The following is a 143,016-nucleotide window of genomic DNA, read 5'->3' as shown; positions in this document are numbered from 1 at the left end:
TATTTTTAAATCTTTACTATCATGTTCTTGAACCTATGTATTTTTTACATCAGTACTTCTTATAATGGGATTCAGATTTTGCAGGTTTTACTCTTGTATAGTTGTGTTCTACTGTACAACCGGTGCAAGATAAATGTCTAAACTGTATTTTGTCACTTTTTTTGTGTGTGTGTACAGCATTTCTGGGGTCCCGTAGCAAACTGGGGTCTTCCTATAGCCGCCATCACAGACATGAAGAAGAGTCCTGAGATTATCAGTGGCAGGATGACCTTCGGTAAGACACACAGACGCATATGCTGATAAACCCAGATGTAGGCTACACGCAATACCCCCCATCCTTTTCTAGTTTATCTTGTTAGGGTACAGGTTGTAATTTACACTCTCAGTCTCAAGGTTAAAGAGAAACAAGAGATACTCTAAAGTAAACTACAACTGCAGTTCTTTAAATATTTCCTCTGACTGTCTGCTTTCTAGGTCACATTCTGAATAAGAGAGCTTTAACTTTGGCCTCAAATGGGCCTTGAAGGAACAGAAAACCTGCCAGAAGAGTTTGAGTAACTTATCTGATGTATTAGGCATATACAGCTGTGGAGACGGGAATTCATTTCTGTGTTGGAATTGTGATTTGCTTAAAATCTATAAGGTTTAGATGCTTAATATCCTGTATGACTAAATGACATGTTTATCATTCATGTTTTATTAGTACGAGAAAGTGTCCACCAGTAAATGTTTTATAAGAAGACAGTCCTGTAATAAACTTTCGCCTGTGTGCTTGCTCCCTCCTCTCAGCTCTGACCTGTTATTCGCTGCTCTTCATGCGGTTCGCCTACAAGGTGCAACCACGCAACTGGCTACTGTTTGCTTGCCATGCTACCAACGAGACGGCACAGCTAATCCAGGGATGTCGTCTCATCAAATACAAGTAAGACATATTATAGTCTGTGTTTTCATTTTATATTTTATACGTCCAGATTAAGTATTTTGGCACTGTTACTATTGACTGATAAAAAGTTCATCAGTGACTTAACTGAAGAATTATGAGGAAGCGCAATGCTGTAAGATACATAGAGATTAACATGATAAGGAGATCTAGGATTAGACCTAGGTTGAAGAAAGCTGGAGTAATCTTTTATATTTAGATCCTGTAATAAAAAGAATGACATGCACTCTGACTGTTTCTGTATCATTTCAGCATGGAGAAGAAGACGGTGTCTTAGTGGCAAAGTGAAGCACATGCAGAACCTTCACCATGCTGCTAGGAGAAAGCCACCTAAACCTGGACATCAAAACTTGTGCATCTAAACTTCTTCTTTAATCATTGACACCGTGGCACTTAGACCATTTTTTAACCCGATGTTATCAAGATTTATCATCCTCCGTGAAGTTTTAGACACTTTTTACTACACATACAGAAAAAAAACAGACGGTTTCTTCCAAGAATTAAGGTCAACTGCTGTGATTTATTTTTACACTTTGTGCAACATTCAACATGTCACACAAACACAATGTGGGTGGATGTACACTCAGCTAACCAGCCTGACAGTTGCATATTAGATCCAGTGTCTGTTTCACATGTTCAAACTAGGCTGATCATTATTCATTCATTAAACATTTAATTTTGGTTCAGTATCATTAATATTTTTATTACTGTCTCACGTTCTTAGTAATTGAAATATTAATGATATATTAGAGAGTACTAAGCCTGAGGTCAGTTTGTGAAAATATGTCCAAAGTGTAGCAGAGTATCACTGGTTAACAGAGTTAACACACACAGTGCTAAACTGTCTGTCTGTTGTGCCCTGGAGAAAGGTATTACACTGGTGAAAGAATATAGAGTGTGTTTGAGAATCTAATTTGGAATTGATTTATTTCAGTAATAACAAATCATTATTTTAACAAATGTTTAAATTGTAAAAATTGAATACAAAGTCTTTTATGTTGTGAAGCTGCCCACACTGTAAAGCTGTATAGTTAGGTTGCAAGCTGAGTTATAATCCTGTATGACTGGGTAAGTCTGTGATGACCAAATCATGTATTGTGTGTTATTGCCATGTGTCATTCAAGCTAATTTATTCTCATTATATAACGCACATTCATTTCTCCCTGATCAATGATCTGATCCTTTGGTTTCGTTAGAATAAACTGGCTATAACCAACTTGAACAGAGTTCAGTGAGTGATTTATTTAATTTTTGCTTGAGGTTAGGTTTTGAACCTACAGTTTACATTTGTTTGTTGTTTCTCCCACATCCTGCTCCATGGACATTGTTGAGGATCAGGTGACCTTTTACACATTTTACCATGAAAACATGAAAGAGGACACTGCTCCGTATTTACACTCAACACTCTGCAACCTAATGCCCTTGTTAAATTAACCCTAAACATTAAACACATATTTTCAACAAAGTTAGAAAGTACAAATCAAATTAACTTGAAATGAAGGAAGGGTATTTCATGTTTTATATATAAACTCCAGTTTTTGAGCTTTTAAGAGGAAACAATTGCTGATAACACTTGTTTATTTCACCATCACCTTCTGCACACTTAACATCGACTTCGTCAAAACCAGTGGTGGATGCAGCTCCAGCTCCTTTGCAGTTAAAGTAGTAATATTACAAAGTAGAACTACTCCATTAAGTAATAATCCTGCATTTTGATTTTTACTAAACTAAAAGTGCTAAAAGTATTATCAGCAAATGCACAAAATGACAAATAAGAAATGTTCATTATACGGAATTGACACTTTGAGAATGTTACATATTATTACAGATGTGTTAACTTGGAGAAGCAGCATTTTGATGTTTTAGTTGGATAATTGAATCAATAACAATGCATCATATTTTAAAAACTGATCATATGCTTTGTATGTAAAATCTGAATCTGCAGAGTAAATAATTCTACTGTAGCTATCAAAGATGTAAATTGTAGTGGTCTAAAGGCATAAAGTAGCATAAAATGGAAGTACTCAAAGTACAAGGATCTAAAACTTGTACTTACTGTATGTATAATACTAGTAAGTATTAAATGTACTTCTTCAAGTGGTTCAAGTACTCAAAAAAGTTCAAATTAAGTTTTCTGATGAATGGATGTTGGACTCACTGACTTTCCAAACTGAAACCTTAAATTGTGTAAAAATTGTGAAAATGTATCTTTACCCAAGTACTGGACTTAAGTACAATTTTGAGGTACTTGACTTGTGTATGTCCATTTTATACCACTTTATACTTCTACTCCACTACATTTATCCAGCAGCTATAATTAGTTACCTTGCAGGTGAATTTTTTACATTTAAAAATCATTTAATAATCTTAGAAAAATGCAATACCCTGTTGAAGATGCAAATAGACTTAAAGAGTGTAAAGGGGTGACAGACACCCATAGAATGAAGAGGTTTGACAAAGTATGAAAAGTATGAGACTTGCTTCACTTTGATGTGGAGTACTTGCCTGATAGAGCATTCTTGGACCACATGTCGTACCCAGTAAGGCAGCATGTTCCCAAACCTTTGGAAGTTTGGTCATAGTTTGTTTGTATGTATGTATGTTAAATGTAGGGAGAATGATTGTGGAGACTGTGAGAAAGATCCAGAGTGTCTTCTTTGCAAAGGGAATCATGCAGCAGGGAGGACAACTCCCCGAAGAGAGTAAGGGAGGCAGCAATAATCAGGGTTAGATCTAAGAAAAGACTTAAGTATGAGGAAGTAGGTAAGAATGTTATGATATGAGACCAGAAACCAGTCAGGAAGCATACTGAGTTTTGCTTTTGTAAGGATCAGGTGAAGTTTTTGGCAGTGGTAATTAACTGTACTGCTGTAATAGAAAGAAAATCTGAGAAAACTAACATAATTGTAGATACAGCAAGGAGATTTCTAGGTGTTGTGGGAGATTCTGGAGAAGGTCGGCAGCAGCTATTGAGATAAGCTTTTAGTTTCTCTCAAACACCTAAAAATAGAGCATTTATAGCTGAGTGGGAAATGGGTGGGACGGGGTTATTATTATTTTATTTCGTCAGTGGTTATTTTTAGTATAAATCCAGTAGGTGGCGGTATGCACCTTAAAGTTGTTTTGCTATCTACCAGGAAAGTGAGAGAAGAAGAAGAATAAAGATCAAACAACATGGCGTCCCTAAACAGTGATGAGTGGAAAGCTATCTGCGACAAATTCACCAACGCCCAAAACCTCACAGATGTAGAATCACGAAAAGACCCAGAAACCGACCCCTTTCGCTCCAAGTACAAGGCCAGAGAGCTCCTCAGGGAGATATACTGCTCGCTGAAGAGTTTCGAGGCCGGCGATGGCGAGGAGGACAGCGGCGGAGAGAGCGGCGAGCAGCGGCCGACGGAGGAGCCGGTGGACGGGCAGAGGGACGACTTGTTCGGTCAGGGCTCCAGCGGCGACTCGCCAGCCGGGCTGCGGGCCGCCAAACTCGGGGCGGTGGAGTACTATCTGGGCGTGAACCACGTCGATACAGAGGAGCTGTCAGCCGGCCAGGAGCATCTGATGAACTGCATAAAACTGCTGGAGAGATACAGGGTGTCGTCCGAGAATGTGTCTCTGTTCATCCATGTCAGGGTAACGTTAACGAATATTAAATTATGCTACAAAGCTAACAGCTGTTAGCTTAGCTGTTATGTTTTAGACATACTAGCAGAAGTCTTTTACACATATGCAGTGTGTATACAGTATATCTAAAATTAAGCACAACTAACATCTCTAAACAATCATACCGGTACGATATATGATAGATTATAATTGAGATGCTGCTACCCTAATATAAAAAAACCCCCATCATTAATGCCACTCCTTGAACCATTGTATTGTATTGCTGCTCCAACGCTATAGTCATAAACAGCAGTCAGCAAATCTAGCAAAATAATCAATGAGTAAATGGTTCTTGTTTGCCTTAAATCCATCATCCTGCAGTAGGAGATCACATGATGCTGATCACTTGCTCATGTGTTGGTTGTTTGTGTTATCAGAACCAGTTGGGCATCCTTTGGGCAGGCCGGGATGAGACAGAGACCGCCCAGGGTTTCCTGGAGACAGCAGAGGCCATCTACCAACGATATATGAAGGAGGTAAGGTTGTGTGACTGTTTACTTGATGCTGTTAGTGTGCTGACTGTAGCAGAAGAAAAGCATCAGTGCAACATGAGGAATGTGGACGCATACTGTCGCTTTGACAGTGATAATGTTGCACTGACTGATTTTCTGACTGGTTTATTGTCTCATGACCTTGTTTGACTCCTGGCTGAAAGTAAAGCTGTGTCCAGTCTTACAACCTCAGTGACACACTGAGAGCCCTCTGTGGTGAATAGTAGATTGAGATTTTGCACACTTAATAATAATTGTTATTTTTTGCCATCACGAGCAGATTTAGTGTCACATAACTGTTATACAGAAACCTGTTTTCTCAGGAGCAAAGCCATTTCATCATTGCCTGTTTAGTAATAAGTCATGTACATTTTCTGCATTTTCAGAATTTTTGATAACACATAACAATCACAGTTAACATGGTCAAAGTAAGTGTTAAAAAGTAGCCTAATTTAAGTGCATTAGGTAGCAAAAAGGGAGCTGTAATTGTATTGACACAAACATTCAAAAGACAAGTTGACTGAGAAGTATTGATCTCTGGAAACAGCTGGAGAGAAAATTGCAGGGCCAACATGACTGTATTTGAAAATTGCAGTGGCTGTATCCTCTTTATCTGCAGCCATGGTGGTTGTGTTTTGTTTTTTCCAGGATGGGAGTCCTCCCACTGATATGACAGAGTACTTTTCTACTGAGGAAAAAACACATCAGGAAAGGATCAAAAGGTAACTTACAAGCTCTGACATCCCTAAATGCAAACATGCTCATTTACAGACAAACTGCCTGTTCATATTAATACAATTGTTCCAAAGTTGTCGTGATATTGGTCGTAAATGCAGTCTCTCTTTTCTCTACTTTGATTCTCCACTTCCTTATACTCCTTCCCCTCTTTCTTTCTCCCACTCTTCTTTCTATCCCTCCTGCTTTTCTTCTGTATCTATCAGGTTTGAGTTGGCCTACACCCATACCATGTACTACCTTGCTCAAGTCTATAAAAACCTTGGTGAGTCTGATCTCTGATCTATATACTGACTAACTTATGTAGAGAACTGACAGCGTCACAATCAGTTTGAATCCATTAACAGCCATCCATTTAAATGTATTTCCTCACATCTCCTTAATTGTGAGCTCCTAAATTAGATTCATATTTACCAATAACAATACAAGTAAGCTGAGTGTTGTTGTGATAATATGTTTTTTTTATTTGTTGAAAGTAATAATAACTTAAGTGTTTTGTCTCGCAGGTCAAAATGAGCGTGCTGCCACCTACTGCCACAGCACCCTGCAGAGACAGTTACAGTTAAATCAGTACAGTCCGATGGAGTGGGCTCTGAATGCTGCTACACTATCACAGTATTACATCACTAAGGTAGGACTGAGAGTGATTTAAATTGGTTGAAAACAGTTGGTGTACATTTTGTAAGACCTTTTCTAGGTGTTCACTACTGTGGTCCCAGTGGTTTGTTTTCAGTGCAAGTCAAGAGGTGTGTTTGTGGTTTTTTTTTAGGGGCGATACATGGAGGGCAGACACTGCCTTTCAGCAGCCACCATTATATCAGGTTTGGCAGGAGAAGTTCCTTCTGAGGCCGCAGCACAGGAGAGTGAGTGTTCATCTAAACCTCTGTCAAACTGTGTGTAAAATCCAAAAGATGTGTTTTTCTTCCTCATGTTTTAAAATACAGTAAAACCTTTTTTCTGGTTCAGGATAGGCAGCAGATTGAGTTTCTGAACAGAATTAGCCAGTAATGTAAGAGTTTAACATGGGTGTGAAGATTTGTACTAGTAGACGGTAACATGTATTAACGTAAAGGCTTAGTTTATAATATTTCAAATTGTAATTAAAAACATATAAAAGTGAAAGTATTGGTTTCCTTTTTTTCTGTATTTTGTTGCCCAAATCAGCTACAACCAGTCAAACAGGAGAGAACACAACTGTGTAGCTTCTTATCAGTTATTTTCTCCCTTCCTCCGTCAGACTCCTTGCCTCTCCCTCTTGACTTCATCCACATATATCTCTCATTCCTTTCCTCTCTCCTGGCATATCTTTTCATTTTTTTTCTCCTTCTGTCTGACCCAGGTGAGACAGAGAGCGAGCGTAGGGAACAGCTGAGACAGAAGAGAGCAGAGATTGCCAGATGTTGGATCAAATACTGCCTCAACCTCCTTCAGGATGCTAAGAAACTGCTAGAGGTACTTTTCTTTCTTTGGGGACATGTACTGTACTCAAAGCCAAGTCATGTATCCTTGAACCATAGATAATGCTTAATTCAAACCCAAGAGTTTCAAAAATTGACTCTTTTTGTTATGGCCAATTCATGATGTGCCTGTTTGTTGAACGTAGCGTCTCTGTGTGTGCATCTATGTGAGCTTCTGTTTACTTAGCTTGGATCTACATAATTGTTATATGTGTCTGCCTGTGTGTCTCTTATATGACCGTATATGCTTGTGTTTGTGACCAGGATAACATCGGGGAGCTGGATACTGATCGTCAAGAAGAGTTGAAGAGAGCGAGAAGACTTGAGGAGGAGGAAGAAGAGAAGGGCAGGAAGAGCGCTCTGCTGTTCGGCTCTGAAGACACTTTTGACTTGATCGCGAGCCTGGAAGAGAAGGTCGGTCCTTGTTCAGCGTCTAGTATTACTGCTACTTCTACTAGCAATGCTACTGTTATATTTGTTAGTGTTCCAGATCAGGTTTTACTGCTTCTTATTATCAAAAATGATCATTATCTCATTATTGATAATGCACTATAACAATATCTAATTTTGTCATGTTTTAGTAATAAAACATTTTGATGTGATCGTATCAGTCTATATATCTAAGCAGATTCAATTGAGGACAAATCTAACAGTACACAAAGAATTAAGCTTACTTTGTCATCAGGGGGCGCCATTCTGCAAATAAATACTCAGCCCGCCATAGTAAATGTGGTCACACCGTCTGCTTTCTGATACCCAGGTGAGCTGTTTGTTCCCGCTGGACTTCACGGAGGCCAGAGCTGTGTTTCTGGTGGGACAGAATTATGTCACACAGGTATGCACAACACACACGCACACACAAACTGCTTTGAACAGATATCATCATCATCATCATCATAGACACAGTAAACAAGTTAACTGTCTCATTCAAACCGAGACAACATTGAAAGAGTCCTTTTATGGCCAAACACTTGATCTAATCATTGAACTTTTATAGAAAACAGTTTTTTTGTCCACTTGTCACTCTCTGTGTGTATCTAATCTTTGTGTGTGTCTACGCCTCTCTATTCTTTCATCCGCTCAGGCTAAGGAGTACTTTCAGATGGACGGCTATGTGACGGACCACATAGAAATCTTGCAGGATCACAGCTCTCTGTTTAGGGCTCTGGCTTTCTTTGAAGAGGATCTGGAGCGACGCTGCAAAATGCACAAACGACGGGTTGACATGCTGGAGCCAATCTGCAATGGTACTGTGCAAACTTTGCTCTTGAGTTGCAATTATGTTCTTCTTTTTCGGAAAGTTTTGTCTCCTTGAATATATTTATAAGATATAGTACAGTAGAAATAACAAGCTGTCACTGTGTTTGTTTCTCTGTAGACTTGAATGCCCAGTACTACCTAATGATCCGCAGACAGTTGATGTTTGAGTTGGCTGAGACCTACAATGAAATGATGGACCAGAAACTGACACTGGCCAACAGACAAGCCGATTCACAGCCTCTAGATAACCACAGTATTAAGAAATTCAACCATCTCTGCTCTGCCTCTGCCAAGTGAGTGTATATTTATGTGTGGAGGACGCACGTGTGTCTCTGTGCATTTTACATTTACTCAGTAATTTATAATCATCTCTTCTCCAGGTACTTCCAGATGTTTCTAGACTCTCTGCGTTCTCCGGAGGGGAAGTTACCGGAGCACCTGGAAGAGGAGGTGCTTAGACCGGCTCTGGTGGCCCGCTTCAGAGTAGCCCGACTGTACAGCAAGCTGATCTGCTCTTTACCCTCTGCACAGCTGGACAACCTCAACAAGGCTCTGGAAAACTACAAGTATGACGATACATTTGTTTATTTATGATGATACATTCAAACACATTTTGAGTGGCAAAGTGAAAGACTATAGAATGACAACAAGTACAAGGAAAGAATTGTTGAGAGCTATTAAAATAAATAGGAGTACTGTGTTTAATGTGTTGACCATCACTTTCATCCTCCACCTGTTGTCTAGATACGTGGTGCACTATTGTGAAGGCCACCCCGAGGCGGCAGCCACCGTGGAGACGGAGCTGGAGTTGAGTAAAGAGATGGTTGGCCTACTCCCTCTCAAAATAAACCGCCTTAAAGCAAGAATGGCGGCGAACAACTGAAGGACGCCACTGTTCGCTGACTGGTTGTGGGTTGTCCAACCAAATCAGCCAGTCTCGTCTGAATTAACCACCTAATGATCAATGGACACTACTGTACCAACAATTAGAGAAACCAGATGGTAGATTTACTGACTTTCTCTTGCTTATTTGAATTCATCATTGCCTCTTGTTTGTGCTGCTTTCACAACACTTCTGGACATATTACAGACTGTACATATGTGCTTTCATCTGTGTAGTAAAATGTGTTGACAATTTACTTTAATTCAGACAGCACAGAAAATTGATTCACTTCAAAACTACAGTTGTATGAAAAAGTGTGGGCTCCTCTTGACAAATAACATATTTTTTGGATTTTTTAAATTGAAAAGATATGATGCAGCCTCTCTAAGATATGGAACATAAAACATGCATAGTTACTTTTTATGTCATAAATGGAACAAAAAAAACAATCCTTTTTTCAGCTTCAGTGCAACTCTCACAGAACAGCTGCAGTCTTTCTAAGTTTATCACTGAAATTTCAGCAAAGTGCTCGCAGAAAAAAAAAAAAAGCTGCTTGGACTGTGAGTCCCTATTGCACCGTAATGGCAGATATGTACATAATAGATTTCTATTATATATTGTTTTGTGTTTCCAGTGTCCTCTGTGACTCTGGTCTAATTCATACTTTGTATCTTTTATTGTTAATCATATTGGTTTTCATTTAATGTTGCCTTATTTTCTGTTTAGCACATCAGCACTTTGTGTCTGATGGTTAAAACAAATATAAAAGCCTACTGTGAGAAGGATTGGTTTCACCGTGGCGTAAAGAGACAGAGAGAAGTTCAGATGCTGATGCTGTTACTCTACAGCTAAACTAAAACTTGTGTAAAACTGTTGTATTCTGTTAAAGACATGTGTGGAACATCACAGTGAGTTTGTCAAACATACTACAAGTAATTACAACCTCGTCGACGATTGACACGACATAATCTGCATGATGCCGGCTTCATCCACTTGAAACTGTATATCTGTATATAAACCAACGAAGTGATACACACTTAAAATACCAATGTGTTCTTTTTACTTGCAATGAGAAGTTGTGTGTAAAATCAGTCTTTTCAGTGATAGGTCTCCAAATAACAGAAGTACTGAGGTATTTTAATGACTGTGGGTCCCTGAGTAAAAGGCTAAAACTATCTCAGTTTGGGGCCCAGATGAGTTTAAGAACCTTTAATTTCCCAGACTATTAAATTTGTATTGTCTAAAACTGTGTCTGCTATAAACAAAATAATGTCTTAAACTGACTGACTATGTGTTGATGTGCTATAAAAGTTACAGTACATCTCAACTCTTGTCAAGTATGTCTTTAAAATGTACTTCCTCCACAGTTGTGACATTGCAAGGCTTCTTATCCTGTATGTGTCCCATGTTATATCAGCAGTGTTACGTACTATTTCCTACATTGTGTAGCAGAGTTAAATCTTTTTTTCCCCCATATTTCAAATTGATAGTAAAAAGTCCAAGGCAACTGCTGGGTTAAAGTTAATTGTAAGATGAAGCATTTGCAGCAGAGTTCAATATAGGAACTGATGCATGACTAATATTCAGCTAACCATGAGACCATGCAACATTGAACTACTCTATACTGCTTCCTGTCTGAGGGTAGTAAGGTTTGTGGTGAAGCTTTACTACTGCACGATAAACAAATCTACAGACCTGATCTGAGTTGATGCTGTGTTTCTTTAAAGAGTAACTACACTGAATCATTTTTTTCATGCTGTACACATAATCACGTAGGCTCATGTTGGTTCTCCTGCTTCTATTCATTGCCAGACAAATTCACATTTGACTCTAACGGCGATGCTGTCTGTGGCCCACCAGCATATGTACTTTTATCTAAAGCTCAGAAATTTTAATATCAACAGCTTTTTTATGAAAATGTTTTATTCTTGTTTTATTGAGTCTGTTTTAACCTTTTCTTTTATCTGCTGGTTTGGGTCACTTACCCTGAAAAACAGGAATAGGTTGGAAGGTATTATAAGAATGTGCAGTAAAATCACTGGCAAGAATCTTAACGAACTCTTCCTGTCGTACAAAGTCAGAGCCACAAAGAAAGCCCGGTCAGTCCTGGCTGACTGTAGTCACACCCTGTTCAATGAGTACAAGTTGCTTCTATGTGGTCGCAGATATATTCTGCCTAGATGCAGGACTAATAGACTTAAAAACTCATTTGCTGCTACCACTGGCTTTCTGAACAGTATTATGTAATTCTTTGTCTTTTTTGTGTAATTTTTTTGAGTGTAAGTCGGTGTGTGTTGTTGATTGTATTTATTTACTGCTGGCTGTGCAACAAATTGCTCCTTGGGGATAACAAAGATTACCTTGACCTTGACATTTGTCTCTGCTTAGATTTTGAAATTCAGTTCAGCTGAATGATAATTGTGACAAAATAGGAAAGACTCCAAGGTCAATTTTGTATATTTGCCTGAAGTTTTTATGTTTTGACAAGTCAGAATGTCTGCTGTTAAATGGTCTGTTGACTTGCAATGGGTGAAGTGGCAGTTCAAGTCTCAGTTGGACCCATCCTGCCGCTTCCTCTTCCATTCTTTTGGCTTCCTCAACCCCCGAAAGTGGCGGGCACTTTTCCAGGTTGAAATATTTGGGAACTTCTCCACAGACACTTCAGCCTCCTCAGGGGATAAGCTTCCAGCTTGGCAGAGCTCAAGGTTGAGTGAGATCTGTGTTGCCATCATTTGACAGAACGCCTCCTGCTTAGCACTTAGGTTCTAGATCAGATGCAGGTCCTCTTTCACTCGGTTCGCATAAGACTTGATTTCCATCTCAAGCCTACGCTGAAGGAACTCAGCAGTCAGTGTCAAACAGTTTGGCTGACCTCCTGGTGTGAAAACCTGATCTTCTCCAGTTCTTGTTTAAGAAGCATGCTTTTCTCCCTCTCCAGCTGCAGTTCAGCCATAAACTTCTCTTGGCCGATTATGCGCCACTTTCAACTCCTCATAATCAGTGGAAAAAACAATACCAAGCTCAAGCTCTACTCAAAAGAAACACAAATTGCAAATGCAGTTATCACAAACAATTTGAAACCCAGAACACATTCAAAATGCACACAATCCTCTTCATCACCGAGACAGAGTATATGCCCTGTGAGTTCAGAGTGAAAACAAATAGGCAACCCAAATAATCATCATGCAAGATGGTCTTCTAAAGAAACTAAAATTAGCTTTCTCCCACTCAGTCTAGCCCAAACTAAAAGGGAGAAAAGTCTGAGGGCCTCTGGAGGACTGGTGGAGAATGGCAGCTAGGGACACGGAGTCTGACTGCAAACAGACCCATAACAATTGGATCTGAGCCCTCATATAACAGTCCCTCATCTACTGCATGTTCTTTGGCTCTTAGAAGCAAGTATCAAACTTATGCTGTTTTCTAAAGAGCATGCATATATATCAATATCTCAAAAATCAATATCTGTTTTCTCGTGTTTTTGATTTTTTAATTAGCAAATGTTTGAACTTCCCTCTTTTGTTAAACCAAAAAAAACTGATTAGATTAGCTAATATGGTTATCAGTCACTGCTCCACTTCCCCTTCATAGCCGTCTTCTGTAGAGCCCAGATATATTTGTTTTCATTTGCCCTGCTGCAGACATGGTGAAACAATCCTATTGTTTTTTAATATATGTTAACGACTGTGTGTGTGTTTTCTGTGTTTCTGCATGTGTGTGTCTGAGAGTGTGAAAATAGAGCTATCTCTGCTGCCATAAACTCTGATTACTCAGACAATAGTCTTGAATCCCACATAATGTGACGGGGGTGAGAATAGAAACCAAGCTGACTGTAATAGCTGACTTTTTATAGGTGTAATAACACACTGGCTGCTGCAGGAAAACACATATATATCAAACATATATCAGATTAAGTGATTGTACAGGAATTATAGTGTTTTTTTAACGGCTTGTGGGGGAGAGAATAGGAGCAGCAAATTGATGATGTGTGTCAGTTGGTTTATGTATCTCCTAAGTGTGTCACTCACAATATGTATTTGTGTGCGTGTTCGTTAGTGTGGTGATGAGGATGGGCAGACTAGTGTGTCATTTCCTGAGGGAAAATGATAGCAACTGATGTAACCACTTCCTGTGGCATCATACCGATATGTCAGCTAAAACAAACTTCTTTCCTGCTCTGGGTCGTCTTCTCTTCTCGCCTAAAACTCAGATGAGAAAAAGGGGGCAGAAAAGACGCAGAGACGTAACAGAAAAATAAAAGTAAGAAGAACACGTCAGTCAAAGAGAGGAATGCAGTATTCAGTCCACGAGCCACCTCTATCTCTGTTGTACAAGAACTCGACAAATATTTGACAGAGCGCTGACAGTAACACACACACACACAGAGGTCAGTGGGTCAGACTGCTCAAGTATATTGAAGAAGAGGCCTTCCAAACATCATAAAAACTTTGTTATACACACTGTTGTAATGTGTGTGTGTGTGTGTGTGTGTGTGTGTATGGGTCCCAGAGATGTTCTTTACCACCACAGCCATCTGGCCCTGTTGTTTACAGGGCCAGAATTGTGGAAAACAAGAAAAATGAGCTTTAGGATGGATGAGGGTGATGTTGGGGCCCTCCGGTGCTGTAAAATGACTCCATTCTATCTCCTCTGACCTTTTAAGTTATTTGAAATTGCCTCAAGAGCAAAAATAACTAACTAAATAAATAAAAATGGTTTCTTCTATTGCACTCAGATGCATCCTGTTGAATATGTCTGTCTGTCTGTATTTGTTGTTGTATGTTTCCCCTTTCCTTGTCACGTCTTGTCAGTCGCTTGCCTTGCATTTTCAATAAAAGATGAAACATTTTAAATAAATGAATAAATAAAAAAAAACAGACACATAACTATCCATTTTCAGTCTGATCAACACATGTCTCTGATCATTACATGTCATACCACTGCATGACTGAGCCTATGGTTTATGTCATAAACTAAACAGGCCTCAAGCTAATTGAGAACACTGTTTGATGTTTTAAATAACTTTGGCCAAATCTAAAAAATAAAAAAAGTCCAACATTCCAACATTGCAGATGTTTTTTGGTGCTCACTTTGAAGGTTTTTTGTTTTTTATTTAAAAAAAGAGAAAAAAAAGGAGATCCAAAAATCTGATGAAGCTGGGAAGGGACAGAGTGTACTTGTTCAATCAATGCCTGTGTCTGTGCAAAATATTAATCTAATTTCCACAACACCTACATTAGAAATTCTGGATGCCTGCATTTTTTTTCTTTTTAATTTTTTAAAAACTGACAGAAAAGGGGAAGTTGACCTCCCCGGATCCATCATTTATTCTTGCGTAGAAACACATACACATTGCATCACATGCTTGCGACATAAAATTCCTTACTGTTTCATTCGTATTTAGAGCTTCTGACGGCTCCAGCTTCCTGCAACTTCTGAGTCACCATCAATGGCATTAATCCAGTAAATACTCCTCATCTGCCTGAGGCCCTGTAACATACCAACTGTTGATGCTTGAAATGTCTTAACTTGTGTTTACCAGACTTACATCGCAGGAAAAAACACACACAGATACACACAGATGTGGAAGCAGTTTTGAGATCTTTTAGCTTTAAGTAGAGGTGATAATAACCACAGTGTAAAAATGCTCCATTATAATTAAGAATCAGGGGCAAAATGTATGATTTTTTAAGTATTCTTAGTACATAGAATGACCTGATTCACAGTGATATTTATCATCTATATATTTTTGGATTATTATTACTTATGCATCAATAATCAATATTTTAATGTTTTCAAGCTAATTTTGTTTACTTTAAATGATGTCAGGTTGTTTAATCTCCAATAATGGATGATATTTTATTAGCTGATCATATGTCAAATACAGCTGTCAAATAAATATTGAGTAAATGAGTGAAAAAGTACAAATTTTCCCTTTTTAAATGTGACATGGTGGAAGTGTAAAGTAGAAGAAAATGTAAAATACTCAAGTAAAGTGCAGAGAATGGATTTACTTACATTCATCTAATGACAAGCTCAAGTGTGTACATACTGTAAACCTGCAGATCATATGGAGACACATTAAAGACACAATGAAAAAGAGGTGCAGACACACAAAAGCATGCGGTAAAGTACAACGTAAGCACACAACATAAACACACACAGTGAGGTCACTCAGTAGTAATGTGTTACACAGGTGTCTCAGGAGGCTCCCAGTACGTCCCCACCTTATAATGGCTTTTCCTTGTGTTAACTAACGTGATACTGTTGATGCTGATACGTCTCTGTTTCAGCCAACAATCTCTGTTTAGCTCTGGGAAACTTTAAAGCGCAAATTTATGATTTCTTAACCCACAACTAAAGGAAAGTTAAAGGGGTGAAACACCACAATCTCTCCCACTCACTCACACCCACAAGGAAAACACTGAATAGCTGTTTCAATAAACCTAAGAGAGGTAAAAAAAAAAACAAAAAAACAACTGAATTCATCTTGTGAGAAAGAAACTCTTCAAAGATGTTATTATCTCAATACTAAACGCGGCCAATTAGGACAAATTGTCGCTTCCTCTCAGTCATTTTAGTATCAGAACACGCAGATTGAATCTTGGCTGATATCTTCAGCTATTTCCTCAAAGTGCTCAGTTACGCAAACCTGATATCTGATATTTGAGGTAGTTAATACAAAAGTTTCCGCTGAGGATGTTCAGCAACTTTTTTTTTAACCAAGAAGACTTCAGGAAACCGTGACGCACTAAGAGGGCTGAGCTCTTGCTGTTAAGGGGAGTTTGGCTCGTCTGAAGCGATTTACACTTATTCTTAAGCGCGTAAGGAAAGCAGTGTCTTTATTTTTTCTCGTTGTTGTGTTAAAGAAAGAAAAAGCTGAGGATGAAATTGATCCTGTTCTTCGTTATCTCCTGCCTCGCCTTACATAACGGGATGGGTAAGTCGGTAGTTTATTTCTGATAAAATCTACTTTCTTTTGAAGTTCTTGTTACCGACGTACAGTAGAGACTTTACCTGGACAGACAGTTGAAACTAGTAGAAACATCCAGACAGCTTAAGTGCCTCTGGGGAACATATTTACAATAACAGAGCAAAGAGTGGCCCAAACTGGGGATTGATAAATAAAGTTATAACAACTGTTCATCTTCACTGGTTTTTGACTGTCAGCATAAAGTGATTACTGGAACTGTGACTCATTTGTTAACGTCAGGTTTCTGTGCCCTCATTTCTGATGGTAAATCTCCCCACCTCCACAGCAGACTGACCATATAGCTTTATAGGCTAATAATAATAATAATAATAATAATAATAATAACACACAACTCTGTTTCTGAGGATAACTTCTTGTAGTGAAGAGCAACACTCTTGTAGAGTAAAAGATGTGAGGTTCCCTCTCATATTAAAGAGTGGAGGCATTTCAGTTTGAACATTTTGTACATGTGATGTAAGGCAGTGGTTCTCAAACCTTTTCACGTCAAGGATCCCTAAAGTGACACAAATTAGACCACAGATCGCTATTTAATAAGGTTTTGTCCAAGGCAGGGTCCTCCATCTGATGAGATTTTTGGTTTTAGATGTTTTATTACAGAAAGCGTATGAAACCCATGACTAAAGTAGTCATACATTATGTCATTGTGGTACTTGGGAGGAAAAGTGAAAATACCCTGGGCTGAGAACTACTAATGTAAGGGAACTTTTTCGACTCTCGCCATGACACAAGTCGTCTATGGATACAAAGAGGAAGAGGCTGGGGAAATACGACCAAAATAAAAATAACATTTCGGTTTATTCTGATTTTTATTATTAAACCTATAAACCACATATTTATTATCCCCCAGTGTGCCTAATATTGTTTGTATCTCACTGTTTACATTTTATTATCATTCGTTTAAGGGATAGACTGATTTCAAAGACATGATAAAAGTCTGTTGTGCTGGTTAATCTCTTCTTCTAACTGTTAAAATTAATGTTCATACTGATGCTCTTATTACAGCCTTTCAACCAATTATTAGATTAACGGGCCTAAATAAGAACATCGGCTTTATTCAGTAGAATGAGGATTAAAAGTGAAATGAAAAATGATGCCTTACTTTGTTGTGAGTGTCACATAACACACACATGCCCAAAAGCCATACAGGCACTTGACACCAAACATAACATCAACAGATAATCATCACTTCATATTAGGCATGACACTGCCTTTTTACTGACCGACTTCCTTCATTTAAAAGGAAGCCACACGTCTAAGAACACCCGTATTTCCTGTGAAATAGTTCTGATATTAAAACAAATGTGAGATAAAGTAGATGGTGCTTGATTATCTTTGGCAGTTGTATTAGTGTGATGCAGAAATGTCGCGCCACTTTTGTTTTTTTTAAAAAAACATTTCAAAATGCTTTATTATTATTAAAGATTTTTTCCAATTTTAAAAGTTTCAAGCAATGCCAACAGCCTGGACAAAACAGAAAATAGGGTTTTTAGCAAAGCACTTGTGTGAATTTTGTTTGATGCAACATTCATAAATCCACCACAGATTGCCCAACATCAGTCATCAAACAGTCAAGATGTCACGATGATTAACATGAACTTCGTGTTCCAGATACGGCTAATGCCGTCGGTGTTATCTTACTTGCTGTGGCAAGGAAACATCTGATGGTTGTTTTTCGTAACATCAATCTGCAGATATTGGTGGAAAATAACAGTTAATTATTTTGCCATCAGATAAGCTCTGTATGAATGTGCTGCTATGTGTTGAGACGACTGTGATGCTGTTATTTCCTAGTCTAACACATCACTGAGGAGAATAAACAGCTCTGAAGCCCATTAGGCCAACCGTCAAATTACACTGTGGCAGAATAACGTTGTAATCTCTTGAAACACTCCAAACATGGAGCTTGTAAATGCTTATTATCACACTAAAATGATCCACGAGTCACCACACTTTGCCCACAAATATGCTGACTGAGTGAAGGTTGCATAAAATGCTGCATGAAATAAACCATAAACTGAACAGTAACGACACTCTTTCGCTCTACAGGAGCACCCGCAACTGCTGTGTATAAGTTTGTGAGATGTAACCCTGATGGCGACCAGGCGAACTGTGTGACTCACCAAAGTCCAGAGATGGCATGGACTTCTGACCTGCCAGCCAAACTGCCTGCTTCAGCTACACAGTATCTGTAAGTATTCATGTGCTGTGTTGTTTGTGTGCATCATCGTGAAAGTGTAAGAGCATGGGATTTGACGGTTTTGTTGCTAAATCTGAGGCGAGAGTGCCTAGGTAGCAGTGAGTTCACTTCGATGTTAAATGAGTCTGGAAAAACAACACAACTATCTCAAGACACACTGTTGTCAGATGAATGCAGACGTTAAATATAGAAATACTGGATCTTACTTTGGTTAACAAATGGCCAACACAAATGTCACCGTGTGTCTCTGTGTGTGCACTCATGTGTTGTGTGTGTGTGTGTGTGTTTGTGAGTAAGTGTGAGGTAGGTGGCCAAGAAAAGCCAAAATAGAGGACAACATGGAGCGAAAAAAGAAAGTGAAAAGGAACAACAGAGAGAGAGAGCAGGAACGTTAGAGCTAGAATAAGACAGACTTTAAGAGTTTATTTTTCATTGTCACAAAGTAAAGAGGAAGGAGCACAGGGAATTTAAGGTGGCAGATAGTTTTATATCTAACATTTTTTGTATGGTATCATGTGAAAATGTACAGTAGGAAAGTCTAAACTCACAAATGTATTGTATTTAATGAGCTGTAAAGAGTGAAATGACATGAAAACATATTGACACACATTGTGTTTGTGGTGAAGAGACCCAGTTTAAAGTGTTCTCTGGAAGTACACTTGAATGTCTTGCAGTCTCCAATAAAGAAGAAGTTGCAGCATCTTGTTGAAATAGTTAACTAAGAAAGACAGGATGTACTCATAATGTTGTAAGGGATTCAAACCTTCAAACACATTGCATTAATTGCTTTTGAGTTTCATATTTTCTGCACTTTTTCCATTCTATACTGTGCATATATGCAGTGCTACTTTTGAAATTCATCTCTCAAATGTCCTGTTGGCCCAGCAGTACATGTAATGATGCCATCTATAGTTTTACTCTGACCAGAATCAATCTGTATGTCATCATGTCTTCTATTGCTAATTAATTTAAATGCTAAATTAATAAAACAATTATATTATTAGTTTATATCTAAATGTACAATATGTGGTTGGCTTGTAGGGTTGGGAATTTGTGCTGTTAATTTCCCTGTGCCCAATGCATGCTGGGATAGGCTAAACACCTTAGCTACCTTGAGTAGGAATAAGTTAGCAAATCAACAGGTTTCTCCTAGAAATTAAAAATTTGTAGATTGTACCAGCCAGCAGTGAGCCACATTTCGTTTGAGGGCTTCATTTGTCATGGCAAGTTTTTGTATCAACCTTAAAAATAAATAAAGAATATTTCACCTAGCAGAGCACCTCCCTATTTCAGTGCAACTGTAAGATAATCAAGTTCCATATCAAATTATTCACCAAAAGTTAATACATCATAAATCATTTACTCACTAACATCTTGTTTCACATCACAAGAGATGCACATATGTCCATGCCAAAAACAAACAAACAAAAAAACCAAAACAAATTCTTTCCACTTTTAGGCCTTTCAGCTGATTATCACAATGACAGTTTGTTCCTTTGAATCGATTTCTGTAAAGCAAATGGCAGAACGGGTATGTCAAACTGGAAATAAGCTCTCTTGTGCTCCCATGTTGCAAAATTGGACCAAATTTATAGATTTGACTTAATATCTTGTGGCATGCAAAACCCATGCAGAGGTTACACCATCTGTCTTAAAAAGGACATTTTCACACCCCACACCCCCTTTGGCCTCTGCTGTGAAAAGTTAATTACTTTTTGTTTCCCTATGAGCTACTCATAGGCCCAACCATCTCTTTTGGTAGAAGTACGAATTGTGAAGGAATTACATTGTAAATAGTTTGAGCTTAAAAGGAATTCAAACCATCGCTTTTATTTAGACTCCGGATCCAGATTGTTCCATTTAGTTTAACTCTTACTCCAAAACTGTCACTCGTCTGGAAATAATGAGACACTAAAGAACTGCATGTGTGTGCGTTTCTGTGCACATATGGTGTGTATATAATTCTTTTCAATGCTTGTGACTGCTGAGAAAGCCTGTATCACAGTCTTGGTCTTAGCCCTCAGTTTCCTCTTTAGAGTTCCTCTTAACTGACATTGATCCTATCAGTTAAAGACCACACATTTAAAAAAGGAAACTTAAAAAAAAAGAATACCACAAATCATATTTTTGCCAGCTGTAATCCATCTAAGGCAATGTTGAAATCACACAGTTTGTTCTGAATGGGTTTAATGGGCTGTTGCAGATGTACACTGCACATAAAATAAACATGTAAACTCTAAACAGAGACAGACAGAAAACACCAAATGGGTTACAGTGAGATTTGCTTCAGCATCAATGAACCAAAGCACATGTTCTCACTGTTTTACTTCTCTGAGCTACTAGCATCAAATGATTTTACCTGGTTTGATCAATAAAACTGGTGAAAAGTCCATCTGAAAACTGCAAATACACGATTATGAAGCATTTGATAAACAATCCTGTAAATGATCTGTGATTTAAGGGCAGATAGACACAAAGGAAAGGAGTGTAGAGGAGTTTGTTAGCAAGTGGAAAGTTGTTGAGGACAGACTGAGTAAAAAACTTTAAGATTATTCTCATGGAATGTTTGTGCTGTCAGCAAAACTCTTATCTGACCTCCTACATCATTCGCTTAAAAACAAGACAGCCTGAGCAGCAGCCTCCCTTTTTGCAGCTCGCCTTGAGCAGGAAGCCAGAGGGAAGTGTTGAGAGGAAGTGCGCCGTGACGCCTGGTGGGCCGCTGTTTCTGGTCTATTGTTTAGCGTCTGAGTATGTGCCATGATGGTCTGATCCTCTGGTTTGAGAAGTAACAGGGATGTAAAAGGGATACAGTAACCGTAAAAACTGTAATATCTTACCTGGACTGGATTAGTACCATTAATAATTTAGGTGTAAGAGCTGACTTCAAGAAAGGAAAGCTGTTTCAAGCTTTTGGTTTTACTTTAAAACCATCACCAAGAAGGAGGTTATGAGGTTGAGAGTATTTTGTGTTGATATGTAAACTATTTATTAGCTTACAAATCTTATACACCTGTTCCTGTTGATGATTTCAAAGCTCCTCTGTTATTCTACTCTTGCTTATCTTAACTGTATAGCTTCAACAAAAGTAGTATCCTTAATATGAAAAAAACATGAAAGAAGCAACACCCATCAACCTTCAACCCTTAAAGGGGACATATCATGCTTTTTGTGGATCTTCTGTTATTTATACACTGCTATAATGTTGGATGTCTATGTTAAACACCGTCAATAGTCCAAAACTTGTGGTGAACATATGTTAAAATGCTCCCTGAAAGTCAAAAGGCTTTTGTCAAAAGAGCAGGCTTCAGCCCCGGCCTCTATTTCCTCCTTGTGATGACATCAGAGTGTTCACACATGCCCACAAATAGCATCCTACTACTATTGTTTGTTTCCGTAACCTCCCGAGCCTATTAACCAATCAGAACTGAGTGGGCTCATCTGGAGTGTGGGGCCTTAAAGAGAAACACCCTGTTTCAGACAGAGGCTGAACTGAGGGGATGTATTAAGAGCCAGTATAAGATAAATAAGGAGTTTGAACAGTAAATCATGCAGAAATATACAAGTAGAGCCCCAGAATATAAAGATATAGACCTGGAAATGTGCATAATATTCTTCTTGAAAGCTGAAATCTGTTCTAGCTACAGCATGGATGAAGGGGTGTCTAGTGTCAAGTTTGTGAAGTTTTTTGTCACTTTGTTGTTGTTTCTTTGTGCACTTAAAATGTCATCGACAAGAAGGTGATGTTAACGTGAATATATTGTAGTGATAAAGTGAGACAACCTTGTCAAAACAACAGCTCTGATCAGATGAACCAGATCAACATTTCTTAATGTTTGATTCTCATTGTGATTCCAGAGAGGCAGAGCCAGTGGAGGATGAGAGTCCACTCTGGGAGGAGGAAGATGAGGAAGATGAGGAAGTGGAGGAAGAGGAGGAAGAGGAGGAAGAGGAGGAAGAGGAGGAATCACAGATGACCAGTGAAGACAGGGAGTCACCTGTGGTGCCTGAGGAAGGCTCTGGCATTTATGAAGGCTCTGGAGCTGAAGATTCATTCGCAACAAACCTGGCCTCAATGGCTGAGACCGGCTCTGGAGAGTCCTGGACATGGGAAGACACAGAGCCATTCAGTGGTGATTCTTTTTTTTAACTTTTTGGACAAAGGTCTTAAATGCATGGATGCGATAGTTTTGTACTTCCTCTTTCATGCCTAGACCCTCCTTCTTTCTGTTCCACATAACCTGATCTGTCTTTGTTGTCCTGCTTGTAGGTGAACGAGCAGATACAAGGAGTATGACGCGTCTGCTTGATGAGGCAAAACCAGCAGAGCACGAGATGAAAGAAGACCACCTTCTGCAGCCGTAGACTCTACTCCCATATGCATGCACACACACAGACACACATACAATTATAGCATCTATTTTACTTCTATCCTCTCAATCCAAATAGTAAAACAAATATTGCATCATTACCCAGTGGTGGATAAATTTGGTTGCTGAGAGATCGACAAGGGCCAAATATATGTATTTTATATTCTCAGTGTTATTGATGAGAATTATTCTCTTCAGGAACAAAAGAACAACAATGTACATTTAGCTAAAAGAATGGTCTGCTTTAATGAGACACACTGTATACACACTTTAAGTTTTCAGTGATCTGCATTTGCGCTTTCTTGTGGAAAAGAAGTGTGAGTTGGGATATGCTTTTATAATTTTGATATATGCTTTTAAATAATTGTAACACCGGTGCAATATTGGATGTCGACTTTGTCCACGCATTGCTCACTCTGTGCAGCTGAGGTTCCAACCATATTTTTTTGGAGCCCATAAGGCTTGTGTTCCTTTAAAACACACAAAAACTGGACTTATTTATATTATTTGATCCCTTTGTCTCAAATGTTGTGACACTTAACACTTACCCAGTAGGTTTATGCAACCTATTTTGGGAACTTCTGGTCTGCTAGATGGAGCAAGAGAATCTTGCACACAAAAACCCCTCAGGAAGAGATTCACGCAATCTTAACCACTGTGAGCTGAAACATTTTCAATATATGTATCATGCACATGCATGCATTTCGAGCATTGTCTAATTTGCATTTGAAATACTTCTATCAATAAAGGATTTATAATTCAGTATTCAGTTCTGTTTTCAGTTCCTTTTATTGTAACTCCTCTGTAACTTGTCTCTTTTTCATCTCCTCAGTCAGTTGGTTAGTTTGTGGATCTCAGGTTTGGATTGACAGGTTTTAATGTTTTGATCCTCATCTGCTCGAGCCCTCAATTTTATGCATTCTAACAACGTGAAAGACTATCTTTATGCTTTATGGCTGTATACTTTTCTACTTCTTTTCTTCTTACAACTTTTAAACTAAATTGATATAAAGAGAATATGTATGTAATGCAGCAGGCTACTAATCATAAATACTTAATTAGGCAGTTGTGTATATTATACAATAATGATAAATTATATGATACATATGATGTTGTCCTTTAGGACAACAGCAGCACAAAGTAATACAATCACATTACAATAGATATTATTAAAGTTCTTGATTTTAAACAAATTTTCACAAACAACAATACAAAAGGGAAGGTCAGTGAAAAGCCCAGAGGTTATTTTAAACAGCATGACTAAACAGTTCTCTAATTTAAGTTAGACGTTGACTCATAAATCTGCAGGCAATATTATTGGCCAATACTGGCTTATCACAGATCTATTGGTATTGGCATATATGTCGACAATAAATCGCAATACAGAGATGCCAAAAATATGTGTAAAGGATAGGTTCACAGTTTTCAAGTCAGTCTTAAAACAACAGTCAGGAGCCCAAATGAACATGAACACTCAGGTTTTCCTGGTTGTAATCATTCCTCCTGTTCTTGCTGACCATTAGAAGATCCTTTCTGAATGCTCTTCAAATGTAAGTGATGGGGGACAAAATCCACAGTCTCCGTTTTGAGCAAAAATGTATTTAAAAGTTTATTTGAGCTAATATGAAGCTTCAGCTGTCTGAGTTACTTAAATAAAGTGGATATCTTCACCAGTTAAAGTCTTTTTTGGTAAAAAAAAAATCCCTCTTTGTGTCTTGATGGACAGTGTTTTCCTGTTCAGCTGCAGTGGAAGGATCCTAACAAGACCAACAACAACAATGACACTAAAAAGACTGTTACTTTGAATATTTGACTACTTTGGACTGCTGAAGCCTCAGCCTTAGCTTCAAATAAACTTTTAAATGCATTTTTGCACAGAAGGAAGACTGCTGGACTGGATTTTGTCCCCACCAGCACTTACACTGAAAGTGCATCATGAAGGGATCTCTTAATGGTCAGTATGAACAGGAGGAATGATTACAGCTAGAAAAACATGTGTCGGTGTTTAAACGGGCACCTGACTGTTGTTTTAAGACAAACTTGAAAAATAGTGAACCTTTCCTTTAAGCTAAATTGGAAACAGTGTCTACTCATTATATAGTTTATATAGTTATACAAGTTTATTATCATCAGCATCTTCACTATTCTTTGACAACAGGGACCTCACCACCTCCTCCCCCGCCCACACACACATGACCCGGGTCACATGACGGTAAACCTTGATACTACCTCCTGGTTCAGACAGACTGGCTATACAGAGCGAGGCTAGCTGTTTAGCTCCAACTTGTCTAGACGGCCGAGATGGTGAGTGTAAAAAAACAAGCATCAGCTGTCCGGACCGCACTGAAACCAGCCAGCATGTTAATTGATAAAAAAACCCAACATTAACACGGACTTCCAGGCGTCGCTTGACAGCAGCTATTTGCTATTTAAACCGGTCAGGAAAGCTAGCTGTGTTGGCCGAATTAGCACAGTACGAGGCCGCCTCTGGTTTCTCTGTGATATTTTGGTTAGCCAGCGGGCTACCAGTAACTTAATGTGTCGGTGAATAACTGATATAATCTAATGTTATCGCAGGTTGTGCAAGTTAATGGTTGACTTACTAAGAGACATGTCATGTGTCACATGTTATGATGATGTTGTTGACCGGTTAGCTCGATGCAATGTGAAGTATGTGACAGGCAGATGTTGGAGTAGCTTTACAGCAACAGCTCATGAAATTACTGCATCCATCGCTCATTGATTCAACTAGTTAAAGGCTAAATTACAAACCTAAGTACTGACTAAGATGACGTTTTATTGTAGTTACTAACCTTGTAATTTGCTTATCTCTAACTCAGTGGGGGAGATCTGGTTTCTTTACAGGAGCCCACCCAGCTTTATAAAAAATGCACACACTCTTGGGGATGCAGTGATTGAAAGCATCCCACTTCTGTCCAGCCAGTGACATCTTGATGATTGGGCTGATTTCAACCAGATTTTGCCGCCCCTGCATGTTGAAACATGGTGTGTTTGTGACTTTGTGCCAGCTCACAGGGAAATAATGTGGTTGTGGAGCAGGCGATGAGTGATTAAATTAGTGTGGTAATAACAGTGTCCTGCACACGTCCATCAGCTGATGTGTTGACATGTGGTGGTGTAAATGATTATGAAATGCATATAAACAAACTCTGTTGGATGTAGTTCAGTCTCTTGTAGTTTAGTATGTCTGTAAACTCAAAATGCAGCCTCAGTTCTGTCACAGTAACTTGAAACTGGGACTAATAGTGTTTCAATAACTAGTCAGCTTCTAAAAACTAGAAGAGTCCTGGTCTGTTTTGTTTCAGAGAGTGCACACTTCGATTCTGTCTATAATTTTGTGTCTCATGTTTTTGCACTCTGTATCCAGAGTTTCCTAGGGGGTTTGTTTGGGCCGGTATGTGAGATAGATGTGCTGCTGAACGATGCAGAGAGCAGAAAGACAGCCGAGTTGAAGACAGAAGATGGGAAAGTGGAGAAACATTACCTGTTCTACGATGGAGAGTCTGTGTCTGGCAAGGTAAACCCAGTCTGCATAATATATCTAAAACAGGCTTCCACACACATGAAGCAGGGTTTATTTGTGCTGTCTTTTTGTTTAATTAGTTAACAGCACTTCTCTCTTTTACTAAGCCCATTTGGAAATTAAGAGTCTTTTGATATGTGTGTAAGATTTGCTCTGACTTTTGTAGAACATGAAGTGGTTATGCTTACTATCTGTGAATGTATCAGCTCATATATCAGCTTTATTTGATAATATTGTGGTCAATCCGATATTACTTTTTCCTCCTTGTGTTTGGCCAATTGGCTTCCAACTCTTCTTCTGTCGTCTAACACAACTATCAATTTAGAAACCATGAAATTAACATCTTCGAGTTTCATTAAGTATCATCTTCACAATGTTTTTTTTTTCTTGAGAGATTAACTTGTTTTGATGAGAACCTGTACCAACACTTACAAAAACACATATTAGTGTGGTAACAGCAGATATGTGATAGCTAAATATGTTATAATACTAATGTAATATGTAAAAACTATGGACAGCAGTAAGAAAGAAATATTTTTCTATGTTCTTCAAAGGGAGACTTGCTTAGTTTCACTGCGTCAAAGTCAGAGATATTTATAGATTTGGAATACTGTCAAATTACTGTAACAACATGCTTTTTTGGTTCATAAGATACTCGATCACAGCAAATGTTTATCCTCCAGGTGAATCTAAATGTGAAGCAGGGAGGAAAACGACTCGAGCACCAGGGCATCCGCATTGAGTTTGTTGGACAGATAGGTGAGCATGATCGAAGTGCTGCATTTATCACTTTCTGTTATCACTATTTTCCTGCCTTCTGCATAAGATATGAAGAAGTAACTACTACTGACAACGTAACCTAAATATTTTTGTTGCTCTCATGGTAGTAGGATGGTGCTGATGGATGTATTCTGTCTGACACTTAAAACCTCTAAATTGTCTTAAACTTTATAATTATCTCCTGTATGCGGCATGAAATATCAGACATGCTCATTGGGTCATCGAGCCTCATAGCTGGAAAGCTGCTTGTCAACAGTAGGCAGTTTTCTCACGTGGCTAAAAGATTTAACAGAGCATGTGGTTGTCATGTGCAGCCTACCATAGTGGAGTTAAACCCTCCTCCAATTGTATTTGCAGTAGAAGGAGGGTAATGAGGGCAGTGTGTGGAAAGAGCATGGGATCCTGAAATAAAACTCATATATAATACTTAACTATGTCACCTAAACAGATGTGATAAATTTGGAGACTCTTGTGGTTACTAATTTGTTTAAACTGACACTTTTCTGACCACAAGCCTCTCTAAATCCAATCTTCTGTGTTTCAGAGCTGTTCTCTGATAAGAGCAACACTCATGAGTTTGTGGACTTGGTGAAAGAGTTGGCTTTACCTGGAGAACTCACACAGAACAGGAGCTACGACTTTGAGTTCATGCAGGTGGAGAAGCCCTACGAGTCCTATACTGGAGCTAATGTCAGGCTAAGGTATATTCATAACACAAATGTTGGGTTCTGTTATATAATTAATCACATGGAGTGTCATCATTGATCATTGGGTATTCATGTTAACCTCATAGCCTATATGATTAATAAAGTATTCAAAATTATTAGATGATTAATGGATAATCAAAGTGATCATAAGTTCCACCCCTAGGTTGTTAATATTACATCTTAAACACTGCAACATAATTCTGGCCAAATTTGACTGAACAATGCATAAGAAATTGCACCAGCTGGTTAAAATATGTTAGAAATATGTTCTGGGTTGTTGAATTAGACATGAAATATGTATGTATATCTTTCTAGATTGGGTGGCAGCATGTTCCGAGTTGTTTCAGTCTGGTTCTTAAGCTTCTATTGTTTGTGTTTTTCCTGCAGGTATTTCCTCAGAGTGACAATAGTCCGTCGTCTGTCTGACCTAGTGAAGGAGTATGAGCTGATTGTCCACCAGCTAGCCACCTACCCAGACGTTAACAACTCGATCAAGATGGAGGTCGGCATAGAAGACTGTCTTCACATCGAGTTTGAATACAATAAATCCAAGTAAGATCAGCATTGTTTTAACTTCTCTGATAGTCTTTGTTGCTTCCTCAGTAAACCCCAAATAAGACGCATTTATCCTTAATTCAGTTTGAGTTTAGATGAAAACTTCTGCCAAATGACAAAATGTCAAATGTTATGTTAAAATGTCATTGCTAGATACCACCTAAAGGACGTGATTGTTGGGAAGATCTACTTCCTACTGGTCAGGATCAAGATCCAACACATGGAGCTACAGCTCATCAAGAAGGAGATGACGGGCATAGGTGAGAATCTGTGGACCAATAGCATGACACTGTGCTACAAAATTCTGTAGTTGGTTTACTCCTCCGTTAAGTAATTATATTAAATCTGCAGTGCGGAACTTTTGTCTCCCCCTTCTGGCAGTGAGAGTGATTACAAAAGCACTGTTGACTAGGGATGCACGATATTATTGGCACGTCATCGGTATTAGCCAATAAAAGCTCTAAAATGAAATATCGGCATTGGCGAATTCTACCGATTATGAGAGGCCGATATGTCGCCTTCCCCTCCGCCACCTGACTGTGCTTCCCTCAATGGACTGTTTCACCCTGATGGTCCTGGTGCTTCCTCCGCAGGCTCCACTTCACTCAGCTGCCCATCAGACCAGCTGCTTCTTCCCACTTTTTAACCTGAATAACAAACCGGTGCTCGGTGCTCCGGTTGGATCCACATGGAGAGCCGGGGCTAACATTAGCTGGGGGGCGTTAGCCGCAGCATGACCGGAGGGAAGCACAGCCAGCTAGCCTTCCAGCTAACGTTAGCCCCGGCTCTCCATGTGGATCAGCGGGTCTGATGGGCAGCTGAGTGAAGTGGAGCCTGCGGAGGAAACACCGTGACTGTCGGCGTGAAACAGTCCACGGAGGAGCTGCTATGTTCAGCTGCACCGATAGGAAACACTTCGGCTGCCAGGATGTACTACTCTGTTTGGGAAAAAAAAAGTTCTTCTTTTTGGTTTATACCGGCGGTTGGCAACCAGCGTATTAGGTGCATTACCGCCACCTTCTGCTCCGGAGTGTGAACCAGAGATTAAATCCTGTCTGTCTAATAAACTCAAAGAAAACTCTACTGCTCCACCCACATGGCAGGTTCATTCAAGTTTTAATGCTGAGCTCCTGAACTCCAGTCTTCCTAAGTTCTTCCTTCATATATTGTCTTTCTTACTTGGTACAATCTATGATTGCATGCATAATAGTCTCCTCAGCCAGCTGGAAAAAATATGTGTATATATCGGCATCGGCAATCGGCCACAATGAGTTGGAAATATCGGCATATCGGATATCGGCAAAAAATCCAATATCGTGCATCCCTACTGTCGACACATGCTGACATCATAGCCTACTCCGTCGCTACTGCTGCAGCTGTAAAATGGTGGATAAATTCTTTTGAGCGTCACACAACCCCCATGAAATGACTCATTTCACTATCAGAATTTGATCCATTCAGTCCGATAACATTTGGAAAGTCAAGAAGAGCCGCATGATTAAATTATTTTCTCCCCATTCAAGTTAGCAGAGGGCTAATTGGAAGTTAAGCAGCTCGGCTGGTGGAAGTCTCTGGTGCGCATGATCTGCCCATAGAGCATATGCGGTATGCATTCATCCGGCCAGTGCGAGTATGTCGCCACTGACACCAGATTAAATACTCTGTATACTGTGAAACACCTGGCTATGATAGGCTTTATCAGCATCAGTGCTTGAATGTAACAGATGCTCATTTATATGTAAAAGTCCCGCACTATAGCTTTAATGTAATGTTTGGGTCCTAATAAGAACATTGAAGTTTCTCTCAGTTCTCCTCTACTTCACCATTTTCTGTCTGTCTTATTGTCGTTCTGCTTTTCAGGTCCCAGTACTACCACAGAGACTGAGACGGTTGCTAAGTATGAGATCATGGATGGAGCTCCAGTTAAAGGAGAATCAATCCCTATCAGACTGTTCCTGGCAGGTGAGTTTTTTGTTAAGAGTAGTAGCTGGTACCGTCACCACTGAGGTGTCTTCAATGGTAATCAGGGCTTGAAGGCTGTTAAAGGCATAGGGCTATTTAAGATGCAGTCTGTATCTTCCTCAGAGGATAATACAAATAAAGTTTAGAGATAAAGTTTGAGCATATCACATCTTTTGATTCATAACAGGATACGACCTGACACCCACCATGAGGGATGTCAACAAGAAGTTCTCTGTACGTTACTTCCTTAACCTGGTGCTGGTGGATGAAGAAGACAGGAGATACTTTAAACAACAGGTAACACACTTGCACATGCAGCAGTATTATTCTACACTCTCGATATCACTGAGCTAATATCTGTAACTGTTTCCCCGGCACACAGAGACACACATGAATCAATGAGTATCAGCTAAGCTGTGTCTGTAGCCCCAGATATGGAAGCATTTTTAAGTACCAAAAGGTGAACCTAAATATTTGTGAATATTTTTAGTCTTAATCTCTTATCTGCTAGCGCCTTAAAAATTTCTACATTTTTTGACACAGATCTTAAAAGCTTATTTTTCCAGTGCCAGAACCTCTGTATCATTTTGACACTGCTATGGAGAAATGTCAAACAATACTCACATGAAACAGTGCAGAGTTTACTTTTGTGTGATTTATACTTTAAAGTTTCCATTAAAAGTGGTGTTTAGAACAAGAGGAAGCACTCATAAGTTATATTTCATAATCGGGCAGAATTTGCATCCAAAAGATATTTGTTTGCACTGCATTTTAATATCTGTGTGTCTTGGTGCTTTGCTACAAGCTTGTCTGTCACACAGGCCTGCAGCAGCAGAATTAACATGCAAAGAGTTTGTCTCTGCCTATGACAAATTGATTGAAATGTTGATTCAGTTAATTAACGGTATATTTGAGGTGTAATTTTATAATCCACTGGTAAACTATCATGAATTAACGGGATCCTGTGTAGGTCTTGACTTCTAGTAATGATATGGAGCTATTCTTATAATTGGTTGCCACTTTTTTTGTATTTTGCAAGTGCACATGCACAGATGCAAACACAAGTCAGCACAATTCACATCCTGTTGTTAGTCTTGTGCTACTCCGCTGATCAACAGTTGGTGGTGGTACTGCACCAAGAACAGTTGCAATGACTATGAAAGGCAGTGAAGAAGGAGACCGGCATCAAACAAATATGAATGTAAACAATGCACAATTTAAAATATTTGCAAATGTTTTATTATAATGAAGTAAGTCTTGCATTCAAACATACATGGAATTTAAATATAACTTTTGTCTGTTTACAAGAAAACTCCACAGGTCCCCTTAAAGGTGCAATATACGACATTCAGCCCTACTAGATGTTGCACTGGAACACCAGCATCTCAGACCAAAACAAATACAGTGTTTAGTCAATAAAGTTGGGAAAAAATCAAATATGGATCAAGATTCTGTCACTGCATTGCCCATTTCTTGCCTCAGATATTTTCAGAAACATATTTTAGTATACTGTTTAGCTATAATATAAGAAAGTTTGCGACCCGGCAGCCATGCTGAAAATGGACGCAGGGAGGACAGGGAGGGAGGGACTCATCATCAAATCAACAAAGAACAGAGAAGCTGGAATTACGATACACACAGAGGGAGTGTGACTTCATTCTCTGCTCAGGACGCCATTACTCCAATATATCTTTCTATACTAAATAGTTTTTTGCTGACATCGAGTGCGGCTGAATGTTGTATATTTCAGCTTTAACCACCAGTCTGATTGTCTGTCTGTTCTTCAGGAGAGTTTTTCTTAAGACTATTAAAGTGCATTTATCCATTCCTGCATTCTTTTAGTTCTTGTTTTTCTTCTTTTGTATGCATCTATTTGACAACCACAACACTTTTAATTGGGATTAATGAAAGTTTTCCTTCATTCGCTCCTCTGTGTTCTCTGTGTTTAGGAGATTGTTTTGTGGAGAAAAGCTCCAGAGAAGCTGAGAAAAAGAAACTTCCATCAGCGCTACGAGTCCCCCGAGTCCCGAACCCAGCCACTTAACGCAGAGCAGCCAGAGATGTGAGGGCTACGCTACGAACTGAAAATACACACAGACACACCCCAACTCTTCACTGCTGAACAGCCAGAGGTGTGAGGGCTGCCCCACTATCTCCCTGGACTGAGAAATTTCTGTATACATACCTTCAGACATCCCCGCCCGCCCCCCCTCACCCCATCACAGCTTCTAATGTGAGCTGTCCTACCACGGTCACCTGCCCCCCCCAGGACTGAAACATACTCGCATACAGATGCACAAGCATACAATCCAAGTCTGCTGAATGCTAAATGTCAAGGCAAGAGTGCAAATCAAATCGACCCACGTAAGGAGCAGTGAGGCAGTCTATTTGATCTCGGCCCCTCCGACTGAAACACACACACACACAAGCACACGAGTGAAGCCATACAGTCTCAGTTTGCTGAACACATAATAAAACAGGAACAAAGACGAAAAAGAAGACATGGCTACAGACGACCACCACATCATTTATCCCTTCTTCTGCAACAAGAACTTCTTTTTGTTTGGGGATCAGCTTGAACAAAGGACATGAGTCAACACACACACTCTGTGTTTATTTACAATACCTGACCTTAAGCTATAATGATGCCACAGTGCTCTCGTTCATCCTTCTAGCAGGGAAATAAATAATTTCCCAGTTACAGAATATGGTAAGTATGTTACAACCATTCACAAACAGCTTTTTCCATGCAAATGTCTGCTTAATTGGGAAATGAGCTTAGTGCAACAAATGTCCATCTTAACATCATTTTAATCATATATTTAATCTTAAAATATGATTATTTTGTTTAAGTGACAAAATCGAACCGGTTTCTAGTTCCAGCCCACTTCTCATTTCATTCCAGAAATATTTAAAATGTTTAGGCAAGATAGAAACATAATTTCTGTGTCAATTATTGCATAAAATCATCATACTGTTACTAAGAGATACTCAATACATTTCAGTCTCTTCTTAAGATGAATATTTGATGCAGTTTCCACTGATTGAGTCTGTCAGGTTACTACAGGGTTGCCTACAAATTTATCTAACGGTTATGATTCAGAGTTTTACTGTGTTTTTCCATCTAAAGTCAAGATGTTTCTCTGGCAACAGGCATTTTGTTTGACCTTGAAATTGCTGTACATTTATGACAAATGCTCAAGGATGGAAACCATTTGTTGTTGGTCTTCCAAAGTTATTTAAAGGATCAATTCATCCAAATTTAAGAAAAGAATGATGAATGTCTTTAGTAGGATACCACTAGGGGTAGGATTTTTTCGTCATTTGGGTGAACCGAACCTTTAAGTTTCTACATCAGCTCTGGTTTCAGCTGACTCTCAGTTCAGTCAGTAAAAGATATACTGTAGATTTTCTTGAATTTCTAAGATTCACAAGTCAAAACGGTTGAAAAGATGAGAAAGCTGTCCGGCTGCTTTTAACCTGGAAATGAATATGCCCTCACCGCATGAATAGCAGTCTCTATTTACATTTGAATGATCAAATAGAAAACTGAAATGATGCTAGCTCTCATCAGCAGACTGTAGATTCACTGTTTCCATCAGTTTCACTTACTTTTTTCATAGGATGGGGAGTTTTTGAGCCTGTTGGTTTGTTTTAAGTAGAATAGTAATGTAATAAATGGCTCGTGTCTGCTACTGTAAGCACTGGAAGGGATGCAGTATCAATATACTGTTAAATCCAGCATTGTTCCACTGTGATGCCCAGATTGGCAGCTTAGGTCCTGCTTTAAAGATGCACATACAGCTATGTGATGTCACCGGTCCCGTATGTAGGGCGATTCTGCCCATAAGCTCTGATCTGTGGCCAGTTTTGCACTTTGCCCTCCGATGCTGTTTAAAAGGGGCATGGAAGCTGAAACAAAACATCACTCAAGGACAACTTCACCTCAGAGATCTCCTGTATCTGTAATGGAAATTATACTGTCATTTATATATCACTAGTTTTAATTGGACTCACTAAGTATAATATTTTGTTGCTTTTTGACACCGACATGTGCAACTCATGCCGCCATGTTACATGTTTCATAAACTTCTGGACACTCAGATGTACAATTGAGCTTTTTTTTTTTTTGTTTCTTCACACTAGTGTTGAATGTGCATTTTGTTTGTTTTTCCTTTATTTGGGAACAGTATAATTTATTTGCAGTAATGCTTTGTTTCTTTTTTGCCTGTCAGACATAATTTCTGTCTCTCTGAACACTGTACAGGTAGAGTTTGTTTGGTGTACTTTAAATGCCTTCAATGGTAATGAAGAAAACACTTAAATGCCAAAACTCTCTGCCCCTGTCTTATCTACTGCATGTTAATCTTTACACAGTGTCTAATCATGCCATTGATGCGTGTGTATGATAATATGTGTATATATACACCGAACCCAAATATATAGTTAAAATGAATCGTGAATAAAGCAAATTTATACTGAATATCTTTTGAATGACACTTTTTTTTTAAAACAAATATCCCAAGTTTTGGTTTGAAGAGTTGAAAGGTCAAAAGTAATAAGTAAAAACAAACAAACATAAACATACATATACAACATAAATAAATGTCAATGTATAAAAATGTTTAATATACAATGAGTTGACTAACTGGTTTCAGTCTAAGCCTGAGAAGGATTCCTTCATGTCTTGCACACCAGATCAACAATGAAGATGGAGATAAACAATGAAGACAATAGTGTTTGGAGGTGGTTGATTTGCTGTATTGATTAAGATAATGACAGCCTCTTTTTGCCTCACAACGTCCGGACCCTTTACACTTTAGACCATAAAAAATGTGTTGAGGTCTGTGTGGATAATACTAAAGATGCTCTAATAACATCTAAACCGTCTCTGAAAATACCCACAGCCTCCAGGTGCTGCAGTGTTGTGCCCAACTAAGCTGAGTCACAGACATTTATTAAATGAAAGTCAACTATCCGATGACTGTCCATTTTCAAAGACTTAGTCAATGCAGAAATGAGGATAGTACAGCATACAGTGCCAGAAGAGTGAAACTCCACCCGTAAACACTTCAACTACGGAGGTGTCCTTGGTGTTGCCTGTTCATAATTTGCTATCTTTTCTGCGCAGCATTAATAATACATAAAACAATCACATCATATAAATGTACAAAAATGCATATGGCTCTGGATATTCATTTACATGATTTGAAATGAACTCGTTGGTCATTTTCCAGGCAGCTTTTATCACGCTTTGCATGCGCATGATCATTTTCTAAACAGGCACATTTGTGGGCAGCTACATAGAGACGGGTCCTGTTCCACGTTGTGTCCCCAGCAGGAAGAGAGATGTGTTGACCGTCCTCTGTTGAAGTCGTAGCTGGAGCATAATCCACATGTGTAGACCTGCTGGACACTATGGAGCGACAGTAACACCGGTTTTGTACGTGGCCCCAAAAAGGGCGCTAACACCAGCGATACAACGATGTCAGTAAACCGGTGTTTGCGTTTGTTTTCTCGGCTTCAGCGTCATGTTAACCCCCGGGCTGCTCGCATCGTCGCCGGCAGCTGTCCCGCGTCTCCTGGGTCTGTTTTGTTGCATAAACAACATCGGGCTAGTTCTGTTGGTGGCTGCAGACATGCTTCATCCAGCAGCTCTACTCCCAAACCTCCGGACACATCGCTGTTTGTCCCCGTCTCTCTAAAGGCGGACGCCTCGGTGGATGGCAGTGTGGGAGCAGAGCTGACCCAGCCCCTAGATAAAGGTGAGTACATGTAGGCTTAAATCACTTCAGCACTTCGGAAAACGAGGTGATCATTGAGACAGGCTGTTGCTGTCAAGCGGTTTTCTTCGTGCGCCGAGGCTAACCCGAGCTGTCAGATGTGCAGCATTTTGAACATTTTCAATTATGGACATGACAGCCTTTTTCTCATGTGTGTTTCTCTCTCTTCTGATTGTGTCTTGATTCAGACGAACTGCTGAAAGTTCTGAACCGGTTTTACAAGAAGAAGGAGATGCAGAAGCTTGCAGCAGATCATGGCCTGGACGGTGAGGATGGAAGCAAAACATTCATCAAAAACACTTCAGTACTTGCTATACCTACTATAGACATTCCTTGTGTGTATTTCTGAAGATTGTTGTGTTGTTATTCTGTGTAAATACACTGAGAGCTACTAAACCAGAGTCAAATTCCTTGTATGTGTAAACATACTTGGCCAATAAAGATGATTCTGATTAATGTGAACGTAAATGCTAATCGATTCAACATTTACTCAATCACCAGCAATTGATGTTGTGTGTGCGAGACGATAGGATTTAATGTGCAACAGTGTGATGATTATGGCAGTGTTAATTCTAACTACTTTTATAACATTATTTTTACATAAAAGTTTAAATTGAACACATTAGTCATATCCCATATTCATATTGATTGTCAAACTATTCCCACAGTTACACTCATACATGGGTAGAAGAAAAGCAAAAGTTATGATGGTCAGACATAACTAGACTGTCAGGGCTGAACATCAGTCAGTTCTAATTGCATGTATAGTCTGGACAAAGGTTGTTTAAGGAATCCTGATGTCCATCTTGTTACCAAAGGTTTTGTTTTTGGAATGAATTTATTCAGCTTCTCTGGACGAATAAAAGCTGTCATCAATCACAGAGAATAAATCTCCATAGTACAAATAAGGATGAATAAAATCTAGATCTTTACCGTTAAAGAGAACGTCACCAGTTTATGTAAAATGTAATGTCTGTAATGTTAGACCGCTACGACACCACACTGCCTTCAGCTTGTGAAGTTATCTCTGATGATGTCAACATGATACCAAAGCCGGACAGAAATCGAACCAGCTTGATTTGTGCAGTGATTTCCAGTGGTTTCTGTGCAGGATTGACAGCCTTGCGTGTCTTCATTGTGTGTTTCTGTGTGTGTACACAGCTCGTCTTTTCCACCAGGCCTTTATCAGCTTCAGGAAGTACGTACTAGAAATGAATTCCCTCGCCGCTGATCTGCACATCATCCTCAGTGACATCTGCTGCGGAGCAGGTTTGTCAGTCTTTAATTAAACCTCAACATAATTAGTATCAATAAATGAAAGAAATACTTTAATTAATTTTCATTTTTGTTGCTTTAAAGGTCATATAGATGACCTCTACCCGTACTTTATGCGTCATGCAAAGCAAATCTTTCCTATGCTGGACTGTATGGATGACCTGAGAAAGATCTCAGACCTCAGAGTGCCTGCCAACTGGTACGTATCATCTCATTGTAGTTAACTTTCTGGTGCCGACAGTGATTTGCACCTTTAGTTCATGTGTCATATCTTGTGCAGTATTGTTTTGTGGTTAGAGTGTGTGTGTGTTGATCAGGTACCCTGAGGCTCGTGCCATCGAGAGGAAGGTGATTTTCCATGCTGGTCCCACTAACAGTGGTAAAACCTACCACGCCATCCAGCGCTACCTGGCTGCTAAGTCTGGAGTCTACTGTGGCCCCTTGAAACTACTGGCCCACGAAATCTTTGAGAAGAGCAACACGGCTGTAAGTATCTCTCTCTCTTTCTTCATCACCGTCTGTAATCTTTCTATTTTGTTTCACTCTTGAGCCTCTTTCATACATGCAGTCTATCCCTGAAATGTTCAGGAACATTTCCTGCATGGGGTCATGTGTGAATGGGAGCAGTGATTGATATTCTGGGAAATCTGTACCGCCAATTTTCCACCTCAAGACCTAATAACATTTCAGGGAAAATGCTGGTATGGCTGTGTGATTGAAAGCAGGAACATTTCAAGGACAAATATGTTAAGGGTTATGTCTGTCTGATGAAAGATGCTTTTGTGTGGAGCGAACGAACTAATCACAAGACTCCGCTGATGATGTATTTGAATCCGCCACTTGTTTAGGCTTGCCTTGCCAATGCCTTTGCCAGTGATTTGTCTCGCAAATTTGTTAAATATTAAATGCATAAAAAGAACACTGGCACCGGATAAAAACAGTTCCTCATCCGCCAAATTCCTTGAATATAATAAGCGACGTCTCCTCCCATCTTCTTCTTCTGTTGAGTTTTATGGTAGTTGGCATTGATAAGTGTTGCATGACTGCCATCCACCGGACTGTCTCTTTCCCCATCTATTCCGGCATGTTATGTGTGAAAAGGTGCAAGACAGAAATGTTCCTGAATGTAGCTGCATATGTGAATACTACTAGCAGTGCTTGACAGATTATCCCAACAATTTACTGGGAACTATGTGTCAAAGAGGCTTTGGACTTTCTCAGTATTTTTCTTTCTGTCTTTTACTTGCGTTAATGGCTTTACCTCACCGTGTCTATCATTTGTGTTCCCCATCTCTTCGTTTATTCTTAAAGTGTCATCATTTATCTCTTTCTCACCATATCACACTGTTGACTGTTGGTGTGTGTGTGTGTGTGTGTGTGTGCGTGCGTGCGTGTGCGTACGTGCGTGTGTGTGCGTACGTGCGTGTGTACTCCCAGGGTGTGCCATGTGACTTGGTTACCGGAGAGGAGAGGACATTCGTGGACCTGGAGGGTCGAGCTTCTGATCACGTGGCCTGCACCATTGAGATGTGCAGTGTCACCACACCTTGTTAGTAAACATAACATACAGATATTTCTGTTCATATCATATCAGATTGTATCAACTTTAATCAAAAACTGAAAAAATAAGAATAATTTGAGGCAGGTGTTGTCGTTGTTGTTGTTTTCTACAGCACTCGATGCTCAAATGGATGTACTTTGTTACTATCTTGACATTTATAAATCAGTAATTCATTTGTTAGTTTTTCATGTGATTTTATGAGATATTTTAAGTAATCTAGCACAATTCTGTCACCTTCTTATGGGGGGCTGCAATAAGAATGCAGTCATCAGCCAAATTGCAGAACTTTTGAACAGTTACATATTTATTTTTGATATTTTGCTAACAAGAACCAAAATGTTTCTCCACATACATCTTGTAGAAACTGTCATCTGCATGATGGAAGTTTTGTTTGTGTTGTTTAATTGGCCTCTTGAAGGTGTCACCCAGAATATTTATTGAGGGTTTGTTTTCTTGTGTGTCTGCCTGTAGATGAGGTGGCTGTAATTGATGAAATCCAAATGATCAGAGATCCTGCCAGAGGCTGGGCCTGGACCCGAGCACTGCTGGGTTTGTAACACACACAGGAGACCTCTCACACTGTTGCGGACCATGTGTCTCTTCATCTTCATCACAACCTCCACCACAAAAGCCTGTGCATTCATTAAAGTTCATTAAAGACTTTTTTTAAAAACATTGGTTTACAAACAGTGGTTGTTTTTCTTAATTGGGGTCTGTAATTACAGCTATGTTTCCCTAATTGTGTCTGTTATGTGTTATTTTGTACTCATTATTTTATATTTTAAATACTGATGTTTCCATCCTGTGCAGCTGACAGTTTCTTTGTATTTGTTTAGGTCTCTGTGCGGAGGAGATTCATGTGTGCGGGGAACCTGCAGCCATAGACTTTATCAGAGAGCTGATGTATACCACTGGAGAGGAGGTGGAGGTGAGGCTGTAGCATGTAGTACAGCAGGAAGAGAGGAGTCTGGCTGATGTTGTACAATGTTCTTTCATTTTTGTCTTTGGGTAACCACACTGTCTCCGTTCCTCTTCAGGTCCACACCTACCAGCGTTTAACTCCATTCTCAATCTTGGATCAGGCTGTGGAGTCATTAGACAACCTGAGACCAGGAGACTGTATCGTGTGCTTCAGTAAAAATGACATCTACTCTATAAGCAGGCAGATTGAGGCCAGAGGACAACAATGTGCTGTAATTTATGGGAGTTTACCTCCAGGTAAATGTGTGAGAAATTTTTAGGAGGATGTAACCATGTCACATGTTTATGTGTGGGGGTAGGGAGCCAGTACTCAGTTCTTACTGTATGAAGACTAAATGTAGGCTATAAATATCAGATAGTTTGTCTACCCTTCTGTTAATGTGTTTCAAATCATTGAACTTAATCTCAACTTTTGTCCAAAAACATTATAAAAACAAAAGAAAGATTACTGATAATGCAAGTCGTAATTAATTTACAAGCCATTATTTCAGCTTTTTGTGTCAAAGACAGACTCTGTTGATTCCTGTTTTACTAAGACTAAACTCAGTTGTTCTGTGTTTACAGGCACCAAGTTGTCCCAGGCCAAGAAATTCAATGATCCTGACGACCCCTGTAAGATCCTGGTAGCGACAGATGCTATTGGAATGGGCCTTAACCTGTAAGTACCCTCATACACACTCTAGTCCACCTCCTGATATTTTTCAACACAGTAATTGAAAAAGATAAAAAGGCCTGAAATCCTGAAATCAAGTCGTCATACTGTACAGCATGTCCCATCCTATTGAAACATTATTCCAACCTCCATGTTCCTGATGTTTATTTAACCTGTAGTCACCTGTACTCCCAGGCTTTTCTTTAAAGATATTTGGCTTTTTCTGACTGAAGTTATTTCTATTTTGTTGCTCATGTGTTTGGTTTGCTGGCATTTTCAGCACACACCACTAGGTGTCACCAAAGTTTTACTTTTTCAAAGCATCGGGGCTTTAACAAGACTCCGGTGGTAGTTTAACAGTCAAATCTTTCTACACAAGAAATGCCATCAACCCAGCTCACATCTATCCATTTGTCTCTCTCCAGGAGTATAAAACGGATCATCTTCAACAGTCTTGTGAAGCCCAATGTGAATGAGAAAGGGGAGAAACAGATGGAGACCATCAGCACATCACAAGCTCTGCAGATAGCTGGCCGTGCAGGAAGGTCGGTCTCACCTTTACTTGTATGGTTCCCATTCAATAGGATTAAAGACGGGAGAGAATATTATTAAGCCATTTTTACTTCTGTCATTTTTAAAAAAAAACCTGTCTTCTCCAGGTTCTCCTCCAAGTTTAAAGAGGGAGAAGTTACCACCATGCACAGAGATGATCTTCCTGTCCTGAAAGAAATACTCAGCCACTCCGTAGATCCCATAGAGGTGATCATTCACACACAGACAAGCAGGGTTACACTCAAACACACACAAGACACACAGATGGTCTCACTGATGGTGTTTATCTCCTCTCCTTTGCCTCAGACTGCAGGTCTCCATCCTACTGCAGAGCAGATAGAGATGTTTGCCTATCATCTACCTGATGCTACACTGTCCAACCTTATTGTGAGTAAAGCTGCCCGTCTCCTCATATATTTATCTTTTGGAAGCATCAGATCAACAGTGTGAAGAAATGTATCACACAGAGCTGGATGGTTGTGAATGGTTCTCATAGAAGGCCATACATATATAGGCAATATATCATTATTAGACCTGTGTAGCACTTGTTGGTTGCCTCTTGGATTCAGAAGAGCTTGAATTTTTCAGAGATCTTTCACAAAGTTACTGTAAAGATCTCTGCAGGATTGTTGGCCACATGTTCACACTGTGTGAACTTTTCATTCAACCTCATCCAATCTTATCCTCTGTTGTCTCATCAGCAGCATTATTAATAGCAGCGATGCTAGTATGTGTCAAGAAATATTTTCCCATTACATCAGCATGTCACAAAAGAACAATAAAGTCCAGGTGATCATTTTGCTTGTCTTAGAATTGTCTTGTTCATCGCCGTAGCTTCGTCATCCTTTTTTGACTCCATTCTCTCTCGTTCTCTCTCTCAGGACATATTTGTCAGTCTCTCCCAGGTGGACGGTATGTACTTTGTCTGCAACATTGATGACTTCAAGTTTCTGGCTGATATGATCCAGCATATCCCGCTCAACCTGAGGTCACGCTATGTCTTCTGTACTGCTCCCATAAACAAGAAACAACCTTTCGTATGCACGTCCTTCTTAAAGGTAAGGACTAGTAGGAGTGAAGACGTTGAGGAAGCGTGAGGTGAGAGGAGATATGTTTTGAAATGACAGGAAAAAAATGATATCCACTGTGATTTTGTGTTGTAAGAAAAAAGTCCAAGGAGGGATGGATAGTTTTTATAGGCACTGTACTTCACCTCTTTCAAGTTACGGTTACACTGATAAGACATTATGAGCTCCAGAATTAAAGTTTAGTCTTGCAATAAGTAACCTTTGAGATTCAGGGTTAAGTTCTACATATTGGTGTTGTGCAACTCTTTTTCTGCTGGTAGAGTTGCAGGTTAAGAAGCATATGAGCAAAATATGTTTCCAGTTTAATATAATAACAAACAAACAAACCAACAAACAAAATCTTTTTTCCTGACTCTGGCATGTATTTCTTATCATGTTATAATTATGATGCTGCTGTTCATGACAAAAAACATATTTCCTTCCATTTGCTTGCGTGTTAAGCTTTGGATTACTGTGCTGCACTAAGAGCTGTGCTGCACTGATTTGAATCTTGTTTCTCTTTCAGTTTGCCCGTCAGTTCAGTCGAGACGAACCCCTGACGTTTGACTGGGTCTGTCGCCATGTCAGCTGGCCTCTGGCTCCACCCAAAAACATAAAGGACCTGGTTCACTTGGAAGCTGTTCATGATGTGTTGGATCTTTATCTCTGGTTAAGGTAACTTGGAGTTTTTTTGTGTAGTTGTCAGTCGATTTAGTCATTGGTTGGTTGTGTCTGCAACACCTTGACTCATGAAACAAGCCTCATTATCAACATCTTCAAACTCTTCTTTATCGTATGACATTATATTCTCACAAGTGGACTTACCATGCTAATCCATGTTGCTGTTGATGTCTGTCTGTCTCTGTAGCTACCGTTTCATGGACATGTTTCCAGACACAGGCTTGGTCCGGGAAATCCAGCGGGAACTTGATGACATCATCCAACAGGGCGTCCGAAATATTACACGTCTCATCAGAGCGACAGATGCGACCATCACTGAACCACCACAGACACAGAGCAACAGGCGTGGCCAAGCAGCATCTGGCAGGAACAGTGGCAGCAATAATTTGACCGGCGGAAGAGGTCAACGAGGCTCAGGACAGATGATGGACAGTTCTCTGGCTAGTCGCCTGGTGAGAGACGGACTGTTGACCCCAGATTTGCTCCAGCAGCTGCAGAGAGAATGGTCTAAAGATCAAAAGCAGGATTTTCCCAACCGGAGCGCATTCGATACAGAACATCAAAATAACAGCAACAAAGGGAAAAGAAAAAAGAAGAAGAAATGAAGGGGGAAACAATTACACGACTTTTGACACAAGAGCACTATTTGATCATGATCATGTGGTTTGGACTGAGATTTACATCAGAATATTCTGTCATGTAATTTACTTATTTTTACTGTGATTAAAAAGCTCACATTGTAAGTTTTCTTCCTGACTGTAATCATACAAACTGTTACTAGCTGATGTCCGTAAATATCCTTCCTGAGAACTACTGGTTGCTGCTGCTCGTAGCCCCTCTACAGGATCTGGTACCCAATGAGAGATTCTCCCATTAGACCCCTGTGGGAGATGTCATATCCTGCCTGATCTATCACTTGTCTGTAACCGCCATTTTGTTTCACACAGTGTCATAAATGATTAATTTTATAGTCATTGTGACCAGGAAACATTTCAGAATGCACTGTGTGTGTGTGTGTGTGTGTGTGTGTGTGTGTGTGTGTGTGTGTGTGTGTGTGTGTGTGTGTGTGTGTGTGTGTGTGTGTGTGTTATGAAGGTATGGATTGAGTTTACAGCATGAGAGAATATATCCAATTTATTTGGGTACATCTGAAGCGTTCACTTAAAACTGCTCTCAAATTAAAGACATCTTCTCTGAACATTCTGCTAACGCTTTGAATAGATTGAATTCAGTACAGCCCTCGGAGTGTCTATATACAGATGAAATACCATATTTTTCCTTGTTTGTACATTTAAGTTGATTAGTCAATAAAAAAGCTACTGTTTTAACTGTCTTGATGTCACCTTTATGGTATTAATATGGCACACGGACCTGTGTTAACAAAACAATGCAAACATTGAAAATGACTGAAGAAATGTTTGATAATGCTAAAAAGGTAGCTCACATTGTTGAATGCCAAGTAGCAGCACTTAAAAAAAGAGGTCTATCAATCAGGACTTTCACATTTGAGTTTTCAAAATATACAGAAACCAACACCTCCAAAATGATTCGATGTGAATTGTAAACAAATTGCAAGTGTATTTATTTAAAAAAATACTGGAAAGATGAGTTCATATGCTATCGGCTATGCCAAACACTGATAAGATGCACTAATGAAGAGGTACAGTCATCAGAAGGTGAAATAAACTTTACATCCCTCAAATATTTACATTCCTGAAATATACAGTATATCAGTGTCACTGTCAGAAAATATCAGAAACATGAAATCAGGACTTGGTATCATTATTGTAGTAATCAGACCATATTGTTTCTCAAAAAAACGTACTGATAATGCATGTCAAAATCTCAAAAATGTTGCAAAATAAAGGTGTAGCTCAGGTCAGTAGAGACACTGTGAAACTAGAAAGAAGTCAGGATTGGGCCATAAAGAGAGGAGGAAATGATGAAAGGGGTTAATCATTGAGTTGGTGCAGAGGTTGGTCTCTGCTCAGTGGACCCAGTCAGTGAGAACAAAACAAGACAGAGCGGGACAGAGAGGAGGAAATCAGACTTTTCTGTTTATTAGTATGTGCACCTACTGAAATAATTTCTCATCGTTATTTCATTGGAGTGTGTGGAGTGTGAGGAACACAAACTCATCAACAAACCAACTAGAAGAGTTTCCTGGTGGCGTGTCGTACATCAAGATGTTGGCTGTTCATCTTGTTTCTTTCTTCTTCTCCAAACTCCAGGAGGACCCCACAAAGAAGGTGAGAGCTACTCCACAGCATTACTCAATAAACACGCAACTTCTCAGCTAATCGTATGTTTCTGTTGCAGTAATACTAAAAGTCTAAAAGTCTACTAAAAGCTCTCGGGACAATATTCGGTTTGCACTTAATGATTTGCAAAATGAACACAGTATCCTAATCTAAGCAACTGTTGTACTTTAATGCATTTGTACAACAATTAATTTCAAATTGAACAGACATTGCAGACATTATTGCCTTGTTTTAGCTGAAATAATTACTGTAAAACATTGTATATGCAAATCATAACAAGTTTAACACAGGTTTTGTCACTCACAATAAATGCTCAAAGAATTGAATTTGTCTGTTTGGTGCTGCATCAATCACTGTAGGCTTTTATGGCAGGCTTTATCATATAATAAAGATAGTTGTTAAAAAACACAACTACCTTTGCAAAATCTAAAAGATAAAGCACACCCAGAAGGGCTGTGTCAAGTGCTATCTGACTTTAGGTTCTTGAAGACATTTTGCAACTGAAAAAGCATTTTGGATAAGAGACGAAACATCTTCAAGAATCTAAAGCAAGTCTAGTTCCCTTTCACGTAGCCCTTGTTGATATACCATGACCCAGAAACCTTCACAGACCTACAAGATAAGGCAGTAGCCAGTGCTGTAATAACTTATTTAATGTGCCATAATCAATAGTTACTGTGTCACCATTTGTCTGTCCTGAACAATGATTAACATCCTTCCCCAGGCAGCGCCTCTACTCCTCTCTTTGTGCAGATGGGCTCATCGCACACTCTCCCAAGGACAAAGCATTGACACACTCAAAGCTGCACACACTCACTCTCATACACAAATACAGAGTGACACCCAGCAGGTGCACGGCCAAAGGGACCTTGTGCTCTAAACGTGTTGTCACAGTGATAGTTTGGCTGAGAAAACAGGGTGCGACTGAGCTTGAGGGAGTTTTGCTAATTTATAAAGACTTGTAGCTTTTCTTGCTCACATTCTATATGTATTATTTCCTAATAATGTGGTAGATTAAGTTACTGTTACCACATAATGGTCACAACATTGATAATAGATAGTAGATAGTATTATGTAATGTGGATGTTTTACCCAAAATGCAGAAAGTCTAAAAAGAAAAGGGATGAAAGTGTATTTGACTCTGTCCAAGAATCTACTGGGTCTTTGTTTATTACGTTGTTTTGTGGGTAAAGAAGTTTCTCTTGAACAGCTGTTTTCTCAGGCTGGGAACATAACATCTGTTCACAGAATAGTTTGTTTTGGATCTTATGGATATAGTTTTCCCATGAGAATGAAATATGAGGTTTGTGATGAAGAATCAGAACCTGACCCTGTGTATAAAAGATGGCGGACGGGCTGTGATGGTACAAATTTCCAGGAGAAAACCATCAGAGTTCTTCTCCTTTACCTGACTCCCACTCTCACCTTTTCTCCCTCTTTCCTCTTTTCGGCGTCTATCTTTTCTTTCTCTCGCTCCGACGGCGGAGAATAAATTAGTATGGCTAATTTCTCTTTATGTCTGTTTCCTCTGTCTCTCCTTTCGTTTTTTCTAGGTGGACAGGTTTCTGTATGCCATGCGTATCCATGACGACCAGCTAACGGACATCTCGGCTCGTTTCCAGGCTGAAATGAAGAAGGGGCTTTCTGCTGAAAGCAATGCTGCAGCAGCAGTGAAGATGCTGCCAACACATGTCCGCTCCACTCCGGACGGATCAGGTAATGTTTTCCAAACACTTAAAGGCTTTAGTGTAAGTTGATGTTTGGGATTCATCTAATCTACCAAAAACCATGTTGATGAAATCTTGAGATATTATACATTTTTTGTCTCTTTCCTCCTCTCCTGCAGAGAAAGGACAGTTTCTGGCCTTGGATCTCGGAGGTTCCAAGTTTAAAGTGCTCCAAGTTAAAGTGAGAGAGGGCATGGGGATTAGGAGGGGAGGAGTGGAGATGGAGGAGAAGACCTATTCGATACCTAAGGAGCTTCTCATTGGGAAAGGAACAGAGGTAAGGAGGTGAAGAGGAGAGGGGGAGTGAAAAGGAAGAGGAACAAGGGAAGGTGAAATTGAAGAGGGACCAGAAAAAGCACCTGAATTTGAGCAGTTTGGGAGCAGGATAGAGCAGAAGTAGGGGGGGTTTGAGGAAGGTGCATCAACAGAGAGAAGGGGGTTTATAATTTCTCAACCGTCTCTCTCTCTCTCTATCTGTCTCACTCTCTGTGTGTAGTTATTTGACCATGTGTCCGAGTCTCTAAAGGACTTCCTGCATGAGAAGAACATCAGTTTGGAGAAGAAACATCCTCTGGCCTTCACCTTCTCTTTCCCTTGTGAACAATCCACCTTGAATCAGGTAATAACAATCTATATTCATCCATCTGATTTTCATGGCCTGCCCTGCATGAATCATCCTGGCCTTTATGGACTCGTAATGATCGACTTTACACCTTTGGACTGCATCATTGTGCAAGATGGAGTATATTTTCTGTCATGTCCTGTCTGCCCCTGGCTCCAGGGAGCAGAGGTGGCTTTGTCATTTTAAACTTTACACACACAGAAACCACCTAATCTTTTCTCTTCTCTCTGTAGGGATTATTGTTAAACTGGAGTAAGAACTACCGGGCTCGAGGCCTTCAGGGGAAAGATGTGGTCCAGGTCCTCAGAGAGGCTGTTGACAGAACAGGGGTAGGACGCCAGATATTCACTACTTTATTATTATCTTCAAACAATACTGACATGCCTATAGGTACATTGAAAGGGTTGTTGGTCTATAGGAAGGGATCTCTTTGCATCCAGTATGGACAGAAAGAATAATTGCAGCGACCAATAACCCCTTCAGTGTGCATACAGGCATGTCAGTACCGTTGTAAGAACCTATCATTTATCAGTATTACCCACAAACTATTTCTCATGTATCAGTCAGCCCTCAACAGAACTGGGATGTAACTTTTGATTGACTGCTTATTTTAGACGTGTAGCTGATGCTTCCATCCAAAGAAACTTTCAGTAATTTAGATATTGGATATTGATCATATCTGACATCATCCAATCAGATTCCACTATTAGGGGTACTGAAATCTGATGTAGAGAACCAGGACAGTATGAGATTTTATTTTTACATTTTAACTTTTGCCAGATAGTTTTAACCACTGTGTGTGTGCATTAGGGTGATTTTTTTAAAGGTTTTATTCGGAGTGATGCATATGGTCACCTCTGAATAAATACAAACATGAACAGTAACATAAAGTGAAAAAATGCAGATTATCTACTATGTACTGTAGTTGACGTTACTTATAACCTGGTTCATCACTCTGTAACTCACTCTGCAGGGTATGGATGTAGAGGTGTTAGCCATGGTTAATGACACTGTGGCGACCATGATGACCTGTGGTTTTGATGACCGGTACTGTGAAGTTGGACTCATCATTGGTGAGTATTATTATATAATTCATATTGTTCACTGTAGCTGTGTTAAAGCAGCTGTAAATCTACATTAATCTATTATCTATCTAACTTCAGTTTGTTTTGTTAAGTGTGTGGGTGTGTTTTTGTAATATTTCATCAGTTATATCTTCCATCTTTATTTTTTATGTATATAGGTGGTGGACCAAAAACAGTAATACAGTAAAACAATGCAACAACTAAACAAACCACAGACTCAAAAATTAGACATTATGAGTTAAACTAACACTTTTCTAAGCCTCACAAAAGTTTGTTTAAATTGCAGAACCATCATATTGTCCTGCATTATCTCTCACTCTGACTAATACATCAGTATCCACCAAAACCTTTATATTTTAGCAGTAATGGTGTGTTCATAGTGTTCATATCATGGCCAAAATTTGCATATTTGAACATGATAATGAAATTATACAGTTTCAAAATTTGAATGTACCTGTTGCCACATTGCTGCTCCTTCTTGTAGTGCATCATATATGTGCACACTTGGCCTGTCCTCACTTTTGCAAGGATTATGTTTACGGTTTGTTTTTGGGGTTAGAGATTTAGATTACAATATAAATTAAACTAGTTTTGGTTTAAATTAAGGTTAATTTACGATTAGGACCATTTTAAGGTTGGTGTATGTTTGGCATGATATGATGATGGTTAAGACTATAATTACATTAATATCCTGTCTGTTTGGGTGTTTAGGTACAGGAACCAATGCATGCTACATGGAGGAGCTACGTCATGTTGACCTGGTGGAGGGCGACGAGGGCAGGATGTGTGTGAACACTGACTGGGGAGCCTTTGGAGATGACGGGGCTCTGAAAGATTTCATCACTGAGTTTGACAGAGACGTCGATGCAGCGTCCAACAACCCTGGAAAACAACTGTAGGGAAAGCAGCTTTGTCTTTTTCATGATATGGAACAGCACGAGTGACGCTATATCAATCTTCATTCCTGCTGTTTCTCTGTTTCCATATTTCTTTCCGTGTTCTAGCTTTGAGAAGATGGTCAGTGGGATGTATCTGGGTGAGCTGGTGAGGCTGGTTGTATTAAAGATGGCTAAACTGGGACTGCTGTTTGATGGACATGTGTCTAATGCTCTAAAGACCAAGGGGAAGATAACCACTGCACATGTGGCAGCCATGGAGGAGTAAGTTATCTTTTTCTTTCTGTGTCAAACTCCATCTGTCTGAAAACAGTAAGAAACTATAAATGTCCATCTTTCTCAGGTACAAAAATGGCCTGAAGAACACCAGAGACATTCTCACTGAGCTTGATTTGACCCCATCGCCTGACGACTGCATTGCTGTTCAACATGTCAGCACCATCGTGTCCTTCAGGTCCTCAAATCTAGTGGCTGCAGGACTGGCTGCTATCTTGACTCGAATCAAACAAAACCGGAATTTGAGGAAATTGAGGATCACTGTAGGCATGGATGGAACTTTGTACAAGACGCACCCACAGTAAGTTTTTAAAGAAATAGTCACCAATAATCATATTCACATGCCAGCACAGTAAAAATCAACAGAAAAAAAGAAACATACAACTTTTTTTTATCTGAAATAAAACAAGTTTGGACTCATCTGAGATATTATTCACAGTCTGAGATTCTTGAGCAGGAATCTTGTTGCTTGTTCCAGCTCTATGTCTTCTTTTGCCTTGAAACTTGCCAAAAATAACTAATCATGCTGATCAGAAAGTACCGCTAATTAGCAATATTTACTACTTCTATGTATATAATTGAACAGCTTGCTAAACATATATAAAATAATTTAGATACAGTTTGAATTATCCATCTCAGTGGTCACGGTGTTGAGACTATTTAAAATATAATTTGGATACTCCGCTGAAACCAGTGATGTGTGTTGTTGTTGCAGCTCCTGCACATTACCAGTAGAGGTCACCAAAGGTTAAACATTGCATTCCCTCCATTTCAGGTATCCTAAACGTCTCCATAAAGTGGTGAGGAGGTTGCTTCCTGAGTGCCATGTCAGATTCGTCCTGTCAGACAGCGGCAGCAGCAAAGGAGCTGCCTTGGTAGCAGCAGTCGCCCAACGACTGGCATCACAGAGGAGAAAGGTTAGGTTGGTGTGTGTGTGTGTGTGTGTGTGTGTTGTGTGGTATATGTCTTCACAGGTGTACACAAAATCACCAGTAATGCTCACATATGTGATTATCTCACCTGTATTCCAGGTGGATGAGACACTGTCTCCCTTCAGACTGAATCAAGAGCAGCTCCAATTGGTCAAGGCCAGGATGAGGGCGGGGCTGGAGGCAGGACTGAAGAGTAAAATATCTTCAGGCATCAAGATGCTGCCTTCTTTTGTGTACCACACACCTGACGGCACAGGTCAGAAAATAAAACACCACTGTTGGTTTTGGCACAGCAACACTTAACTTTTCCTTAAGTTTCCCTATTTAGCATTTATAAGCAGTATATAAACAGTTGGTAACAGTCTATAATGTAGTTGTAATCAGCTTTAACGCTTCCTGTGGGCACCAGAGCTGCAATAATTAGTCAATTAATCAATTAGTTGATTGACAGAAAATTAATCTGCAACTCTTTGGATAATCAAATAATCATTTGTCATTTTTAAGCAAAATTGACCAAAATTAGCTGCTTTCAACTTCTCAGATATGATGATTTAATGCTGTTCTTTGTCATACATTTAGTAAACTGAATATATTTCAGTTATTTGGTCGGACAAAACAAGACATCTAAAAATGTCACCTGTGACTCTGGGAAATTATAACAGTAATTTTTCACTATTTTTTTGACATTTTATAGATCAAACAATTAATTGAGAAAATAATTGGCATATTAATTTATAATGTAAATAATCATCAAGTTGCGGCCCTACTGGGCATCCATTAGTGGAGGCTGGTGTATAAACAGATAATGAAAGTAAATATAGTTAAACACAATTGTAATAATATAAAATATACATTCATAGGAGAAGTTGTGATTGTTGACAATTACTGTTCATTAATAAACACTTAAATCTGCTTATAACTACATTATAGTGTGTTATAAACCATTTATTTAATGTTTATATACTGGTTATAAATGCTGAATAGGGAGACTTAAAGTGTTACCCTTTTGTAATAGCCCACAAGAGGATGAACAAATTAAACTTAATTTAAGTGAATTATGTAATCAATAAGCTTACTTTTTGTGATTTTCAAGAGCGTGGGAAATACCTAGCCTTGGATCTGGGAGGAACCAACTTCAGGACTCTGCTGGTGGACTTTAAAAAAGGTCTGCAACAGAACTCAAGACTCTACCATAAGATCTACACCATACCACTGGAGATAATGCAGGGAACTGGAGAAGAGGTAGGACACACACACACACACACAGATGTACTGTTAGCTTTTTTAGTTTTAAATAATGAAGACAGACAGACTAGTACTGATAGGCACACAGAACACATGAAACTTAGTTGGTTTTAGTGAATTATTTTCATTTATGGAAGTTAATTAGTATTTTAAGTAGTAGTAGCCATAGTGGTATGACATAGGGTCATAAAGAAAAGGCTGTAAGAGAAATTATATAATGGAAAAGTAACACACAGCAAGGGTTGTAGTGCGGTGTTGCTCACTGGAAGTAGACTTGAAAGTAGGAAAAAAGTGTCTCACACTCTGGCTCCATATGCATTTCTCTTTTATTAAGATGACGTTTCAGCCCTCAGGCCTTCTTCAAGATCAATAACCATCAATCAGTCTTGATTGTTGATCTTGAAGAAGGCCTGAGGGCCAAAATGTCATCTTAATAAAAGAGAAATGCACATGGAGCCAGAGTGTGAGACCCTTTTTGTACGCATACTGAATGAATTAACCATACAAAAATAGATAAAGCCCATCCGATAACAAAAAGCTCACAACAGATGGTTCTGAATTGTATCCTCTAATACTAATGTCCTGCTGAAGGCATAATACAGAACTAAACATTAGCCAATAATTACCACTTGTTTATGGCTTTTTTGTACACTTTCTCACCTGCAAACCATTCATATTATTATTTTATCATGATAACAGATTACTAGATAACTGTTGATGCCGGTCTACTGGCAATAATTTGAGTTGTACTAGAACTGCGATGTATGGCAACATTCAGTCAAGTAAGCAAGAACATCCAAAGCAGAAAATATTAATAATGTTTTGATATAATTAAGCAAAGATTAATTACAAAGACTAAATGCCAAGAGGATAGTGAAGTCAGACTGTGCAGAAGGTCTCTTTATCTTAGTAAACATACAACATAGAGTAACAGAGCTGCAAGGATTGGTTAATTAATCAACTATTTTGATAATCAATCATGGTTTTGGGTCATTTTTTTTATAGAAAAAAATCCAAAAATTCTCTTGTTCCAGCTTCTCAAATGTATATATTTTCTGGCTTCTTTAGTCTTCTATGACAGTAAACTGAATATCTTTGGGTTGTGGACTGTTGGCTGGGACAAAACAAGATATTTGAGGTTGCACCTTAGGCTTGGAGAAACAGAGATCAACATTTTTCACCATTTTCTGACATGTTACGGACCAAATGACTAATTGATTAATCAAGAAAATAATCGACAGATTAAATGATAATAAAAATAATTGTTAGTTGCAGCCCTACAACATATTTATTCCTCTCTATTTAGTATTTTTGTTGGAATTATAATGGTAATAGCCTGACACATACTGATGAACCTACTTCCATAAAGTGTCTTTGAGGGCATAATGTACATTCCAAATGTATGTGCTCTCAATAACCTTTTTATAGTAATTGACACTATATTCACCTGTGACAATACATTATTAGTGTGTGTGTTTTCAAAGTCCAAAAGGAGCTAAATCAGGGTGGAATAAAAACAGTCCTGGAATTTAAGTAAACAGATTTTCTGTCTCTGTCTCTCTGTGTCTGTCTGTAGTTGTTTGATCACATAGTGCAGTGTATCAGCGACTTCCTGGACTACATGGGAATGAAGAACGCTCATCTTCCTGCAGGCTTCACCTTCTCTTTCCCCTGTGAGCAGACAGCTATTGACACGGTGAGCATGGACATCAGACTGTCTTTTCTGTACTGTGGGTTTTAGTTCACTTATGTCAGGGTTTGTTACATGTACAGAATCCTTTTTCTCATGAGAATGAAAACCAATCATCAACCAGTTATGAAACCAAAAAGACAAAAAGAAAGAAAAATATCAACCTTGTAACTTTTTGCAACCTTTGTATGTCCTGCAGGGCACATTGGTGAGCTGGACCAAAGGCTACAAGGCCACAGACTGTGAAGGACATGATGTTGTCGGCATGCTGAGGGAGGCCATTAAGAGACACAACGTGAGTCTGAGTTTTATAAAGATGACCTGGGTTTTGTCCACTGAGGTGAAAGAATAATGCTGCACTCTTTACATATTTGGACAATAACCCTGCCAGATGCACAAAACTGTCTTTCACCAAATTATGAAGAGGAATAATGGGACATCCTTTTGACAGAATTTCAGGAATCAGGAATCACAGCTATTGTTATAAACTGTGAATATACAAACATTTACTTGGATGTTGGGTGATAAAAGCATGTATGCATGTGTTTTTGTGTCTATGAAGACATATCCTGCAGTAATTTGAGTATACAGTTGCATCAATTAATGTGTGTATGTGTCTGTGTGTTGTGTACACATATTGTGTATATGTTTGTGTCTATAGGAGTTTGACCTGGACATAGTAGCTGTTGTCAATGACACAGTTGGGACCATGATGAGCTGTGCCTATGAAGACCCTCAGTGTGAAATCGGACTGATAGCTGGTATGTATTAGAACATTTTTTGTAAAAAGTGAGGACATTTTGGTTGGTTGTTAGTTTTTCACTGTGCTGTTGAAGGTTTAGGTCTTTGTTGTCGGATTACAGCTGGAATTAAGTTTAGGGTTAAAGTGTGTTGTTGGTGCAACTGTTCACCACATACCTGTTGCTAAGTAAACTGGATTTTCTCTATAATCAAAAGCAACTGAGTTTTATGCGATACAGAAATCAACAATGTCCCTCTGTTTCAAAGGAACTGGCAGTAATCTTTGTTACATGGAGGAACTGAAGAATATTGAGAAGATCAAACAAGAGGAAGGAAAAATGGAAAGAGAAGAGGGGACACCTGAACGACAGGGAGATATGGTAAAAGAACTCTTATAAAACACTGAAGGTTTTAGTTCACTGGTGAAAAACTGAGTTTTTGGATGGTAATTGGTACATTTAACCTCGTCATTTTTTGGTTTCTTCTCCCAGCAGGATGATGAGATACGAAGGATGTGTATAAACACAGAGTGGGGAGGTCTGGGTGATGATGGCTCGCTGGATGACATAATCACACCTTATGACGTTGAGGTGGACCAAAACTCAGTTAACGCTGGAAAACAAAGGTTAGAAATGCATATTGTCATACCTGTACATGTTTTTTAAAGTTTGTGTTAATCATGTGGTTGTGTTCTCAGGTTACATATAACTTGCATACTTTTATGCATGTGTGTGTGTGTCTCATGGTCCAGTGATTCTGTATGTTTTTAGATCTATTGAACTGTTCTGTAGCCTGTAACTTGTTCAGGTGGTCACAAATAATATGTGTTTTTGTGTGTGTGCAGGTTTGAAAAGCTGACCAGTGGGATGTATTTAGGTGAAGTTGTCCGTCAGGTGCTCTTGGATTTAACCAGAGGAGGTTTGTTGTTCAGAGGACACGTCACTGAACCTTTAAAAACACCTGGAATATTCCAAACTAAATACCTGTCACAAATAGAGAGGTAGGTAAAACCTTATCTGTCTGTGTGTGTGTGAATAAAAGCTTTGTCCAATACTCAATAATGTCTTTTAAATCTGCTTATGCCACCACATCACCACACACATGCACCTATATGACTGTGATGTTGCTTTAGTTTTTGTAACTGTGCCGTCTCCTTCTAGTGACCGCCTGGCTTTACTGCAGGTCAGATCCATTCTCCAACAGCTGGGCCTGGACAGCACCTGTGACGACAGCATCATTGTCAAAGAGGTAGAAGATAGAAAAGTGTTGAGCAACTAACACAAAACAAGTCAGACGTCCTGTTTTTTGGTGAACAATAGACCTTTTTCACAACAGATTTAGATTTAGCATTTCAAAGTAGGAAAAGCACACATGAAATAATAACATTGATGATGGCTGAATCGCATTTAGTTTCTCCAGATTCATGACCCTTGTATAGTGCATGATGGTTCACCGGTGTGGCTTCATTGGACACTTGGAGCCATCTATTGTGCCAGTGTGTTCTCAAACTAAAATTTAAGGTATAATGTATTCAGTGTTCAGTGTTCTGTTATTATATGACAGCTCAAACATTGACAGGCTCATTGTGTTTTATATTTTATTGTGTTTTATTTACAAGTCATAATTCATTAAGGTTGATTACATACGTATGTACAGGACCAAAAAGCTTTCTTCACAGGGAATATCTAGATTAGTCATTGCAGGAAGAACACAGGTGTAACAAATAACATTCATTATGCCTCCTACACCTAAGGTGATGCAGCCACCATTAATGTTATTAGTTACACTTGTGCTTTTCCTGTCATGTCATGTCAAAATGTGTGAAAAAGGTCTATTAGTTCACTACTGGGAGAGTTTAGATGATAATGTACCACTTGAAACTTCAGAGCCTTGTGAAGAACTATTAAAAGTAAGCGTTTATAGCATAATTCTGCCCCCTGCTAGCCTATTTCTTGTCCCAAACGTGTCTCAAATGGCAGAAAAAAGGTTAAGAGTTTAAATTTTGTCCTAGTACAATGCTCAGAAAATCATGTTCTCTGTTGCAACCTCATTTGGTAAGACCTTTTGCACTGATTTGTGGAGCAATATGACATTGTCTAGCTCCAAACTGTGGCACCAACAGACTGTTAAGTGTTGCAATAATGATAAAGGCTGTCATTGTTATATAGGTATGTGGAGCAGTGTCACGTCGCGCAGCTCAGCTGTGTGGGGCAGGAATGGCAGCCGTGGTCGATAAGATGAGAGAGAATCGTGGCCTGGACCATCTGAACATCACTGTGGGGGTAGATGGGGCACTCTACAAACTACATCCACAGTGCGTTATCATTATTATTTATTTATATTATTTGTCATTGTGATAGTGTTCTACAGGTTCCAATCACATTAACAATGATTCAGTTCAATTAAACATCTTGTTGTTTGTGACTGGCCACATCTAGTTTTACACTCGATTTAATATCTTCAAATAACTTTATAAAAACTAAACTATTTTTTTTCTTCTGGTGCTGTTTGCAGTTTTTCTAAAGTCCTCCAAGAGACTACCAGTGTTTTGGCTCCTCAGTGTGATGTGACCTTCGTCCCATCAGAAGAGGGCAGCGGGAAAGGTGCCGCCCTCATCACAGCTGTGGCCAGACAGAAGCAGGACATGTAACTTCCCATAAGGGCTGCTAACATCAGTTGCTGGTCTGCAAGAGCTGCAGACTCTCGTCCTATACAAATGGATTCACCAGCCGCTTCTTTTCACCTGAAAGCAAGGAGCTTCACCTGAAGGGCGGAACACATGCAGATGTGTTTGTTGCATGATCCCTCACAGGCTTCCCACACACAAACAGCCATTTGTGCTGTATGTTGCACCCAACCAAGCCAGAAGCCAGGGATAAAATCCTTGTCCCTAATAATGTTTAAAGAACTGGATTTTTATAAAACTAAATTTGTCAACACTTTTTGTTCTAAAGCTCACTTCCCTTAATCAGTGCTCAGAACCTGATAGAAGTCATTGCTATGATGTTTACTACTTAGTGAAAATTTTCTTATTTGTCCCTTGAAAGGCCCATCCGAAGTGCGTCTAAATTTCAATATACTGGCCCAGCAAAAATATTTGGTTTCCTCACTCAAGATTTTAAACCAAAGCCCTCCACTTTCTAATCAACTACCCAGTCAGCCATGGGAAAGGTGTCACACACACAGCTGCACGGTCTCATGCTAATGTTAGCCATGCACTGATTACACTCTGTGCCTCTGATACCAGGGCTGAGCAAAAGAAAGTATACTCATTTTAAAAAAATCACATCCTGCAAACTACTCAAAGTTAGCGCTTGATGTGAGACCAAACCATAATGTTATAATCAGCTGTCATGATATTCACCACGGCTAGCTTCAATTGTCAAAATGTGACCATACTGTACATGTGTGTGGTCCGCTGAAGATCTTTGCTTGTCCTCAGACATTCACATGCTGCCTCCTTACAATGTGTTCTCATTTAATTTTTTGTTTTTGTTTTTGTTTTTGTTTTTTACAGTATTGACTAAAAACTCAAATTATCAGCAAATTATACAAATAGCTGGGTAATCTAATACGAAAAAACAAAGATGTCACTTTTGTGTCAGTCTTGCTGTGTTTGTACTGTGTTTGAAGTAGTTCTATATATATATATATATATATTTTACAACACACTAAGTTGTATCAGTAATTTAGTTCATAATATTAGAACCAGATGATTCCTATAAAATAATTTAATAAATTATTTTTTTTAAATATATAAATGTCAGTCTATTTAGAAGATATGGTGTGTGTTGGATAAATAAGAGACAAAGAAAATTACAAAATGGAAAAAAAAATGTGTGTGTGAGAGAGAGAGAGCGAGAGAGAGCAATATCTCGGTATTGATGAAGGGCAGGAGGAGGATTGGAATGCTGCTGACCACATTTCACAACAATAAAAAACAAGCACCGCTCTGTTCTGTCACTCTGGACTGACTCTCTGTCCTTGTGATCGCCTGTCTGTCTTTCCACTCTGTCTGTCTGTCGGTGCATCTGTGTCATTTTAGTTATTTTGTCTGTCTGCTTTATCTGTCTGACTGGATCCTTGCCCATCTGCCTGTGTTTTTATCTATGTTGTACATGCTGAAATAACAGTACAGGCAGAAACACGGACAAATCCACCAACATTATAGAGAACATTTTAGTGTTGTTTGAAGTGAGCTGAAGAGTGTTTTAGTATTGTTGATAAAATTTCAGTCTGAGGGCCTGAACTAAGAGGTCGTGCACATGTTTCCAGTGAATGTGTAAGGCAAATATTATAACTAGTGTTTATAAATTGCATTACAATCTTGAACTACTGATCTATCAATACTAGGAAATGAATGAGCAGTGCAACGATCAGTGTTCTTATGCTAATCCATTCATGATAGATTAGATGATGTGTTGAAGATGAAAGAAGGTAGGAAAAAAGCAGCTGAGTGTAAGCTATATAGAAAAGCACTGAGAAAGGAGTAAAGGAAGGACAGAAACAAATTAGAAAGAATTAAAGAAAGGAGGGAAGGAAGGAAATATAATGAGAAAGGCTGTGTGCTAACAGGAATGAAACAGTAGCTAATCTGTCAGGGATTAACATGTTACAATGCTACCATGAGGGCTACGTCACACACATGGACACACCCACCTGCACACACACACACACACACACGTACACACACAGACACAGCACAGTAATCCCACACTGTCCTAGTAGTGACCTAGTAGCTCCACAGTTAAATCACACATACACTGACACTGCAGCTTCAGTGCAGCAACACACGAACACAGCTGGGCTGCTGAATCTGCAGCTCGTGCAGCACAGAGCGTTGCAGTGACTGATACAGAGGCTCTCTTTTCCTCTCATGTTCTGTCACAGTTGTCCTTTCCATTTCCCCTTTCTGTCTTTATCTTCACATCCTGTATAACCTTCCTCCACAATGATGTACATTCTGTCTTTTACTGCACATCCTTTTTTTAATTTAGCCAGTTTGAAAAACCTTGAATGAGCATTCCTCAGGGAGCAAGGTGTGTGAGTCTTATTATATAGCCACTTTCTTTGTGTGTGTGTGTCCGAGTCTTTGCGAGTGTGTGGGTGTGGGTCTTTGTCTCCCCTGTAAAACAACAATAAGAGCTTTGACACACACACAAACACAGAAATGGTCACCAGTAAATGGGCAGAGTTGAGCCGCTGGTTCTTCAGGACCTACAAAAGGACAAGCGCTGGCCCTGTTCCTGTGGGATTCTCTATTTTCTTTTCGATATACAGTTGTTTTCATTGAACTTTCATTTTTATATCTCATACCCTGATTCATTTTCCCCAGTTACAATGAATTGTAGCTTGAAGCCAGGATCTGAGGACAGGGGAAGAATGAGACACCGCAACGCCTCAAAATATCACTGTGGTGACAACTGCTGGATGCCGGCACAGCTGGATCATGGGAAAACTTTATTAATGAAGGTAACAAAATAATACACTTATTCAAACATATTGCCAGTATGATAATCTGGAGGAGCTAGCACTTCTGGGATTATCAATTCAGACATGGAGATGTGGGATTAGTTGTTATTGCTGCTGGAGGTGTGAGGAATGAGAGATGGAGAGAGACACATGGGAAAGCTCATTAAGATATTCTGGAAATGGATGATGGAGGAAATATTGTATCTTGTTATGTAACTTGATGATGCAGAGATCCACCACACCAGTTGGCAGCTAGTTTTCTGTGCTGTGTTGTGCTGGCAGTTAACTTGACTGTTATCAGTCTGTAACAGAGTGGCTACCATTAACTGGCATGGATTCATCTGTAATATAAAATTTGCTGCCCTGTTGCTTCAGCTGGCACAGCTAACAATGTGAGAATGTGAACAATGTGAGAATGAAAGAGACCCTAACAGGTGGTTAATTGTTATTGCCCTGTAATTTAGACAGACTGAAGAGAAAGATCTGCAGATTGAACAGGCTTTCTCACAGCAGATATTCCACGCCTTTTTTTTTACTTTGTTTCTCTCACTGTCTTCCTTAAAATTTTTCTTAAAAGTTTCTGTAGTTTCCAAAAGGCTTTTATCATTTTGAGATCATCGGGGGAACCAGATTCTGGTCTTGCATGGTGTCTGTAGTGTAAAATTCATGTTAGCTAGATAAAGTTCCTGACCTATTTGCTGTTGCACAGTAGAGCAGTATACAAAGCTGTGTAGAGAGAAATATTGCATGTGATATGGCTGTGGGGGAGTCTTATCATCAACAAACAGCTTGTTTCTATATGTCATTGCAGCATTCACCAGTAACACAGAAAGAAATCCATCAAACAAGAGGCAAAGATTCTCGTATGTCAGCCTCAATGCAGCAGAGCAGTCTGTGTTTTTCTGTGCACATAAATACAAGTCCAGGCACGTTGGCAGGTTGGATATGAAATGGGTAAAATAACAAAATGAGTCTGTTACATCATTAAAAAAACTGCACAATAAATTTGCACTAAAATTTGAAGTTGTTTTTATTTTATACTAGAAGCACTGGAAGCTGTGACATATTTAAGATCAGTGTGTAATGCTTCAACACTTAGAGTTTTGAGCTTTCCTTATAGAAAACCAATACATCACTTTTATTAGCACTGCTGTGTCTGTGGATGTTCCTTTGAGAGGCCAGACAACAGACAGCTGTTGTTGTTGTTGTGGTGGTGGTGACGTCATGTCTCTTTGAAAGAACAGTGGAGCCAGAGAAAGTGGCTGTCTGATGGGTTGACTGTCGGGATGTTTGAGTGAGTGAGTGGCTTTCTTTCTTCCTGAAATATAGAAAAGCAGGCAGAGTGATTGAAAGGAAAGGCAGGTGTATTCTGTCTGCTGCCGGGTTACTCAACACTTTAGATAGAAAGCTGAATGGAAAATAAGTCAAAGCATCTGTCCACTTATTTCTAAAGCAAACATTCATTTGACTGTCTAAACTTTCAGTCACACCCAGAGAACAAGTAGAGAAACAAACCTAATATGCTTCCTTTTAAAAGTTTATATTTTACATATGCATTTGCATTTGTTGCTGTTTGACAGGATAGCTGACTATCAAAACATAGGGCTTCAACCACAGAGAAATAACATAGAGGTTTTAACTTAAACATGATCACAGATATAAAACAAAAACTGATAAACACAAGAAACATCGACAACATGAGGAACAGCAGAATGAAATTTAAAAAAAAAAAAACAGAGAGAAGGATCTTACAGTATACAACACCCGCCACCTAAACTCTGCCACTGATGCTTCTTGTCCTCACTAAACATTTTCCCTCAGGCTCACAAAAGACTACGGCTTTCCCTCCTCTTCCTCCCAGCCTTCTGATCCAGCTGACAATTGGATGAAGAGCTAAAGAGTGCTTTGACTAATACGTCGACCGTGTGAGTCATTTTCTCATCAACGCACGCTGAACTCAAAGTGACTTCATAACTTCCTTGAAACAGTAAAACACTCATCTCCTCTTCATCTTACTTCCTTACTTCTTTCTCTCTAGTTAAGTCCCTCCCCTTCGCTCCCCCCCCTCGTGCCTCTCCTCTCCCCTAATTAGGCAGTCCCTCTCTACCTCCTCCATCACCGGGTTTGCCTCCAAGGCGTCCGCAGACCTGCCAATAGCAGAAAAGAGGATGTGGCACTTACCCCCCCACCCCCACCACCCCACACACACACCCCCTGCTCCAAGCCACTCACTCTTCCTAACCAATGAGCTCACAGATGGTGGGCAGGGCTCGTGTTCTGGCCCTCCCTGCTTCTCTCTCTCTCTCTCTCTCTCTGTCTTCCTCCTGCAGCTAAACTTGCTGTCTCACTCATGCTTCCTGGCTTTACTTACATGCACAGAGAGGGAAGAGCTGAAGAGTTAGCTATACATGAAGCAGCTCTGTCTATTTTAAACCACAACGGATTGGACTCAGGGTATTTTTATATCTCTTACGGTGTGTGACAGATTGTTATGTACCAAGTAGAGTAAGAGCAGAGTTTCAGTATCATTTTTTTACCTTTTTATTTTGGATTTTTCTCCATCTGACTGTGTGTGTGTGTCAGAAAGAGAGAGTGTGTGTGTGTGTGTTTGTGTGAGTCTGCATGTGTGTGTGAGAGAGAAAGAGGACCAGGATGATTGCGGCCCAGCTACTAGCCTATTACTTCACTGAACTCAAGGATGACCAGGTTAAAAAGGTGAGTGCTCTCTGTTTCTTCTGCCTTCATTTTTGATGTTATGTTTGTGTTTGTATGAGACAGAAACTGGCGTGAAGACAAAACAGAGGTTGAGACATGAGGAGAGAGGAGGAGAGCATGTGTTGTAGAGGTCATTGAGTTTATTCAAACAATCATCATTTTAACTTTAAGAGTTTGCCAGTATGAAACACATCTAGAAATCTTTGTTTTATGATTTGTCTCTTTAAGGAAGTGAATGAAACGTACACTGTGCTGTGACAGAAGTGAAAACACTGATGTTTTGTAGGTATTTCGCAATCACTGACATTTGTTTTTACATTGAGATTTAAATCAAACTCTGGCTCAGTGAGACATGACAAACTACACAGGGTCGTGTTTGTGTAGTAAGGTGTGCGAGACACACGGCACAAGGCTGTGTGATTGGTGGCACGATGCGAGTTTTGAGAGGTGTGGCGAAGAGGAGGGAGGAAGTCAGAGGCAGAGATGAAAGGACAGATGAGCAGACAGATGATGAGGTGGAACTTGACAAGGAAGAGCAAAGTTTTTTTTCAGGGGTCACTGAGCTTCTTTATGTTCTCATTAAGATGATACGTGCACTTTCATTTTTACTTGGTAGAGCTCAACAGAGTGGAAAATCAGCTAAAAGGTCTTCAATAGGATAAATAAATCAGTTAGTTATTATTGTTCAGTAGAATAAATATTCAGTATTTTATAATTTTTCAGCAGTCTATAGATCAGTAAAGCCATTGACATAATTGTCATATCATTGTGACTCTAAAATGTGTTTAAGCTAAAAGAATAAAACAATAGTGTGGATGCAAGAGTTCAGAAAAGAAAAAAAAGAAACTTTATTAAAGCTCTTTTTTGCTCATAACTGTCATGAATAGGCATTGAAAGTATGACTGAATATGTTAAAGTTCAAGGTGAAAGAGGAGAAGAGTAAGTTGAACACCATGAATGTGAGTCTTTCATAACTTCTCAGATGAGCAGCTCCCACATTTAGACTCCTGCAGTGGGTTTCACCAACTATGTGTAAGTTCTCTCCTAAGTCATAGTGCAAAGTCGACACTAGAGGCTTAATGACTACTAGCTAGTTTGTAACTTAATCAGCTACAAAACTTGATTGTACCACAATTACTTGGGGCATAATCTGACTTGGACGTAAAGTCATAACTAAGGCAAGTGGCCAATAAATGATAAAAGATAGAGTTACATAGTGCGTTTTAACTTTCTGGCTGGCATGAGCCACTTGGCATCGTAGCACATCATTGTAAGCTTGATCAATATTGAAATACTATATCTATAAATCAGGTCTCTACTGGAGTGTTGTAAAATGGCCTTCAATTCATGAAGAAATGATCCAGAAAAACTGATGTTTTACCATTAGTGAGTATAATTCTGTAATTTACACCTAACCTAGGGGCATGTGTAACTATTTACTCGTTACTTAGAGTTGTGTTGTAACTTATCTCCATGGTGCAACACTTTTTAAAAAAAAATAATGCATAAATCTCAATTTAGTGGCTAAGTTTGAACTTACACACAGCTGTTGCAATAGGCTGCAGTTGTAAAACTGACTAGACCAGTTTTAGTTGACTTCAGAGCACGCGTGTGTGTGTGTTGAAGGAACGAAGGCTTTCCAGTCTCTCCGACCCCTAGTACTTCCTAATCGAACATAAAATAGTGTTGCAACCAACACAGTTCCCTTCTGCAAACTAATGTAGTAAAAACTGAGTCAGAGGAGGTTAAAATACGTTCAGACCTATTTGTGTCACCAAATTTGTCGTCTCTTAGTTATTTTCCTTGACTAAAACATTTGAAACTTTCAATTTTTTCATCACATTTGGTTCAAATTCTAAATTATCCCCAAGCCATTTTCTAAACATGTGCTTTATGAATTAGCACATGGGACAGGGTCCCTTTAAGGTCGCTCACTGATGATGTCACACATAATCACCAACTGCAAATTCTGCATCAAACACTGGGTTTTTTTTCTGTAAAAGTGGAAAAAAGTTATCACACCTCCTCTTTCCTTCCCCCGTGTGCCTCACTGTCAGTTGTCCTCCCCCTCTCTGTCTTTGTGCTCTTCTCTCAGCTCAGTCATACACACAAGGCGATACACAAAGCTGTCATATCCAAACGTGCTGAAATCTAATGACAGTCTATAGAGACAAAACACATTTATCAGCACTCAGGATCTGATGTTATACAACACACACCCCTCCCTCTTTACTCCTGCTTTCTGCCTCTCCCTGCCTCCCTAAAATAGGCCAGCTTTGAGCCATGTGACCATAGGTGACAGGAGGAGAAGGCTTATACACAAATACGCCCACACACACACACACACACACACACACAGACACACACACACACACACACAGTGGCAGGTGTTTAGCTATTGTGTAGCTTTTCTAAGAGCATAGTTTGTGTTTGCCTTGACTTCTTAACTTCTTTTCTTACTACGTTGCCAAACATACAGCTCAGAATTTGAACTGTAAGTGAAAGGATGCAGATATTCTCATCACTGCAATGTGTTCAGGCAAACTGTGTTGTATCTGCAGTTGTCAAAGAGCCTCGATCAGCTGAGCGTGCCTCTACTTCACTCAATCCACTGCAGTGTCCTTGACTGTGCTCTCGGATACACTGTCAGCTGTTAGCAGGCATCTAAAGCAGTGTTTTAGTACGTGTGTGTGGAAGAATGGAAGGTGCATGAGAGGGCAGTGTAGAGGACAGTATTTTTCCACATGGCGAGTCTGTGTGTGCACAACACCGTGCACACGTACGTACACAAAGGAGTCAGGTTTCAGTGCTTTCCCGAACCACCTCGCGGTGACAAGGAGGAGAACAGGGCATTGTTGGGAGGAGGAATGCAAACAGAAAGGAGAGGGAGAAGGAGAGAGGAGGAGGTGAGGTATTGAGGGGAAGAAAAGGGGAGGGGAAAGAGGCAGTCAGACAGAGAGAGAGAGTGATCGCTTCCTGAAAGTCATAAGATCCAGGGGGGCGTCAGAGAAAGTTGTGTGTCAGAGGTGTGTTGAGGGGAAAACATGGCCTTTACAGACTGACGCACACCAGAGAGGTCTCCTGTCACCTCACCAGGAAAATGTCAGTGGAAAAATCGGAAACGCCTGTTTTGGTCAATTGTAAAAGTTAGAAAATGAAGTTCCTGTGAAAGGTGACTTGTTCTGCACTATGTTTTCTGCATTCATGTGAGCTGCAACAACCCACAGCATAGATTGTGCTTGTGTCAGATCAGACGATAGCTATAATAAAGTGCTGTTTCGGCATAGTTTCTAGCTGCAGAATGCTGAGTCATAGTACAGTGATGGAAACTTCTTTCCTGCTGCAGGAATTGAATTAAGTGTGGCATCAGTGGATTTGTCTTAGTGTGATGTGGAGAAATGTGGACAATGCCTGCTTTTAATCCTCCCCTTTGTAACCCAGGACTGGATTATTTAAGTAGACCAGCTAAAGATGCCTTCTCATTCAATTAGGATCACAATCTTATTTTAACCAGGCCTTTAAAGAAGAATCCAAGTTAGTTAAGGGCTTGTACAGTATATAAGCTAACAGTACACAGTCAAAAACGCTCTTTCCATTGATGATTATGTATGAATGGTTATACAGTTATGCTGTATCTGGCAGTAGTTTCCATCATCGATAATGATAATTCAGAAAAGGAACAGGAAGAGGCAGGGTGGTGCCAGGTGGAATATAACCAGTGAGGATCAGCACTTGCAGGCAGCTTCAGTGCGTAGCGGTTGGCATGAATGTGTTGGCAGCTTAAATAGATCACCGTGTTGAAGCATCAAACCCGACACTGTTTACATCAGCTGACAGCAAATGTGGCTCACTGCCTAGGCAAGGCAAGTTTCTTTGTATGGTACATTTCAACAACAAGCAATTCAAAGTGCTGTACATAAAACATAAAAAGCATCAAGACAGAATGTAAAAGCAACACAAGGCGATATAAAAAGACATTTAAATACAGTTAAAATGGGTTTAATTGGAAATAAAAATAAGCTAAAATGGAATAACATAAAACAGGAGACATAAGCTTCATTTCTTCATTCACACACACAAAAACAGTTTTCACCATAAAACCATGAAGGTTCATGGTCAGAAGGATATATCCTGTGATTTATGACCAAGCAAACTCCAAATCATCATGTTTTTTAAAATTGCATTATCACATTTTATTTTCATATTGTGTTAGCAAACACTTGGCTAATGTTTCTTATGCCTCATTAATGTGGGACGAAAGCTAATGATGGGAAAACGTCCATGGTTTGGACTTGCAAATGTTCACACCATTGGTTTCATAAATAAGAAGTGTAATTTACACATTTAATTAGCGTCATTTCAGCGTTTTGCTGCGTCAAGCCGTTTGACAGGGACAGTTTGTCCGGTGGGGACATATTCACATTAATATAGGTTAATGCAGTCAACTCTAACAGGGGCTCTAGCTGATGTGAGGCCTCAGTTCTGCATTTAGTGCAAAGTCAGTGGGGTTGGTGAGAGCTTGATGGACTCAGCCGTGAGAATGAATGCATTAATGATTCTCAGAGGGATCGCCTGTACTAGCACACCACATAACAGGGAGTGATTTGATTTGATATCACAAATATTGATAAATGGAACTTCAGCAGGGTGTCATTTAAAGAGAAGTGCAAATGAGTTTGGTGAAAAGCCAGGGCTTTTTATTTACTCTGGATTTACACTTCTAATATGAAATTTAAAAATTTTCTCATTTACACTGCATGAGATGTTGTTGGTGGAAACTGCTTGTGCTGCAGCACCTCATACACACTTTCATTTCCTCTGGTTGAATAGCTGACAAAGAGGCATTTTGTCACATTAGGTCAAATGTTGGTGACAAAGTACCAAGTCGACTCTCAAATGTTTAAAAATGTTGTTTTGTGGGGTTTTGTACCTTGCAGTTTGTCAACTCAATCGATCCAGTGAAACAAGACCGTAGAAGTTTGACAAATTATCTCCTTTCCATTTGTTTTCATTCTAATTTGTTATCAAAATACTGTTGTTCTTGTAAATGCTTACTTATATTCTGAATGCATTTAGTTTGTGTTGTGTGGCTGAGACAGAGGACGTAGTATTTGTGTGTAGGGAAAGAAAGAAAGATCTGTGGTTTTGTGTGTCTGTTTATGGTGTAATTGATATAACACATGCTGAGAGAGTGTGTGTGTGTGTGTGTGTGTGTGTGTGTGTGTGTGTGTGTGTGTGTGTGTGTGTGTGCGTGCGCGCACAGCAGCACTAACATGTTACTGAACTTAAAATGTCTCTTTAAACCCCTAACTCGACCTCAGTGTAAAATACGACTCAGGGACCAGTGTTGTGGACCAGTTTTTTTACTGTGATTATGAAGGTGAGAAGTGACATTTACTCAGCTGTTGGCTTCTATATGAAAAGAGCATGTGCTAATGAGCTTTCATCCCAGAGGCAGACTCCACATTTAGACTGAATATAGGGAATGTAACACCTACAAATAAGTAAACGGTTGTAAACTGTTCCATCCATGTCTGCTCACAACTTGTTTATACTGTTCAAACATGACTGCACGGTTAAACAGCAAGTCTTTTATTGTTTGCAGTATGAGGCAACTGAAGATGAAAGAAAGTCTCCTCCAACATGTGCTCATTATTTGGTAGCAAAATGTGGATTTGCGTACAGCAAAGTAAATGTCTCCTGATTGGATTTCTTTTACTATAAAGTCCATTTTATTTAACTATAAAATTCATTTAGATGCACCTTCCTTCCTGTAAGTACTCTCACACATTGTGCTGAACCACTTACCAAGAGACCAGAGCTGTACAGGAAAAACAGTTCATGTGCAACTCCTGAAAGAGGAAGTTACAACGTTCCTATCTGGCATCTATTACAATGAGTAATTCTAGTAAATTATCACATGGGGCCATAATGGACGTCAGTCCTGTGTGTATATTACATGTGATGTCTGAACTACTGTGTGTGTGTGTGTGTGTGTGTGTGTGTGTGTGTGTGTGTGTGTGTGTGTGTGTGTGTGTGTGTGTTTGTGTGTGTGTTTGTGTGTGTGTTTGTGTGTGTGTTTGTGTGTATGTATATATATATCTATCTCCCATATTCTTGGAGTCAATCTTATGAAACAGACTGACAGTAATCCAGTTATGGGCTCTAATTGACAATTGGCAGGGTTAATCCTTCCACACAGGTCATAATGAATGTGACATTTAACCAGAGTTATGTGTGGGTGTAAGATTCTGATCTAGGTTTGTTAAACTTTATAAATCATAAAGCAGCTCTGTTCTTCATCATGTGATGTGATGCAATACTGGATTTCACTGGAAGATTGTTTAACATCCTGTTGCTGAAGGGTCAGACAGCTCAGGGTGTGTATGTCTGTGTGTGTGTGTGAGTCTAGGTGTGTGTGTGGGGGCAGTTTCAGCCAGGCAATCTAACTGGTCCAGATATGCGTATGTATTGTATGTCCAGGTGTGCTGATAATTCCGATAAAGCACATCTAGCTGTACTTTACCTGTGATTTGGTACAATTCTCACCCTTGAGGTGAAAAGATTTTTCTTACTTTAACCTGTAATTGATTTCAAGGATAATCTCCTACTTGGACTCATCAATGTTACACCCATAATAAACTCATAAGAATGAACACCGGTCATTGTAGTATTGCCCTGATAACCTGATTTAATGAGTGTGACACACCTGTACTTCCTTGTCTCACTGTGTGTCACATTGGCGATGTTGTGCTTTCCGGTACAGCTATTGCCTGTGTGATATAACTAATAAAAGGAATACTGATGTCAGTCGGTTCAGGAATTAGATTATCTTCATGGGTTCAAAAGCATTATGAGATGGAAATTTAGTCATATTCACTGCATCATCATGCTTACAGAAAATAAAATCAATGTTACTAGCAAATCCAGTAAATCTCAGTTGCTTCCATTAAAAAATAAAAGTGAAGAATAGCTGTGTGTAGTGTGTGTAGATGTTAATATATTGCACATGGATAACAATATTGTTGTGGTTAGAGATGGATGATTAATGGTTAAGATAATAATTAATGCTTCTGTCCTTTTTTCTGTTTCTGTTTATTTTCAGATTGATAAGTACCTGTACTCCATGCGATTCTCTGATGAGACGTTACTGGACATCATGCAGCGGTTCCGCCGGGAGCTGGTCAAAGGATTGGGTCGGGACACAAACGCCACTGCATCACTGAAGATGTTGCCAACGTTTGTGCGGTCAATCCCTGATGGATCAGGTCAGCACCTCCTAAAGCTAATTTTAACCAATGTTGGATTTATTGAACTTATTGGTCCCTGTGGGATAAAATCAGAGTGACAACAAGTTTGCTATACAGAACGTTATATCAAAAATAGACAGTCACATTTATTTCCTTTAGCCTGTGGGAGGAAGAGAGAGCACAAGGGAGAACATGCAAACTCCACTGAGAAACTTCTGGTACTGGGATCTACACCAAGTTTATTTTAGCTGCTAACCACTGAGCCATGGTGCCAAAAATGTTTGTCCATGACAAAGGCTAAGTTGTTTATCTGGTTTGGGGACAATTACAATCCTAACAGACAAAACCATGTTGTTGAGTTATTCAGAGAAATGTTTATCTTGTACGAAATGGGTGACATGCTGTATCTTTCACTTTTTATCTGACACACATGATCTCTTGCTTACAATAATCTATCCTGAACTCAAAAGATCTGCTTGGTGTGGTGACAAATACCATATACTCATGGTCCCTGTCTCTCTCTCCCTGCCAATATGTGATTGTCTGCTCTCAAACCTAATTTACTGTGGTCATTCTGCCTTTATAATACCAATAAATGTGAGTCAGAGTGTGTTCATATCTTGTATGTGCTGTACTTGAAGAGTAGAGTGTTTTTTCCATTTAAAGTGAAAGATAGATTTTATTATCTTAGTCAGCTGACTATTAATAGCAGCATATTGCTATGACTCAATCCAATTCTACGTGTTTCTTCACACACACACGCACATATCAGGTCGTGATAACTTTTGGGTACAATACATATACTTACATTAATTTCCTGGAGACTTACCCTAACCTTAACCACTGACCTGAAAATCAGCTTTTTCCCCAACTGGAGACACGGCTTTTGTCACCAGTTGGACAAGGCGTCGCAAATTAACTGGTCCTAAGTCTGGAATTTGTCCCCAGAGGGAGCCTATGACAGACCACACACACACACACACACACACACACACACACACACACACACACACACACACACACACACAATCAAAGTTGAGCCCTGATCCTGCTACTGTAATAACTGAACATAAATTACTTATATTGAACTAATACAATTTAAATTCTAAACTTTTGTTTCTTCTAGTTTTTTGTTTAGTAAATACAAATAACACAATCGAGTACAGATTTATTGACTGATACCAAATCCTGGTTGATAAAGAATGAAGTTGTGGATAAATGGTTCTGTTACGTTACAGTCATCGTGAGCTCCATATTTCCAGTTAAATTTGTCACATAAAGGCAGCTGTCATTAAAACTACCTGTTAAATTGTTGGTTCAAAGGATATGTTCACAGTTTTTCAAGTCCTGTCTTAAAACAACAGTCAGTTGTCCATACAAACACTGAAACAAGTTTTCCCTCATTGTAATCATTCCTCCTGTTCATAACGACAATTAAAAGATCCCCTTCAAATGCACTTTCAATGTAAGTAATGGAGACCAAAATCCACAGTGTGTCATTTTATGCAAAAATGCGTTTAAAAGTCTCTGTTAAGCTTATATGAGACTTCAGCAGTCTGAGTTAGTCATATCAAGTGGATATTTGCCACATTTACAGTCTTTTTAGCATCAAATTCCCTCTCTGTGTTTCCTCAGACAGTGTTTCCCTGTTGAGCTGCAGTGGAAGTATAGTAACAAAAAGAGGGACTTTGGCACTAAAAAGACTGTAACGTTGAAAGACATCTACTTGATTTGACTAATTTGGACGATTGAAGCTTCATCTTAGCTTCAGATAAACTTTTAGCATAGATAATACATAATAATGTATTAATATATTTTTGCACAGAAGGAGGAATGTGGATTTTGTCCCCCATCACTTACATTGTAAATGCTTTATGAAGAGATCTTCTAATGGTCAGTATGAACAGGAGGAATGATTACAGCAAGAAAAACCTATTTCAATGTTCATTTGGGCTCCTGACTGTTGTTTTAAGACAGAGCCCGGCCATTAAGCTACAATAGCTATGTTTGGCAGAGAGTGGGTGGGGTTGGGGGGTGTGTGATTATTATTCTGCCACTGTTAGAGAGAACAGGAATTTGTTGATCACCTAATAAACTGATGGTGAAGCCAGGTAGGATCTTGTGATCTTCTTACAATGAGAAGGCACAATATATTTGTTCTTGGCTCTATTTCCATTGGAAACAGAAATTAAATTAAAGAACTGATGCTAAAAAATATTTAATTGCAACCTTCTTGATTCCCAGATTTAAAGCTCAAGTTATTTACAGAAGTGAACTCTGCCAAAAATTTTGTTCTGGTCGTCTCTACTGCATTTACATTCCTTCCAGATAAATTATCACTCTGTATGCAACAAGTGAACTACATTGACCTGGCCTTGCATTGTGATCTGCACAAAAGTGTTGTGGCACAAGGTCAAAATAATGTGATATCACACTACTGAGTAAATGTTTCTAATATCATTAGAACTTTTACTCAGAAACAACACAATGTGGCATTTCTACATTTTTAATGTAGCAACACCAAGAACTGTTTTATCTGTAGGACATCCTGTTAGTACTTGAGTTTGATTTGTTTGTACGTGATCACTGAGGAAGATGAATAGGAAAGAAACACAGTAATAAGAAGGAAACAGACTGTATGTGCAATCAGTTTGGGGCCACTCACCAGTATAATTTACTGATGAGTTATGATAAGCAAGGAAACACAGTTGCAGTTTATCTAATCAGAAAGCCATTAAACAGTCATGCTAATAAACTACTTACAACTCACTGACCTTAAATTTATTGACATGTGATACTCTAACAAGTAATATACAGTATTTCAATATTACAGACCAGAGTTTCATTTGATTTAACTGTAAAAATATGTGGTCCCAGAAAAGAAATTATTTCATAGTTAACAGAGACAAGACAATCAACAGCCACACAATTGTCACACACTGTCTGCACACACACACATACATATATAGTATGTGTGTTAATCTCAGGAGTTGGCATAGGGATTAAGTTCTTGCTATAATTGCTGCTGCTACCTGAGCTTTAGTTTATGTAGACACTGAAAGGACAGCAGGCAAATACAGCCTACCTGATAAATGGTTGAAGTGGACTTTCTGTGTTAGCGATGAGGTAACACTCTCTCATTAATAATGTCTGTCTGTCCCACAATAATGTCAACATGGCTTTCCCTAAAGAAGACACTGAAACCTTGCTCCATTTAGTGAAAAAATTGAATTTGCCCGGAGTTAAAATGAAAAGTCTACGGCTTTGTACCCTAAAGATTAACATTTCTTTCTCTATCTACTGCCCTCTTTCTTCCATCTGTCTCTTCCTCTTTTTCTGTCTTGATAGAGAAGGGAGACTTCATTGCGTTGGATTTGGGAGGCAGTAACTTCAGGATCCTTCGTGTCAAAGTGAGCCATGAGAAGAAACAGACCGTTCAGATGGAGAGCCAAATCTACGACACACCAGAGGATATCATACACGGCAGTGGAACAAAAGTAGGATTATATTACACACAGACACAGACACAGACATAAACACACACACACACAGCTTCACCTGACACAACCTCTCTCTCTCTTTCTCCACCTCTGTTCCAGCTGTTTGACCATGTGGCAGAGTGCCTCGGTGACTTCATGGAAAAACACAACATCAAAGACAAGAAACTGCCAGTTGGATTCACCTTCTCCTTCCCTTGCCAGCAGACCAAGCTAGATGAGGTAAAACAAAATTCACGACTAATTGACAGATTGACCAATTGATCAAAGTAGCCAAGCTGGGAAATTCCCCACTTATTTGTCCAGTCTGCCATTTAGTCTACTTCATTGTGGCACATTACGCTTTCCATTTAATATCTTCTATTGAGATATCTAGAGATCAGCCCTGTTGTTAGTATGAGTTGCCACAATGATAACGGCAGGCTCTGCCCAACAAACCCAAATCTCTCTCTTTCCTGTTTCTAATCGCCCTCTCTGTTTGTGTTCAGAGCTATCTTTTAACGTGGACAAAGCGTTTTAAGGCCAGTGGAGTGGAGGGGATGGATGTTGTCCAGCTGCTCAACAAAGCTATAAAGCAACGAGGAGTAAGTTTTATCCTTTGTGTCACTGACACTCATTTGATGCCACACTGCATTTGTCATATATTCACCCTGAAGCATTTGGTTTAATTCAAACTGGGATGCAGAATGGCACAAAACCACAGCTTCAGAAATCTTTCCTTACCTGTGTGTGTGTGTTTAATTTTTTCAGGACTATGAGGCTGACATCATGGCGGTAGTAAATGATACCGTGGGAACTATGATGACTTGTGGTTTCGATGACCAGCGCTGTGAAGTCGGAATCATTATCGGTACTACAACAATGTTAATTTCAATAGTCAAGGGACAAAAGAAAGCAGTGTAGAAATTATATAAAGCTAAGATAGAATTAAATGTGTGCCAGCAATAATAAGCTCTGTTGCATGAGTTGAGAAAGTCAGTGGAAGGGTCTCATAAGAAGATAATGAAAGGTCATGTTTTTTTGTGTGTTAAGGTACGGGTACCAATGCCTGCTACATGGAGGAGCTGCGTCACATTGACCTGGTGGAAGGAGATGAGGGCAGGATGTGTGTGAACACTGAGTGGGGAGCATTCGGAGATGATGGCAGGCTGGAAGACATCAGGACAGAGTTTGACAGAGAGATTGACCGAGGCTCTCTTAACCCCGGCAAACAGCTGTATGTCAAACCAAAGCTATCAGAGCCTCATTCATTCCCCCAACTGATTTAAATGACTTATTGAGCTAAGAGGCAACCACAGAATCAGCTAGTTGTCAGTTAAGCTGCTGTTGTTTGTTCTAACTGGAGAGAAAGATAATATCATATCAAAAGTTTAGTATTAGTAATCATTAAAACAACTAATTTTAAAAGTGTGGTGAGCTTGAGCTTTTTCCACTTGGGAAGCTCAATCATTTTTTCTAAAAATGTTTATAGCAGTAAATTATCTGGAGAACATCTGTCTGTTAGAGGAAGTTTGTTGAAATGTCAGACATCAGTAATAAAGTAAAAATTCACCGTTGATACCTATAGTTTGGTCTAAAACTGGTCGTATTTAACCAGACATTTCTGAGTTTCTGTTTCACTCACTTCTCCTCTGCTCCCTCACTGCACTGCAGATTTGAGAAGATGGTCAGTGGTATGTACATGGGTGAGCTGGTTCGTCTCATTGTGGTGAAGATGGCCAGAGAAGGCATGTTGTTCGAGGGAAGGATCACCCCTGAGCTTCTTACTAAAGGGAAGTTTGAGACCAAGCATGTCTCTGCCATAGAGAAGTAAGTCACTCTACAGGGCCGCATAGAGTTTATTTTGCTTAATTCTGTAGTTATACTAAACAGTAATTATCATCAACAAATCATTCATTTCATGGATTTTATAGCCTCTCTCTGTATCTTTCTCTGTCTTGTTTAGGAGTAAGGAGGGGTTGAGCAAGACCAGAGAGATTTTAACTAGACTTGGTGTGGAGCCCTCAACTGAGGACTGCATCGCTGTGCAGCATGTATGTATTGTTGCTGAAATGGCACTCAAATCATGCCACTCAAATTAGGGAATCAAAATAGGGTGAAAAAGTATTAAAGTATTTTATTTCTTTTATTTCTTTTAGTGTATATATATATATTGCAACTGAGGTCTGAATGTCTGATCAGAGTTCACAAGGTGCTTGATTTATTTTATCCTGCAGTTGATGAGGTTTGGATGTATCAGCTTTATAAATGTCTCTCCTCTCATCCTCTCCTTCAGGTTTGTACCATTGTGTCTTTCCGCTCCGCCAACCTGATAGCTGCCACACTGGCTGGCATCCTAATAAGACTAAAGGAGAACAAAGGTGTGGCCCGTCTCCGAACCACCGTTGGCATCGATGGATCTCTCTACAAGATGCACCCACAGTGAGTGATGATGAGATATCAACAGTGGAGTTTGTATTTATGTTTATAGGCTCTATCAGCACTAAACTCTCTCAAATCTATTTCAGGTATGCCCGTCGTCTTCACAAGACAGTCCGTCGTTTGGTCCCGGACTCTGATGTTCGATTCCTCCTATCTGAGAGCGGCAGTGGAAAGGGAGCAGCCATGGTGACGGCTGTGGCCTACCGTCTCGCTGATCAATCACGACAAATTGCCGAAACGCTGTCAGAATTTCGCCTGACGACCGAACAACTGCTGGAGGTGAGGAGGGAGAGAGATGTGTAGAGTATACATTTGTTTTTGTGTAACTGGGTTTTACTACGCTAATTAAAATATTGTTTTTCCAGGTAAAGAAGCGAATGAGGATAGAGATGCAAAATGGCCTTTCAAAGAGCACTCAGGACTCTGCTACTGTCAAAATGCTGCCAACGTTTGTCCGAAGCACTCCTGATGGCACAGGTGACACACACACACACACACACACACACACACACACACACACACACACACACACACATTCTTCCATGCACATACATAATCAAGGTGGCAACTGTACAAGTCTATCTGCTGGGAAGAAAGAGCAGCTAAGATCATTACTCAGCAGCTTAGCAGCTCATTACAGCTGGTTTACAGAAAGTCATGCCTCTCTCTGATTGACAGAGCTGTCAGCCATTGACAATCTGTTATTGCTGAAGTGTTGTCACTTTGTTCACAGGTTTTGTTTAAAATCTCTGCTTACAAAATAATTTTTGCAACTTAAAAAACCATCTGTTTTAATAGAATACTTACAAACAATTACAACAGAAGTAACATTTTAGAAATACAACATACATGTAAACCGATTTAGGGAAGCAGTGGTTAAACATGGGGCATCAAATTGCAGTTGCATTTATTTTCAGATTTTGCATTAGCACACATAGTAGATGATATGGAAAGTATACTGCATCTCCACAACAGTGATAATTCAAGAATTTAGATTTTCACATTAACATCCTTGTATATTCCTTTAGAGCATTGCACAAGGCAGATCTCTGAGGTATGTGTGTTTGACATGGTTACTACTTTGTTCAAATGTCTGTTTGTTTGTCTTTGTGTCCAGAAAATGGTGATTTCCTGGCTTTGGATTTAGGAGGAACCAACTTCAGAGTTCTGCTGGTCAAGATTCGTTCTGGGAAGAGGAGAACAGTGGAGATGCACAACAAGATCTACGCCATTCCTCTAGAAGTGATGCAGGGCACAGGAGAGGAGGTGAGAGATCCATAAGTCTTTTGACCCATTAATCTGTGTTAAACTGACTGAAGTGATGCAGACAGAGCACTGGAGTGAAAGTCGGAAAATACAGGTGGAAAGCTTTGAACTAACCTCCTGTTAACCTGGTGGTGCTGTAAAGGCTGGAGGAGTGAGGTAGGAGGATGACTGTGGAAAGCTGATAGCTAAGAGGTAAGCTTGTAAGTAGCACAGAAGCAGAGAGGAAAGTCGATAAGTGGAGGTATACAAACAGGGAGGTATATTGGTTGGGATTAGCAGTGAGTTGAATTTGAATTTGAACTTGTAAACTCTTGTAATGACGGAAGCTAATCCTGTCTGCGACCTTTGGCCTTTTTGCCCTCACTCCTCTGTCTGTTTCTCTGGCTCCTGTGTTGCACAAGACATTAGTCAGAATAGATATTAGAATGTTTTATTGTCCAATTTCACAGTTGTTTTCACTTATTTTTCCTAATTAGACCTCTTCTCAGGTCTGTGCTTGACATCACTCTCACTCCTCTGTGGAAGTTTGTGTAGTTTCATATGTTCTGACTATTCAGCCAGAGGAAATGACACCTGTGTGGGTGCGCAGGGCCTTTGTTTGAATCCTCACGGTAGTCAGAAAATTCTGGGCTAGGTGAAGTAAATGAGTCATTGGCTTAAATTATCCCACAGTGCATTGTAAAATGTAGTGTATGCATCATGTATTGCACTGACATGGAACAAAGGGAGAACGTGACAGACTGACTGATTTTCGAAATGGCCTGGATAATATCCAAAATCTTTTTAATTTTTTTCCCCGTTTGACACACTATATAGTCCTCTACATAGAATTCCCTTAGAGTGTCTATTAAATAGTGAATGAGCAAATGATTTCAAACACAGTCATAGTCTATCTGCCCTCAACAACATCTACAGAACCGCCATTTAGCACCAAATATGTTTAAAAGAAAACTTAAAAGGGCACTGGATAATGTAGGTGGAAAATGGTTGAACTGCTCCATATTTAAGTTCAAACTCAAGCATGTTGCTCCTCTGGCCAAACCCCAGCCAGTGATCTCATAACACATGTTTTCCATTAGGTGTCCCGAGCTGTTGAATATCCACTGTGACATCACTGATGGAAGTGTGACCAAAAGTACAACATGCACAGGGTTTAATCCATAGTGATTTAATTTAACTTCTGTTTGGCCTGAACTGAAGTACTCTAGTTGTTCTTGGAGTTCAGCAACACCTTTACTGTGTTCAGCTACTCCTTTAGACCGTAAGACTTAACTTGCCTAATTAAGTGAGTGACACACATGAACAACAGATTTAAAAGGGGCCCTCTAAATCCTACCTTTCTCTGTCATAGATAAGTACAACCTCCAGACCAGTCAAGTTATGAAACAGTTCTGTATATTTGTACCTCTGAAATATGTACACATAGTTTAACACATTTTGACATGACATGTCTTTCTCCTTCTAGTTGTTTGATCACATTGTGCAGTGTATCAGTGACTTCTTGGACTACATGGGGATGAAGAACACTCGTCTTCCTCTGGGCTTCACCTTCTCATTCCCCTGCCGACAAACCAGCCTCGATGCTGTGAGTCTGCACCTCTTCTCTTACTTCCCTGATATTTACTGGACAGCTGTGTCTCAAAACTGGACCAGCTGCCAAAGGATAGAAGTTTTGGAGTACACAGTAGTGCATAAATTTCTCACATGGTTTGCAGAACTTGACTGTTTTTTGTGTGTGTGTGTGTCTACAGGGCATCCTGGTGACATGGACCAAAGGCTTCAAGGCGACAGACTGTGAAGGAGAAGATGTGGTGGGACTGTTGAGGGAGGGCATCAAGAGGAGAGAGGTAAGATACAAGGAGAAGGGAGGTAGAGAGTAAAGTCTTTCCTCTTTTAATTGTTCAATTAAATATGGCACTGTGTGCAAAAACGAGTTAGCTTTATACTTTGTGCTTCTTCTTAAGGAATTTGACCTGGATGTAGTGGCCGTGGTCAATGATACAGTGGGAACCATGATGACCTGTGCCTACGAAGAGCCCACCTGTGAGATTGGGCTCATCGCTGGTCAGTTTATGTTGATCTTCATGATGAATCTTCGGGTTTCTGTGCTGTTCCGTATCTATATAACGTATCTGTCTACTTATAGGCACTGGCAGCAATGCGTGTTACATGGAGGAGATGAGGAACATTGAGATGATAGAGGGAGATGAGGGACGGATGTGCGTCAACATGGAGTGGGGGGCTTTCGGAGACAACGGATGCCTTGACGACATGAGGACGGAGTATGACCGCGCTGTGGATGACTTCTCGCTCAATCCAGGCAAACAAAGGTTAAAATCCCCCCCCCTCCCTCACACACACATACACACCTATTATACATATACACATATTATACAGAAACACCTGTTTGCGTATTAACCCTTTATTTCCTTGACTCCTGTCCTTTATAAATGATGAATGTGTTTTTCTGTGCCTGTTTTTGTGTATTACAGATATGAGAAAATGTGCAGCGGCATGTACCTCGGTGAAATTGTGCGTAACATTCTGATAGATATGACCAAGAGAGGATTCCTGTTCAGAGGTCAGATTTCTGAAACACTGAAGACCAGAGGCATCTTCGAAACCAAGTTCCTCTCGCAGATTGAGAGGTAAGAGAGGGGACAATTTCAGAAGTATCCTTGACTTTTTTCTTTTTTTTACCTATCTTGACAAGTTGTGAAAGTAACAAAATCAGTGCCTCATTAGCACATCTAGTAGAACAGCATCAGCAACAAATTATCTTTGTATATTTCACTATTAGGCTACTGATGTTCTAACATTTATTATTTTCTGTTCTGCTAATGGCTCTGTCTTTATGCCTTTGTTTTTCTCTAGTGATCGATTGGCTTTGCTGCAAGTGAGATCCATCCTGCAGCACTTAGGTCTGGACAGCACCTGTGATGACAGTATTATAGTCAAAGAGGTAAGGTATAGAGTGGTAGATGCATGCATAACCAACCATAATATTAAAATATGGTATTTCAAAATTGTACCTAATCAAAAAACTGCGTCACCAGAATGTTAAATAGCTAATCCAGTTGCACACTCAGATCATTGTTAGTAATAAATTGAATAAATCGTTATCAACACAAACTTTTGACCCTTATTGCACATCAGATTGTGTTTGGAGAGAAAAAATAGTGCCAGTGCACACTGTGCACTGTGAAGCCTGAAAACCCACAATACCTTTTTGTCAGTCTTGTCTTGTGAAAGAGGCAGGAGTGTGTGACTGTACAGCAAAGTGAACAGAAACAGACATGTTAAGTTATACGTACCTTCAACATTTGTGAATTGATATGATATTGTCTGGCTCAGCTAAACGTGACAAGTATTCACTGTTAAGTGTTGCAATAATGATAAAGGTTTTCATTGTTATACAGGTATGTGGAGCTGTGTCACATCGCGCAGCTCAGCTGTGTGGGGCAGGAATGGCGGCTGTGGTTGATAAGATCAGAGAGAACCGTGGACTGGACCATCTGAACATCACTGTGGGGGTGGACGGGACACTCTACAAACTACATCCACAGTGAGTTGAATTCATCACTTTTACAAAATTACCGTAACTACATCAACTGTCCACTAAAGTGCAAACCAGGATGGGATGTAACCTTCAGTTGCTGGGCCATTGGAAATGAGTATACAGAAGACAAGCAGATGCAAACAAAGGCAGGCTAAACCAGTCCTGTAAAACAATGATGAGAAGAGCTGCAGGCCATTATACCTGAGCAAACAAGTGTTCTTATCAGTTTGTTGCTTTCTGTACATTTAATTTTACAAGATGGTCAAAGCTTTATGTATTTAAGTATTTAAGTTTTTTTTTTGACCAGTTTCAAACTTTGTGCATAAAGAAAAGAACGAGGTACTGTTATGAACTGCTAATCAATGAGTTAATGTGCAAAAACTGATGATCCATTAAGTAATCACAAAAGTAATAGTGAGTTTATCTTTTATTGATGATGAGTGCATGCTTTAGTTATGTATAAAATAAACCTGGGATGAGTTGAGTTGGGCAATACCAGTGTGATAAATCCCACTCCACCTTCATTTTTCTATGCTGATCGAAGCTCAAAAGCTGTAGTCTATAGCACAAACCTCATACAAAAAGATCATTTTCACAGCAGACATTGTGACTTGTCAAAGCAGGAAAAGCACAGGTGGAATTAATAACATTAATGACAGCTACATTTAATTTAGGTGAGTCAGTCTGGTATTGTGCATGCTCACTCACTGACATGGCTTATCATTTACAACTGGGCTTTTTCTACTTTGACAAGCAAAAATTTCCTCTGTGAAAAGGGTCTATTGCCTAACTTAATTTGATTCACCATCATTGGTAATATCAGGAGAAAATGAACCTCAATTCACGCTAAGTTAACATGTCCAGATGGGCCCATTCCTTATTCAGCTCTTACTGGCAGCCTGGCACCTGTATATAAACTGTTTGGCCAGTATGTCAGGATGATCACCAGCTTTGGCTCCTCCACCTGCTGACTGAATTGGGCCAAATAAACAATAAACCATGAAATCAGTCATTGAAGTGTTACATTTAGACTGGCTCTGTTTTCTAATTTGGTACAGCACAATACAATTTATCACTTTACTGTATAACATTATGTAAAATCTCTTGTCTCTGTCTAGTTTCTCCCGGATCATGCACCAGACAGTCAATGAACTGGCTCCTAAATGTAATGTCAACTTCCTGCTGTCAGAGGACGGCAGTGGGAAAGGAGCTGCACTCATCACAGCTGTGGGCTGCCGGATGAGACAGGAGATGAACAATAAATAGAAGATACATCTTGTGTCTCGCTGTTATCTACCCTCTTCTCTGGGTTCCCTCTCTCTCTCTCCCCTCCTCTCTGTCCTCCCCTCTGTTCTCACCCACTGTCTCCTTTTTCTCCTGAATCAAACCAGTCCAGTCAACGTATGATAGCTGCTTTAGCCTGTCTAGAGGGGAAGATATAGCTTTCTCTGCTGTATTTAGTGGCAAAGAGTCAGGCTCAATGTTGTAGTTAGATCATGTTTGATTAACTGTTGTAAAACAGCCCGTCTCTTAAGGTTTTAGCAAGTTTTGTGATTTTCTGAGTCTAAACTTAAAGTGGAGATTAAACATACACATTCATGTTCAATCTGTGAGAATGTGCAGAGCAGAAAGAAGTCAACACACCTGTAAATCTCCTGTGAGGTGTGTATTGTTGCCATCTGGAGGATTCCTCTGATAACTGCAGTCTGTTACAATATAATGAGGACGACAGCTGCAGTTGCAAAGTTGCTGAGATAAAGCGATTGATCTTTGCAACATGTTTAGTAGATGCAGGGACATAGAAACACAGTTTCAGACCAAAGCCACCAAAGTGTGTCTGCTGTAGCTACTCACTGTCAGTACGACAGGACATAAAAGGGACATGAGGTGAAATATAAATGTGTAATGAGATGAAAGGGAATATTTTTGCTTTAAAGTTTTTAATGTCTAACCCAGATAAAATACAATATGTTATACAAACATTGTTATTTATTTTATTTTTATATTGGGAGATGTTGAAAATGTTATTGTTGCAATAATGAGGCACAAAGAGGAAGCGTCCCTTCAGCCGGTCCTGTCCTGTACTGCAGGGCAGAATAAGACAAAAGAGGGACTTCTACCAGGGAAAGACATGTCATGTGCTTGCTGGATGTGCTTATTTGGTCTAATTTATGAGAACAATCCTATTCTACTCTATTGCACTCTACTGTAAAATATGTCCAAAGAGCACTTGTATTTTACAAATTAGAAATCATGTTGTAGGTACTAATCACAGCTGTTGATAAGTTGTTGTTGTCTTAAGAAGTGCTGTCTATGAAGCCATCCTCAACAAGGTGTGATGTAATATTGTATGAACTTGTCAGTTACTTAGCAACAGCCATGAAACAAGAATGTATGTGGTGCTAACATGGGAGCCAGTGGAACACCAATGGCCCAACTGTGTATAAGTATATAAGAATATCACAGTGGCTGAAACTTTGAGGGGATTTTAAACATTTTGGCAAGAAAGCTTCTTCGTGTACTCACTCTCTGTATTCCTAATGCTCCTAAAAGTTCAGGAGGGTATTTAAATGAACTTCTGTATCATGCAAGTAGCAAAACTCATGCAAATTCATAAATGTTTTTTTTTTCTCTGTAATAAAAGTAAATAATCATATTTATGGTTACTATTGACAATACTCATTGATGGATTAATTAAATTGTTCACAGAAGTGAAAAAGATTTATTCTGGCACCTTGTTATTAAGTTAGTGATATCCCCATGGGGCACTAAACTGTCTTAGCAGTTGTTGTACAAGATGGACCTTTGAGATGCCACAATGTATTTTACTGCCATATTTGTTAACCACAGTTAAGATTCTGGTTCATGAGCACACATTAGCACCAGCCCAATCTCAAATTAATAATAGAAATTTTGTATTTATGGCAGAAACAGGAGGAGGGCTGGTTGGATTTCTATTCCTACTTACTATTCAAACTGCCATGATTACGAAAGCCAGCCTTACTTTCTAGCAGGTCTAAACTACCCTGCCACCAGATTTCCCCAGAAGTAGTCACTATGAAAAGCCACCGCTCATCACACAAACACCTTAATCTCTTTGATTCTGTTCACAAAACCCAGACTGTTATCTGTCCAACACTGTCAATCAATCAGTCACTAAATAAAGAAAAACCTGTGTCAAACGGATGCTGTTGTCTTTGTGCCCATTATCCAGCTGAAGGGCTGCACCACATGACTGTCAAATACGAATAGCTGTTGCACACACATACGTATTCTGTCACATTTATTAAACATATCAACTTTTATTTAGGCCACAAGAGATTAACCTTCCGTTTTGTGTAGACAACAAATGCAGATGTTTCACAATGTCACTGTGTGTATTTTAAAAGTTGTTTCAAGGAATCAGAAGGTTTTCAGCCATTGACTGAATTGTTAACGCTGACAGTTATTATTTACAACATCATGACCCGACTGTACGTGTGCATTACACATCCACGTCATCAGCATATTTTACATTAATAAACGCAATAGATTACATTTCACATCAGATTCTTCTAAATAGCAGCACTTTTTAATCTTGACTCTACTGTACACTGACCATAAGAAAATATTAGTTGTATGAACCAGTGAAATCACAATATATGAGCAACATACTGTATGAACGCACTCTGAAAGGAATAGTACTATACAGTGACAGATACATGCTAACCAGATGATTAAAAATGAGGATCATCCCGTAAATCCTGTTGAAATAAGGTAAATTCAAGGTGGATTTCCCTTGTATAGTGTCTAATAATAGCATAGTGTCAATGCTAATGTTGCATTTATGAAAGAAACAGGAGGACGGTCCTTCCCTGGTACTGAAACTGATTTTTCTATCTTGTGTTTTGAAAATTTGTTTTTGAAAATGCTTGGTCCTGCTTGTCTGCATGAAGTTACACGGTCATTAGTGTTTCACATCCTATTTTGCAGTTTAAATAGTTAATTCCGTGTCTTTTAATTTTGATGTGGAATATGCGAGTTGGAATTTTACTATTCTGACAAATTATCATGCAGGAAATGCTTGAGCTGTATGTCTGGTTAAAGTTATTTCAGCATTGACAAAGAACTATCAACAGCTAACTTCAAACTACTGAGTCTCTCACACATCAGGCTCTCTGGCTGAACAATGTATCTGTGCATTATGATTAGTGACAAACAGAAATGAAAATAGAAAGTATCCCTTTAAGAACTGCAATTTTTGAAATAAGTCCAGTGCAGTCAAAAGAAGAAAACACACAAAAACTACAATATTAAGGCTTGGTGCTGATGCCAGTGGACGGTTCATCCATTCTATGCTCTTGAAAATCAGTAACCACAGATAAAAACTTTACAATTACACCAAAATATCCACAGTTCATAGTTTTTCTCCAAAGCAGAGGAGCAGGAAAAGCATTGGTGAATGAGGGAAGTAGAAGATGGAGGGAGGAGGGAGGAGGAGAAATGAATGATGGATGGATTTATCTTCAGTCTTTCCCAATAGCAGCAGTTTCCTCTTTCTATATTTTTACATCCTCACATGATCACTTTGGTATTAACATGAAAAGTTGATAGTGACATTCATTTATTTACCACTGTAACAAAAATGGTCCCAAGTCGGGTTTAATTCCTTTCCCTCAAGATTTTCCACAGGGATGGATGTCAGTATCGTTTGCCCAACTGTTGTTGGCTGTTGGCAGGATTTCCATCTGCTGTTTTATCAGCGCTAATGTCACCATAGAAAAATCCTGTTGCCCATCAGGAATATCCACATGATCGTTGGTTTCTGTTGTCAGTGGGTGTTCTCCATGAGTTTGGCAGCTGCAGATCTTGTATCATCCTGCCTGTCCACCACATGTGTGTTGTGTGTGCCGAATGTCTTTGATGATGTGTGTTTTTTAAGCTGCATGCAAGCATCTCTCTCTGTGTTGAGCAGAGCGCTGACAGCCATGTTTGGATCAAAGGTGCTGTTGGTTTTGATGGAGGTGTGCGCATTTGTGCTGCTATTGCGTTGGCTGCGCGTCATGGTGACTCTGAAGGTGTGTACGTGCTGCAGTTCCATCTTGTCTTCCTCGGACACTTTGATGAAGGGACACCAAGCAAAGGCGTGACGGAAACCAGAACGAAACCTGCATAAAAGGGACAGAAAGAGCAGAGATAAGGGAAATGTTTTGAGTTTTGACGCATTGCTCTGTCTACAAAATCCATGAAATATGTGTTTTACCTTTGGTTTAGGCAGCAGTAAATGATGGGATTGTACATGGTCGAACTCATTGCCAACCAAAATATGGCCAGATAAACCTGACAAGGAAAGATGATCCACAATAAATACGTTAATAAATAAATCAGAATGATGTAATAACAGGAAGAAAGACGGCTGCTAACCTGCTGAATGTAATGTTGCTTATAAATGTCTCTGTTGAATGATCCGAGTATGAAGTAGATGTGGTAGGGCAGCCAACACAGAGCAAAGGTCACCACCACGACAACCATCATCTTTACTACCTGTGGGACATCACAGAGGAGGACATCTCAAATAACATGTCAGCTTTAACTCAGTATTTAGTTTAAAATCTGTTCATTTTAATATCACCCAGCCTGTTTTATCTGAGCAATGTGAGAATAATGAGGGTGATTATTCTCAATTTGGTTGATGACAGAAGAAAGAGATGTGCGAGACCTTTCTCTTGGCTGTTATCTGGCTGTGGTAATGGTCTGATGCCTCTCCAGGGATGTGTCCACCCCACAGTGTTCGGCCAACTAAGCTGTAGGTTACCAGCATCACCAGCAGAGGGAGCAAGTAGATCAGTAATATCACAGCAAACTGGTAACTATGGATAGAAAGAGGAGAGAGATACTGAAAAAAAAACCCAAAACCCCATAGAGAAAGAGTTGTGTCATCACTATCACAGACATGTCAGTATGTCTCATGTTTGTTGCATGTCAGTATGCATTCACATGTGTGAGTGTGTCTCCAGTGTGTGTTTATTTGTGAACAACAACACAGTGTTCCTCCTCTACAGCCATTTGATCATTGGCTACAACTTAAAAATATGGCGTACTTACAGATGGTTTAGAGACTGCCTCTAATACTTTTATGAATGGTTAAGTTTTTGGATCAATAGTAAGTTATAATACATAAAACTTCTTGCATGCAGACAACATGCATATAACTCTACAAAACATATGTACATGTGTATCTGTACTGTGTGTACAGTATAAATAAATCTTGTATAATCTCTTTATTTCACCTCAGTTGATGTGTTCCTCCGTAATCGTCTGGCCAGTCGACCATGCACACAGTTCTGGGGTAGTAAAATCTTGTCACGCTGTAATAGCACTGAGGGAACGCCAATAAGATTGCTACAATCCATATCAGAGCAATTACAACCTTTGTAGAGGTGGAGGAGAGGCGGGGCTTCAAAGGATGGATGATTGCCATGTACCTGAAGGATGATGAAAAAGTTTATTAAGGTAATTAAAAAGTTGAGGCGATGTGTTCATCTTTGAGCAGCATGTATTGAAACCTGCCTTTTCTTCTGAACACCAAGGCAACATTGTGAAAGCAAATTAATCAGAGTAATTTAAACAAAACAATGATGAATGGAGGCTCCTTTGCTTTTAAAATCAATTGGGCACTTTCTCTTGGAAATAGAGTACTAACCTTATATTTTGCTCAGTCAAACTTTGAGTCAGTCAATGAAATGACTACACTGTGTCCCAGCAGCACTTTCAATATATTCAGTTGTCTTATTGTGTTTTTATTCTGCTCATGTGTTTGTGTTTTTCTGTTGCCTTGCTGCCAAGACAATGTCCTCTTATTTAGCTGAACTGAATTGAATTTGATACCTGCATCAGCAAAGGGGGTCAGCTTGATGCAAAAGAGGTCTACTCTAAACCACACGGCAAAAAACAAAACAAAACAAAAGACTAGATATAAACCTCTATAGACCAGCTATGTACTGTCAAAGAGTATAGTGACTGCAGTCAATAGTCTCATCTCATCAAACAACATATTAACTGAGGTGAAGAATCATTCTGACCATTTATATGATATATTAATTGTCATGAGAAAAAGCTAGTGTATGAACAAGAATCCAGAACCTGAATACACATAGAAATAAAATGTACTATAATGTATACATAGAAGTTGTCAGCCTAGTTTGACTGATGGCAGCCTTGTATCGTAGTCATGGAGAAGTGTCAACACAGATGGAATAATGCTAAAAAAGGTGAAATAATTATAACAAATACAGGTAATTGCAGTGGCCATGGCAACTCATCATGAATCTTATGCAATGTTCTATGTTCATTTGCTTAATAACATCACTCAGTATTGTCATAGTTATAATCAATTGGTCATCTATGACTGTGAATCATTAATTTGAATTATTCGGCACTAACAATGTGAATGTACTTGAATGGTTGTGCCCTTGTTCTCATTTTAGTTTGATGGATAATAACTGTGTGATGTTGCATAAAATGATTTGTATTGGAGATGTGATTTCAAACATTTTTTAATAGTATTCTGCTTTTGTGGTTAGAACAATTTTGAAAAGTGTGGCCTAGAATGAAATGAAAGGGGGCACAAACGAAAAGGAAACTATATTATGGATGAAAAAAATAATTATGTAAAGGGTTATCTAATGTATAATCTGTAAATATGAAATAAGAATGCTGTTATGTGCCATCATCTAATCAGTTATTCTGACTCTGTTATGTAATCTCTCATGTGTTTAATTTGCTTTACGTCAACCTTAACTCTCAGTTTTTGTTTTCATTCTCAGTTCCAACATCTTCACAATGTTCTTGAGGCTGTTTTAAGGTTACAGTTGAACTAGCACTTCAGAGGCCACCAATCAAGCAGCAACATGAACAGAGAATTGTACACCTTGGACCATTTGATGAATGTAGATTATATTTCACAGTTAATCTGCTTAACATGTAATTCATCATTTTCAGCACTGTTGCTGCAGCTGATGACAACACAGATGAGGCCTGAATAAAGTCACATAAATGGATGATTCCACAAATTGGAAACTAATGAGGAGGAATTATCACGTCATAAGCAGATTTTTACACTTGGTCTGATCCAAACATATGTCTCATTCATCACTACATCTGTCCTGGGCCACAGATGGCTATGTATATATAGTATGTTATGTACACGTATGGGAGATAATGAAATGAATCTCTCTCTTCAGGAACAGCAAAATTGCAGTTTACATTAAGTTGCCAGATTATTAGACACTGCATGTTTTTGTTGACACTGTGTCAGAAAGGTATAGATTCAACCCTATGGTCATTTTTCATAGTGACGGTTTTGTATTGGACTGAATTGTATTTACATTCTGCTTCCCTCATGTTAATGATGTAGAACAAAACATAAGAAACTGTTAGAATAACATAATGTAACACCACCACTAACAACGGGCTCAAAAATGAACATGAGCTTCATAAACACATAATTTATTGCAGGGCTGCTGCATTAGATTACACAGATTTACTCAATATTTGTAACTCTGCGTATCTACAGTATATTGTGTGATTAGTACAGTTTCAGACTAGGAACAGACTGAACATTCATGCTCCAGTAAGCATTAATGACATCTGTGACTCTGCTGTCCATTGACCCATAACACCTTCAAGTAGCATTTGTATTGGGTGAACATTCACTGCTGCTGCTGCTGCTGCTGCTGCTGCTGATATCAAGTGATGCATGTGATATATAATATTATTATTAATAATAATATGATTATGTCAACTAAAAGACTGGAAATATCAGAAGTGGTTGCTGTTCTACCTTTAACACTTGAAAAAGGGCCAGAGAAAACTTAACTGATGAAAAATATTGTTTGAGTTTGCCTCTGAAGAGCAAAATACATGAGATACATAAACAATTATGACAGGTATAGGATAATTTGTAGCTATTAACAAGTATGATAATAACATTAATATAACATATTTAAAATCCATAAAAAAATACATGTGAATTCATCACAGATAATGTAATTATGTAGCAGTGAAGTTGTTGGGTGTATTATTTGCTAATACTAATAATGATTGGTTTTGTACTGCTGAATGGACTCTTTCAGTAAGTGGTTATCCATCCCCTTTTAAACTATGACCATTTGCATAATGCAGCTCCTACATGAGGTAAATGGGGATCATCTATCCCATTAGTGTCTAATTGCTGGTACCAAACCGTTTCTTAGGTGCTGACTTTTTCTTTTTTGTGGCACTTTGGAGAGCCTCAACCTAAATGTGATGTGACTCTTCTTTGAGAAACATTAAACATGGTCAAATTAGAGTTAATCTATGTCCTCACACACCATCTGTATGTAAAGGCCTTTGCACTGTTTGTAAGAGAGCTTTCTCACCTGTCCACTGCGATGGCAGCCATCGAGTATATTGATGAAAACATGGCAGTGATGGGGAAGAAGTTCTGAAACCGGCAGTAGCCCAGGCCAAAGTACCAGTCATTGTGAAGCGCGTAGACAAAGTTAAAAAGAGTGTTGAAGGTTGCCATGGAAGCGTCAGAGAAGGACAGGTTGACGATGAAGTAGTTGGTCACAGTCCTCATACGTCTGTGAGCGAGAATAATCCAGATGACTGTGACGTTCCCGGTGATGGACACCAGGATGATGAGGGAGTACGCTATAGCCCACAGAGCCACCTGAGAGAGGAGGCGAGGAGAGGAGAGGAGAGGAGAGGAGAGGAGAGGAGAGGAGAGGAGAGGAAGTAGGAGAGAAGAGAGGAGGAGAGGAGAGGAGGTAGTAGAGGAGGTGGGAGAGGAGAGGAGGAGAGGAGAGACGAGGGGAAGAGAGGAGGAGGGGAGGAGAGGAGGTAGAAGAGGAGAGGAGGAGAAGAAAGAGGAGGGGAGGAGAGGAGAGGAGAGGAGAGGAGAGGAGAGGAGAGGAGAGGAGAGGAGAGGAGAGGAGAGGAGGATTGTTAAATCCTAAAAAATATTTTGTGTGTGCAGTTAGTTACACAGAGTAAGTTCAAAGGGCTGCAGGGCAAATAAAATAGTAAAAAGCCCAAACAAAAAGCACTCAGCGAGCACACATAAATATATAAAATGGAAAAATAATAGATAATATCCTCCCTAAACTTTGAAGTCACTGGCTTGTCTAGAAGATGAATCAGTCTGTAAAGCACCATTCAAACACTTCAGTGAACTGTAATTGTATTCTATTTTAATTTTATATCTTTGATGTTTGATATTTTTTGGGTCTCCAATGTCACAGAAAGATCAAAGACACAAGACTCTTGAACATCTTGAGAACCCTCTCTATTAAGACTACACATTTTAAACACAGAATTTCTTAAAGCATAAATGGTTTTTCCTCTGGTTTAGTAGATTTATAGAGTAGTGCACATTTTTATCCATTCTTTCTTGAAATTATCTTCTCAATGCTTCCCAGTTATGCCACATACTGTATGTCCCTCAGTAAGAGAGAGCTGGCTCTAAAGGCTCTAATCTCTCTGAATTTCTCCCACCTGCCAGTCAGGCTGCTGGAACTGATTCCCAGTCGTCTCGTTTCCGTCCTCCAACCAGTCGGCGGTCACTGATAACGGCAGCGAAGTGCCCTCCACGTCTCGTTCAACGTGTTGAATAAAACTTTCAGCGTCCATGTTCTTTCCCCTTTTCACCTGGTGACAGAAACTTCATGCATAACTGCTGTTTGTGCGTTATGCGTCATGCGTAATGAGGCATAATGAGGATAGTAATTGATTAATGTGTGTTTTTAATTCCCAATCGATGATTTTTCAAATGTTAAGAATGTTTCTGTATTTATATGAGCCATCTTTAAATATTTAAATATTCTTCCAACAATATTTTAGCCATTAAAAATATAACTGGCCATTGAGAACATGTATAGCATGTATATACTTTTTTTTGGCTATTTTAACTGTAGTGACCCTTATTCCTAAAAATGTTTTACGTATGGTATATAACTTTTATTTAAAAATTTCTGAAACCTGAAACTACTATACGATTCAGATTGGACTCATTCATATCAAATGGCAGATTTCACTGTGGAGGCATTTGGCTCTCCGGGCATCAGCTTGAGTTAATGATCATACACCATATCACTAACGTGGCAAGTTTCACAGTGCACTGATAACCTAATCATACAGTACCTTACAATACAATACCTTTTCCTTGTGCGTTAAATAAAGCTAACTGCACTTTGTTTTCTTCCACATTTGAATGGAAAAATGCTTTAAGAACTGTTTCTAAAGCAAAATACATGAATGAGCCAACATGTATTACAGCTCAGACATTTGGCAGACACACACAGTACTAATAAGCTGCTTTGTCTGCAGTAAGCGCAAAAGCACAAGTGATGAATCAATACATCACAATGTGATTTTTACAAAAATGAGCCAATATCTTTGTCAGGTTATTACTTTCATCTGACTTACCTCTCTATTTACACGCTGAAATTGTCTGTTTTTCCATCAGTTTGTCCAATCCATTGCTGATAATGCCCCCGAAATTAGACTCCTTCTGCGTAATGGATAACCAGGTCCATCCAATAATCCATCAAGACATCTTTACCCTCTCTTTCACACACACATACACACTCTTTCTCTCTCTCCTGGAATGTGCAGCTTGCTGATTACGGTTCTGAGAGTGACGGAGACTCGCAGCCATCCAGGCACGCGACTGTGCGCGTGGAGCTGCGCCAACTCCACTCACAGCGAAGGGGAGAGATGATAAAGGGTGAAACGAGTGAAAGACAGAAAAAGAATGAACAGCGACTGATGCTCACTCCGATTCTGGATCTAAAATGTGATAGCTGGTAATGTAGTTACTCAAAAGAAAGAGAATACTGTGAAATTGAAAAATTAAGCAAGAGAAGGGGGGAGGGTTAGTGCAAATAAAGGCATGTGTTGGCTGTGCATGATTCCATCTGAAACAAGAAAGAGATTAACAGAGTATTAATGAAATAGAGAACAAATCAGTGAGATTATGAGAGAGAGGGGAATGAAAAAGCTGTACAAATCATGGTTGGTAAGAAAAGCAAAGGAAAAACTATTCCCAATCTCTACTGCTACCTTTAATTTCTGCAGCCATCAATTTCCTGCTCCATTGAAATCTGAAGCAATTCTGTGGTTGTCCTCTGTGCGATTGCCTATCAACTATTCATGTTCTTCAATTTTTGTTTGGCACAGCGGACAGAAGACACACAGAGAGGGCTGCAGGGTTGGAGAGAACAAAAAGTAAAGCTCTCAAGAGGGCTATGACTGACTATTCATATTTTTTCACTATATATGTGTGAGGGTGTGGATGGCTGTTCACTTCCTCTGTAAAATGCTTGTTTTAATATACACCTATGATTGCTATGTGTATTGATAGTTTTACATGAAAACTCTTGGGATCACAAAAGGATCCATTCTTGTAGTGGCGGTCAAGTGAGACCACCCGTTTTGTGGGTCATGACATGGTTGAAGAGGACAAACTTTAATGCAGTATGGGTATGTGTCATGGTGCTGCTGATGGTGGGAGATGACTTCTTGTTGGGGAGTTTCTCCATCCTTTGCTGCTGCTTTTCTTCTGCAGCCTGTCAGAGATCCTCTTCATAAAGTGCAGCTCCTGTCAGGACTATATCTTTCCATGTTAATGTGAAACTTTGTGATGCTGATCTCGGTCTTGTCCTCAGTTAACCACTGTCAACACATCGATACATCATTCCTATGCTAATCACACTCTAGTTGTAGGCACGTCTATCAGCAGGTCTCAACAAGGGGAGTCACATCCACCTGCGACATGATGCACATTTCCTTGTTTGGACATCACTCCTGGAGTTGGGGGTGTTCCCCAGAGATAAAGCTGAGCTACTGACACACGGAAAGTGCTCCCAAGGGACTCTCCATAACCTGTTGTTCTCCTTCTCCTTTCCACAAAATTAGGTTGTAAAAAACAGGCAATAAATGAAAAGTGCAAAGCAATAATCGCCTTTGAAGTTCTTCTCTACACGTTACACACTGTGCTGTCTCTGTATTATGGGTGTATAAAGAAGTAGAGGTCTGTCTGTGCCTTTGTGATGCACTTGGTTTTAGCTCAGTAGTCAGCGCAGTCATCTATGATCTGGGACAATGGAGTTTGAGACCGGGTGTGGGGACCTCCTTCATAAGATAGTTTATTCATAAACACTTATTTTAACACTTCAATATCCTAAAATTAAAAGCGTAATGAAAACTAAAACTCCACTTTTATTTGAATGCAAATACAAATATAAATAGTTTTGCTGCCTCAACAAATATAGATAAAAATACTGGGCCCTCTGCACATCCCGAACACATTCATTTCATCGGCTCTGTTGCTCAGTGTAAAAACAAACAGGTAGGAAGGAAGCTCTGTTTCAACCTTAAAGCTCCACTGACGAATATGGTTTATATTTGAATTAAATGAAATTTTTTCCTCAGGTTGAGAATTTATCTGAGATAATCTGAGGGTGTTGCAGGGGTTGATAACAGAGTTGATCACAAAGCACTTGCAAAGTACAGCGCTGTGTTTGCAGTTATTGGCAGTCACACATTTAGTGAAGCTGCCGCTACTTTCTGTACTTTTAGTTTGAGCTGTGGCATCTCAAACATGACAAAACACTTAAATGTCCCCATAGAGACAGTATGCGTCAGTATTTATGTCCTGCTGGTTTTAAAATGTGATCATACGGCAAATAAATCTATTAAAATGTGTTTGGTTTATTTATAAGTGCACATGTTTCTGTGTGCTCTGTTGCTGTATACAGTGCATGTGGGGGAGGGTAGCAGTTCTGTGTTTGTCTATATTGTATTATATACTGAACAGTTTTTTTCTTCTGGTAATGTACAGTCTGTTTGTTTAACATATGATAAACATATGATATACAAATATATACTTTATAATCTTGTTACTTATCACTAACCATAAGGTGACATGTACTTGCTGTATGCTCCTATGATGTGCACATTTCCTGAAAATGCTGTGGTGATGTTTGGTCATAACAGAAACTTTATTCACGTTTCTCCTTAAAACAATTAAACAAAGTGGAAACAACAGTTAATCTGTGACATTATCGTACAATGTGTGATGGTTTTTAGGCCTCTCTTTCTTACTGTTATGTCTTTGCTTGTGTTTCCTATTGCTTTTATTCTTTCAAAACTACCATTTTGATGTCTTTGGTGACTTTGATGATCTGTTTGTGTCTCTCCTTCCTCCTGCTCTGTTATCACTCTCCCTCCCTCTCGGGGGAAATCTACTGTATGTGTCTGCATTCGTTTGCACAGGAAAGAGCGGATAGAGGTAGAGCCTGCTGACTTCAGCTGAACTCATTTTGTCTTTTTTTTTTTTTTCTCTGTTGTGTGTGTACAGTATGTACTGCATGTGTGTGCTTTCACATGCGCACAAATCCTTATTGGCCAGCAGGGCCTGGTGAAGGGCATGTTGAAGGGTACAGGCGGAGGAATGAAAAGTTTCTATCAAACTGAAGTAACCGTACTGAACAATTTCGGTCTCCTGAGTGAATCTGAGGCTGAAGTATCATAGACAGAGGAATAACAGTGCTTACTATCCAGGACCTAAAACTCACTTCTGTTAAACTCTGCACCTGAACGCACCTCAAAGACTATATCTGACCACTAACATGTACATTCTGTGCATGCTGACTAGCCTACAGTCTGTGTTTCTAGTCCAGAAAAAAACACTGAGAGACAGATAAAAACAAACTAGCCAATCATTTTTCATGCCAAGGAGAATCTGATCAAACTGTTTTCTTTCTTAATCTCAGAATACAAATTAAGAATGTATCTGATAAAAGCCGCACCTGCTCGGGTTTGCTTTGTTTTGCTTTGCGCTGGTCTTGTCAGCTCGTGGTCTTTTGCTTGTGGAAGAAGATAAGAAAAGGCGGAAGTGATAAATAAGGAGTAACTACTAGATGGGTCAAAATAGTGATTCTCTTGACTGAACAGCAGCTCAGACAGCTCTCACTCACTGACTCAACATGCTTAATCAGCTGAATAGCTGCTGATAAGGCTGGCCTAAAACCAACAGTGTTGGACACACAAGTACAGGCGATGGTTAGTCACAGACAGCCCAATGGTGGCTGTCTGTTGTTTTAGTTTATCAAGGCGTTTAATGACCTGTTCTGTTCTTCAGTTTTGTAACTGAGCATGGCTTAATTTTAAAAAACAGCAGTCAAATAAAATAAAACATTCTAGACACATACACTTTTACTTTCTGGTCAAATTGTCAACTTTGTACACAATGAATTTTAATATTGTAGGCTACAGAATGCATTTGCATGTATTTTATTGAGACAATGTGTTTTTTAATGTGATTTTGAAGTATTCAATTGATTGATTTATCAGTTACTGGGGATCAACTTTCATACATTTCCAAGTTGTATGAGGTGGTTTGAGTGTGTGTCTAAACAAAGACGCTGCATAGAGCCTTGCAATTCATCAGTCATCCCAATTCAAAGGCAACAAAGCAAATTCAAAGCAAATTCTCTGGACACAACAAAGTAGTAGTGGCTCATTCTGTATGGTCCCTTTGCAAGTGCTCTTCCAGTAGCCTATACTTCACCACTAGGGGGCAAAGACATATGTTTTACTGTAAATTGCTGTTATCCATAAAGTGTGTGCCACCAACACCTATTTATTGACATATTAGAGCAAAAAATACTTACATTAAAAAGCAGAGTTAAAATGCTGAGGGTGTGCCATATTGTGTTTCCTTTTCATATTTCTACCATGTTTGAATGTTCTATCCGAAAACTCACACATTCATGAAATTGATGTAGGCTATTTGCATCTATCATATTAATTGGAAACATGAGTCATTAGGTATTTTGCATGTTTGATGTCTTTTTGTGATTCTTAGTTTTATTCGTAAACTGTTCGTGAATCTACAGATTTATTTATTTATTCATATATCAGGGTAGTGTAAGGCATGAGATTTGCTTGGTGTGGAGGAAGCTTTTACAGACAGGTTGTAGCTCTGTTCATATGCTATTTCTTCTTGACCAGGTCTCATCTTAGATTTTTTAATCAATATTTCATTGAGATATAGTAAAAAAAAATATTTTAGAGGATATTTTCATTTACAATGATTTTATTTTAGAGTCAAATACAGGTTGGTGGTTAAATAAAGGAAAATAAAAGGACGTGTGATGAGCCCGTAATTCCTGGCTACGCCCCTGGAAAGAGGGGATTTAGTCATTTAAAAAAAAATTGAGGTTCGGTAGTTAAAAACATATGTATTTCAACCTCACATCAATCACTCGAGAAAAACACTCAGTGAACATACACAGTTTTAACGAAGTGAACCTCCTCTTCGTGGTTTATTTCTTCCCTTTAAACCTGCTGCCGTCCATCCATCATCTCTTCCACACACACGCGCGCGCCCCCAGGTGTGGTGACGACGACAACGCGGAAGTGTGTTGTCAACAGAGCAGGGAGCCGTTGGAGAGAACCGTCCGCCGCCGCCGCGATGTCCAACAACGACAGTACCCGATACTGTCAAAGATTCTCCTACGCTTTTCTCAAATTCACCCTGTTCGTCTATGCCATCGTCTGGTGGGTGAGTAACGTCCCGGTGACCGTTTGTGACGAGGAGCGTGCGCTTTGTTTGCACAGTTGTCCCCGCTGGACAGGGGTTAGACTGGGTGTGTTTGTTGTTTCGACTGCTGGGAGTCTGTATAAACAGAAAGAAAAGACGGTTTAAATGTGTTATAGTGAGAAATAATCACCAGCATACGATTTTCTCAAACTGCAGCATGTTGTTTTCTATGATTTACAGCTTTGGTACGACAGGTGTTTTACTACCTGTGGAGTAATGAGTAACTGCCCTACCCTCCTCTATGCACCTTTACCTGCTTGATACATTGGTAAACACATACAGAAAGAGAGAGAAAAGGAGATAAAGAGAAAAAGAAAGAGGAGCAACAGATTCGGTTTTCTTTTTCCGTGGGGATTTCAGAAACGTTGTTGTGTCCTGCTGTGGTCAGACTGAAGCATGAAGGAAGTCATGTGTGTGGTACACAACATGACAGATCAGCAAATTATTGACAATGAATGGCTGCATTAAATGGCTCAACAAGACAGAGTTGATCCAGTTCATTCAACCTAATAGTTAGTTACAGTAGGTGCATATTAAGTAAAGTTTTTATATATCTGATAGAAGTGTACTGTCAACATAGTCTGGAGTATACTGGAGTATTTGTGGTGTCAACCATACAGGTGCCTGATTGCATAATGTGAACAGGTTGTTGTACAAAACTTGAATGGACTATCATGGCCTGTTTGGTTGCTGTTTTGTGATTCATCACTGTGCAATCTTGTGAAATGATAACAGTGAAAGATTTGAGTTTCTAGTAATTTCTCAGTAATCGTACACAGTCGGTTTAGATGATTATTCTATTAATCAGTCAACAGAAAATTCAGTTGTATCAAAAATGCATTTGCTGAAATACATTTACTGGTTCCAGCTTTTAAATTGTGAGTATTTGCTGCTTTTTTCACTATTTTCTGACATTTCACAGACAATTTACAAATTGATCAGTAATGAGAATAATTATTAGTTGCTGCCTGGGAGAAAGGTAAAGGTAAAGATTAGCAAACACATTTTTTTAAACTCCACTTCACACAGTAGTTATAAAAACATGTCACAATATACACAACAAGACTAGCAAGGGAGCTGCTGACTGACTTTGCAAAGTTGACTGATGGACTCTTGCAGCCTCTTTGTGTCTGCGGCCCTTTTCAATTTGCAACATACAAGCTATGACTTGCAAACATGAGATAATTTCCTCACATTCATTTTGACTTGTTTTAATAATCAAAGAAACTTATTAACTCCATACTTGTGACCCATGCATGAGCACGCAAGAGGACTGCAATTTGTGAGTGGCAGTCATCTGTGAAACGGGGAAGTGGCAACATTTGCCATGTGTGTAAGCAGAGTTTGTAAATTGCTTTTGTGAAACAGGCCCCTGGATTCCTCTCAGGAGCAGTGGTGCAGATCCCCTGGAGCCACAATCCATCAAAGTCTCCGAAAAGCACTGTTTAGTTTGAAGATAAAGACCTTTTCTCACAACATATTTGTTTGCAGGTAGATAAAAAGAAAATGAAAAAGGACTCAAATGGTTAATCAGGAGTCTGTACATCAGTAATACAAACCATACAAAAGAATGAGGTCAAGAAGGGGGTGTATTTCATCTCTGTGAGACAGTAAAGAGTTTCCAGTAGAGAGGTCAAGTGAAGTAAAATATTCCCTGAGGAGCAGTTTAGATGAATGTGTAAACAGTTTACAATGTAAACAAATATTACAGTCATCTTAGCGGAAGAAGCAACTTCATAACAATACCTAGTAAGGTATGAATTTGCTTGGTTATAGAGAATCTTAGCAGACAAACAGACACATCCTCAGCTGCGAGGGAGCATCGTCTAACTCTCTGCTATGTCCGACTTAAGGTTTACTGCTTAAGTATCGACTTAAATGCTGTGATCTATCAAAAACAAGAGGGAAATACATGAATGATTACAATTTACTTGCTTCTACTTGTATTTTTTTGGCAGTTACTTAAATGAAGCCAAAACAATTGTCTCAAGAAGAGGAAAATAACATTGAAATAACACAAGACACCCTGATGTTGTAACAATATATTCTGTCACTTGTCACTCACTAAAAAAAAAACAGTGGTTTTGTGCAACATATCTAAAACCCTGCAGCTGCTCCCTCTCATAGACAATTTGACAGAACATTTATATTTGTGCAGACAGATGGCTGATCTAGACAACACTTAGTGCACTAAAAAATCACTTATTTGTTCCCTCTGTGAGACATTTCTGAAATGATTATTCATAGGAAGAGATAAAGAGAGAGTGGGATGATAGGTAGGCAGTAATGGGTTTATTATGGAGAGTTAATGCTGGCTTGATAAGGGAGGTGAAACAAACTAATGACCTATATTTACTTTGTTGGTGTTTAAAGAGACGTTCCCACCACACAGTCTCTGAAGCGGTTTGTCTCTGCGGGATGCAGTTGAGTACAAGGAGCAGTTGAGGTCACATTGTCACTTCCTTCAGGAAATGTAGACAGCAGCAAATGTTCACTCACTCAACATAAAATCAGCTGCTTTTTTTGGCACCGGCAGTGTTTCTGTTGTAATTTCTCATCAAACAGGTGGTCAAGAGAAATTTCAACTTATTTGTATTTGACTGTATATTGTAATTAATGTTAGAAACAAAAATAAAATGATAGACCAACATAATGACAGTTGATAGAGCAGTCAACGTTGCTGTATCGATTTATTGAGAACTTTGTTGCCAAAAATCCTGTTGCATGTTTTCAGCGTCAGATCTTGATGTTTTTAATCTCTCTAAAAATATACTTAAGGAATATTACTGAGTCACACACACACTTTCTTGCCCTCTGATTTGTATTTCCTTTTTTTTATAATGACCTCTCCGTCATACTGACTCAGTGTGCTGTGGGACAGGATGTGTGTGTGCTGGTGTCTGCAGCTGTTGAGGCTACAAACAGCCAAGCAACATAGCATATGTCGGAGGGACAATGTAGAGGATGAGATCATTTATTCTCTGCTCACTGTGAAAAATTATTTACGTCATACGAGGACAATAGCTTAACTCTGTGTGGGATCTACAGTGGGGATCAAAGATGTTACAGTTGACTTAGGCTAAAACTGAAAGTAAAGCCAAGCCATGAGGGTGACGTTGTATTTATGAGATGAGAATTCCCCATGTCATTGTTTACTTTCATTGAAAGTTATAAAGTAATTCTGAGGTAAATTATTAAACAGGCTGTATCAAAGGGATATATAGAATACCAGCAGTACATTCGGTAGGCAGAGCAGAGGTCATTATTTTGATTACTGAGATCTGATCGGAGGGGTGTAAAAGGATTTTGTCAGCTTCTGTGATTTGAAAAGCAACTGGAGTTTTTGCCTTTTGAAGATAACAATCCCAACTGTGATGCTGGCTTCTTGTTCCTGTAGGTCGATTTCACTTCAGCCTGCTGTCTGAGGTTGTCTGCTTTTCATAACCTTAATTAACCCAATGAAGGCTGACTGAGAACACTTTTTTCACAGTGGCACATGATGCACAATAACACACATGGACTCACCGGGACTTCCCAGTTTAAAGCAGGTTGTTGTCTCTTGACCACCGAGCTGTTGTAATTGCTCTGTAATTTGGGACTAATGTACCTTACTGACAATTGTTGATCATTACATAATCTGGTCAGTACCAGGCTTTGAAACAGCAACCTTTGATATGGTAAATCAAATAAATATTTCCCTGTTTGCATTCAGCACACTGAAAAGAAATGAGCCTGTCTGATAATTTAGAGCTGGGTGTGAGATGTCCTGAAGAGGCCACTGTACAGAGGACAACCCCTTCTGACTTTGGCCTTGTTTCAGCAGTTTCTGTTTGTCTGGTGACAGAGTGTCACTGAATAATCGCATTGCTTTCTGTCTAATGTATAATCAGTGTTTATTATTTCATGTGAAAATTAAAAAAAGCTTAATTGGCTTCAGAGTTTTCTGAGTCAGAGACACATTGGTGTCTTAACATATCAAGAAAACCTGCTCTGTTAGTTAATGTGTAAATCCCCAACAGTGGCAGCTGTGTGCAAATGTGTAAATCCCTAATGTCAAATGTGGAAAGTTTCTATATTCCCCCTTTGATGTGTAATGAACAAATTCAACAATTGGCTGGTGACTTGAATGAATTGAAACTAGCTTATGGAGGTGTGAAATTACCCATATTTCATCTCATATTGCTTTATAGCCTCCACACTTTAATTCAAAGGTTAATCTTGTTTTATTTAAACACAGGCAGCTGATCTTTTACTTAAGAATTAAATGAGGTCCAAACCACTGATGAGAAGCAGAAAATGTTTTTGCAATCGATGATTATTACAGTTTACCAGTGAAGAACTATTAATTTCTCAGGTGACACATTCAAGCCACCATATTAATTTGCGCTCATATAATTTACATAATAGAAAGTGGCATGAGGTGACACAAGTCACTGACTGTGACTTTGTCCCACAGTAAGTTCTTTATGTGTTTTATAAGACTTATTTCAGTGTGTTTATGTCTCATGTCTCCAGTTTATAGTCTGGTTTCAGAGCTCCATTTGAGTTTCTGCACTGTGTGCCGTCACAGCGGTTAGTCCAGCAATAGCACTGTGGAGTTGTTCTAGGTTGGAGTGGAGTGTAATAGGTTATATAATACAACTTCACCTTGGCCTAATGCCCTCATATTGGCACCAAGTCACCTGCAGCTAAGTGCATGCTGATAAACAGAGACCTGCTTGTGTTGATATATTATATCAGAACAATTTTAGTTAACGTGTTTAGATGAACCTGAGTGATTCATGAAACAGCAAGTAAAGGTTATCACTCATGAATGTTGACATATTCTATTGTTGGCAGAAATTTTGAGTTGTTTAAAATGCTTAAAGTGCTGTCCTCTGAATAGAAGGGACTTTGGGGTGGGCGGGTGGGCAACCAGTCAGCAGCGAGATACCATAACAGACAGCAAGCATGGACATGTAAGGAAAAGACATCATGGTGGAATATAAACAGTGGTTCATCAGAGCTCACAGATGGCTACTTATGTGAAACATTTCTGTTCTTTCCTTCCTCCTTGCTTCTCTCCTCCTCCTCTCTTCTTCCTCTCTGACATGTTGTCCATCTCAGTTCAGAAAAGGCTGAAGATTGATTGTGAAGAGGCAAAGTGCAATTCGCAACAGATGTGTCAAAGAATGAGGTGTTTGCAGTAGCAACATGTGATCCAACTGTCTTTCACAGTGAAGCTGTATGTGTGTGTGTGTGTGTGTGTGTGTGTGCGTGCGTGTGTGCGTGCGTGCGTGCGTGCGTGCGTGCGTGCGTGTGTGTTCTGAGAATCATCTTAAAGAGTAGTGATAACCACACTGCTACAGGTGTGAAGACAAGCAAAATGTCTTTTACTGTTTAATGTGATTGAAAATATGTTTAAACTGACTCAAACTAAAGTAAAACCACAGTGTATTACAAGTCGGTCTTCCTTTTTGTAATATGTTATGATTACATAGCGCCATTGTAATTGCAGAGATCTGGAAACATGACATAATTTCTAAAAATATGTACAACGGTGCAGCAAACACTATCACTGAGACAACCAGACAAGTTGTAAACAAACCCACAGGTTTCTCAAACTTATTTTGAAGAAAAAATGAACGGGAGCGATAAAATGAGCAACAAAAAGCTTTGTTTTTTTAAGAATAATCACCTTAGTTATAAAAAATAAAACTGAAATTGTAATAAACAATATCTTTCCTTCCTTATCTCTGCGTCCTTATGCAAAGAGTGTAAGCTCCAGTGAAGCACTGTATAGCTGTGTGGGATTATTCATATGAGGCAGGAAGTTGCAAGCAGGCTTATTTGACCCTCCCAGGATACATAAAGGATAAAAAAAAAAAGAATGTCACTATAAATTGTTCATTGGTGTTTTTCCAGTTCCTGCTTCAGCTGCTTGGCCACATTACAGACCTACATTTGCTCATGTGCTATTTGGCAGTAATTGAATCTGTGCAAGTGACCTTTTTTAATTTTAGATTTGCCTGGAGTTCATTGTAGGAACAGATGTGGTCACTTTATTTTGTTGTATTGCAATTATTTTCTACTTCAAACTTTATTAGACTTGCAAACTCATTATTAGACTTTAGTGTATGAGTGTAAGGGTTGTTGATAGTTTGCTTCATTCAGTGTCACTGTTGAGTGATGTGATGCTGATGGATAGATGTTTTGATCAGTGATCGGTCCATCAATGAAATGAGTCAACATAATCAGACTCTAAAATCCTTCTCACTGCATCCTTAATTAGAGTAATTAGACGGTGAGGTGCAATGATCCTCCAAACTAGCCATTTAATCTTTGGTAGAAGGTAATTCTAATGAAATCTGATCATGGGAAGAAATGTTATCCAGTCAGGAATTTGTTCAATGCTTTTAGCACCAGAAGTGGAATTCCACTTTCCTCTGTTGGGGAGGCAGCATGGATGGATATCTCTAAAACTCAGCAAATTATATCTGCATGGTTAGATAATATGAGGACCAAGTGGAAAAATGTGTGTTTTTTTTTTTCTTTTTAAATTTGTGTATATTGACCCTTTAAGCTTCTTTTTACTGTCAAAATGTCCCTGACTGTCATTGTCGCTGATTGCATATTTAGCTGCTGCCCGATGCTTATTTGATGCAGATTGCAAATAGAGCTTTGATGTATGTTAATGTGCCACTGGGTGATTGAAGGCACATAACTGGATATTCTGCCAGTTATTGTCTGACTGAACAATCAAGCTTCAGTCTCACTCAGTTATTCCTCTATTGTGCGGTGGGCAAAGCTCAGGTTTGTCTTAACTCTCGTCAGTGTTAACAAGGTCAGTGTAAAACAGTTAGTAAATTGATCAGATGGTGCTCCTTAAATGGAAAAGTTTGTTAATAGATCATTAAATTGAGTTTTTGTGAAAGGATCAAATTAAGAATTTTTAATACCAAGGAAATTAACCTTAATGTGACATATTCAGTCACAGTTAGGAACATGTAGTGGGTTAGTTGTACTGTATGTTCACTGCTGTTAGTTTTCAGTTCCTGAGTGAAACTGAATATCTCACCATGCAACACAGGCTCATTAAAACACACCAACAATCATATGTATGAGAGGAAAGCATGCGATTTGCATCCGTTATCAGCGATACACGACTTGAGTGAGACTACTTTCATTTCTGTTGCACAAAAACTAACTTGGCAGATGATCATATACACTACATATATATATTTTAACATAAGGAAGGCCAAACAACCTTCATTACAGGACTTCTTTGAATTTTAGTTTCAGCTTGAATGCTAACATGCTGACGTTCAGTAGGAATAATGTTCACCAGCTTAGTTTAGCTTGTTAGTATTGTCACAAACTGGCTCAGGAATGTGACAAAGAGGGAGTCCACGCAAGAGTATAAACAAATGTGATCTATTAAAACTAAAGTTAACACAAATAAACAAACCAAAAGAAGATGATGCAGGGTGGATGTCAGCGGGAGGAAAGAAGAGAGAGTGACCACATGAGCCAGCTTTTATAGCCTGGCAGGCCCAGGTGAACCAAATCAACTGATGACCCACCTCTGTCTGCCAGGGAATGTCATCAGTTTTGCAGGTATTTGGTCATTAACTAAAGTGTTAGACTAATTAGAATTTTGGTCTGATTGTGGCGTTAGAGGAAAAGTCGAGGATCACCAAAGTTATTACAAGTCATCCTGAGGGGGATGATCATTTCTGTAGCAAATTTCATGACAATTCATTCAATAGTTTGTTAGACATTTTGATCACAACCACAAATATGAACCTCATAGTGGCACTAGAGAAAAAGCCAGGGGTCTGGACACACTGTGGATTTTGGCCCCCATCACTTACATTGAAAGCCTATTTGAAGTGGATCTTTTAATGGCCTGTATGAACAGGAGGAATGATTACAGTGAGGAAAATCTCTGTTATCTTCAGTGTTCATATGGGCAGACTTTTTTGTCTTAAAAAAAATTAAATTGTCAACCTATCATTTAAGATTCATCCTCTGGGGACCATGAATATCTGTACAAAATGTCATGACAATCAATCCAATAGTTGTTGAGATATTTTAGTCTGGACACAAAGTTTTGGACAGATGTACTGACCAACACATTGACCTGCCAACATTGTCATCCACAGAGTCAGGCTGCTAACATAGAAAGAAATTCTAAAATGAAATGAAATGTGTGTTTGCATGAGTGTGTGTACAGTCTAGACAACAATCTGTTCCACAGCACTGTTTGTAAAAAGACTAAAACCAGACTTGAACTGGTAATCAAATTATGTTTGAGTAATTCAGTGAGAAAAAAAGATGTTTGTGTGTGTGAGAGAGAGAGTATGTGTATCCAAACATCACTGATTGTTCTCAGTAGATTCACTGTATCCAAACGAAAGTGCCTCAGAGAACCTAATTAAAGAAAGCTGTCATTTGCAATAACAACACTGAATTATCTGTTATTGAAGTCCACTTCAGTCTGGAGAAAATGCAGATTATAATTAGACTCTAATTAGGCTGTATGGTTTTAATTGCAGATATTTACTATTAAGGCTCTAGAGATTCATACAAATTGACCAACACTTGGGAATGTCAGTTTTATATTATCTAGATTTGGTCCACTGAAGATGTAAAAAATGTGGTTTAAATGGGACTCTAGAAGCAAAGAGATGACTGTGCACCTTCACTGATCTGCTTCCGTGTTTATGTCCAGTATAAAAGGCACAGATCTCTTGTTACGTGGTCTGCCGTGTTCCTGTCTTAATGTTGATTTTGTAGAGACAGTAGCTGCTGCTGAGTCATGCAATGTTGTCATCTAAACAGGTTTGTTCACATGAACACTTCAATAGGCCTTTTCACAGAAGATATTTTGACATGTCACGGTAGGAAAAGTACAGGTGTAAATAATTAAATTAATGATGGATGATTTCCATTCATCTGCCTGAGTTTCAGGGTCCTGGTATTGTGCGTGCTGGCTCGCTGTCACGGCTTTAATAGAACGGAGCCATCATTAATGTTATTAGTAACACTTGTGCTTTTCTTATGAAGTCAAAATGTCTGCTGTGGAATGAGCCTAAACTTACTGCATGCCAGTACGGCAACAACATTAGCACATGTTCCACTGCTCCAGTATGTAACTTCTATGTCCATAATGTATGTTGTTCATAAAATATACTATATTTTATATTATCTTTATCATTACAAGAATTACAGAATTATTAAGTATCATCTTTCTTATGTTTTTATTACTAGGGAGCAAAACTTTGAGGTAGTCATTTGGCTTAATAGCAATATAATCCATGTAGTAGTGTAATCTGGTAGTTAGTCTTTTTTAGTCTTTAAATATTAAGTAGTTTATAATTTCTGTAAAACTAGAATATATAAGGGACCAAATAGAATAATGTGATCCCTTATATTTAATAAATAGAATCAATAAGGGATTTTTAAATGATTCCTATTTGATAAGCTGATTTGATAATAAAGATTCAGATTTGATTAAAAAATCCAAACACTCACTGAGCACTTTCTTGGGAACATCTGTGCAATCTAATGTAATCCAATATAACAGCTCTGCTATAAATTCTGATTTTATAAAGCTTATACATTTTCAGTTTTTGTTGACATTGTCAGAAAGTAATTCTACTTTATGTTTATTATTTAGGTCATAGTGGGTGGTGATGGTGTACTGGAGTGTATTATATTCAAAAGTGTTTCTAATATTTTGCTCCCTTCAAAGTAGAGAAGTATACTTTATGGCAGAGTTGTTATATTGGGTTGTAATTGATTGCACAGTTTCTAATAAAGTGCTCGTTGAGTTTATGTATGTAATCTAGTGACCACATGACTGTCACCATCAGGTCAAATTTTGTATTGTAAAGTCTTTGGGGAATTCATGACCTTTGACTTAGTTTCTTGTTTTAGTCGTGAATTTACATACCTGCATGTTTGCCATCATTTTTCAGCTGTTGGACTAATCAGTGCTAACTGCTTCTGTTTGTGTCTCCAGTTGATAGGCGCCTGCATCCTGGCAATAGGCATCTATGCTGAGGTGGAGAGACAGCGTTACAAGACACTGCAGGGGATGTTTTTGGCCCCGGCTATAATCCTGATCCTTCTGGGAGTCGTCATGTTTATTGTTTCATTCATAGGAGTCTTGGCTTCACTGAGGGATAATCTAACTCTATTGAAAGTGGTGAGTGGTGTGCTAAGACAGTGGTTGAAGGACATTATACACGTCATAGCTGTGCATTTATGTAAAAACCTTCTATGCAACCAAACTGTGAGAGACATAGCTTTATAGCAATTGTGAAACCTAGAAAATGAATTTTGTTTTTATTTAAAAAAAAATGGTTGTTGTCTTTTTAATCCCAAAAAACATTACAACCAGTGCTTAATATTGTTACAGATCAATAATTAAATTTCAAGTATATAATGGCTTAGTCCGATTGATTTAAAGGCTCTTCTTTCTGTCATCTGATTGGTCACAGTTCATGTACACGCTGACTGTGTGTCTGCTCCTGGAGCTGCTGGGAGGAATCGTGGCGCTGGTGTTCCGCAACCAGGTGAGCTGTCCACGATGTCGGTTAATAACCTGACAATTAAAAACTTTACCACCTCAGCGGGGTAGGCAGTGAAATAAGTTTTACCTCTTATAGTGGGGACACAGGATAACAACCAAATCTTTACCTTTTGAGGAAGTAAACTGATATTGTTCATCACAAGGACGTGATCCAAACCACACTGACCATCACAAAAAAAGCTCAAAAATATTTAGAATTATAATTTGCTACCTTGGGACTAATCGAGATCAACATGCATCAAATACCGTATGACTCTTCTTAATACTGAAGCATCCTGAACTCTATTTTAGCTTCATATTAGCACCTAAATATGTCTTTAAGTGCATAAGGATGCCCTCCTGATGTTTTCATTTCAAATGTAAACTGGTATTATCACTGAATGAACCAACTACATTACATCACACGTAAAAAAACATACTGTAAATATTTTTTCATCTGTATAATCTTTATTCAGTGGGATGACATATTTTAAATTTAGGTCATTATGTTTCCTACTTCCTTAAATTTGTCACCACGTGGTATATTTTAGATATATAATAAACTTCTCCATGCAGTTATTATAATATCTCTCTTTGATGAGAGATATTATAATATCTTCAGACTTCAAGGACACCACATTGAAACCTTATGTGCTCATATTTCTTGGCAGGAAATGCTCAGAGACGATATAATCAGAATTAATCTGTTCAAATAGTAGATTGGATTTACATTTGTATAATATCAGTATGCTAACAGATCGTTCTGCTCCACTCCACTCTCTCTTTCTTCTCTTTGTCTCTCTCATATTCTTTTTTGTTTCTCTTTCTTTTTTATTTTTTGCTCATCTTGGTCTTCAGTTTTTGATCACTTCTCCCTCCCTGCAATAAAATCTAATAATGTTCTGTTCTCACTCAACACAGCGTGATGTGTTTTTCTTTTTTTGCAGTCGTGACTCAGCAAGCAGCTTCTTCCACAACAGGTTATAATCATGAGCAACACTTAGTGTATTAAAAAAAGAAAGGAAGGAAAGACTATTATGATCCAGACACCATAAATTATCAGTTGACATGTTCAGACTAGAATAGCATTTTGAATGGCCTTTTCTTTTTGTCTTTTTTGAATGCAGTAACCGTTTTGGTTGTTCAATGATGCACTGTAGGTGGGGGATTTAAAATGCAGTGTTTGTAGTGTTTGTTCTGACAAAGAGGCAACTGGCTCAGTAATCTGGACCACCTGCCAGCGAATCCCCATCAGGCAACATGACTTGAACATTCTCGTCTGCTGTGCTAGTAATGAATTCTGCTGCTTTTAAACTACTATTAATGCAAACAAAGTAATTCCTATTGCTGCTTCATATTAAGAGCCTCTCACTTTGAACCATTTAAATGTAAAACAGTTACAGGAAGTGCAGCCTTAGTTATCAAAGTTAATGATGGTACTAACTCGTTGGTCTCCGAAGACCTCAAGACATCTGCGTTCTTTTGCGCTTTTTCAGAAGTGGCACAGTTTTAAATATTGAAAGGGAGGAATAGTTCAAGAGGAGACAAGTGAGTTGGTTAGATGAAGAGCTGCAGGTGGCAGGAGTTTGTTGCAGCCATGTCAGAAAATCTCTTGAACAGCATGCCACATTACCGCAGCATCTGTGGTTTCATTCTGGCAGCGGACCTTTATTGCATGTTACAACCCATCTCTCTCTCCACTAGGTTCCTGTCATCTCTTAACTGTCACTATCTAATTGAGCCACAAAATGTTCCCAAGTTGATACAGAGCAAAAACAGAGCCGAAGGAGAGTAAGTTTTGGACTTAAGCTGAAAATATACTTTCAGTGTCTGCGAGCGTCCACTAGAGTCCGCGTGACGTAAATGTCGCCATCAGAGGGTGTACGTGTAGGCTCTGTGTGGACATCCGTTTATCTCCAATTTGTTGTGACGTGGTCTGCACGGTCACAATGCTGTCTTCCTGTAGACGCTGATCTACCGCGCATGTGTGAAACGCGTCCTCCGAGCGGACTCCAGAAGGTAGTGTAAACAGAACAACTACGGTGTATAAATGAAGCTTCATATTCATCAGGTGAACAGAAACACAACTTCAAATTAATGATAATGTCGCTCAGAAACTGCTGGATGTGTCAATTAGCAACTACAAGTTCACCATATCGACTTAAAAGGTGATGATATGTCAGTGTTGTGTTCACAGCCCCCAAGTGGCCAAAAAAAACAGTTAATGCAGGTGTAAAATTTTGTGACCAAAATTTTCAAATAATTTTTAAACAGTATCATATGTTTATTATTGGTTGCTATAAACTTTAAAAATTGTTGGTGAGCATACTGGAAAAATACTAACAGAGCCTACAAAATATGCTGACGTCCTTTAATATGTAGATTTTTTTATTGGAGTAGAATTAGAAAATAGTTTCTTGTCTTGTCTCTAACAGGTACCGCTGCCTGAAACTGTATCTGTAATTAAAACAGTGTGCTGAATAACAAATCCTCATTTACTCCTTCATTTTGTTTTTGTATGTGTGTGATTTAATGGAAGTCGTTTGAAGAAATATTGGACAAAAGAAACAGCTGCATCATTTGTCTTTTTTTTTAATGGTTTTGTACCACAGATGTACTGAGGAGAACTTCTTTTTTTCCCGTCTCATCAAGATCACGTTACAACTGATGATGCATGAGCACATTAAAGTGCCTCATGTCAGAATAAAACCTTGGATGTTTGAAGTCAACATTTTAGGAATTATACAATGTATTTCAGTTCCAGGTTATAAAGAATGAATTTTTGGGGTTGTTATACTTGCTTTACACAAAAAAAAATCACACCTTGAGAACTCATCATGTAACAGAATCTGGAAGAAGATTATTGCTAATGTGGTCATGCATCTGTAATTCATAGTTAGCCAAATTGAGATTCTGTCAGTCCCCTAGTGAGATATTCATTGCATCAGTTTTTGCATCCGTTTTCTTCATAAAAACTCTTCATTCATGAATATCTCGATGTGGCTCTGTGGGGGAAAGCGTCAGTTTCCGCATCTGTCGTATTTCCTCTCTCTAATGCTTTTTAATCATCTCGTTTACATGATAGTTTCATTAAAGATAATGGCCTGTCTTCGGAGAAGTTTTTCAATAATACAATCAATGCATTTTATTGTTTATCTCTTATTCGTCAAAAGAAAAGCTAAATTATCTCATCAAGGCAACATTATGCTTGTAGATTTCAGTGTTTTAATGGCTTCTCATATATCAGTCCGTTATTTTACCGTCATCTCATTTACATTGAGATTAAAATAATACAGCAGTGCATGAGAAATGTGCACACTCAATGAGATTTCACTGTCTGTCCTTTATAAGTCGATTTTTATAAAGGCTGACTTTCTTTTTGCATCTCATTTCCATTAACATCGTGTTTAATATGATAATGTCATGTGAGCTTATAGTGAGTTCTTTAATAGAGGTCCAGTGTCCTCTGCCTCAGTGGACTAACTCCAAGTCTTTAAATCTGCACATTGTAAGTGGATTAAAAGTGGCTGCCTTGCCCCTATAGATTCACTGTGAAGACCTGATATGAGGAGGAAAATAAATTACATGATACGTTCAGTCCCTTTTAATATCTGTGACTCTCATGAGGAAGGCAGTCTCAATTTATTATCACTAATGGTTAAAAGAGAATATGATGGAGCATCATCGGGCCTGAATGGGGTAAAAAAAACAAAAAAACAAAGATTTGTTGCCCCCATCTTCAATGAACTACAAATAAGACTATTGTATCACAAACAGAATTTAGTGGAGTGAAATTAGTGGACTAAATGGAAACATTGAATGAAAATCTCTCTGTGAATGTACTTAATAGAGTTGAAAAATATTCATTCTCAGTCTCTTGATACACTGATACAGTACATTAACCTAACGTGACCCAGCTGCACCAGATTGTGACTGACAGATGTGAGCTGTCAAACTGTCATGTTTTAATATTCCAGTTCAGTGAATCAGTCACCTTGACTAATCAGGACATTTCCTCTTCCGACTCCTGCCATTTTGACACATTGATTGTAGATCAGCTGTGTCATGGAATCATAACAAACATGGTGACATTACCCCCCACACCCCCTTCACTCCGTTAACACCCACAAACTGTCTCGTGTTTTTCTCTTGTCATACAGACGGTGGACTTGGTGAACAAAAACATCCGAAGAGGCATAGTGAACTACTATGATGACCTGGACTTCAAAAACATAATGGACTTTGTTCAGAAGAAGGTAGAGTCATGTTATTCCTTTACTGTCATTTGAACATTCCTTTCATCAAGTGTCAGGACTGAAGAGGCTGTGTTAGCTAAGTTATATATATAAATTACGAATAGCTTATTATGTGCTGCAGTACACACGACAAGCCTGTTTGGCATTACAAAGCGGACCCAAGATTTGTCAGATGAAACGGCACCACTAGTGAACTGATAATCACAGCAAGTTGTGCCCAAAATAATCAGAAAACTGTGCCGAGCTATCACTGTGCACCTGCTCCCCAAGTACACTTTGCTGCCACACACACAGCCTGACGCTGAAGATCTCATTACCAGCTCAAGTACATGGGGGAAGCATTGTCTGGGGGCAGCAGACTGGTCACAAATTGAAATTAGGCAGCCTGCAAATACTCCACTGATGAGCAGGAGAGAAAATGTTCCATCAGTCTGCAGGCTACATACAGGACCGTTACAGGAGGTCATTCCTGCCCACAGCAATAATCATCTACAATGACTTCCCTCTGCCGGGAGGAGAGACTCCTCCACTGAGTGGCAATGCACAATGCACATTTTACATTTAATATGCACATTAATAGCAATAACTTGCCTTATGTTTAAAATTATATTTTTATTCTGTTTTTATCTATCTATATATCTGTCTATCTATTCTCCATCCATCCATCATTAAGGAATGTGCAAACAGCAGAGTTACCAGCAACAGTACCGGTTTGCTCAACCAATTGACTTGATTGAATGGTCTTTTGGGTGTGTGAAAGGCCCAAAAGTTGCTACTTGGCTGATACTGGCAGATAATTCAGTGGTTTAAGGAGGTTGAAGCATCTGCCTCGATTTAAATCCCTCTGTGATGGAACAGATCAGTTTTTCAACACCCCAATCCAAAAGTCTGAACTTTCACACATTTGTAAACTCCATTCATGTCTTAAAGAAACTATAGCCAATATTTTATCTAATAAGAATGAGTTAAATGTGTAATGTGACAGGTGTCGATCATTGTGAAGCTCTGTGGAGCTTCATCACTTTTTTCAGCTCAAGGATAGGATATTAACTTTTTTACAAGAGCTTTTTTGCCCTAATGAAATATGTTTCGGGGGCATTTGGATAATTTCCAGGGCAATTTTTTCAAATGATGGGAAATACCTTAGTTCTCTGTTGCATGACAGACCTATATTCAATGACTCTTTAAAGATAGTGAAATGAGCAGCCGAACTTATAATGCAAGAATATTTAGTGAGTAAAATGACTCACACTGAGTTGTAATCCCAGTTACAGATTATAACTGTGGGTATTTCTCCCCATTTAATGCATATTTTATTTTCAAAAGTATAAACAATAAATACAACTTTACATAACAATGTCACAGTTCAACATCTCAGCAACATTGCTGATTGTCTGGCATGTTATGTTTGGCACTCTATAAATAACATGCACTATGACAGCTTTGCCTTTTTAGGCACAGGGCAGACTGGGAGAGGGTCAGTAACTGGAACTGATAGTAACTCAACTGGAAGTGTGACAGGTTTGCGAATTAAAAAACACTCCATGTCGGTAATGTTACCATTAGCTGTCATGACTACCTCACAACCTCGCAACACTGGAGTGGGAGGAGGGGGCGGGGTTGTGCAGATGCTGAAGCCCTGCTGGCACAGCCATTTCTGAGTTGCACTTTTACTACAGAGCAAAATACAGACACGCTTTACAAAATGTATTAAGTCTTTGTTTAATGGTTTATTTTACGAGGGCATTTCGCCCTGAGCCCCCGATAATTTCCGACGCTGTTCAGCACATTGTTTTGGTTTCACAGCCTGCAACTTTACTGTTTCGGCTCACTGCTCTCATAGTGTCATTTTCAGCAGGAAGCTATTATCACCACAAAAAAAAAACAACCCAAAAAAACAGCGATAAACCCACTGAATACTACCTGCCCAGGACCAAACAGCAGACAGACAAAGTTAGTGATAAGCTGGTGAACATGGGGGAGCATTTAGCAGCTAAAGAGCCAGATTATTTTCCCCCCAGTATTTGTGGAGATGAAAAACAGAGCTTAAGGAGAGTGAGTGTTGGACTTGCATTCAACAGGTGGACAGAAACACAACTCCAAATTTATAATAGTTAATAATATTTGTTGCTTCTGGAGAGACAACAAAAATTTTGTCTGTGCAGATGTTTTGGTCAAATAATATTTGATTTGACATGCCATCCGGGTGACATTCAACAGGAGTTTTGCAAGTTTACCTTCAAAAGCAGCTCCACTTCATCATCAGTCCAAACAAAGGCGACCTTTTGCAGAAGATTTTTTAATGTTTACCTTGTGATGTGCTGTTTGGAGAGCTTAACGTGCTGGCACTCTGATCTGCATGCTCTGATAACAACAAATAGTACTTCAGTAATGGTACGAAGTCATTTGGCAGCAGCAGCATAAAGCTTCTTCTATATTTTTCCTGTCATGGTGAAAAGCTGCTGGATGGCTCAAAAAACCTGCGATAGAAGAGATTTAGGTGTTATTCTGGAGGACTTGGGGAAAAACAATCAGAAAACCTTAGTGGGGATTCAGGCTGTTTACACACATAAATGGGGTTTGTGGATTTATCCGTGTTTATGAGGACAGTGGCCTGAATGCAGCCTTACTCATGTGTTTGAGTTGAATCAATTGTGACACATTTTGTCTGGTAGTTAATAAGATGGGATAAAATACCTTTTTTTTTTTACTTACTGCTGAGTACAGTACTGTACTTACTGTTCTTTTCCACTATTATTTTTAGTGTGAAGTGGTATCACCTGACCATTTAAAAAAAAAAAACAAAAAAAAGCATTTGAATAATTGTAATATTTAATCTGTATTGCAATACTGTGTTCATGTCAGTTGTAGACATCTTGAGATAAAGCAGTGGAAATCATGTCTAGTACATGAAATTTCAGAGCAAAGATATTGATTAAATATATCAAAGAAGCTCCAAGACAACCACCAATGATTTATGATTCAATCATAACTGCTTAAAGTACCCTGTGGCGCTACTAGTAGCATGATGGAGCAATGTTTTTATAAACGGGTCGCAGGCAGCACAATTCACATGCTGCCATTGGTTTCACACTACTTTGATTGATAGTTGGTGTTAATATGCCCACAAAGGCTGTGAAGAAGTAAACATGGATATAAACAATGTAGGATTTAAAAGCTCATTCAACACAGTTGTTTAACCACAAGGATACACACACTGTTTTTGTGAGTAACACTAAGTGTAAACAGAACTTTTGTTTGTTTACAAGAAAACACTATAGGGCAGCTTTAATATATTTGTCTGAATCATCATCTGTGTAGTTTGAACAGGTCAGTGAAATAAGAGAGTTACCTGTGAGATACAAAGTGAAGTGTAAACTCAACAGAAAGTATCTTAAAAAATATCATATCATATGATATCAACAGGCAATAATATTTACTGAGAATTACAACAGCAAAGTAAGACTGATTGTCAACACGATAATCTGCAGGACGCCAACTTTCTGGAGTTTGTCTTTCCCCCACCTCTCTCTCCGGCTTCAGCCCTCTGACAAGCTGACATTAGATAAGACCTGCCCTCTTGATGCTTGGCAACCAATCAAAATACAAATGACCACTTGTGATCGTGACACTTTCCTACACTCATGATCTGACAAGCACTTCAGCGTCCTGCAGTGATTGCTCTGGTGTGCAGAGATGTGAAAGTATGTGCCTTCAGGGAGAGACTGTGTGTGTGTCTGTGTGTGCGTTTCACCCCTCTCTTGTAACAGCAGGCTTTCCCGCCACCTTCAAGTGTATTTCTAACAGGTATAAACCATCCTGCCTTTAGACGTGTTCAGACACTTTGTGCGAAGTGGTTAGTTTGAAGCATACTGAACCTTTTAACCCAGTGTTTTTCATCCCACTTGTCAAAGCCCACCTGTTAGCTTTTTGTTCCAGCTGTGAACATGTGGAGGCCTAAATTGTATCAAATGTGCAACAACAGGAAATGAGAAAAATCTAATCCTGGAGCCATGACACAAATCCATGGATTAGTGGCGGGTCATATCATATCCTGCATTAAGTTAATTTCATGCTAACCTTTATATTCCCTGCGTCTCAGTATTTTAATGGAAATGTCCCACAAGCAGTGGCTGAATGTGTCTTCAACGCTGGAAAAGACAACGAAGGCCTTTCTTCCCCCCACGCAATTACATCGCATAATTAATCAAAATACTAATCAAAGTATTGATTACTGCGGTGTCTTATTGTGAGAAGCTGCAATTTTTCATTTCCGTCATCAGTGGAAACCTAAGCAACTTCAGACACCCACCCACACTAACACCAAACACCACATAGCTTGAATATATCAGAGCATTTTGAAACACAATTTACCTTGCATTCGCAGTGTTCAGTGCTCCCACAGCCATTGCATCACTGCAAACAACAAGGCCATTCAGTCATTTGAACAGACACTGACTTCATTTCCTCAGTGCTGTGTGGTTGTTTGACACAAAAGTGATCATGCATATTTATAAGTTCATTTTGGATTCATTACAGGAGGCGTAATGGCACTTAGGCAAGTCAAGTGTATTTACATAGTGTGTTTTATTACAAATACAATGTGCTTTACATTAAAAAAACAACAAGTAGTGTGTGTGTGTATATATATAAACATTTAATAAATAATATTAAGAAAATGCAATAACAAACAAGAAAAACAAACAATGGCCAAAACACATTATAAACCCTGCAAACACGCAACCGATTAGTAACTAATTAAAATTCTGTGTTGACACCTGCACCACATCTGGATCTGGAGTTACAAAACCACTGCATAATGACCTGAGAGGTTTAACTGGATTGTAGTCAGTGCAGGTCAGGAAGAAGTGGTTCAAAGATAACAGCAGTCATACAAAGCATTCACCTCAGTGGCCACTAAAGTAATGTGAGTCACAGAGAAAAACACTTTCTTAAATAGGAGAATTATGTAACCAGAGGCAACAAAATGAACAGAATCAAAGCCTTAATGCGATGTAAAATGATAGGTCAATGTTGACCTCTCAGAAGAACACATCTGTCACTCTGCTTGTCTGTTATTGGCACCTGGCCTCATCTGTTAGAGCCGGAGAAGCCCTGATTGATCAATGTGGTCTACAGAGCGTGTTCATCCATCAGATAGGAGGCTGGCTTAGCACTGGCGAGAACAGTCCATTGTTCACACAGAGCAGTAAACTGTTTGGTCAGGTTGTATTACTGTAGATCTTTCCTCTTGACAAGAGGTTGTTTTTGCTAAAATTTTATACAATTATTCTCCAGTTTCCATAGTGATTTTGATGCAGTAGTAGTCTGCCAGAGTTTTGATTTCATAGTAGTACTGGTTGTTTTTTTCCACCATGTCCTTGTCAAAGTGAAAGACTTTGGAGCTGTAAGCAAAAAACTACATATAAGATAATCACTCCTGCTTTCACATCAAATATGATTACTGTATGTAGAGAAGATTGTTTTTTACATTTCTAGTTAAGAGTTCACAGTGAAAAGAAACATGAGGTACCTGTTAAGCTACACTGGTATACTTACTATGCCAGTAAGTATACTGGAATCCATCAAATTCATGCAATAGTATGTGTTAAAACCACTTAAACTGTTATTTTAGATGTCTTCTTTTAAAATGAAGCCTACAAACAAATCAGACTGCTCACCATCTCACATCCAAATACACTCAGATAAATATTTCCATTTATTCTAAAAGCTGGATTACATAGTTTAGAGAGCAGAGACCTCTGCATTAATATGACAAAGAATTACAGGATGTGCACAGAAAGATAATGCTAGTATTAGTGACGTGCTGTGCATCATCCGGACGCATTAGCCGGTCAGGCATTGTCTACACTACCAGAGGCAACTAATTCAAAGCACAAGGTGCACGACACTGAAGGTGGACTGAGAAAAGATGTTTCTGCTGCTGCCTTTGAAAAAAAATATGGAAAATGTTTTTTAGATTGTCAGTGTGATCCTTAGGCCAGTCTAGCAAGTCAGGTTATCATCTTTCAATCCATCTATAACTTTGTCATCTTTTTCCAAACTGTCTATCTGTAATTTTGTCATCTGGTCTATTTTGTGCACACATGTATTGCATGTCGGATCCCTCCACTGTTGCTCTTCCTGAGGTTTCTTCCATTTTTTTCTCCCAGTAAAGGTTTTTTTTAGGGAGTTTTTCCTTATCCGAATCGAGAGTCTAAGGATTGAGGATGTTGTCTTTCCGTACATATACTGCAGTCTCTAGCCCTTGCATGTTGGACGGAGATGATGCCAGCTGTTAAAATGAATGACAACAGAACAACAGTTTTCAGATGCTGAACTTTTCATTTGTGTGGAGAATAAAGCAGGAAAAATGTCAGACACAGCTCCTGTCAGGGGAAACATAAAGGAAACAGGAGAGGCACAGAAGATGAAACTAAGGGAGGGAAATTAAACAGTGGGTAGGAATGTCTGCAGGAATAGATGGAATGTTTTTATCCGCAGTTCAGATGGATAGGGGTATATGCTGCTGGTATTTTGTGTCTTGTGTCTCCAAAGAGGCTTTTTTTTTACCAGCACCACTTACAGTAGCAGCTTACTTGGATACATGCTGTTTGTGCTGAAATTTCTGTCGCCTGTGATGCTCAAAACACTCTCTGTCCTGTAAAACGCAGCAACATGCTCTTTAAAGATATTTATAACCATAACCAGCAATTAGCTTTACAATTTTCTCTTTCTGTTCAACATGATGCTGAACAGGTGTCCACAGTCAATACCCTTTTGCTTTGTGCTGGTTTATTATCACTTTGCTTCCTCCTCTGTTGTCACTGTAATTGCTGTGGGATAGCACATGACAGAGACATGACATTTCAAAATACAATCCTAGTCGGCCTGCTGGCAGTGTAATGAAAGGTACAATGTTGTTTTACAGTCAACATACCAAGGCCACTAAAAATGACAGAAATTCATGTTTAAGAATCGTGTTAGAAAATATGATATTTTCTACATATGACCTACAGTAGACCACAAACTGAGCATGATGTGACATGATAAACAGATAATAAGTTATAGATCATAAGGGTTCAAACAATAACCGTAAACCTTATTAAATTTCAAATATCATGCAAATCCACTGATGCAGGATTGATTGAGAGGAAGCAGCTGCAGCAAAGTCGATACATTTTGCAACATGTGAGTTTGTGTGTGTTTTTTGAAAAAAGTGAGATAACAGTTTGGTGCCAACTTTATCCAGAGTTGATACCTGATTATGAGATTGAACCTGATACCTGGTGAGCATCATAAAATCATTGTTGTTTAATATGAAAGGCTTTAAATGTGGCTTACAGAGTTTCTACAGAGTTTCTAGTACATCCTCAACAAGGACCGCTACCACTACTTTTCTCAAATTATCATCCATTGTTTATCAGCTGACGATGATCAGCGTCGTATCAGCTGCCTCATGTGTCGCCTGAAGCCCACTTAAGAGGGTTTCCCCGCCATTGCCATAACATAACAAGCTGTACAAATGCACAACCAAATGGGCCGCAGCTTCAGAAACCAGAAAGGCCTTCCTGTCATGTCTGTCTGTGTTACTTATTTTTACAATTTGATACCATTATAAACAATTTTATGTAGATCAGACGTAGATAAGCCCGGGAAGTTTTCTTACTTTAAAGACATCTTTATAATTTCCAATCACGCACGTAGTGCCATGTCATAAAGAAGGCAGCGAGCACAGGATGGACTGATTTCTGTGTTGCAGCCTACACTCTGAGCAGTCAGCTGGCCAATTAGCCAGCCAGTTAGTCACTCAGTCAGCCTGTGAACAGCCAGCCATCAGTCAGTTAGGCAGTTGGCTACAAAATCAGTCACTCTCTCTGTAGTTATTTCATTGTGAGAGACACGACTGACCCTAAGGACTGCCTCCTGGAAATTGACCTCTGGAGAAAGGCTGTCATCCAACAGTGAAGAAAAACAATAGAGTGCGTGGGACAACATGGAAAAATAGAAGATAAAATGGTAAAGAAGGCTGGTCTGTAAGATTTAACAGAGGCAGATATCGTTTTGGATATATTTGATATGCAATGTACTTTATATAACATCAGTAAACAAATTGTTGTGCCGTCGAGTCTTTTTATGGTTTGAAGGGACTCCGCTCGTCTGCTGCAGTCACATTGGTGTTGACGAGTATTTTGAGAGATTGATCCTCCAGGTTGGTCTCATTAGGAAGCAAAACCCCCTGAACTTAACTGACTATCAGTCTTCCTAAAGACAGGATTTACTGCACAGCTGTTGTATTTGATTGTATTGCACAGTAAAGGTCGTAACTCATTGTCTAGTAGAAATGTTTTTAGACTTCTACCTAACAGTTTGCAGACATTAAGCACATCATAATTGCTTTGCCTTCCTGTGACCCTCGTGTGGGTCCTGACCCAGTGCTGGAAAACTGTTCTCTGTGGAGTCACACTGACAAGAAGAAGGAGTAACTTCCAGGCACATGTCAGCATACTGATCACAATGTCTGGAAAAGAGCAGTCTCATATTTATTCATTTATTCATCCTCTCTCTTTATCTCTTGTCTCACCCTCTCTCATGGTCTCTCTTGGTGTGTGACTCTGTCCTGTTTGTTCTCTTTGTCTCACTTACTGTCTTTCTGACTCACTTCCTCACTACCAAAAGATTATTTGTCTCAGTAAATGACTACAAAACAGAACTAATAGTGTGGCCCTTGTGTTCTCTGTCAGTGTTTAGTCTCCGAGGCAGATGTTGCTATCTACCCCTGCTACCTACTAGTATAAATCTAGTAGAAATTACTGAATGGGGACTTCAGAGGGTTGCTGTAATTTATTTTGCATGCTATCAAATGAAGCAGTATTTTATTTTATTCAAATATTGAAAAGCATTTGGTGTAAGAGTGGTGTCTCATCTATCCTGTTGAAAGACTTTTTCTCTCAGTGTGTGTCCTGGCTTGTCAAACACAGGCCTAACTAATGACATTAACAGCTACAAGTCAAAATGTTGGAGAAAGTTTATAGATAACTTTGGAAAGAATGCTCTGCTTTGTTTGTGTTAAATCATGTTTGTATTTTGATTGTGATTTAATTGAAAAATATGTTATCGTTATTGCTTTGCTGGATGATCAACCAAACAAACCATAACTAGAACACTGAATTAAAACTCATAATGAAGTTGTTTGTAGAAGTGTTTAATCAATGTGACTTGAAAGCTCTCAGACAGACAAATTATAATTAACTTGCTTTAGATAGCTTAACAAAGCTCATTTATTTTTTTCCTCTGAAGTAATAATATTTTGTTTGCTTGAAGGTTTGTCAGTAATGGCTGAAATAGAGGGCAATAGAAAATAAGTGATGTCCCACTATTGTGTGCCTTTGAACCAACAATGAGAGGTTGACAGGTATCAATTTATTGTTTGAGGCTGCGTGTTATTGATTCAGCGGGAGATTGTGTGAAGCTGCTGCTTTCAGATACAGGCTGAGTGTGTTGGTAGAAGAGGTGTTTGAAAGAAATAATGAATTTAGATTGTAAAGTTTATATTTTTTATGTGAGTTAGAGGACAAATGGAACTTTAGATCTCCCAGATTGAGAAAGCATCAGTCTGTATGTATCTAAACTGAATTTAAATTTTGTCTTATATATAAATAAAATATATGTGTGTATGTGACATATATACCCCATATAGGCACAACTTACAATGTAATGTAAATTTCCTACTACAAACAACAGCCTTAAAAAGTGAACATTATACAATCGTAGGGTTCATTGCAGGGTTGTTGTATTGGATTGGATTATATTTTCAGGGGTTAGGACATTATTTCCAACTGCATTTCCTCATCCTACCAACACCTGTACGCTAATTTTGGCAAAGTGAGAAGACACACACATAAAACTGAGTCATAATTACATGCAAATTTTATGGCTCATTTCATCCCAAAATGTTACTGGCATTATGCCAGCACAGCAGAAAAATATTGACCAGTTTGTTTACTTATTATTTTTTTATCTCATTCCTTCCTCTCCTCTCTCTTTCTCTCACTCACCTGACAAATCTTCTTCCATTTCTTTTTGTTATCTCTCTTTTTCTTCCCATTTCCTTTTAATTTCTACACTTGTCTTTCCTCTGTCGTCTGTTTCATCTGTGGCAGTTTAAGTGTTGCGGTGGTCAAGAGTATAAAGACTGGTCAGTCAACATGTACCACAACTGTACTGCACCTGGTCCACTGGCCTGTGGTGTCCCTTATACCTGCTGCATTACTACTAAGGTAAGTATCACTATTATTAAACCATATTCACATTGTAGCAGAAAATTGGATCGTTGTGCTCTGCGCGTCTGCAAGTGTGTGCAGCTAACAGTAACAACAGTAGTTTGATCACTATACAGACTCAAACTGTATTTTTGTAAGAAGCTCGATGTTTGGTCTCAATTTAATCATGATTAGTTATTGCATAGTTATATTTATAAATATTCCTTATTAATTTGTCCTCCATCTTTAATTGTTTTTCCATGATAATATGAACATGGCATTATTGTTACCACATTATCACCATGTCTACGCCTTCTGGTACTATTACTACTATTACTGCACACTATTGCACACTACATTATGGCATACTTTATGAAATTTTATTGAAAATTGGCTCACAAAGAGATACATCTCTGTCATCATGTCTGTTTCTTATGTCTGATTTCCGTATACGATGTATCATGATAAAGGGCCAACAGAGAGCCACAAAATGTAAAACAAAGCGCACTGACCTAGAAACTGAGACATCAGTGCCATCATCAGGCACACAGGATGCTCCAGACTTTATTTTGCATTTCACTTTACATAAAAAACGGAGTAACATGCAGTTTTTATGTGTGTTAAATGCTGGAATCATAAGAAGTTCCTTTGGCACTTACTAACTGAGGGCAGGCTAAATAAATCCCTGCACATTATAGCTGCTAATAATACCACGTAGAGCCCACCGAGGAAGGCGCCCCATGGATATGCAGTATGTGTGTTAACTCATTTTGAAGATCATTATTAGCTAGTAGCCTCTGTAACATTGCCTGAAGTGCTTGGACAAAGCAAACACTTCACCACTCCTGTCTTTATATTCATAATAGGTCCGAAAAGCACTGAATGCTCTGTTCAGTTTGTATGTCATTATAGTAATAGCTGTAATAGTGTGGAGTAACGTTTAAAAAGCATCTCATCATCCTCATGGTGGTGATTAAGCCTTTGCTATGCCAGACACACTCACGGGCAATTTTCTCCCACATAAAACAACATATGGTGCTCCCTTTAATTTACACACCTACACTCACCAGGAAAAAGAGAACAAACAAAAACTTAATATAAGACTAGACAAGAGTTTGTTGAGCCAACTCTCCCTCATAGCTCGGCTCATGAAAGCGTCCCTCCTTTATCCAGTGTTCTCAATATTAAACTCAGTTACCACAATATTGCTATCAGCTATTCATTAATATTTTCTTAATCCACAGTTTTGCATTAATGTGCGTCAGTTGTGACAAAAATTAATTGACTAAAATGTCAAGTTTTCTATTAATTGACAGAGTGTGATGTTATATCATTGTTTCCCTTTTTTACCTGAAGCTCAGCCAATTTGCAGTGTGGTTGTGCTGTCATAGTATCAAATTTTCTCAATTAATGGTTGAGCTCTCACAGTAGTGGCTTATTACTGGTCACTGACTGTGGAGGAGACATCGTTAAGCAGCCTGTGTGATATTTTTACTATAATCAGGCCTGCAGCCATCACAGTGTAAAGACATAGGACAGTAATGAACTAAAAATTAATTGATCCTCTGTGAGGTTTGTTGTTATTCCAATACCATCAGGGTTTACCATCTCTCCAAATCTACATATGTATTGAAAGAATATTGTCATATCGAGATTAAAAAAATACATTTAATTTTACCAAAAAGGCTAATGGTCTTGACACACTGACTGACGACTGTTTCCCTCGAAATAGGCTGGTCTCGGGTAACAAACAAGAAATACACAGATTTAGAGATTTATTTATAATACTACTTATTTGGAAGTAGCATGTACCAAGTGCCGGTAAAAGTTAAAGACGCCAACATGGCTTGAAAATCTACAGAAATGCATTACATTTTTGTAACAAATAACATTAAATTGGATGAAATGACTTGTAATTTAGCCATTCCTGTATGAACATCTCATATAATTGCATCCATAATTAGACAGATCTACAATTTTCACATTTAGGTTCACATCCATGCTTTGTACATGGCCAGTGACTCAGTAGTCCGTCAGTATCAGATCCCACATTTGGACAAAGTTAGCCGGCGATTGCTCAAAAGTTCAGTTTTCTACTTTGTAATTGTTATAATTATCATTGTAATTGCAAGCCTGCCTGTTCATATTAATATGAAGCAGCAATTAACTCCACTTGATTAGGCGTCAGACCTTAAGAGTCTCACCTCTTTCCAATTGTTTTTTATTGAAATGAACGGAGCAGGGTCAACCTCGCCTGCTGTGTGTCAGGCTCATGACTGATTCCTGCTTTTCGCTTTTTTAGTGTTTTATTTCTTTCTTCAGTTATGTGGAGTCATTGTGCATCATAGATGATTGTATTGCAGTGAAGCACATATTGCAGAATCATGAGAAAAATACAGTGATAGTGTGGTAACACTGTGAGTTATGCTCACACTCTTAATACAAATTATAACATACCTTAGAAATGCATAACAAATATAAAAAACAAAGCCAATAAAACTTGTGTGATGACTTGAAAAAGGGTAATTGTTCTTCTTTCCATGCCAGACGGCCACGAGAGATTGGCATTGAATATATGAATATATTTCAATATTTGATTATGGAAAACCACAAGTCGTCAAGCTTGGATACATGCACACGCTCACACACACACACACATGTCACTGACTTTATCTCTTTCTGTCTGCTTCTCCCCTTTCAGCCCAATGAAGTGGCCAACACCTTGTGTGGGTACCAGGTGTTGAATAAGGAGGTAAGACCTCCAATAATGGCGTCCATGACTGAATGGACAAAAGACAGATTTAACGTTATTATAGTGCTCATCTCGTCCCTTAATGTCTGTTGAAATATTCATTACAGTTTAATATATAATGATAATGATCTAAACTGGCAATTAAAGGCAATTGTTTTGAAACGTCTGAAGGTCACTGTGCATTAGTGTTGTGTGCAGTTAGCTGTTCTCTGACAACAGGTTGTTTCCCAGCAGTAACACAGTGCCTGTAGAGATTAATTTAAGCACACAATAAACCAACTAAGGATATAAAGCTTTTATATTTCCGGAAGTGTGAAGTAATGCAAGTTTTTATTGTTTGTGTTTAAGCAAACAGTTCAGTTTGACTACGGATGGAGATCAGGCCTCACACAGTGTTTCTGGTCCTTGATCATTTCCGTCCTGAGTTATTTTAAAGTGAAACATGAAATGTATAATTTCAGCATTTAAGACTTTTTAGTTAAAATTTAGTAGAAAACATTGTAAAATTTGAAAATGTATGTAAAAACCAAAGATCTCAAATAACTTGATCTAACTGCCAGTGCATTTCTCCTCCATATCTGTTGTCTTGACATGTCTTTGATAATCTTCCAAACTAGTAAAATTACTTAAATCATTCCTTGGCTTTAAGCACTATAATCGTGAAAAATGACTTACAAGTGTTTTTTGTCTCATAGCGTTTGGCCTTGATCGATATCATCCATATCAGAGGCTGCACTGACGCTTTCTTCATCTGGCTGATGGACAACTACAAGATTATGGCTGGACTGCTGTTAGGGATCCTACTGCCTCAGGTACACACACACATAAACATTAGTATGTCCCACATAGGCTTAATAAGCTCAACCACAGTTACAAATTGTTCATAGAATAAATATGTTTCACCTACACAGACATTTCATAAATGTACCATAGAGCTTTATCATAAAACCTTGAGGTATAAAAACACAAACATGAGAGAAAGTGAATGTTATATAGACAGTTGTTAATTATTTTGTGACACATTTGCAGTGATTCTAATTAAATGCAACATTATAGATTGTCAGTATGCTTTGTTTATTCTACTGTCTGTATTTATATCATTGCACAGCATGAGTGAGGTAAATCTGATCATATTTAACTGAACACATCTAATCTTTCAGGATGCTAAAAGGATAGAAGTGTTATTACCTCTGTACCTGTGACTTTCACTGAAAAACTTGTTATATTTATCGCCAAAACACGAACAGCTGGCAAGGATTTAAAAAATTCAGATTGTCCATGAAAGTTGCAAACACATTGGAATAAAACATTTATCCATATTCAACAGCTTGTCTAGCGCAGATGACTAATTGGGAGAAAAGGTGAACTGCTTCACCTCAGGTACATCTGACAAACCAACTCCCAAGTGCCGGCAGTGATAAAATACACAGTGCAATTTTCACAAAATGCATCTCATGCTCACTCATTTCATTAAGATTTGCTGTATCTTTAGATCAAACCAGGCAAATGAAAATTGTATTTTACAATGGTTCATTTGAGCTTAAAATGCACATTTCAACTTCAAGATCTTTGAAAAATGTCTGACTTTGGTGTTTTTCTAGCATTAAAAACATTTTTTAGTCGATACTGTGACACATATTGCATAAACCAATATACACACACATTATGCATTCACACATTTGTTACTTTCCCTTCGTATCCGGCGTTTTTATTTCCATTAGCAGATGTGGATGTGACAGACAGAGAAGCTATTTTTCGTCCCTCCACCTTCTTACATCTCACAATACATTAAAACACACACACACACACACACACACATCCACTGACAGCTGTGAATGTGCTATTCCAATCATATATATGCTGGATTTTAATTATTATGTTGGACTGTTAGTTTAGGAAAGGAGAGCAGAATCTGTCAATCCATCATCCTTTCCTTTGCTTCTCTTATACTCGGCTTCTTTTTTGTCTCTCTGTAGTTCTTTGGTGTGATAGTCAGCTGGTTGTACATCACTCGCGTTGAAGACGCCATCATTGAGTATGGTAACTACATGGATGGGCTACTGAACCCACAGCAAAGAGCAGCAAAGAGCCACGGCCGCATGGCCAAATGGTTTAAATGTATGCCAGACATCGACTGACAGAGACAAAAAAACAAAAAGCAGCAAATGGACTGCGGCCAACACTCACAGTTGGTTAAATCACTCCAGTCGATCCAAATACTGCTGCAGCCGTTGCAGTAGTTTGCCTTTGAACTGCATTTACTATTCGCTCACTCCATTGTGGAGAAAAAATGTTTTTTTTATTTTTTTGAGAAGGAATCATTCAGCAACCAGACTATTGAGAGTTTATTATTCAAGTGTACTTTTTTCGGTTTTATTAATGTTGGATGTTTAACATGTTGTTTAGTATATCTTATGTATCCAAGACAAAAATGTTTGCAGGGCCCATTGTATTATTAATTATTAAAACTGTGGTAACATATAGTGTGCTAATGTATGAGTTGGAAATATGAGATGTGTGCTTTTAGCTGCAGTGTGCCTCAGTCGGTCTCAGGGATAAACACATACACCAGTACAACCAGTTTAGCTTCTGGTGTTAAAATATGACATGAAATGACACACAAACTAATCAGTTACATTACTCAACCACTTGCTTTTTTACTTGTTCATTGTTTGTTCTTCTGCTGCCAATTAAATGGTTACTTCGCTATTACCATTACTATTCAAGCACTGATGAAGCAGAGCCTGTCAAACATCAAACACTACTTTTGCCAAAAACAACAAAAATGTAATGAAAAATAGATTAAGATACAATTTCTGTCATCTGAAAGCAGGACACGTGTGCACTATGTGTATATAGAACTGAACATACTTAGAGGTTTTAGACTAAAACCTGTAGGAAGATAATTACTTAAATACCTCTCATTGAAACTATTCATAAACCTTTCACATCTCCATATAAACCAGTGCTGTGTGTCCATGTTACACACTGAACCTACTCAGTCTTTCCTTTGACGTACCATTTCAACTCAAGTCTGCTGTATTTTCATCAAATACAGTTTCCGTTCATCTCAGTCAACTTACTAGTACGATGAGAAAATACAAAGCAGGTCCAGAAGTTTCAGTTCAGAGACTCTGCTTGAAGATAATCTTGTTTAAGTCTGTTTAAAACGAATGAATGAATTAATGAATGAAAGGATGTGGCACTGCCGTAACAAGAGGATATCTCAGGGTTATAATGAAGTATGCGGTAGCAGCACTGTCCCCCTAGAAATTAGGTTTATATACAACTGATTTGCAACACCAAATATGTTGTGTGGGAAACAGAGTTCCTCTTGAATTAGCTTTTTATCAACATAATGAGGAAATGCTTTTAATGAACAAATCCGCCAAGTCGCAAAATGTTGCACTATACAAAACGTAATGTACTTTCTAAGAGAAAGGATTGTGAATAGACATATTAAAATAGGCTGACCAAGATATTGTGCAGATAAAATTGACTCAGAAAATCCTAGAACACGTAATCAGTGTGGTTTTAAGTTTTACAGATATGCATTTGTCTCGACGTAACTGAATAATGTAAATTAAATGTGCTATTGAACTTTGATTTGATGTGAAGTGCAAAACTGAGACCAAACACCAAGTCTCTGAGTTGTTTAAAGTTGATCTGTCTCTTTGCGACTGCACACTACTGTAATATTCTTAATGGGACATCACTGACAAACAAGACTTATATTAGCCTTGTTTGCACTGGAGAGTTACAAACAGATTAACAGGAGTTTATCCTGATCAGCGTGTTTACCTTTTTTAGGGCCAAATATTTACTAATTCAGGTTAGATTCATTCAGCTGGCTGCAGAAAGAAAGTTACTCATTTGTTGGATTGGTGGGTTGAAGGTGAAAGTGTATGTACTCGGTTGAGAGTTTTTTTTTATGCATGCTTTAGTCAATATCTGCTTCTTACTGAATGGCTGCATTCACACAGAATCAATCTGGTTTTCAAGATCACAAATCATTTGGTGTCTAGAAACAAATCATATTCAACAAACAAATCATATTCATATTCAAGATGTTCCTGGTTAAACAGCAGTGAGAAGAAAAGTTTTATGACATGTTTTGTTTTATGACTTAATGGATTTAGATGTTTTAAAAGCACAGAGACACGATCACACTTTTGATTCCACTCGGGTCACTTCATTTTTTCTGCCTCATTAAAGCAGACACATCTAACGGTGACGACTTAGAAGGATTGTCTTGACTAATTAATGGGACGTCACACACATTCAGCAGCTTCTCTGGTCCCTCCACATCATCTGAGAATGCCAATTCCAGAAAAAATTCAGCAATTTACAGTTTTTGGTCTTTTTCTTTCGTTGTTGTTGCTTGAATTGAAAATGTATTGATCCAGTTCCAAAACAGCCCAAAACAGGCAAAAAATTAAAAGATAAAGTACTTAAAACCAAAGAAATCCCAAACTTGGTGCCTTAAGTGTGCACATCATGAAAGGTGTTTTATAAATATGTTATAAAGACTTAAAGATTATTATACAGTAGCGTCTGTACCGATGACAGCAACTACCATCATTATAGTCTATATATAACAGTACATACACAACATGGTGAAAGTGTTGTCTCTTAAGAAACCAAATGATACATAGATGTATATTTAAAATGATGTTGGTTAGTTATTTACCTTCTGTACACCACATACTGTGTATACAGCATCTATGTCATCTATGTCTTGTACAATAGCGCATGCATTCATTCATCCTGGGAATTACATCATCTGTTTATAAAATTTAATGGCGTCAACATTTCATGACAGATGTATGTTGTTAAATTCTTTTTCCTGTTTGAGGGTTGAAAATAAAATGATGTGATGCTGCCTGATGACTTGAGTGCTGAGTAGATCTTTCTTTAAAGGGATATTTTGGGGTCGGGGAGGATGGATGGGGGGCTGTTACATAAATAATAGCTGATATCACACTGTGTATTTTCTAGGGCAGGCGTCATCCTGAGTCACTACCAGCGTCTAAATTTTTCATGCAACAGTATGCAAATTTTGTATGTGACAGGTTTAAAATATGTGTACAATGTAGAATGAAAAAAGTGGAAAAAGACAAAAGTCAGAGAACATCTCAAAATTATATATTTTAATATCTTTTAATCAAAGTTGTTCAATCAAAAAGTAGTGACATTCAAGTGTTAAAGAACTTTCTTGCTTTGATATGAAACTTCAGTCATACATGTGGTGCATACAACAGAAGTAGTATCTGCTACTATTATGTAGTGATCAATACTTTCTTTAATTATATAAAATGTGTAATAATTCAGAAAAGGTTAATATCACTTTGATATGTCATGGAGCTCAGGATAGTCATATTGTAGCTGCACTTTTACGGTTATTGTTTACACATATTTCACCTGCAGCCGCCCATAAACACACTCAGCATCAGACAGAGGAACGTCTTAATATTCATCATTAAATGAAGACTATACAGTAATAATAAAGAAAACAGACACAAGAGTTTGTTCACAGGGACTTCTTTAAATATGTTTCTTTAGTGTTTTTTATTTTCCTTTTTCTGTCTTTCCTATTTTTTTCTAAGTTTTAAGAGCAAAAAACAAAGTGACCTCAAGTAAGACAAAATCAAAGGAAAAGGTTGGAAGAAAAAAACACTTTATGAATAAGAACTATTACACCTTGAAAAAATCTGCTTGTGGGTTTTAAAAATGCTAAACAGGATTTTGCTTTGATAGGATTCCTAAGACACGTGTTCACAGACACAAAAGCAACACCACAAATGCAAATGTGTCACATCAGCATTACTTAGTTAAACTTCAACTCTGTCACAAGAGCTTGTGGAAAGTGTTGCAGAGAAAAGCAGAACCTGGTGATGAATGACCGGGATGGTTTGGTGTTGTATCTCTTTTATTCTCTTTCTACCTCTTACGCTTGATTCTCCTGCTGCTTCAAGGACTTCCTGCCGAATGAAGTCTATTAATATTTTACTCCTACCACCGCCATGGAGGAGGAAATTATTCGTCTACATCACCAACAAGAAGCTGTTATAGGTGGTCTAGAAGGAGTGGTCATGTTGCTCTGCTCCGCCAACACACAGTTTAAGATAACTTGTTTGGTTTTTTCACGCTAACTCTTATTCTCTCTACATCCTCACGACCAGAGAAAAAAACATTATTATTATCATTATCATTGTTATTGTTAGTCTCAGTCTGAGGCTTAGGTTCAAAGCAACAATCATAGGAGTGCAAGGTCAGACTTAGCCCTAACTTGTTGTGGATTCAATGCACAATGTGTCCAAATTTAAAAATGGTCACATTACAAGCTACCGTACACCTGCCATTTGTCTCCCTGTGAGTGATATATGATGAGCTGCTGCCTTGATAAATGTCCAAATAGAACAGATGCCTGTACTAAAAAGCAGGATTTGGGGTTAGTGAGGTAACTTCAGACTTAACTCTGGGTTTTCAGGGTTATGATGGTGGTTCACTTTTTACCAGGGTACATTACCATGGTAACTTATGCTGCACAGTTTACCTGCTCTGGAGCAGGTTAACTTCAGAGGGTCAGATCACAACCATGGATGTATAAAGATCACAACCTGTCAACACTGTAAACAACAAGTAAAAAAGAGCAATATATATTTTTAATGGTCAGTAGAAACATTTTATTGTTCCAGACTTTCTATTCCCACTCAACACTATGACACTAAACACATAATGATGATTTTAGCTGCATTTTAATTTTGTAAAGTTTATTTTATCCCCGGAGTGACAGCTGACAGTGTGGATTTTTTTACTGTCTGATTCTATCACTGCAGCTCAGAATAACATGAGACAACTGTGTGATGATAATTGGAAATAAAAACGAAGGACTGTCTTTTATTAGAAAAATAATCCACACACTGTTAATCGGCTCCTATGATTATAAATGCAGTCAGATACACCTCATCAGTCATTAACTACTTTTCCACTCTTTGCTTCAGTAGCAGAAACAGTCTGACATCACTTTTACATTTCTTTTTTATGTGGTTTATTCAAAATGGTTTCTTCATCATTAACTAAATAGCAAAAAAACTTACTTAATACTTAAGTCATATATAATAATTCATACATGTATTTTAAGTCTTAGCTACTACATTTCACTTCGTCGAACACAACTTTTTTCTGTCCCTTAAACAGAAGTTTTCCGCAGGTATTTGGTGTTAAGGGGAAAACACTGATCAATGGTAAACTCATCAGTGTGAAAGTGTCCAGGAGCCTTTGATGTCTTGAGCTGATAATATTTATTGAACACTTGGCCAAGAGGAGAACAGAAACCTTATCAGTCACAGTTGAATGTGCATTGATGTCGTTTCTAATGTTCTGAGGACTCAGCTCTGACTTTCGTCTTTAAACCCCTACAGATCATACCAAACACTATACGCCCAGAAATAGTCAAACCCAATGCATCTACAATATGAGAAATTAGTCTATTGGTTCATTAGTCTCTAAACAAGGAACTGTTTTAACCCGTGTTAGTTCAGGTCATGTTGCATGGAGCTTCAGGTCTGCTGTTGTCTGATTATGCCAAAGGAATCAGCACAATCACCTATCTGTGGTGTTTGGGGAGTCCCGGGGCCATCTCCCTGACCTCGGTTACCGTGGCAACACCGGTTCATCCTTTATCAGAGTGGCTCCTCCTTCCCCAAACATCACAGACAGCTGCTCTGAGTCTCAAGGAGAGGAGACAGTGTCTCCTTCAGCTCAGGATTTAGTGTTGTTTACTCTGTGATCTCAAAGCCCCTGCTTGACCCTGTGTAACCCAATTTGTAACCCCTAAAGTTACAATTTTCCATAACACTGGGTATCACTGTTTCATCTCATATCATATGAAGTACTTCATTCATCATGACAATGTCGCTCGTCATTAACGTCCCTGCCTCTTTCCAGCTCCGTAGTACTGGTTATCTGGACGGCCAGTGTTAGGCTCAGTGAAGCCAGCTAACGAAAAGATGTCCTGGGTATGTTGGACTTGCTTCATAGTACGGGCCCCAGAATATAGAGCCATATGACACAAAATTCAGTGTGTCATGTGCAAGTAGCGTTGTCACGGAAGTCACAAGATTCACCAGTACACAGTGTTATCATGAAGCGTATGAGAGAAATGTTAGCATGAGATGTACCACGTCTTTTCATTTTGAAATTACGCAAGATATGTCTTGCAGTATGTAATCAACACCATTACATTACGTATTGTATTATGCAATACATCATATGTGTAAAATACATCATATACAAGACACATTTTAATGTTTTTCAGTGTGTTTCATCTCTTGAATCACATCATTTGTAGCATCCTATGAAGGGTCAAAAAGCTGTAAAAGGAAAATTCAGTATTTTCCTATGAGCTGGGGTTTCTTTTAGTATCTTTGTCCATCATTCCTGTCAATAATTATTATATTTTACTTACCAACTGAATTAATTCTATGAAATCAACATCATCATAGTCTATTACCATGTTAGCTAAAACACTAATTTAGAAGTGAAAACAAAGATGTTATTAGACAAACATAGATTAGTTTTTTAGTACAGCTTCATGCTTTCATTTTGATATCATCCACATATTATAGTAACAGGCAAGTGCTTTCATTACTAAAACAAAGTTTCCCCCCAACAACTTACATGCAGTTAGACTCTCAGACACAGTCAGCAGAATCAATCTGAGCAGAGTCACATATCAACAGTAAGACTGTCAAACTGTTTCAACTACCTGGATTAAAACCGGTGTTTTCACTTATTTTATTAGGCTTTTTATCAGGACTGTGCAGGCTGCAGACTGAGCTTTATCGACATTGCACTCACTCTCCTGTTATCTTCGTTACACTTGTTTATATCCAGACCCCTCAGATCCTCTAAACAGTTATTCTTCAACACACGTTCTCAGTCAAAATCAATGAAACCCTGTCGCTGTTACATCCTCCCAGCTAAAAATTCAGCTTTGTACTTTTCCAGTCTCCTTAATTATTACTATAAGGATCAAATTGTTTTAATCTTTAGAGTTATTAATATATTTTTTTAACATACCACTACTAACTTATCATTCTTATGTTGCAGTCATTCCCAACATAACCTGAGCAGAGCTCTAATTAACCAGAATAAATGGAACATCTGTGAGGGTTTTCAGGCCTCTTAAGGTTAGGTTTATACAACTTACGTATGTTTTTTACATGAATATTTACTAGAAAAACTTTTGAATTAAAGCCTGTTCATCAGAGCTGAAAGAAAAAACAGCATTATTTCATTGGTTGTCTACTGTCCATTTCATTCACATTAACTCTGCCAGATTATCATACTGTAAATAAAGTGGGTTTATTACTATGTGAACATAGCTACAATTTTGAGATCAGAAAGAGAAGAATGGTTCTGCATCTATGGACCCTCAGTGATTTGGCTGTAAGTATTTCTTTCTCTTTCTCTCTCTCTGGTGAGACACAGTGAGTTGATCTCCTTCAGTCTGGCTCGCTGTCTTTGTCTTGACTTTCACTTCTCCTCCACAGCTGCTCACACTGACACGAGCAGACAGCTGCACGGAGAGCAGGAGAGAGTAGTGAGCGTGCTATGTCAGGCAGACAGTTTGTGTCACATGATCCTTAAGTATAGAACTGCTTTAATTGAGATTTTCCTGGTATCTATTTATTCATTTTTCTAGTTTACAGTTCATAGATCTGTCACTAACTGGTGACGGACTACAGCCTTTCAATAAAACTTATTTACCAAATGTTTTTCTCCTACAGGTTTATGATGCCAGAACAGATTGTTGATAGTGAAGATATCATCACGCCTGTTTATGAGGCTCTGTGATCTTCCTTTTCAATAATACTAGACATATTTTGTGATCTAACAAAACTATGTCCACCACAAAACTGTCTGTGTTAAATGGATTGTCATTAAATGATAGTCCATTAGTGTTCATCACCTGACCTTTGGCTACGACAAGCAAGTTAAATCCAGTGAAATATAAATCAGTTCTTACTCCAGACAAACCTACAGCAGGACAGCCAGACACTGACACAGAGGCATAAATCCACCCTCTCCTCCTCTTGTTCCTTCAGTTGGATGTTTGAGTTTCACTGAGGAGAATGATGCTTTCAAAGTCATCTGCTGATGGTGGGAGGTTTCTGCAAACTCACTGAAAATCAGAGTTAAAGGCATGTATCTACAAGTGTTATTCATGACATCACAACTAGTTTGGAACCAATTGAGGACCAGTATATAACTTACACAAGTGTGTCATGGAAACCTGAAACCTCCAGTTTCATACACTGAAAATGGACTTTTCAGTGAAATAGACATATTATGTCCAGCAATTAAAGTTTTCAAATTAACAATATTTGCATATTCATAGATTCTGGATTTTTCAATGAGGGAGGAGGAGTAGGTGCCATTTTAAATATTTTTAACAGGTTAACTGAACATTTTTTGTGGAAAAAAATGTGTTAGACACAATTTATTATTCTAAGCAGAGGACTTTGTTATGTCTTAAAACATGTCTGGAGGGGATCTTTAAAAAAAAGACAAGGGTATCCACAGTATGTGTAAACATTGTTTACATTCACCATAGAAATCTCATGTCTTATACCCCCCCCCCCCCCCCTTTACACACACACACATTGACACTGTCCAATAATGTGTGGGAGGGTGCAGGCCATTTATTAGTCTGGTGGATGGCCGGTGTCTGACATTTAACACTGCACAATATAACAAACAAATCTATTCAGTTAGTGTGGACAGCGGCAGCAGCACAGATGAAGAGGAGTATCTTTAAGGTCACATAGCTTTTCCACAGACTTCCATGGTTGAATTAACTGTCTCATGTTGCTGCTTGCCCCTCTTCATGCCTCTCAGCAGCAGAATTCTTTGACTCAGCTCCGACATGGCCCCAGAAACACATCTGGTGGACATGTATAGTCAACGTGTGATTTCTGCAGCTTCTCACTGTGACGAATTAGATTTTTGTTCATCCGGACAGAGAAGCAGACATGTATGTATCAACTAAATAACCAGACCATGACAACCAATGTAATTTGGGACTCATTAGTTTGGTAATCAGTCCAATCTGATGCTGGGATTCAAAAGTGACGACAACACTTAATAAACCAACAGGAACAATTAATTGAGCTTGAAAAGCAAAAACAAACGCAGGGTCCTCTGAGCAAACCGTAACAGAAAAATTAAGATGTAATCAGCTAGATAACATAAAACAAATCATATTTTGAGGTAAAACTGCTTTGCACAAGAGGGTGAATGTGCAGTAAACACTTCTAGTCCACAATCCCCAATGACATCCCTGTCTCCCATATACAGTACACTATTTGAAATGGTCATGCAGTGAAAATTAAAAGGTCAGCGAGGGAAAATAAGTGATGGACAGAATGTAGCAGAACAAACACAGATTGATTATATAGTATGCAGGAAGCATTTAAGAGAGTGTTCATTTCTATTTCTGAGTCATAAAGTATTTTTAGTTGTGCTCTTCAGTTGTGGACCACAAGTGCCTAGCAATGGGTTAAACCTCACTGTCCGTACATCTTCATGTTGCTTGAGCCTTTTGCACAGCTGCCCCCTAATTCACATTGTGAATTAGTTCCTGGAAAGGCCGGCAACTCAGTGAACTTCGCCACTGGTCTAGTGTAGGTCCTCTCATCCACCTGCACCTCAGTGGTCCGCACCATCCCATTGGCACTCCTGATGATCTTCGTAACCCGTCCTACAGGCCACAGCGCTTGAGGTAGCCTCTGGTTGATCACCATCACAGCTGTGCCAATGGTGAGGTTGTCTGTGTCCTTCACCCACTTCTGCCTCGACTGCAAAGAAGGTAAATAGTTCCACAGGAAATGGGTCCAGAACTGGTCGGCTAACATCTGACTGTGCAGCCACCTTCTCCGACTGAGGATCTTGGATTAAGGGTACAACACTGGTGGGAGCGAGCAATCGGGCCACCCCATGAAGAAACTATGAGAAGATACTATCTCTATATTTAATATAAACCCCATAAGTGGAACTAACAACTTTCTACAATTACAGGAAATGAACAAAAGCTAAATGGGTACTAAATACTATAATCTACAACAGGAATGCTGCTCGATAGGCTACACATAGAGGACAGATAAAAGGTTATCACTCGATTCAAACTTGCTGGTAAATTGCTACATAAACAGCTGGTAAACTTACGACATTATGATATAAATCACCAACAGTAACTAAATGTCTTGATAATACACAGATTTAGTACTCACTTGTGGTCATGGGCGCACATGAACTGAGGAAATCAACTGAAACTTAACGTGTTAGAAACTGACTGTTTTAGGCCCCAATCAGAGTGTTTTTAGTAATTGTTTAGTAATTGTAATTGTTTTCAATGAGAGTGAAGCTTTTTGCTCACTGCTTTTGTGTCGCCTCACAGTTTTCCACTCAGTGCGCCTCGCATTTTTGCAGGAGCACCCTGAACACCTCAAGTTGAAAAAAATTCAACTCAGAGCGGAAAGTCGCCTGATGTCATTAGTGTTTTTTCCCAGTGGCCAATCAGATGAATTGAGAGGTGCTTTCTGTGGTGGTGACGACAATAAGTAGAGATAACAATCATGGAGGACAATCTAGTGGTGGTTGTTGCTGGATATCCGAAGCTATATGACTTTACCAACTGTTGTAACCATGATCTGAACAGAGAACAGCTGGCCTGGAGCGAGTTTACTTCACAGAAAAATAACAGTTAGGTTAAAGACAGGTGATTTAAATTGTAGGCTTCAATGTAAAAGGTGGTGCGGTGTGCCTCGTGATTTGCAACCCGCAAAAAGTGCACCACAAGTGCCTAACAATGGGTTAAACCTCACTGTCCTCTTTTATTTTCACTACTGCACTTGTGTGAAATACTGTGAAGTACAGGTACGAGTATTCACCCAGACCATGATATAAAAAATGATAAAGGAGTCCTGATTCTGCACTAATTGTCAATGACATTATCCATAACATAGAATTTGTCAAAATGAAACATAAATCATGAAGATAACAGAGCAGTGAAATGTTTCATTGTGATCAAATTAATTACACATCATACACTCAGCAGTCAATCAATCTTCTTGGCACAGACGATTCTGCTCATGTAACTTTCCAACAGCAACAGCTACACAACTGTTGTAATATTTTTGTTTTGTGAAATGTTACTGTGTTTTGTATTTCTGGGCCACCAAAATAAATACTTCTTGTAGATCTATTTTCAAGTGCTACGAGTTGATCTGTAAATCTCTCTAAAATCATTTCAGTAGTGTGATGTCCAGCACTGTGTTGCTATGACTACAAAGGCAAAATTGTTTGTCTGTGAAGTCATAGCAAAACAGTGTGCATAAACCATTACTCATATACTCATTCAATATATATTTGACATTTTCCAGTTGAGTGAGTGAGTTGGCCAAATCTATACGGAAAACATTGTTTTTTAATGACAACCTAAAACATCGAAACAAAAAGAAGAACGAGCTCTGAAGACACAAATTCCCTCACACATAATAATATCATCTACTACTGTGTAGCTTTGCCATTATGCCATTATTGTCATTATTATTGGTGTCATGTATTGAGTTTTATGTGAGATAATTTGCTTCAATGCAGATTGTGGCTTTATTTTGCCACAGCGTCTTGAAAATCTTCATCTCAATGATAAAATTACTCAGGTTTGTTGCATGAAAAGAAAACAAACTCAGACACTTTTGCCGTTGCAGCTGATTTTATAGATAAATTCGTTTTTACTTGGAGATTACGGTGGAGGAGGGAGCAGAGGTGGTCCGGGTTGCATGGATTGCACCGTGTAGATAAAATTCCATTTAAATTTTATCACAGAGTTGTTATCACACAACAGTTTCATAAATTGGATCCCATTTTCAGCTTCACATTGTTTGGCGCAGTAACTGTGAAACAGCGCCGGGTCAGATGCATGGCAAAGATTGTCAGGTTCACGGTACACAGAAATGGTTCATAAATACTGAAACAGCAAAACTGTGAAATTGGAGATGATGGTAGCGAAGAGGAGAAGCAAGTATGTGACATCAGAGTTGCCAGTTCAAGGTCTGGAAGAATTCAATGAATGAACTGAATGAATAACACCCACCGGCCCTTTAATAACTTCTGTCCAAATGCTCTTGAAAAATGTTCCCACTCTCCACCTACTCTGGTGGCCCTCTTCTCAGGAATAGAAACTATTTGCCCATGAATTTCTTTTATAATGTATTGTGATCAGAAACATGAGGAGAGAAAAGGAGAGTGAAACGCGACAAAGATCCAAATCCATCTTTTTCCTCCCAGAGCTGCAAACGGCACAGTTAACATAACGTACTGTGTTTTAAAATTATTGTGGTTCTATGATTAAGGAAAATTTTCTGATGCCTCAGGTTAATGAAACTTTTTATAAATCCTACAGGAAAACATCAGCAGCAGATGGTGGTCAATCTAAAAACAAGGTGATGCTTTGTCTTTGTCCCTCTGAAATCTGCAAGTTCTTCAACCAACAGAGCAAATTTACAACAAATAGGAAAATCCCCTCATCACCTTTCTACTGTACTCTGTCTAATAAAGGCAGTAATTCTCTGAAATACAAAAATATATATATATATATATTGCAGAATTGTTATTTACTTTCACCACATTGTTTTGCTTACAATCTCTCACTAAATAAAGGAAGCAATTTCATAATGCTTTAATACATAAGGTAACATATATGTTCAGGTAAGATGAAACATGGCTACACTTACATAATGTACATAAGATACATGTACTTTCACACTCAAGTTTTAAATTAACATTTTTAGGAAGTTCCAATCAAGCAGCTCTACATGAAGTATTGTGAATTGTGTGTCAATGATTTAAATATACATAACATGTTAGCAAGTCTACATGGTGTGAAGTGACTGAGCAACTTCTTCCCCTCACTATTTATTGTTCATATTCTTACATCTTGTGCATCAAAGTGGTAATTCTTTCATAATGGAATTAAAGCTGATATGCTAAGTAGTATAGTATAGCCACAGTGTAACCATAATATAACCACAGTCTAACCACAGTCTAACCACAGTATAGCCACAGTGTAACCACAGTATAACCACAGCGTAACCACAGTATAACCACAGTATAACCACAGTATAGCTACAGTGTAACCACAGTATAACCACAGTATAACCACAGTATAGCTACAGTGTAACCACAGTATAACCACAGTATAACCACAGTATAGCCACAGTGTAACCACAGTATAGCCACAGTGTTACCACAGTATAGCCACAGTATAGCCACAGTGTAACCACAGTATAACCACAGTATAACCACAGTATAGCCACGGTGTAACCACAGTATAGCCACAGTGTTACCACAGTATAGCCACAGTATAGCCACAGTGTAACCACAGTATAGCCACAGTATAACCACAGTACAACCACAGTACAACCACAGTATAAGACATGTTGACGGTCCTGTCTGAATGCCGTATCTGACTGTGAGGAGACCTGGTCGTTGACCTGGTCTGTAGCTCCTTTGTGGGTGTGTTTTTGTGCTGTGTGTGTTTCATGTGTATATGTGAACCTTATTGTAATGTATCAGATGACATTTTAATCAATTCAATAATTATAATTATTTCCTAACCCCTGCCCCTCATCCCAACGTGCACCCAGACACATTGCTGGATATATGTGACTACTACGCAGGAAGGTCCCCAGGCGCCGCTCTGCACTCAGGCCGTTTTCATTCATTCACTCATTGGCTTTCTGCCTGATTAAACCTAAATCTGCATATGTATGGTGTTTTCACCCGTGTTTAAGTGTAAGGTTAATGAAATTTGTTCTGATAATGAGGTGATGTGAAGGTCAGCTGACAGTTACTGACACACTGATACTGTGGCTGCAATATATATTGGAACTTTTGCATACATCTTTTAGTACACCATAGGTCTTTTAACAGAAGACATTTTGACATGTCACAGTAGGAGAAGCACAGGTATAAATAATAAAATCAATGGTGGTTGAATTCCATTTAGCTGCTTCAGTTTCAGGGTCCTGGTGTTGTTCATGCTGGCTCACTGTGACACTTTCATGTCTTACTGGGACACTTGAATAGGACAGAGCTATCATTAATGTTATTAGTAACACCTGTGCTTTTTGTACTATAATGTCTGCTGTGAAAAAGACCTGTTGAGTAGCTACAAAATTATTCCATTTTAAAAGCAGAAATCATTTTATTTTTTATGAGAAAATATGAGAAAATGTCTTTTTTTGTTAAATATCTGAACATGATTTGTAAAATGAACAAAACTATTTCAATAAAATATCCAATGTTGCAGCAGGCAGCTACAGCAAAGCCCTTAAAGATGAAAATGGATTATGGATGGACTGTGACCTTTCATAAAATATTATACGATAATAAGTTTGGAAATATATGATATCTGTGATTCGATATTGTGCACTTTCAGTTGGTTTTGAGTTTCTTTCAGGCTCTCAGACAGCTGCTATACTGCAGCAGGTCATGCAGGGCACCGGGGCGTCTCCTGAGTGTTTGTGCTGTACAGTCTGCGTTGATTACATTGTGCTGCATTGCAGGGTGAACGTATGGTGTAAAAGTGTTAGTGTAGTGTGTGAATATATCTGTCTGTAAGAGTTTCATTATTGTTTAATGTGGTATTTGTGTTTCATAGTGAGGTCTGTTGAATTAATAATTACACACTGTATTGCCATGTATATATATGTTGATGTATATAGGAAAAGGCAAAGACGTTTGATTCAGTCACAAATTATTAAATTAGAATTATTCAAGCTTTGGTTGCACAGTAACATTATCCGATGCAGTTTAGATGGTCAATACGCTGCACTGTAACCACATTATTTGATTTGTTTGCTCATGTCTTCAGTTGCTTAATATAACTGTACTTTTATAGGAATGTAAATGAATATTAATTATCTTGACCACTGCAGAATCTTTATGGTGATTATCTTTATGAAATCTTTAAGTAGAAGAATATCAAGAATATCAATGAATAAAAGAAGAAAGAAAAATGAGAGAAAATTAGGGGAGATTAAGAGGTTGAAACAAATGAGGAAAGAGGAGAATAGATGAGTAGAGAAAGAAAAGAGGGAACATCAGTCATGTCTTATAATGTGTCTACGTAGAAATTTACTATGAAATTGGTCTGACATTTTCTCAGTCTTTCTACAACCATACTATCGCATCCTGTGTGACATTTATGTAATGTGGTTTGGCTCATTTGGCTTTATCCATAGTTCTGATTGGTCAGATTCCCTCAAGTTATAACATTAATAACATGAATGCTTTCACACACACATACAGACACCTACAGTACATACAAACACATAGACAGACATGCACTAAAATGTATCATACATGAGTGCACATATGAAATGCCTTTAAGATCATCTTTTTATTTTTTTGTGGATTTGGTTGGTTTCATCTGTCATGAAGCAGGATGTGGGGGCAGGACTGAAAACCAGAAGGGACGCAATTTATGATTCATGGGTGGATCTGTGGGTTTCATGTGATTGGAGGGGTTGGCTGGGTCAGCACAGAATCTATGAATACGTTTTACTGGACGGAAATGTTTTCTCCTGAGTGCATCAGTGGGTAAAGAGGAGAAAAACATGGGATTGTGATGTAAAAAAAAAAAAAAAAATCCAACATACATTGTATTTCTCTTATAATGATGGATACTGAAACATTACACCCAGGGACTCAAAGTACAGAAACATGGAAAAGACATTTTTTTTCTTTCATGG

The 143,016-nt window shown here is 38.8% G+C and overlaps 9 protein-coding genes across 15 annotated transcripts in view; 8 read left to right on the top strand and 1 right to left on the bottom strand.

Annotated features, from left to right (window-relative positions):
* mpc1 (mitochondrial pyruvate carrier 1) overlaps nucleotides 1-2,162 on the top strand; it is a 3,668-nt gene extending 1,506 nt beyond the window's left edge. Inside the window, exons 3-5 of the mRNA XM_044347100.1 lie at nucleotides 178-274; nucleotides 790-922; nucleotides 1,193-2,162. Coding sequence (XP_044203035.1) covers nucleotides 178-274; nucleotides 790-922; nucleotides 1,193-1,217 — 255 coding nt within the window. The 3' untranslated portion in view covers nucleotides 1,218-2,162. The remainder of the gene's footprint in view (nucleotides 1-177; nucleotides 275-789; nucleotides 923-1,192) is intronic.
* Nucleotides 2,163-4,081: 1,919 nt separating this feature from the next.
* On the top strand, nucleotides 4,082-11,126 carry LOC122979536 (kinesin family binding protein). Its single transcript, XM_044347057.1, has 13 exons — nucleotides 4,082-4,570; nucleotides 4,978-5,076; nucleotides 5,740-5,813; nucleotides 6,033-6,091; nucleotides 6,333-6,457; nucleotides 6,596-6,689; nucleotides 7,166-7,278; nucleotides 7,548-7,697; nucleotides 8,044-8,118; nucleotides 8,368-8,530; nucleotides 8,662-8,836; nucleotides 8,924-9,109; nucleotides 9,288-11,126. Exons 1-13 carry the CDS (start codon nucleotides 4,115-4,117, stop codon nucleotides 9,424-9,426), a joined length of 1,908 nt encoding a protein of 635 aa, XP_044202992.1. The 5' UTR covers nucleotides 4,082-4,114; the 3' UTR covers nucleotides 9,427-11,126.
* A 5,020-nt stretch (nucleotides 11,127-16,146) lies between these two features.
* On the top strand, nucleotides 16,147-23,743 carry srgn (serglycin). 2 transcript variants are annotated; one of them, XM_044347045.1, is made up of 4 exons: nucleotides 16,147-16,363; nucleotides 18,464-18,605; nucleotides 22,470-22,747; nucleotides 22,897-23,743. In XM_044347045.1, the coding sequence occupies exons 1-4, from the start codon at nucleotides 16,309-16,311 to the stop codon at nucleotides 22,974-22,976; spliced, it is 555 nt and encodes a 184-aa protein (XP_044202980.1). In that variant the 5' UTR covers nucleotides 16,147-16,308; the 3' UTR covers nucleotides 22,977-23,743. The 2 variants fall into 2 exon arrangements, with proteins under 2 accessions (XP_044202980.1, XP_044202973.1); XM_044347038.1 differs by having other exon boundaries at nucleotides 16,148-16,363; nucleotides 22,470-22,744; nucleotides 22,882-23,743.
* A 1,436-nt stretch (nucleotides 23,744-25,179) lies between these two features.
* On the top strand, nucleotides 25,180-35,012 carry vps26a (VPS26, retromer complex component A). 3 transcript variants are annotated; one of them, XM_044347026.1, is made up of 10 exons: nucleotides 25,186-25,285; nucleotides 25,847-25,987; nucleotides 26,370-26,519; nucleotides 27,209-27,284; nucleotides 27,850-28,006; nucleotides 28,400-28,564; nucleotides 28,721-28,827; nucleotides 30,428-30,529; nucleotides 30,717-30,826; nucleotides 32,479-35,012. In XM_044347026.1, exons 2-10 carry the CDS (start codon nucleotides 25,985-25,987, stop codon nucleotides 32,593-32,595), a joined length of 987 nt encoding a protein of 328 aa, XP_044202961.1. In that variant the 5' UTR covers nucleotides 25,186-25,285; nucleotides 25,847-25,984; the 3' UTR covers nucleotides 32,596-35,012. The 3 variants fall into 3 exon arrangements, with proteins under 3 accessions (XP_044202943.1, XP_044202961.1, XP_044202951.1); XM_044347016.1 differs by having other exon boundaries at nucleotides 25,187-25,285; nucleotides 25,822-25,987; XM_044347008.1 differs by lacking the exon at nucleotides 25,847-25,987 and having other exon boundaries at nucleotides 25,180-25,285.
* Nucleotides 35,013-35,810: 798 nt separating this feature from the next.
* On the top strand, nucleotides 35,811-44,409 carry supv3l1 (SUV3-like helicase). The gene is made up of 16 exons (XM_044346996.1): nucleotides 35,811-36,294; nucleotides 36,501-36,578; nucleotides 37,474-37,581; nucleotides 37,672-37,786; nucleotides 37,905-38,073; nucleotides 39,025-39,136; nucleotides 39,620-39,697; nucleotides 39,985-40,076; nucleotides 40,186-40,366; nucleotides 40,694-40,787; nucleotides 41,207-41,326; nucleotides 41,441-41,540; nucleotides 41,640-41,720; nucleotides 42,215-42,391; nucleotides 42,927-43,075; nucleotides 43,269-44,409. The coding sequence occupies exons 1-16, from the start codon at nucleotides 36,015-36,017 to the stop codon at nucleotides 43,684-43,686; spliced, it is 2,352 nt and encodes a 783-aa protein (XP_044202931.1). The 5' UTR covers nucleotides 35,811-36,014; the 3' UTR covers nucleotides 43,687-44,409.
* Nucleotides 44,410-45,086: 677 nt separating this feature from the next.
* On the top strand, nucleotides 45,087-58,517 carry LOC122979460 (hexokinase HKDC1-like). 2 transcript variants are annotated; one of them, XM_044346943.1, is made up of 21 exons: nucleotides 45,087-45,330; nucleotides 46,896-47,058; nucleotides 47,189-47,346; nucleotides 47,566-47,688; nucleotides 47,925-48,020; nucleotides 48,665-48,764; nucleotides 49,488-49,671; nucleotides 49,781-49,936; nucleotides 50,016-50,249; nucleotides 50,724-50,865; nucleotides 50,980-51,136; nucleotides 51,974-52,122; nucleotides 53,702-53,821; nucleotides 54,015-54,110; nucleotides 54,477-54,576; nucleotides 54,824-54,936; nucleotides 55,051-55,181; nucleotides 55,401-55,556; nucleotides 55,717-55,804; nucleotides 56,725-56,870; nucleotides 57,071-58,517. In XM_044346943.1, exons 1-21 carry the CDS (start codon nucleotides 45,268-45,270, stop codon nucleotides 57,204-57,206), a joined length of 2,811 nt encoding a protein of 936 aa, XP_044202878.1. In that variant the 5' UTR covers nucleotides 45,087-45,267; the 3' UTR covers nucleotides 57,207-58,517. The 2 variants fall into 2 exon arrangements, with proteins under 2 accessions (XP_044202878.1, XP_044202873.1); XM_044346938.1 differs by having other exon boundaries at nucleotides 55,048-55,181.
* Nucleotides 58,518-62,364: 3,847 nt separating this feature from the next.
* hk1 (hexokinase 1) lies at nucleotides 62,365-83,922 on the top strand. 3 transcript variants are annotated; one of them, XM_044346972.1, is made up of 22 exons: nucleotides 62,365-62,482; nucleotides 62,612-62,743; nucleotides 69,849-70,011; nucleotides 73,342-73,490; nucleotides 73,593-73,712; nucleotides 73,979-74,074; nucleotides 74,241-74,340; nucleotides 74,523-74,706; nucleotides 75,144-75,299; nucleotides 75,436-75,523; nucleotides 75,766-75,911; nucleotides 75,998-76,190; nucleotides 76,277-76,388; nucleotides 77,029-77,177; nucleotides 78,643-78,762; nucleotides 78,929-79,024; nucleotides 79,142-79,241; nucleotides 79,324-79,507; nucleotides 79,670-79,825; nucleotides 80,052-80,139; nucleotides 80,597-80,742; nucleotides 81,855-83,922. In XM_044346972.1, exons 2-22 carry the CDS (start codon nucleotides 62,681-62,683, stop codon nucleotides 82,000-82,002), a joined length of 2,757 nt encoding a protein of 918 aa, XP_044202907.1. In that variant the 5' UTR covers nucleotides 62,365-62,482; nucleotides 62,612-62,680; the 3' UTR covers nucleotides 82,003-83,922. The 3 variants fall into 3 exon arrangements, with proteins under 3 accessions (XP_044202907.1, XP_044202899.1, XP_044202891.1); XM_044346964.1 differs by having other exon boundaries at nucleotides 62,365-62,502; XM_044346956.1 differs by having other exon boundaries at nucleotides 62,365-62,743.
* Nucleotides 82,119-92,433, bottom strand: tacr2 (tachykinin receptor 2). Its single transcript, XM_044346984.1, has 8 exons — nucleotides 92,185-92,433; nucleotides 91,255-91,407; nucleotides 90,135-90,430; nucleotides 87,006-87,200; nucleotides 86,435-86,585; nucleotides 86,140-86,259; nucleotides 85,979-86,055; nucleotides 82,119-85,883 (listed from the first exon to the last, which is right to left on the bottom strand). Exons 2-8 carry the CDS (start codon nucleotides 91,387-91,389, stop codon nucleotides 85,547-85,549), a joined length of 1,311 nt encoding a protein of 436 aa, XP_044202919.1. The 5' UTR covers nucleotides 91,390-91,407; nucleotides 92,185-92,433; the 3' UTR covers nucleotides 82,119-85,546.
* A 4,512-nt stretch (nucleotides 92,434-96,945) lies between these two features.
* Nucleotides 96,946-130,081, top strand: tspan15 (tetraspanin 15). The gene is made up of 8 exons (XM_044346927.1): nucleotides 96,946-97,327; nucleotides 107,373-107,558; nucleotides 107,854-107,928; nucleotides 112,085-112,180; nucleotides 122,344-122,460; nucleotides 125,144-125,194; nucleotides 125,890-126,006; nucleotides 127,171-130,081. The coding sequence occupies exons 1-8, from the start codon at nucleotides 97,238-97,240 to the stop codon at nucleotides 127,330-127,332; spliced, it is 894 nt and encodes a 297-aa protein (XP_044202862.1). The 5' UTR covers nucleotides 96,946-97,237; the 3' UTR covers nucleotides 127,333-130,081.
* The last annotated feature ends 12,935 nt before the right edge of the window (nucleotides 130,082-143,016 follow it).

Source organism: Thunnus albacares, chromosome 1 (assembly GCF_914725855.1).
Source record: "Thunnus albacares chromosome 1, fThuAlb1.1, whole genome shotgun sequence".
NCBI lineage: Eukaryota > Metazoa > Chordata > Actinopteri > Scombriformes > Scombridae > Thunnus > Thunnus albacares.
Note: the sequence above shows the minus strand (reverse complement) of the source record. Positions and strands in the feature narration are given on the sequence as shown.

What these genes read in the sequence shown, in the direction of transcription:
- LOC122979536 (XM_044347057.1), top strand. Translation starts at nt 4,115, where the DNA reads ATGGCGTCCCTAAACAGTGATGAGTGGAAAGCTATCTGCGACAAATTC. An exon ending in TCGCGAGCCTGGAAGAGAAG is followed by an intron (nt 7,698 to 8,043) that starts GTCGGTCCTTGT and finishes TCTGATACCCAG; the next exon opens with GTGAGCTGTTTGTTCCCGCT. An exon ending in CTCTGCTCTGCCTCTGCCAA is followed by an intron (nt 8,837 to 8,923) that starts GTGAGTGTATAT and finishes TCTCTTCTCCAG; the next exon opens with GTACTTCCAGATGTTTCTAG.
- srgn (XM_044347038.1), top strand. Translation starts at nt 16,309, where the DNA reads ATGAAATTGATCCTGTTCTTCGTTATCTCCTGCCTCGCCTTACATAAC. An exon ending in CGCCTTACATAACGGGATGG is followed by an intron (nt 16,364 to 18,463) that starts GTAAGTCGGTAG and finishes TTCGCTCTACAG; the next exon opens with GAGCACCCGCAACTGCTGTG. An exon ending in AGACACAGAGCCATTCAGTG is followed by an intron (nt 22,745 to 22,881) that starts GTGATTCTTTTT and finishes TCCTGCTTGTAG; the next exon opens with GTGAACGAGCAGATACAAGG.
- vps26a (XM_044347008.1), top strand. An exon ending in GAGAGTCTGTGTCTGGCAAG is followed by an intron (nt 26,520 to 27,208) that starts GTAAACCCAGTC and finishes TTTATCCTCCAG; the next exon opens with GTGAATCTAAATGTGAAGCA. An exon ending in TATCAGACTGTTCCTGGCAG is followed by an intron (nt 30,530 to 30,716) that starts GTGAGTTTTTTG and finishes GATTCATAACAG; the next exon opens with GATACGACCTGACACCCACC.
- supv3l1 (XM_044346996.1), top strand. Translation starts at nt 36,015, where the DNA reads ATGTCAGTAAACCGGTGTTTGCGTTTGTTTTCTCGGCTTCAGCGTCAT. An exon ending in TGACATCTGCTGCGGAGCAG is followed by an intron (nt 37,582 to 37,671) that starts GTTTGTCAGTCT and finishes GTTGCTTTAAAG; the next exon opens with GTCATATAGATGACCTCTAC. An exon ending in GATCTTTATCTCTGGTTAAG is followed by an intron (nt 43,076 to 43,268) that starts GTAACTTGGAGT and finishes CTGTCTCTGTAG; the next exon opens with CTACCGTTTCATGGACATGT.
- LOC122979460 (XM_044346938.1), top strand. Translation starts at nt 45,268, where the DNA reads ATGTTGGCTGTTCATCTTGTTTCTTTCTTCTTCTCCAAACTCCAGGAG. An exon ending in TGCAGGGAACTGGAGAAGAG is followed by an intron (nt 52,123 to 53,701) that starts GTAGGACACACA and finishes GTCTGTCTGTAG; the next exon opens with TTGTTTGATCACATAGTGCA. An exon ending in TACCTGTCACAAATAGAGAG is followed by an intron (nt 55,557 to 55,716) that starts GTAGGTAAAACC and finishes GTCTCCTTCTAG; the next exon opens with TGACCGCCTGGCTTTACTGC.
- hk1 (XM_044346972.1), top strand. Translation starts at nt 62,681, where the DNA reads ATGATTGCGGCCCAGCTACTAGCCTATTACTTCACTGAACTCAAGGAT. An exon ending in TACACGGCAGTGGAACAAAA is followed by an intron (nt 73,491 to 73,592) that starts GTAGGATTATAT and finishes CCTCTGTTCCAG; the next exon opens with CTGTTTGACCATGTGGCAGA. An exon ending in TGAGATTGGGCTCATCGCTG is followed by an intron (nt 79,242 to 79,323) that starts GTCAGTTTATGT and finishes GTCTACTTATAG; the next exon opens with GCACTGGCAGCAATGCGTGT.
- tacr2 (XM_044346984.1), bottom strand. Translation starts at nt 91,389, where the DNA reads ATGGACGCTGAAAGTTTTATTCAACACGTTGAACGAGACGTGGAGGGC. An exon ending in GCTGCCATCGCAGTGGACAG is followed by an intron (nt 87,201 to 90,134) that starts GTGAGAAAGCTC and finishes ATCATCCTTCAG; the next exon opens with GTACATGGCAATCATCCATC. An exon ending in TACTGCTGCCTAAACCAAAG is followed by an intron (nt 85,884 to 85,978) that starts GTAAAACACATA and finishes CCTTTTATGCAG; the next exon opens with GTTTCGTTCTGGTTTCCGTC.
- tspan15 (XM_044346927.1), top strand. Translation starts at nt 97,238, where the DNA reads ATGTCCAACAACGACAGTACCCGATACTGTCAAAGATTCTCCTACGCT. An exon ending in CGCTGGTGTTCCGCAACCAG is followed by an intron (nt 107,929 to 112,084) that starts GTGAGCTGTCCA and finishes CTTGTCATACAG; the next exon opens with ACGGTGGACTTGGTGAACAA. An exon ending in TAGGGATCCTACTGCCTCAG is followed by an intron (nt 126,007 to 127,170) that starts GTACACACACAC and finishes GTCTCTCTGTAG; the next exon opens with TTCTTTGGTGTGATAGTCAG.